General features: G+C 43.2%; 7 protein-coding genes across 8 annotated transcripts in view; 3 read left to right on the top strand and 4 right to left on the bottom strand.

Moving 5' to 3' along the window:
- The window catches only part of ppp2r2ba (protein phosphatase 2, regulatory subunit B, beta a), a 49303-nt gene extending 24491 nt beyond the window's left edge, over positions 1–24812 (top strand). Inside the window, exons 1-10 of one of the 2 annotated variants that reach the window (XM_056288947.1) lie at positions 4027–4169; positions 13537–13634; positions 14979–15144; positions 16041–16153; positions 19784–19961; positions 20357–20521; positions 23098–23267; positions 24234–24325; positions 24434–24557; positions 24657–24812. In XM_056288947.1, the coding sequence (XP_056144922.1) occupies positions 4100–4169; positions 13537–13634; positions 14979–15144; positions 16041–16153; positions 19784–19961; positions 20357–20521; positions 23098–23267; positions 24234–24325; positions 24434–24557; positions 24657–24812 (1332 nt within the window). In that variant the 5' untranslated portion in view covers positions 4027–4099. Of the gene's footprint in view, positions 1–4026; positions 4170–13536; positions 13635–14978; positions 15145–16040; positions 16154–19783; positions 19962–20356; positions 20522–23097; positions 23268–24233; positions 24326–24433; positions 24558–24656 lie in introns of those variants that run through there. The other variant, XM_056288953.1, reaches the window with a different exon arrangement.
- Positions 24813–30232: 5420 nt separating this feature from the next.
- LOC130109571 (uncharacterized) lies at positions 30233–53177 on the bottom strand. The gene is made up of 9 exons (XM_056276527.1): positions 53145–53177; positions 47039–47083; positions 42727–42916; positions 42538–42649; positions 39915–40243; positions 37484–37686; positions 37119–37278; positions 30581–30715; positions 30233–30326 (listed from the first exon to the last, which is right to left on the bottom strand). Exons 3-9 carry the CDS (start codon positions 42911–42913, stop codon positions 30277–30279), a joined length of 1176 nt encoding a protein of 391 aa, XP_056132502.1. The 5' UTR covers positions 42914–42916; positions 47039–47083; positions 53145–53177; the 3' UTR covers positions 30233–30276.
- A 3400-nt stretch (positions 53178–56577) lies between these two features.
- On the top strand, positions 56578–57891 carry gpr151 (G protein-coupled receptor 151). Its single transcript, XM_056295531.1, has one exon. The coding sequence runs from the start codon at positions 56578–56580 to the stop codon at positions 57889–57891; it is 1314 nt and encodes a 437-aa protein (XP_056151506.1).
- A 6787-nt stretch (positions 57892–64678) lies between these two features.
- On the bottom strand, positions 64679–92393 carry adam19b (ADAM metallopeptidase domain 19b). The gene is made up of 23 exons (XM_056276516.1): positions 92378–92393; positions 90568–90680; positions 90340–90410; positions 79467–79545; positions 78236–78312; positions 76589–76790; positions 76352–76417; positions 74951–75022; positions 74638–74804; positions 73525–73609; positions 72969–73108; positions 72649–72826; positions 72298–72387; positions 71031–71226; positions 67837–67945; positions 67485–67698; positions 66915–66992; positions 66338–66446; positions 66054–66186; positions 65736–65826; positions 65039–65422; positions 64796–64896; positions 64679–64685 (listed from the first exon to the last, which is right to left on the bottom strand). The coding sequence occupies exons 1-23, from the start codon at positions 92391–92393 to the stop codon at positions 64679–64681; spliced, it is 2778 nt and encodes a 925-aa protein (XP_056132491.1).
- A 172-nt stretch (positions 92394–92565) lies between these two features.
- Positions 92566–97938, bottom strand: thg1l (tRNA-histidine guanylyltransferase 1-like). Its single transcript, XM_056292735.1, has 7 exons — positions 97728–97938; positions 97210–97410; positions 96929–97105; positions 96562–96731; positions 96359–96447; positions 93384–93491; positions 92566–93298 (listed from the first exon to the last, which is right to left on the bottom strand). Exons 2-7 carry the CDS (start codon positions 97401–97403, stop codon positions 93137–93139), a joined length of 900 nt encoding a protein of 299 aa, XP_056148710.1. The 5' UTR covers positions 97404–97410; positions 97728–97938; the 3' UTR covers positions 92566–93136.
- Positions 97939–101833: 3895 nt separating this feature from the next.
- lsm11 (LSM11, U7 small nuclear RNA associated) lies at positions 101834–109851 on the top strand. The gene is made up of 5 exons (XM_056276504.1): positions 101834–101858; positions 102283–102792; positions 104603–104742; positions 107953–108036; positions 108130–109851. Exons 1-5 carry the CDS (start codon positions 101834–101836, stop codon positions 108502–108504), a joined length of 1134 nt encoding a protein of 377 aa, XP_056132479.1. The 3' UTR covers positions 108505–109851.
- An 814-nt stretch (positions 109852–110665) lies between these two features.
- Positions 110666–138861, bottom strand: clint1a (clathrin interactor 1a). Its single transcript, XM_056274885.1, has 12 exons — positions 138702–138861; positions 126272–126376; positions 126042–126138; positions 125818–125926; positions 125199–125366; positions 124849–125032; positions 124456–124672; positions 123044–123131; positions 122587–122652; positions 117742–118043; positions 113143–113344; positions 110666–113019 (listed from the first exon to the last, which is right to left on the bottom strand). The coding sequence occupies exons 1-12, from the start codon at positions 138740–138742 to the stop codon at positions 112760–112762; spliced, it is 1839 nt and encodes a 612-aa protein (XP_056130860.1). The 5' UTR covers positions 138743–138861; the 3' UTR covers positions 110666–112759.
- Positions 138862–144179: the final 5318 nt, after the last annotated feature.

The raw sequence follows: 144179 nt of genomic DNA, 5'->3' as shown, positions 1-144179 counted from the left end.
GTGCCATCATCCCCACGTGAAATCTTTGAAGGATGTTGACAAACTTTCGAGGACAGCCAAACTTCAGGAGGATGTTCCATAGGATGTCCCTGTTGACTGTGTCGAAAGCCTTTGACAGGTCGATGAAGGCTATGAAGAGGTTCTGATGTTGCTCCCTGCACTTCTCTTGGAGTTGCCGTGCTGTGAACACCATGTCCACAGTACTCCTATTCCTCCTAAACCCACACTGTGACTCAGGCAACAGCTCCTCTGAGATGTGTTTTACCAGCCTGTGTAACATGAGTTTGGCCAGGACTTTTCCAGCAACAGCCAGTAGTGAAATGCCACGGCTGTTGCCACAGAGGGACTTCTCTCCTTTGCCTTTATATATGGAGATGATGTTAGCATCCCTCCACTGCTGAGGGACAGTTTCGTTCTTCCATACGTGTGAGATGAACAGGAAAAGTGCACGGGTGCAGAGGTAGCCTCTCTGTTTAAAAATCTCTGCAGGGATGCTGTCAGGGCCAGGGGTCTTGTTATTTTTCAGCGACCTAACTGCACAATGAACTTCTTCAAAGGTTGGTGGAAGGTCAAGGTCTTGGATGGTGGGGCGGACAGGTAGTTCATCCAAGATCGAGGGATCTGTTGGGGAGGGCTGGTTCAAAAGAGTCTCAAAATGTTCTGCCCATCTTTTTGTGATGAGTTTCTGGTCCTTTATGAGGGTGGTACCATCATCAGACTTCAGGGGGGAGACAGAGCAGTTTCTTGGGCCGTAGATGGTTTTCACTGCATCATAAAAGTTGTGCATATCATTTCTATCGGCATGGGATTGTATTTCATTTGCCTTCGATATCCACCACTCATTCTGCAGGGCACGCAATTTTGACTGCACCTCTCTCCTGGATGCTTGCCATTGTTGCCGGAGTGTAGCTGATGTGGGATTGTTGAGGACAGCACTGTGTGCTTTATGCATGCCTTTGAGTATGGAAGTTATTGTGCCTGTGTTGTCATTGAACCAGTCCTGGTGTTTTCTGCTCTTGTAACCGATGGATTGGGATGCTGCCTTGTAGAGTCTGGAGCTCACGGAAGACCATTTCCTGTCAATGGAATCATCCGTGCTCAAGAGAAGCTCAATGTCTTCCAGGTTTTCAGCCAGAGAGAGGCGAAGATTGTTCTGGACCTCAGCCTTTTCTAGCCGGGTACAGTCAAGCCTCTTCTTTCCTGACCTTTGGAGACGAACAGCAGGGCGTACCTCCACCTGGAGCCTGGTCATGATGAGCCGGTGATCTGTCCAGCACTCAGCACCTCTCATTGCACGAGTGAGTAAGACGTCTTTTGTATCAGCACGTCTCACAATGATGTAGTCCAATAGGTGCCAATGTTTGGAGCGTGGGTGCATCCAGGATGTTTTGTGCTTATTTTTTAATTGGAAGAGGGTGTTTGTGATGGTCAAGCCATGCTCAGCACAGAGGCTTAGGAGGCGCAGTCCATTTGCATTGACTTTCCCAATGCCATGCCCACCAATGACACCACTCCACACCTTGTTGTCTTTCCCCACTCTGGCATTGAAATCGCCCTGCAAAAAGATCTTGTCCTCCTTGGGTACATGACGGAGAGCCTCATCTAGTGACTGATAGAAGCGGTCCTTTACGTCATCCTCTGATGGCAGTGTTGGTGCATAGGCACCTAGGAGGGTGGCATAACGTTTCTTGGCCAGAGGGATCCTGAGCGACATGAGCCTTTCACTTATGCCAATCGGTGTTTCAGTGAGTCTTGGTAGGAGGCTGTTTTTTATTGCAAATCCCACACCATGCTGATGTTGTCCTCCTGCAGGGTATCCCTTCCAGAAGAAGGTGTAGGTGTCCTCCTTCAGGGAGCCTTCATCCAGGAACCTCGTTTCACTGAGTGCAGCAATGTCAATATTGTAGCGATTGAGTTCCGCTGCAATTAGTGCAGTCCTTCGCTGAGGCCTTTCGGCATTAACGTCCAGCAGAGTTCTTATGTTCCATGTTGGCAGTTTAAAGGGAATTATTTTCTTTTTTTTATTTCGACCGCAGAGAGGAATGTCCCGATAGGTGCGGTAGCCTATCCAGGATGTTTTGAGTGGGCAATGTTTAGGCCACCTTTTCTAGGCCCCTCCCCAGTTGGGGTGAGCAGTGTGGCTCCTAAATAGGGCTGCTCAGACACACAGGGGTCTGCCGAGAGCAGCTGCCACTCAAGCCCAGCTGTTGGCGACCATGAATAGCCCTGTGCCGCTGGCGTGCAGGGGTCTGATTAGGAGCTTCCAGTGCATTCATACCTGCTCCCGTCACCAGACACCCCATCGCCGCCAGACTTTGATCCATATTCCGGTTGCTGGTCTCACCGAGGCAGAGGTGGATACCTGCGCAAAGAGATTATTTACAGTGCCGCTGGGGGTGCGCATGTCCCAGCAGCACTTCTTCACTGTGAGAGGGTGGGATCTGGTGGCAAGGGGGGCCCAAGACGACCAGCACTCTTCCACAGCTGCAGGAGGCTGCCGGAGCTCCAGTCTCCAGTATCGTGCGCCGCCATTGCGTGCACACACACACAAACATACACATACAACACATGCATTTTGGATGTTGTAGTATGACATAACAAAGCTAGAGAGTGGTTACGAAACTCAGCCAGGGTACGAGAGCTTTCCAGAAAAAAAATGTGCGAAAGGCGGCTCAACTAATCTAATTAATTAGTGTCTGGGCTGTCTCATTTTCTATATTCCCTCTCTCTTTCTGGCACTCTGTATTCGCTCATCTCTAATACCCTCTCTTCCTTTTCCCTTCCTCTCCTCGGTCCCTCGCTCTGCCCTCGTTTCTTTCAAATAGTGAATCTTCCCAGCGCTCCCCGGGTGCTTGGGCGGCAGACATCAAAATATGCCATGTCATGTGCTTCCCATAACACGCAGTTACAAAGGGCGCTGTCTCCTCCTAGCATGGATAGCCGCTGTTGAGGGACTGAGTCTGTGCAAAGGGAGAAGGCAGCAAACAGATTCCCTCCTGCTTAATTTACTGCGACGGTGCCCCACCACCACCACCAGCAGCAGCAGCAGCAGCAGCAGCAGCAGCAGCAGCATGGAGGAATGAGACGCACAGCCATGTATATGAAGCGACCTGACACTAGCACAGGAAGCAGCCAAGACAACAGTTTTAGTTGAACAGATTGGGTGAAGAACATTAAGGTGGTTCGAGTGAGCGTCACTTGGCTGCTTGTGGCTTTTTTTCTCTTTTAAAGAGCCAGCCTCATGTGTATGGACATGGGAGGGGCCCTTTGCTGAAGCGCGTCTGTGCTGTCAGAGTGGGGCGAAGCTCCGCTCTCTATAACAGTGTCTGTCAGCTGCAGCCAGGTAGGTAGGGGTGTAGAGAAACGGGGGCACTGGCTGCAAAACAAACAAGGGGGGGAAGAAGAAGAAGACTGCAAAGTGATTTTTCTGGAGATGCGTGGAGCCGCGTGGGAGTCGGACGTGGAGATACGGAATTGATCGCAGCAAGGTGGTTGACGCATAATCCCGCCCGCCCCGCTGGCACCGGGAGGGGGAGGGAGAGGGGGGGGGAATCCAGTCTGCCCTAAACTCAAATCCCCCAAAAGAGATTTACCGAGGGTTGCGGAATCACCTCTAGCCCAACGAAGGCTCACCGGTGTGGTTTCTTACTCGGCTGTTTTATATTTGTTTATTTCGCGTGTTTCTCGGTGTTGCAGCCGCCTGCGCCCTCCGGGGAGGAGTATCCTGATGTGCTGGACGGGCGGCACGACTGACGAGTTTCACGGAGCGGAGCTGCGTTCGTGCGCTACAACGTAAGGGGGCTGTTTACCAGTCTTTTAAGTGTTGCTCCAGGAAACGAACCTGTGGCGGAATCGGAGCTGCCGTTGCGCGCCGTGGTAGCCCGCGGGCTGTTTGATGCTTCCTGAGGTGTGGACAGGATCTGCCAGAAAAAAAGAAGAAGAAGAAGAAGAGCGTTTGATCGTATCGCGTGTCGGTTGGTACCGGAGACTTGGAGCTATGACAGCCCCCCCGCTGGTCTTACAGCCCGCCTGCTGACGGTAACGGGCAGGATGGGAGCAGGTCTGCCGGTCTCAGGATCCCCAACTAACCGATTTATCAATGGAGGAGGAGAGTGACACCCGGAAAATCAACAATAGCTTCCTACGCGACCACAACTATGCAACTGAAGGTATTTCATTTGTTGTAAAGAGAAAAAAAAACAAAAATCATATCAGCGTCATCGTGCACAGTTTACCCTCACGCACGGACCTGTATGATAGTGTCGACTGTAAGTGAATGGTGAGGTTGTGTAAATTGTGCCAGGGCCTATGCTGGCCGAGGGGGAATCAGGGCTTTAATCTCTGTAGGCTGTAGCGTAACACGTACGGCTTCGGTCCTGCGCGGCTGCTGCCCCAAGATCCGGAGCCTAATGAGCACGTCATACTGCCAGACGGAGTAAAGTAAAGGCCGATAGCCCAAGTACACAGTGCAGTTGTGTATGTGTGATGTGTGGAGTTGACGAGAAAATGACCAGCAAAGTAAGCGAGAGGATGCCTACTTCCATCACTCACACACACACAGAGACGCACACGCACGCACACGCGATTGCATGCATGCATGCGCACACTCCAGTGTCCCATTTCCCCTCTCATAAATCGTAAGTGAATGAACACCGAATAATGTACAAGCTGCTTTGTGTACTTCCAAAGCTAATGGAGGTGCCGTTGATGCGTTTCCTTCTCATTGACCACGCATCATTCCCTGATTATCGGTCTGTTAACTGTTTGACGGTTAATGGTTCCCTCACGTCCAGCCAACCAGTTCCACCTGTCCGCCCTCCCATCCTCCCTCCCACAGGCTGTTTGGCTCATTGATTAGCACTAAAGCAGTGATTTACTGATATCCTTCAGACCAATTTCATTACCACCACCATCCCTGATCACAATCATTGATTACGGGGATCAATTGCAACAGGAAAACTAGCCAGAACTGTAAAGGGAAAAACAAAAAAATCAAAACTTGTTTTTTTTCTACCTGCGATGGTACGTACTGGTCAACCTCATTTTCTGTAAAATATTATGCAAGAAAATCAGACTGAAATGCTGACATATGCGCTGTATCACCATCATTAAATGGTTGAAATTCACAAGAGAGATCCAATAACATCGGCCTACCGTAGATGAACACACCTCAAAATTCAGCTATAATTGTGTCCTTCTGAGAGATTATTATATGATTTTGGTAGCGTGTATGCATTCGTAAATCTGCTAAGCACTATAGACACTAGTAATGAATAAATGTTAATTTTGCTTAATCATTTATTTGTTGGTATTTATAGCCAGGGTAGCACTCACTTAGCTTTTAATTCTTGCCCACCAGACATGTTTATTACAATGCAGCTGGAAACCTAGAAGGAGAAACTGACAAAACACAAACTAACTGATTTGAAGTGGACCATGGATCAGTCAAAAAAAAACTCAAACCAAATAAAATGGGTATTATATATATATATATATATATATATATATATATACTTCGTTAAAAGAAACACTCAACGGTAGGAAAAGTGCTCAACAAATAAGGAGCAAAATAATCCAGTGAGTCAAGTAAATTCTTAATGAGACGGTACAAGCCTGTTTCATGCCATAAGCAATCATCAGCTAATTGACAGCTGATGATTGCTTATGGCATGAAACAGGCTTGTACTGTCTCATAAAGAAATTACCCGACTCACTGGATTATATATATATTTATAAATGGACATTCATTGTATAATTTGATCTGCTGCAAGATTTGCTGCTGGATTTTCAAAGGAAATGATGGAAAGATTTTGTCATTTTTTGATGTGGTATTGGGTTGTCTACTATGTCCGCAGTGCAGGAGATAACAGAGGGAAACCTTAGATTACAATAGTCCTTATATGTTCTCAGACAGTGTCTGGTGAATTCCATTTAAATGAATTTAAATTATTCCTCATCTTATTGGGTGGCCCTTGCTCCCCATTCAAGGACCACTGGAGAGCTTCAGACCCTGCTTTGAGAACAAAATGCAGATAAAGCAAAATAGAATAGAACAGAACAGAATAGAATAGAATAGAACAGAACAAAATAGAACAGAATAGAATAGAACACAATAGATTAGAATAGAATAACAGAGAATATAATAGAACAGAACAGAACACATCAGAATAGAACAGAATAGAATAGAATAGAAACTGAATAGCATGCACTTATGACCTCTGATGACTAGTAGTTCTCTTGATTTCCTATGTTAAATGCACTTATTGTAAGTTGCTTTGGATAAAAGTGTCGGCTAAATGACTGTAATGTAATGTAATGTAATGTAATGAATATATACTTGAGGCGTATGTGAAGGAAAGTTGGCTGCAAGGTGGGTTAGTGGGACAATATCAGAGGGGCAGTGTTTTCAGTTCCTCAAGGGGAAAAGGAGCTTGGGTTATTCATACTACTGTAGTTTGGAGGAGAGGCACAAAGGCCAAAGTCAAGGCTTAGAGGGCATACAGTTTCTCTCCCAGAGTCCAACTCATCAGGTCAATATCTGAATTTTACATGCTGAGCTTCTTGTCGGTTCATTTATCTTGTCACATACGTGCTGTACAGTACACAAATACACACAAATGCACACCGGCAGAGGCAGATGAACCAGCCTGCAGTACATCAGCTCATTTGCTAAGCGTCAACCCTTATTGATGATTCCCTGGCACCACAAAACACACAAACACTGCTTTTCGGAGCCATAGAAAGAGAAGGGATGGGCGGTTTTGGTGGGTGATTGATATTTTTTATTTGACAGGTGTGTTGAGATGACAAACAGGAGAGGGGTCCTCTTTTGTCCATGTCTCTTCTCTTCTCTCTCTCTCTCCTCTCTCTCTCTCTCTCTCTCTCTCTCTCTCTCTCTCTCTCTCTCTCTCTCTCTCTCTCTCTCTCTCTCTCTCTCTCTCTCTCTCTTGCTCTCCGTGTCTGCCTCTATCTCTCTCTAATTTCATTTATTTGCCAGACTCTGTGTCTGCAGAGCCCAGCCCAAATGCAGATCATCAGGACAGAGTGGATGAGAGTTATACAGGTTGTAAAGTGTCTCCTCCATACACTGTCTGGTCTGCTGCCCATCTGGACCTTTTCAAATACAGAGCCTCCATCTTTGTATTTTTTATTACTTTAATTTATGTCTAGTTGTCACGCCTCATATATCATGAAGGACCGTGTGTGTGCCTGTTCACTCCCCTGATCTGTGCTTCCTAAGTGCTACATGAAGTCAGTCAACAGCAAAGGATCACACAGTCGATGCGAGAACCTATCATCATAAATTCACCAGTGTCCAAAGTGTACATGTACTAGCGGGCCTGATTCCAGTGCTGTTAGACCAGGCGCAACCCAAGCATGCGCAGCAGGATGCAGACCTAACATGCACACACATAACACACACACACAAACACACATACACGGGTCCCTGATGAGTAGAGGTGAGGTGGTAGGGATTTCCCTCAGGCCGTGGTTACCCAGAGCAGCAGGACATTTTAATGATGTCACGTTTTAATGATGTCACACATGCTGACCTTTGCCTCACACCAATCCCACACCTCAATTGGTCTGTGGGTGTTACATTGACTTTATGTGTGTGTGTGTGTGTGTGTACGCGCGCGCGCATGTGCACATGCATGCACAGGTGCCAATAAAATCTTTCTATACCACACAACTGTTGTGAATGCTGTTCAAAACAGTGATCTCTTGTCGCAAAGACCCAGACACTTTGTAGCTCGTAGAGACATAATTGGAGGAAGGAAAATCTTATTTCTGTCTGATTTGCATACAGTTGCCGCCGGCAGATGACACTTTCTTGATGGTGACAGAATAGGTGGCAGCACATCGGTCTTGATTGTGCGTTTTCGTGTATATATATGTATGTTGTTGTGGTTGTATGTAACAGTGCACGTGGCTGGAGGCTGCATTAATGCAATGGCGAGTCAATGGTCTGTTACATGTTATATGGGTATCGCTTGATTTTCATAATCCCCGACTTCACTGTTTTGGTAACGCATGCAGTTGTTAAAAAGCTAAGCACTTGGCCATAAAATGTAAATTGCTTCCTTGCTGTGAGGCAGGACCTAACCTAATGTCTGCCTGGGTATTGATTTCTCGTCCTTAACAATTTAGCCACTGGAACAATGACCCAAAGATCTATTGGTTGGACATGTAATCCCTTTCTCCTTGTTTTCCCTACCCCCTCTCTCTCTCTCATTCTGTCATTTGCTATGTCTGTCTGATGCTGGTACAAGCTCGTGTGTGTGATGTGATCCCTCCAGCTTCCACTGAATGCTGAAGCAGTCTCCTAACAGAGAGCTCACCGCCTTTATTGCCGCTGCTGATGAGAGCAGTGCAGAGCCTGGTTGGTTGTGCCAAGGCAAACGGCCTGGGGCCACACTTTAGGACCCCGGCATAAAAAGACTTAGCCTAGCGTACCCCCAGGCCCCATCCATTATTCACTAGGAAACACTCAAAACGTTGGGTCTTGCCTTAGCACATAGTGGCTGAAAAAGATAATGTATGGATGTGGGGGGGCGGGGGGGGGATTGGATAATGGCAAGCTGTGAAGTTGGGGCGAGTCACACTCCTTATTCAGCAGCTGCTTTCATCCCTTGATTAGCTCCTTATTAAGTCTGCGGCGGCATGAAAATTTAATGAGAATTTATTAAAGAATGCCCTTGATATTTTTACTGTAGGAAAATTACAAATATATCACGTTTCTCAACTGCCGTTGCCAAGGCTGCCTTGATTTGCAGCGCCGCTTGGATGGATTTGCTGTGCGCGAGTCACCCGGTGCACCGCTAGCCCGAAGGCTGAGCAGTGTTTGACCTCTCTGCACTTTGTAATGGGACACATTTGTGAGTTTTGATAGCTAATTCCCGTGCCCTGTCGAGGAAGGGGTGTCGGGCAGAATGTTACAAGGTCTGCCGATAAGCTCGTTTAAAACCCAGACACAGGCGGAGAACCTCAGTCCAGATAGCAGCCCCCTCACGTTCGGTCCACTTCAGCGGTTAAAGGGTGAAAGGAAGAGGTGAAAGGATTTACCAAAGGAAATACCAAAACAATGAGAAAGAGATGCAGGGAGGAAGAGGCAGCTTGTGTTTTGGTGGTGGATTATCTGTCTTCCCCATGCTCCCCCCCCCAGCCCTCTTGCTATTTCTTTCATGCCCTCCTTTCATTTTCTGAGAGAATACCAAATAAAGTGGATGGCGAATGATGGCGTTGTACCTTTCGGCACCATTATCGATCACTGATCCCAGCCCCGCTTTCTCTTTCCTATACCCCTCTTTCTGTTTCGCCCCGTCCTATGTTGTGTCTGCAGTCAGATGTATACCATGGTGAAGTGTTAATGAAGTGTGAGAAGTAGAGCAGTAACACGTCTCGCCCATTTCACCCCCCGCTCCCTGGTGAATGTGAATTCTCATGCACGCGCATCCAGCATGACGTGCACACACACTCACACAGGCATACAAGGTTGCATTTATTCGCCTGTGCACACGCACACACACTCAGGCACAGGCGTCCATGCACACATGCGTGCGCACACACACACACAAACATACACACATAGACACACACGAACGCACATACACATTCTATCTCACTCTCAAGAGACTGGTCCTGTAGAAACCAGGTTAATTAGCTTGTTCACTCCAGATCTTACAAAGAGTCATGCTCTTGAGATGAAGAGGGCTGCATTGTGCTGTGCTGCATTGTGCAAAGCTAATAAAGCCTAGAAAAGCCTTAATGATATGGCTGGATACCATGCCGGTGGGTGGTAGGTTTTATTTAAAATTCAGACTGATCTCTGATGTAGCTCTAAAACGAAGCTGTATCAATTGCACATTGGGCATGGTATGTTTTGATTTGAAGTGCAGAGTCCCTGCATAACTAATATATATTGCACACAGACAAGGTTTTGTTTGAGCGTTAAACATGTTGAAATGTGCTTGAGTGTGTGTGCGTGCGCACATATTTGAAAGAGGCATAGTGTAGATTCATGCATATCGTAGATTAAAAGATGTGCAGTGAGGGGCAGAGACAGGGTGAGATAGAAAGAGAAAAAGAGAGGGGACCTAAATTATCCCCGGTCTGATCCTTTGACGCATGCAGCTCAGCACAAGTGCAGTAATCCCTGCCCCTAATGTTGAACACTAATGAAGCATTTACATGGCACCATGTCGCCAGTTTCCCTCTCTATACTTGGAAGGGCTGCACACTTATGCAACTGACTTTCCATGTGGTCACACCATTTTGGTTCTTTGTGCCTTACACAACCCTCATGCAGCAAGTGGATCAATTCTGACTCTATCCTGATTGCGTTTACCCCTGCGAGGGTTATGTGCTTGTATAATAGTCAGCCTGAGTGCGCCCTTATTTGAGATGTTGCCTCTGTCTTTTCATTGAAAGTCCTGTATAATTAATTGACCTACTTAGAACATTGCATCTCGTTCCCTTCTCTTAGATTTGGCCAGGCTTCCCCTTCCCTCAGAATTATTTCTAGAGAGTAGCAGTTTTACATGTAGTAGACTCTGCACGCTTGGGTGTTTATAAATACATTCACTATTGTCACGCACCTTGTTGTGTTCATCCCAGAATAATTTCTGCATATACAAATTCTCATCTTAATGGTTTGACTATATTTCTATATTACTTGTCGAAAGGACGAATGAGGTTTAGTTTTTTTTTTAATTGTAGCATAGAACTAGATTAGAGCTGTGCTGTATTGCAGACACACTCCTCCACACTCAAATATGCATGCATGCCTGCACACACACACACACACACACACACACACACACACACACACACACACACACACACACACACACACACACACACACACACACACACACACACACACACTTGTGCTTGTTGTGTTATTACTAGTGATGGATGTGTGTTATCTGCACCACCTCTGATGTATCAAGAAGCCCTGGCTGCCTATGTAAGACTTGACTGCCCGTGCGATTTATAGCCTTCATCTGGTCTGGTTATGGTCTGTTCAAGGAAGTGTGTGTGTGTGTGTGTGTGTGTGTGTGTGTGTGTGTGTGTGTGTGTGTGTGTGTGTGTGTGTGTGTGTGTGTGTGTGTGTGTGTGTGTGTGTGTGTGTGTGTGTGTGTGTGTGTGTGTGTGTTTGTATAGGCACACATTTGATTAACCAAGTCTTTCACCTGGTTCATATTTTAAACCAGCTCAAACCTCAGATGCCATGCCTGCCCACTATTCAACCAAAAAAATCATTCAGTGGAGCCCCTTTTACCTCTGACACGGCTTCCAGTCAATGTTATATATTATAATCTGTACACTACATTACGACAGTTGAAAAACAAATGTTTGCTACCATTCATTGACATAATTTTATGTCTCCATTCCATCAGTGTGTGAGGTTAAATAGATGTCTTGTTTAGAATGGATTTGCATGCGGAAAACTCATTTAGGGAAGCGTTCCATCACATTATTTTGAGTTTCAGCTCCAGTGGCTCTTCTTGGCTGTTCATTTAGTGTGATGATTGAAGGAAGTATCCGTGTGTAAACTCGTTAAAAGGTCTCGATCAATTACGTCCCCCCCCCTCAGCAGGTTTAATGTGTTGATGATGAGGAAAGGAGAGAGGAAGAGGGGAGGGTGAGAGTTGCAGAGAGAAGAGGATGTTTTAAAAAAGAGACTAAAGGAGAGGAGTCTAAAGGACAAAGAGAGGAAGAGCTTGATTCGGGAATGCTGACTGCCAAGCCACTTCCATTCGGTCTGCACCCGTTGCCGTGGGCCGATGTCATTGTGTTTGGTGTAGTCGTGGGGGTTAAGGTTGTTGGTGTGTAAGTGGGTGTAATGTGTTTATTTGTGGCGTGCGCAATAACAATAAGGTGTGTCAGTGGGAAACTCCCGGGCTTGTAATTAGGTCAGAGTATGTCTTGTCTTGGAAATGTCATCACTTTCAAGATTTTAATATGATTAGGACGACCCCCCCCCCCTCCACTGCCTGTCATTATCAGCGCATGGCCATGAGACTCCCTGCTCTCAGCTTGGTGTCCTCATCAGTGTGCCGAAGGAAGATAATGGTTTTCTCTTCCGCACCTCTCTGGAATACATTGGAATTAGGAGAACACACACACACACACACACACAAACACACACACACACACACACACACACACACACACACATACATGTGTGCAGGCACGTGCACACACATACCTCACTGTCTGTCTCTCACATACACACACACACACACACACACACACACACACACACACACACACACACACAGGGGTGAATGGCAGTTACTCACTCTCATAAGCATGTCCACCATACGAAACAGCTTTATGTGAGAGATGAGCCACTCCGCAGGGAGTGTGTTGTCTAAAGCTGTGTGCTGCATTGAACTGCACACACTCCCCCAGATGCAGCCCTAGGTTTTCACTCTATTGCAGCACTCTCTCCCTGTCTCCCTCTCTCTCTCTCTCTGTCTCCCTCACTCACTGTCTGCTGAATTACAGCTAGCATCAGCAACTAAGTCTAAGAGCTATTGGCACACACGCACGCACCCCCGATTGCCACTAGAGACGGAAACTGTCTCCATGGCAACATCCCCCTCTCCTGTTCAGCGCTCTGCCAGTAGTGGGTCCACAGAGGGTGTGTGTGTGTGGGGGGGGGGGGGTACAAAACAACAAGCTGCCTATCTCGGTCTACCTCTAATATGTTTCATATTATTGTCATAGTCAGGAGAGGGCTGGGTTCTGCTCTGGTGTGTGGAAGACATTATGCTGGATGTTGCTGGTATGCACATGTAGCCTTGGGCTGTACAGTAATTACAATCACCATTAGCCTCTCCCAATGCAGGCAGATGTATGTCTTTGAGGAGGAGACGAAAAGCTACCTTAAGGGTAGGTGTCTGTTATTTACCTTTTACCGAGCCTATATTCAGGCATGTTACACTGATCGCTTCCAAATAGAGGTTGTGTGTTACATTTGTTTCTTGTTCGTGTGCCGTCGCCTAGAATCACATAAAAGTAACAGTTAATTTCACTTTGAAGTCAAGTTACGCAAGTCAATAAATTGCCTCAGTGTTGACACAATAAACTGGTTAAGGGCCGATTTAGCATGTGTGCACTGCCATACAAATGGTCATTTAAGCAGGTTTGTGGAGCAAGTAGAGGACAGATGAACGGCATTGTTGGCATGGCAGCAGCACGCTTTAGGTCCTCATAGAGAAGAAGAAATGTAATTAACCGACATCATTGGCTTACCTCATTGGGAAAAGGGTGGGGTGAATTAGTCACTCTCTATAGTGGCTCAAACAGCATCCCACCCCCCACCCCCCATAACCCAAATTTCACCAATCTAGGTTATCTGTGCGATAGGGTTTTCTGTGGGATTGTCACCAATTTTATATAACCCCCCCCCTTATGAATTTTCCAGAAGCCTTTGTACCAGATCTCTCTTTTTGACTGATATCTTCATAGCTTTGTGTGCATTCACGCTGACATTTTCCCTGTCCTCCGCTTCCTGTGTTGCAGCTGACATTATCTCAACAGTGGAGTTTAACTCATCGGGGGAGCTGTTGGCCACGGGCGATAAAGGAGGCAGGGTGGTCGTCTTCCAGAGGGAGCAGGAGGTGAGGCACAGCTCTTGTTCAACAGCAATTCAACTGGCCTACTGACTTGAGAAATTTTCTGGACATGTATAATGATGGGGTAAAAGATCAGCTGCAAGTATAGATGAATGGCCACCAGAGAGCAAATGTGCTATCTATTCATTTTGGAATATTGCCTGACATCCATCAGTGAATATTTAAAAACTGTGGGGGACCAAAAACTGTATTTTGTTGTAGAGAAATGTGTTCAGTGACTCATTAACACAAAGCCACAATCTTTAGGATCATCAAGTTCCTTTAGCTTACTGGTGCCTATGGCGATACTGCTAATGTCAATCGGCATTTGACCGCGCAAAATCCCAAAAAATGATGATGTAGTGTCTTGGCTAAGGTCTTCTGTGAACTTGGTGCGGCTTATCTGCGTGTTAGACATAACTTCCCTGCTTCTTCAGACTCACCACCATTCTCCTCTGCATTTGGCCTCCACAGTGAAGACATATACACCATCATATTTTTTTTTGGGGGGGGGTTTCCCCTTTTTCACCCCAACTCTACTTGGCCAGTACCATATTTTTGAAGCCATCTTGGCCGCTGCTCCACCCCCTCTGCCGATCCGGGGGGGGGGGTGGCTGCAGACTACCACATGCCTCCTCCGATACATGTGGAGTCACCAGCCGCTTCTTTTCACCTGACAGTGAGGAATTCTGCCAGGGGGACATAGCGTGTGGGAGGCTCACGCTATTCCCCCCAGTCCCCCCCCCCCCGCGAACAGTTGCCCCGACCAACCAGAGGAGGTGCTAGTGCAGCGACCAGGACACATACCCACATCTGGCTTCCCACCCGCAGCCACGGCCAATTGTGTCTGTAGGGACGCTCAACCAATCCGGAGGTAACACGGGGATTCGAACTGGTGATCCCCATGTTGGTAGGCAACGGAATAGACTGCTACGCTACCTGGATGCCTGCACTGTCATATTTTTACTGGGAAAGTCCTACCTGACAGTAACCAATGAAATGAGCAGCTACGAAAGCGTTCATGATGTGACTGTTTGTGAATATTGAATATTTTTGCCTTAAGCATGCTGGCGAATGAAAGTATCAAAAAGGATATTTGTTTGCATGTAAATCTTCTGGAATGTGGCTGTAATTGTAATCCATAATATGCTTTCCTCTCATGGCAGGGGTGATTTTGTACCAAACAGTCGCGATTTTTTTTTGTGGATATGTTGTTTTTCTGAATAGGCTTCAAAATATAGACACTGATTGTGGGGAAACAATTATAAAAATCTTCAGAGATACGTGTCAGAGCAGCTCAAACTGTTATTTTGGGTGAAACAGCAAAACATTTAATTCTCTTCTCTGCAGAGTAAGAGCCAGCCGCAGCGACGAGGGGAGTACAATGTTTACAGCACCTTCCAAAGCCATGAGCCCGAGTTCGACTACCTGAAGAGTCTGGAGATTGAGGAGAAGATCAACAAGATCAGATGGCTCCCACAGCAGAATGCAGCCTATTTCCTGCTCTCTACCAATGGTAAGCAGCCTGGCCGCCGTCAGCCCTGGTGACCCCTGTGGAAAGAAAACAAGTGGCGGGGTCCCGCGTCGAAAGGGTCACGGCTTAAAGGACATGGGTAGCCATCTATCATAGGGATGTGCATAAGGTTAACACTTGTGGCGGGGTTTAAGTCAACAAAACCACCTTATTATCATCTGCAGTCATTCCTCACTTTCTACAATGGGCATATATTCATACAGATGACATTTTTAAAAGATATACTTTTTTTGTTGCCTCGGAGCAAGGCATCGTTAATATCACATGAACAGTGTCCTTTTTTAGACCGTTTTATCTACATGTGTTCCACTTGACTGAACCTGTGCCACCAGCAGAAGCCTTGTAGATTGAAAACTTCATGCATGGCTGCCAGAGGAGGAAGACACACACACACACACACACACACACACACACACACACACACACACAACACACATCAGCAGAGAGACGTCTTGCAGATTGTGAGCTTCATGCATGGCTGCCGCAGTAGCACTCGCGGTAGCTGGAGCAGATGGTGGAGGGTCCTGTGGCGATGGCCTTGCTGCTCTGACACCATCACCACGGAAATAAGAAACACCACCTTCATCACTCTTGCCATGCTAGCAACTAGACCGAGAAAACGACACGCGCGCGTTTCTGGTGCATGGAAGTGAACAGCCCTGTCTTGTCTCTTTTATTGTTAGGCCAGCGTGGAGTAAGCAAACGTAGTGAGCTTGTAGAAGGATATCAGTGACATCAAAATCTCCACAGTGGCCACCATTCATCATCCTAACTGGCTGTTGCCCAGCTACATGCCAGATTGGCGACCCAACCCCCCCAGCATCTCACTTTCACGCTGTTGTGTTTTTTTGCCGTGTGTGTGTGATGTGTTTTCCCAGACAAGACAGTGAAGCTGTGGAAGATCAGTGAGAGAGACAAGCGACCAGAGGGCTACAACCTGAAAGACGAGGATGGGAGGATCAGAGATCCGTCGACCATCACCTCGCTACGGGTAGGAGGTTACACACAACTTATTAAAATACAGCTGAAGTGTGTCATGTTGAATAATTTACTTTTATGCTAGGGGCTTCTGCCTATGATTGGGAGACAAGGAAAAGAAAGTCCCTTTTTATCTTGAATTGGACCCCCCCCCCACCCCACACACACACACACAACACCCCTTCCCCCCCAAAAAAAAATATTCTTAGGCTCCTTACAGGAAAATGCATGATGAAATAGCATAAGGAATCAGACCCGAAGGTTCCCAGTACCCTGTTATCTGACTGGTAAACTGGTAAAAACTCATATGTTTCTAATAAGGATGTGCTGCTGTCCCGTGAGGGTAAGAAATGGAAACTGGTGATTATAAAATTGCCATAAATTCTTTATGAGAGCGGAAGATTTCGAATCCTCAAAATGCATTCAACATTAATGCATTGCTTGATAGATAATTGCGCCGGTTCTGTGTGTAGTTGTTTCATTTATGCGTTCGCATTATGGTTTTATAGCTTCCAACGCTGCCCATGGGCCACGTTCATTTTATTTTCAGCCCCTGTGTGTGCCGTACCTCTTCTCTCTCGCAACGCTCCAAGGTTTTCACATTTAAGTACAACACAAGCGACTTCGTATGCTAAGATTTAGTACGGAAGAATCGGCAACACACACACACACACACACACACACACACACACACACACACACACACTGTAACTTACTCCGGACTCAGGGCAACAGAAAGCTAGAGAAAGAGGGAATGATTGATCGATATATGCACTGAGATGAATACCATGAAAGGGATCATCGTCGTGTCTCTCTCTCTCTCTCTCTCTCTCTCTCTCTCTCTCTCTCTCTCTCTCTCTCTCTCTCTCTCTCTCTCTCTCTCTCTCTCTCTCTCTCTCTCTCTCTCTCATCCTTATCACTCCACTACCTCCTGGTCTTTAATTTTCTCACAGAGAGGCCAGATAGACAGAGCAGTGTGTATGTGTGTGTGTGTGTGTGTGTGTGTGTGTGTGTGTGTGTGTGTGTGTGTGTGTGTGTGTGTGTGTGCGTGTGTGTGTATGCGTGAGTGTACGTGTGTGCTCCGTCCCTGCCATAATAGATTAGTGCTGTGTTCAGCGTGTCTGTCCCTCTTTGTCTGGCTGGCTAGGGGATCATAGCAACCTGGGGGACAGGCAGGGACTGTGGCAATCCTGTTTAGGGGCCGTGAAATCTGTGGAGGGAGAGGAAGCGGAGGAGGAGAGAGGGTATTAATGCAATTAGGGGAAAAAATGGAAAAAAAAAGTTGTTTACCGAAATGCTTTAAATCTACTTTGAGGGTGGTGAGGGAGGGGCAAGATTTTTTTGATTTTTTTTTTTAGGAAATATATCTTCTTCTTTTTTTTTCCTCCCCTTTTTCTGCCCAATTGTACTTGGCCAATTACCCTATTTTCCAAGCCATGCCGGTCGCTGCTCCACCCCCTCTGCCGATCCGGGGAGGGCTGCAGACTACTACATGCCTCCCCCGATACATGCCGCGTCGCCAGCCGCTTCTTTTCACCTGACAGTGAGGAGTTTCACCAGGGGGACGTAGCGCGTGGGAGGATCACGCTATTCCCCCCTCCCCCCTGAACAGGTTCCCCGACCGACCAGAGGTGGCGCTAGTGCAGCGATCAGGACACATACCCACATCCTGCTTCCCACCTGCAGACACGGCCAATTGTGTCTGTAGGGACACCCGACCAAGCCGGAGGTAACACGGGGATTCGAACCAGCGATCCCCATGTTGGAAGGCAACAGGATAGACCGCCATGCTACCCGGAAACCTTATGAAATATCTTTAAAACAAGAGGATTCAATATTGCCAGTTTGGGCATCCTACAACCTGACCTACAGATACCTACTTTCCTTTGGGGGGAAATAAACTGCTATAATTTGTGTTAAATTTTATGTAGCTTTTCAAGAGGTGGGCATCCCATTGTTGGATGAGATAACCACTTACTGAAGAGAGGAGAGTGAGCTGGGTCAGGGTAAGGGGGCAGGCCGAACAGTGTAATCTGTCAGTGTTAGGGTTATGGGTTAATATGGACCACGTCTCTTTGGACAGCCAGTGAAAGACCTGGAAATGAAGTGACACCCATGGAGATACAGCTGCCTGCTGCGCTGCCATGTCTTTCTCTCTCAGCGTCTGCCATGGAGGAGAGAAAGAGGGAACCAAGCAGTCGATTTGTTCTCCTCTCTCCCTCCCTTCCCCTCTCTCTTTGTCTGGGTTTTATCTGGCCAACGGGGGGCTGCATGCAGGCTGGTGTACGGCCTCTTTGAAGCCCTGGTAGCATGATGCAGTGTGTGTACGTGTGTGTGTGTGTGTGTGTGTGTGTGTGTGTGTGTGTGTGTGTGTGTGTGTGTGTTTGCATGTGAGCTCATCTCAATTCTGCAGAGTTCAGTTATCATTCCTCAGCAGGGCCTTGTGATGCCCTTGGGCCATCCCTCTCATTTCCTCCCTTCCTGCTCTCTCAAACGTGTGCACACCGATACAACAGAGCAGGGTTGAGTTCTTCTACAGTCTTGAGAAATAGCAAAAAAAGGTGAGAAGAAGTGACTGAAGGGAAGAAATAGAGATAAGCTGCCACAGTGCCCAGGGTGCATGTGACAGCGGATATTCGGTTCCACTGAGCTAGCTTTTCAGCCAGCCCTGGAGCCCTTCAATCAAAGCTCCAATCTGAATGGCGTCTGTGTTTGATGATGACCCGTGTGGCAAATGTCATACGCATCGTGTGAGTCATCCAATTCGGGTTCACAAACAGGAACATTTGCTGCACAATGCATGTGGATGTGCACACATGCACATGCGCACTAACGTACACAAATACTTCAGCACCGAAGATCTGATCGCCCCAGTCGGAAAACCAGATTAATGATCATAAGTCTCCCTCTTACTTAACCGTTACGAATGGCTTTAAAGCTGCAATCCTGAAGATTGTTCCATTTTGTTTAACCAACTGACTCCTGTGGTGGTACGTTGGCGTCTGACCACCTTAAATCCCAGAAATCCATTCAAAATGAAACAGTCATGAGTGCTGTTGTGCTACTGCCACCAAACAAAACAACATGGGTAAACCTAAGCCTTAGCTCTTGACGTTGTAGTGTTTCGCAGTAAAGGTCTGCAATATCTGCTTGTTTGCAACAGCAGCCTCACTTCCTGTTCAAACTTGCTGCTATCTCCATTGTTCTTCTGCACTTGACTGCTCTGGTAAAGCCATAAAACAATCTTTACAGTATTAGTCCGACAGTTTATAGATATGTAAACAGTCACTACAGTGTCATAGAGTTTTCCATTTGAATTCATGAATGATATCGTATGCTAAGATTTAGTATGGATGAATGAGTCACTAACACATATAGTCAGTGACTCGGGCAAACACAAAGACAGAATAAAGGGGGAATGAGTGATAAATATGTGCACTGAAAGGGTGACGTGCCATATTATTTTTACTGAGAAAGGTCCTTAGAAATGTGAATAAATGCAAAAGAATTCATGATTTGCATATTTGTTGGATGTAAATCTTTAAGGTTGTATCTCTCTCTCTTTCTCTCTCTCCCTCTCTCTCTCTCTCTCTCCATTCCACACTTTGCTCCTCTTTTCTTACTGATCTGCCTCCACCTATAGGTACCAGTGCTGCAACCCATGGATTTGATGGTGGAGGCCACGGCTCGGCGGGTATTTAGCAATGCCCACACCTACCACATCAACTCCATCTCTGTCAACTCCGACCTCCAGACCTTCATCTCTACAGATGACCTCAGGGTCAACCTGTGGAACTTGGAGATCACTGACCGAAGCTTCAGTATCCTCTGTGGGCTAATGCACACACATAGGCACCTTAGCCAAAAATGTAAAAAAAACAAAACAACCCACTATCATTAGTTATGACTTCTCACTTAGATCTACTTTAGATCACATTAATGGTGAAAAGATCAGAAAATTCATGTGCAAACACACACTCTCTCACTCTCTCCCTTTCTGTCACACGTACACAGATGTAGTCACACACACACACACACACAATCGGAGGGATACCATGTTGAGCAGGTCAGTCCACAGAGGCCAGTTGAAAGACCATTGTGGGAGTCCCCCTTGTGTTCTCACTAATTTATTGCAGCCATGTATTGCACCGCATGCATGAGTGAGCCGTGTTAGTCCATGGCAGTGATGTGCTCGCCCTTAGCAGTTTTCTCCCAGATATCGTCGACATCAAGCCATCCAACATGGAGGAGCTGACGGAGGTGATCACCTCAGCAGAGTTTCATCCCCAGCAGTGTCACACCTTTGCCTACAGCAGCAGCAAGGGCTCCATACGCCTCTGTGACATGAGACAGGCTGCACTCTGTGACAAACACTGCAAATGTAAGCACCCACCAGGTGACAGACAGAGAAGGACAAAGAAGATGGATGAAAGGGGGCGTCCGGGTAGTGTAGCAGTCTATTCCGTTGCCTACCAATACGGGGATCGCCGGTTCGAATCCCCGTGTTACCTCTGGCTTGGTCAGGCATCCCTACAGACACAATTGGCCGTGTCTGCGGGTGGGAAGCCGGATGTGGATATGTGTCCTGGTTGCTGCACTAGCGCCTCCTCTGGTCGGTCAGGGTGCCTGTTCGGGGAGGAGGGGGGAAACCGGGGGAGGAATACCGTGATCCTCCCACGCACTATGTCCTCCTGGTGAAACTCCTCACTCTCAGGTGAAAAAAAGCAGCTGGCGACCCCACATGTATTGGAGGAGGCATGTGGTAGTCTGCAGCCCTCCCCGGATTGGCAGAGGGAATGGAGCAGTGACCGGGATGGCTCGGAAGAGTGGGGTAATTGGCCAAGTACAATTGGTGGGGAGGGCGAGCAAAAAAAAAAAGAAAGATGGATGACATAGATGCTGTGAAGGAGGAGCGGTGGGGCTGAAAAGAGGGCAGTGGAGTGAGAGGAATGCTAGGTGTGCCGCATACAGGTATAGGCAAATACACGACAACACAAAAAAAAACGGGATGCAAATGAAATACAGAGTTGTGGAATAATGAGAGGAACAGCCAGAAATGTCGGGTCTGATCCACTATTTCTGTTTAAGCTCAACCTTTGTGCGGTCTTGACACACAGCTCCTCCCCACACTCAATATGCTAGGAGTGATAACTATTCACCCATCGATAAATCTCCGTGTAAGACAATGAATGGCCTCCTCTTAAGCTTAACATCGCAAGCATACATTTTGATGGAATGAATAATGAGGGCTTTGACATTTTAGCAGGAAAATCGATGGCTCAAGAGGAACCGAGGCATTAGTTCCTCATGGACACACCTTGTTGTTCAATAATGTCAATTATTTCCTCAGTCATATTGATGCACCCACTGGACCGTGCACCCCTACATCCTGTTGAATTTCACATGAGCACTTGGGGATGCATATTTTAAAATCATTTGGGATTGCCCAAACTTGGGGCACATAAGATAGATTTCCAAAGTCATGCTAGCCACAGCCACCGTGACATAAGTCACAGTGCACTTGGTTTATTTAGTATTGTCATGCAATTACCACACTTTGACAGGTGATTACACAAATGTGCAGTATGGGGTTGCATGCCCCACAAACACACATATACACACACACACACACACACACACACACACACACACACACACACACACACACACAGAAATGTAGCAGGACTGTGCACTCGTTAGCTTGTGGACAGGTTTGTGTGAACCAGACCTACTCTCTGTGAATGAGCTCATATGGCTCAGAGCAATGTATGATACCCGCCCTTCCACTCACACATACACAGCTCCCCATCCTCCTCCTCAGACACACGCACACACTTTTACACACACAAACATATATACACCTACAGACAAAGCCCCCCGGTCACCCACCACCTACCCACCATCAAGAAAAATATGGACAAACACACCCACACACATTCACCCGCAGAAACACACAATGATAGTGTATCCCCCTCTCCCGCAATAATAAATCTGAGAGGCGTCTTCGAGACTGCTGGAATCAATCAGTGTTAGAGATGGAAAGAGTAAAGATGGAGGGGTGGGAGGGGGTAGCCGGAGCACTGAGCCCCAGGCCAGAGACAGAGGGACCAAAAAGCCCCCCCTGCTGACTCCCCAGGGGCCTTATTATACACCCCGGGAGTGGGACTGAGCGAGGGCAGGGAAGCACCTTGCCGTCTGAGACACACACACACACACACACACACACACACACACACACACACACACACACACACACACACACACACACACACACACTGCATTGTGAAGGGAAAACACCTGCAAATCCAGCAGGGCTCAGATTGGCCCAGCACTTTGACATTGATTTGTTTTTCTTAGCCCATCCTCATCCCCCTATTTTTTCATCTAACGCGCCGCATCCCTCGTTAGACTCCCCACTGACACATCACAGAGCTATTCTCCAAGGTTCAACAGAGAAATGGGGAGGGGGGTTAGTTGGGGAGCCACGGAGAAGGAGAAAGGAGGTGGGTTGGGAGGTAGGAGGGGGGGACTCTGGGAGTAGGGGAGGGCGGGAGAAAAGGAGAGGCGAGGGGGGTCCAATAACTTGACAGCTAACGATGGAATGCCTGGCTCTTATCCCCAGCGTGCTGGCCTGCACACAGATCAGCAGCTGCCAAAGTCAATATGAATCATAACCAATATTTACCAAGCATGTTGACCCACGGCTGTCTCCCTAAGCACACACAGATATAATCCTCTGATGAGATGCAGCTGCAGCAAGAAAACCCACACCCAGGCATTGTTGTGCTGTTAATAATGATGCATCCCAGCAAAATATGCTGTTTGTTTGTTTCTCACAACAAAAGATTAAAAGATTTTAAAAAATGCATTTTTTGTAACGTGCTGACCTCCTGTGGTGCAAATTCTGCTTTCTCTTGTCTGAAGATAACTGATCCCCCTTCGTTCACTCTCTCTCAGATTTTGAGGAGCCGGAGGACCCCTCCACACGTTCCTTCTTTTCTGAAATAATCTCGTCCATCTCCGATGTGAAGTTCAGCCACAGTGGCCGCTACCTAATGACAAGGGACTACCTCACCGTCAAGGTGTGGGACATACACATGGAGAACAAACCCCTGGAAACATACCAGGTATGCCCACCGTTTTGCAGTGTATTGTTGTTAGTTTTATGCATGCGAAATTGTGTGCTAATTTGCCAGTGGCTGTTTTCGCGCTTCACTGCTTACGTGAAATTACGTTTTGGACAGACGAAAGAAAAAAAAAATCCAAAGGACCATTCTCAGATGGCCAAGTTAATGAGAAAAGGTTAGATACAGATCAGATCAGACTTTATTGATTTCAGGGTAATCACTCAACATAATCCTGTTCCACTGTCACTCTGCCAATCTGTAACTCTGTCATCTTCAGCCATTACCCCGGGGGGCTTATTGAACTAAGTGTCCATCGAAAGACTGATAGCGGCCGTGCTGCTGCAACCTGAAGGATAAAAACCTCCCACCGTGGTGTCATCGGGGTCAGATCCACACTGTCTGATCACGGGGCACCCATCTATTCGAAGATTGATAAGGTCATCAGCAGGGCTCAAGGGGTTCACCGCCCACTTTCAGTCCTGCCTCCACCTGCTATCTAGCATCTTAGGACGTGCCACTTGGTCTGAAGGGATTACTGAAAGTAGAGCATATGGCTGTAGAACCTGAGGTTATACTGCGTAGAGACTGAAAGGCTGGGCTATGAACCTTTAATGCTGTAAAACAGGTCTAAATTCTTGGTCAGGATGGCAGGCTTGGTAGGTGGATGTGAAAGCAGGCAGGTGTTACTCAGTCAGGCGCACAGTGATTGTGTCATCAGTCAAGCGCATGACTCTCTAGTCGAGTAAATGGCGCTGGAACAGTGAAATAATAAGAAGACAATCATAAATTGGATTTTTCTCTGCACTTACACATGCATGTGCACACATGCATGCACACACATGCACACACAAATGTACATGTTTGCAAATGTACGTGCTTTCTCCCAAAAAAGGCACACATCCGTCTAATCATTAATCTACAAACTCATTAAGGTATCACATAAAATGTTTCTGCTTTGTTTTGCAGGTCCATGATTATTTACGGGGGAAACTTTGTTCCCTGTATGAAAATGACTGCATCTTTGACAAATTTGAGTGTGTCTGGAATGGATCAGACAGGTGAGGTGTTTTTATCCATCTGGTTGCACATCCATCCGTCCCATCTGTCCATCCATCCATCCATCCATAAATCCTAATTAACATCCTATTTCCTCTGCCCCTCTACAGTGTCATCATGACCGGTTCCTATAATAACTTCTTCCGGATGTTTGACCGGAACACTAAGCGTGATGTCACTCTGGAGGCCTCCAGGGAGAACAGCAAGCCCAGGGCCATCCTCAAACCACGCAAGGTACAGTAGTTCTCCTCATAGCAATTTTGCGTTGTCTTGAATCTCTTTAAGTACACTGTTTAATTCTTTTTCCTATACTGCTATAATTTTTTTTCCAAGGTGTGTGTGGGTGGGAAACGTCGTAAAGACGAGATCAGCGTAGACAGCCTGGACTTCAGTAAGAAGATCTTGCATACCACCTGGCACCCGCAGGAGAACATCATTGCTGTAGCGGCCACCAACAACCTCTACATCTTCCAGGACAAGGTCAACTAGAAGGGAAACTGCCTCTGCTGACCCCTGACCCCACACATCAAGGGTCACAGGGAAAGGGCGATATATATATAAATAGAGAGAGAGGGAAAGATAGAGAGAGAGAGAGATGGAGAGATAGATGGACCCACTATTTTATCCCCATCCTCCTCTCCTTGTTTCTAGTTGCTGTTGGTTTCAAGTTTCACTGCTCTGCTACAGAGAGCTTCTCCAGAAAGGGAGCATCCAGAGACTGAATATGGATCGCGTGTTTAAGACTGGGACAATGTGAATGGTGAGACGTTTTGAAATGCTCAGCCTGGAGACAGGTAGCAGGAAACACCTCTTCGCATCCTGGGACGGATAGAAAAATAAAATGAAACTCGACTCCACCACACGAGCTGCGCATATTCCTCCTGATTTAATTTATTTAGCCATGTCGATGCCCAAGAACTGAGTCCTGTGTATTTATGCACCAAGAGGATTACCGGATGAATAGTCTAATGTAGCAGCTGTCTTGAACCATATACTTGGAAACTTGGAAGGAAGAGGCGGATAGGAAAACATAGAGCACACAGACAAAATCTGGGCCCACACAACGGTGGGTCGATGTCATGCAGCAACAGTGCCCCCTTTCTTTCAGTCTGTCCATGCCACAGTGCATGTGGTCGACACCCGAGGTCTCAAACCGTGGAGTAAGCTGGTTATTACACAGCGTGACCTGCTGCAGAACTCTTACTGGACAGAGGGAGACTCTCAAACCCTGACTGCAGACCTGAGAGTCGGGGTCTCGCGCCCCCCCCCAAAAAAATGTCAATCTTTCCAGTCCCTGTTTTGTGTCTCTCCAGTGAGACCACGGTAGTCAATGTGAATGAGGCCATTCCAGGCTGTGTCAATGATTTTATTTAATGTTGTTGTTTTCTTGGTCAATAATTCTGTTTAGAAGCTGTGGTGCCTTTTTTTTGGTATGTGGGGTTCGATGTCGTGGGCGTGGGTGGGGAGGGAGGGGAGGGACGGAGGACAAGGCAGGAGTGTGAATGTTTTTAAATGAAATGTTAGCTTAGGAATTTCCTTTTTTTTTTGTCTCTCTCCCCCCTCTATTTAAAGAAAGCAGACAAACAGAAATCCACTTAAGTCCCAAGTGGAGAAAGCGTAGTGAACATCACTCGATAACACTGGCTACATGATTATGAGTCTATGGGTGAACCCATCTACTTCAACTGCTATTGTCCTTATCACACTGTGGTTAATCTGATTATACCTGTTTGAAAGAAAAAATAAAAAACAAAACAAACCTGAACAGCATTTAAACAAAAAGTGCTGATCGACAAATTGTCCCAAATTCCTAAAAATAAGAAAAAGAACAAGAAAAAAAAAAGCCAAACTTTATTTGGATAGTCCTTCAAAATGATCTGTAGATGATAAAACCTTATATCGTTTATTATCGGATGTCAACTTTAGATCCGTTGGCGTAAAATAATGCTAGCATACTTCTTGAAGTTGGTGTTGCATGTGTTGCACTTGATTACTGAAACTGACAGCCTGCGTATAGTTATCCCAACACCTACAGATCATCAGAGGCACTATGCAAGTAAAAGCACGACACTCTAGACGCTCATAGAAATAGCCTATTTCACCATATTTGGTTTCAGACTGTTGCAGTGCCTGTCCTTGTTTCTCCTCTTACTGAAGATGGGTAACCCAGAACAGTAGCAAGCTGTGTTTTGGCACTTATCACTGATCGGTTTGGAGACACGCCACTTAATTAACTCTGCTTATCTGAGGGTGGTAAGGACTTGTCTGAGATTTTTTTGCTAAGAGCAACTCCCATAGTGGAAAGCAGACAAGGGACTAAATGGACTCTGAAATCAGGGAATTATTAAGTGTGACTCCTTTAAACAGTAATGTCTTCTAAGAAAAAAAACCCCTCCTTTGTGAAACTTGGAATTGAAACAAAAAAACTTTTTATAGCTCAGAATGTATTGAAATGCAATTAATTACCATGCAGTCTTTATGCTTACTGGATTTTCTTTGAATAAAAAAAAGAATAAAGATGTGCAAGTTCAAATCTCGGCTTGATCAATCAACCCCTTTCTGTCACACTGCTAATTCAGATAATAGATGCATTTTTTACAATTTTTAGAATGAGGTTTGAAAAGCCTTGTGTTGTTTCACAGGGGCTACTTGTGATACAATGTCGCCTCCATGTGGACAAAAAGTGAAACTGTCAAATGTACACTGCCTGTCTCATGGGCGTCACGACTTAAAAACCGCTAAAACGCTCAGGTTTTCGTTCACTGGCCATATTAATCAACTGTTATGCAGACATTAGGTACCAAACACTTCCACTATTTTGCCATGCACCTATTTGATGTTGTTTAGTTTGTTTGTATGGAAAAAATAACTTTCAAATCGTAAATCTAAGAAGAAAAAAAAAGTCAAAAATACTGGCAACCTGTCCGAATAAACAAAATGAACTAACCCCACCAGCCAGAGGCAAAATATACCTGTGTTAGTGACAGTGGCAGTTCTAGCAAGTTTTACCTAGGGTGGCATTAAGATTCCAGCTTGGGGGGGGGGGGGGGGGGTTATCCCCCTCCAGAAAAATTTAAATGTCAGATATTTCATGTCCTGTATTTTGGTGGCTTTTTTTAAAGCATGTGAATTACATAACACAACGTAAAATCAACTTTTATGATGAACACTTAAACTTCTTTTAGAAAGAAATAAGGACAAGGTTAAGTTACTATCAGAGATAACATTTATATATTTTGACATGCATGCAATAAAGACTCACAATTAGTTATTTCACCAAAAATTTTTTAATGGGTCTTTTTATAGATAGCTTTTTATTGCCCCTAGGGGAAACTGCAGTCTGCAGCTGCGTCACAGGAATATACAAAATATACATCACAATAAAAAATACACTATACAAGTCACAGATATACAGATTCAATATACAGTCTAATATAAACAAGAAAAAAGGAATACACTGCAAGTATATATAACTATAATACAGCAATAATAATCCATCCTCCCATCCCCTCACCCCCTCTACAACCCCCCCCCCCCCCAAACACACACACAGGCACACACACACTGGACACACTAATTTGCGCGATGACGTAACGCCATTGTCCGCGCGTCATAAAATCGTGCCATCTCAGCTACAAATTCCGTCCGTCTTCGTTCAAGCGGCGCTCGAACATCGTTCAGTCTGCGTAAAAGTACAAGTTATAAAAAAAGTAACGTTAACCACCGTCTCTCTCTCTGGCTGGCTTTCATGCTGCTTTCTACCGTTTACTTCCGTTTTCCGGCGCGTTCTGACGTAAAAGATGACGCAACAGAAGAAGAAAGAAAGACAGGCAAACTTGTCTGCCGGCAGTCAGACCCGGGTCTGCTGGCACTTTGAAAGGAGTCAATTGCCTATTTTTAACGGGTTTACCCGAGTTTAAAAAAAACCCCAAACCTTTTATACACACTAATTTGGTGTAAAATAGGTTGAATCGGCTCTGTGCATAACTGTAGTCCACTGACTTCCGGTTTCTATTTCAGCGGTCATACCAGTTTCCTGTTTGTTGGCGCGTGCTATTGACAATGGCATATTTTTCGCGTTGCCTGCAAGATTTACCATGGATAAATGTCACCGACATGCCCAGAATTGTCGACAAACTTTCACCTGCACCTACCAGCAAACGGGTGAAAATTTCGAGTTGTACATATCAAGTTACGTCCACAATTATGATTATACGTCCACAATTGTGGCTGTATAATCATATAATATAATCATATACATATAATAATAATGCTACGTATAATCATATAATTGTGGACATATATATCAAGTTACGTCCATGATTATGAGGATGAGTATCCTCAGCCTCATAATTGCGGACTTGTGGATGTAACTTGATATGTACAACTTGAAACTTTTCACCCGCTTGCTGGTAGGTGCAGGTGAAAGTTTGTCTACAATTTTGTGCATGTCGTTGACATTTATCCATGGTAAATCTTGCAGGCATCGTGAAAAATATGCCACTGTCAATAACACACGACAACAAACAGGACACTGGTATGACTGCTGCGGTAGAAACCCGAAGTCAGTGGACTACAGTTATGCACAGTGTCAATTGCATATATTTCTATCATATACTTTTCTGACTTTGCTTTTTTTGCTTGGAAAAAACTGGCTATGCCACAACTTTTCTCCTTCCTTTTCACTTTTTTCAAATATCTGCTACTCTGACCTACAGTATTAATGAGGACAAACAAGCATGAGACCGGGCCGCTCACAGCGCACCTGTGCTGCGCATGTGTAACTGCGGGCGCGTCCTACTAAACCTCCCTCTCAGGTCATCCATGAGTGAGTGAGTGACCACAATTTGCGATGCATAGCCCCCAAGATAGCAAAATTGCTGTGGCCCGGAGCTGTCCCACATCCGACAGTTTCATCCGGCCCACATACTGCGTGGAATGACGGCACTTGGGCAGTCCGCTCCTGTTTGCCAGATCTGGGCCAGAACCAGGCCATAGCAATGCTGAATGTCAACCAAGAACGAACCAGATAAACCAGAACTGGCCCAAATCTGGGCCACAGTTCATTTTTATTCTGGCCCATTCCATATTCTCATCAAACCCACATACTGTGTGGAATGATGGCACTTGGGTGGTCCAATCCTGTTTGCCAGATCTGGGCCACTACCAAGCCATAGCAATGCCGTGTGTCAACCAAGAACAAACCAGATAAACCAGAATTGGCCCAAATTTGAGCTACAGTTAATTTCCATTCTGGCCCATATCCAGCCCACATTCCATATTCTCATCCAGCCCACATACTGTGTGGAATGATGGCACTTAGACAGTCCAATCGTGTTTGCCAGAACTGGTTCACAAGCAGGCCATTGCACAATCGTATGAAGCAATAAAAATGTTTCATAGCATGTTGCCTGTATACAAGGGAAATTTTGGGCCAGAACAGAATAGCATATAAATATGTGTGTATACACATCAGTCACAACAATTTCACAATCTGTGGCCTATTTTGAAAGAGTTCATTCTGAACCATCACTTATGTGATTCAAAACTTGTTTTGTTGTTTCCATTATTTCCCATAGCTTTGTGGCTTGACTATGTCAAAAAATACAGCAATCAGCCACAACATTTAAAACCAGTTACCTGTTGATCAGTGTTGATTGGCTGATCTGATGTACCTGATCAACAGCCACAAGGTTAATTTCAGAATTATTTTACTCTCTCTGTAACTCTTCTGCCGATGCAGTGCATAAACATTGAAATACTGTACAGCAGCCAAAATTTGTCAGTCAGTACAAACCCTCAATACTGTAAAGAACTAGGACTACATACTGTAACAAGCAGAAAACAGGAACAGGAAAATACAGGAAAATTAACTCTTCTGCCGATGCAGTGACATCAGTGAATGCTACAGTGAATGTTGACCTTGGCAACAGGAACCAACTGGACACGGGATTTATTGACCTCCTTGACTGGGCCCATCAGAGTCATGGCAATATTGCAGGCCTTTAAGGAATGCACAAAGGAATAAACTGTTGACTCAGTAAAATAACATTGATTACTCAATATGATGGCAGTGAAGTGCAAAACACAAAAAACTATTTGGGAACCAAATTAACAAAACAAAACAGAGCACTAACCAGTTGATCCAAAATTCAAAACAAATTTACCTCTAACTGACAGTTTCTGTTTGACTTGTGATATTATATATTATGAATTATTACACATATATTGCAAAATAGATATTGCAACTGACTTACGTGTTTCTTGGAGAGTCCGTCTTCGTTCCTCTCTTCCTCCGTCTCGGTCGCTCGCAAGGTGAAGCCATCTTTTGATGTAAGATTCTACCTCTTGATCTGTTGCTGTCGCTGTGAGCCTGTTGGTTCTGACAGTCCCTAAAAATAAAGGAAATTGTAAAGCCTTGGATGGATTACACAACTTGTAAAAACTTAGGACCCAAGCATCGGCAAAGTGCACGGCGTGCTGTGTCCTGCCCATGGTCCACCGGCTCCAGTGGTGAAAGCAGTTTGAGAACAATCCAGCTGAGGATGCCCTTTGCCTCCAGCTACCCAACAGCAACACACCTGCTAGGAAGACTGGACTGCAGCTGCCGCCCAGGCCTCTCAACATGCAACACGCCGCAGTGTTGATTTTATAGTCCAGCTACAAATTCTCTCTGGATCTGACATGTGTGGAAAAGCAGTAACACTCGTCTTGGCTTAAAACCCAACAAAAGTTAATTCTTTGCCAATGTGTTGCAGTGTTTGACCAAAGCCTTCTATGAAACTGCATAAATTAAACACAAGTTAAATGCAAGAGAGCTTTCATGGATGCAGAAATTCAACTTGTTTTCTGGCCTCGGTTAAACAATTGAAACAAATAAAAGGATTACAGCTCTCAGACACAACGATCACAAAGGGTTGAGATGACAGCTGAAGATGCCATGCAACAGCTAATGGAGGATATATGCATTGCATTGTAAATCAGTCTCTCACTGGATGAGAGCTGCTGGGCCTCAGTCCACCTAAAATGTTGGATGAGACCACATGTTCTTCTGTTTCACAGACAAAAGAGGGTCATTCCAACTCAATTCCCCACAATCCCTTCCCTTTTGACACCTGGGTGTGAAGCCTAGCTATGGACCTCACAACCGGCTGCTATTGGTCACTTGTGACATGTGACACAGGGTGTCACCAGGTCTACAAAAACCAGCTGTGCCCATTTGTCTCTCTGTCTCTCTCTCCAGCCCAGGAGCTCCCAGCACCAGGGTAGCACTGCTGCTACCTGGAAGCACTCTCCTAAAATAAAAGTGGCCCCACCTGGGCCCTTATGGGGACCTGTTCTAATCCCAAAGTCTCTCCAATATCCATACTGAGTTCTCCACTACCCGGGGGAAGTATTAAACGTGTCAATAATCCTGTGATAAAAAGCTCTCTTAGAATGTGACATCTATTCAGAAAACACTTTATTTTCAATAGTGCATGTGGCCACATGTCCTTGACACAAAACCACCTTTTCCCTCCTTCCCAGACTGATGCAGCATTTCAAATGTGGCATAACAACAGTTTGATCTTTTTTAGCGACCTAGTATTTGTAGAGGGCATTTTTGCTTCATTTGAACCCAGCCACTGAGGATGCACAAGCCAGTGCATCCTTAGTGCCGGTCCCAAGCCCGGACAAATGGGGAGGGTTGCGTCAGGTAGGGCATCCGGCATAAAATCTTTGCCAAATCAAATATGCGGATCATAAATAAGACTTACATACTGGATCGGTCGAGGCCCGGGTTACCAACAACCGCCACCGGTACTGTTAACCAGCAGGGTGTCGGTGGAAACTATGCTACTGTTGGGCGAAGGAGAAGGAGAGGGGGAAAGCATGTCCAGAGGTAGCTAGAGAGGCGGAAGGGTAGGCATATGGAGGTGAGAGTTGGAACTTTGAATGTTGGCACTATGACTGGTAAAGGGAGAGAGCTGGCTGACATGATGGAAAGAAGAAAGGTAGGCATACTGTGTGTGCAAGAGACCAGGTGGAAGGGGAGTAAGGCCAGGAGTATCGGAGGTGGGTTCAAACTCTTCTACCACGGTGTGAATGGGAGGAGTAATGGGGTAGGGGTAATTCTGAAGGAAGAGTATGTCAAGAGCGTGCTGGAGGTGAAGAGAGTGTCAGACAGAGTGATGAGTATGAAGCTGGAAATTGAAGGTTTATTGCTGAATGTTATCAGTGCATATGCCCCGCAAGTTGGGTGTGAGTTGGATGAAAAAGAAGAATTCTGGAGTGAGTTGGACGACATGGTGGAGAGGGTACCCAAGGAGGAGAGAGTGGTGATTGGAGCCGACTTAAATGGACATGTTGGTGAAGGGAACAGAGGTGATGAGGAGGTGATGGGAAGGTATGGAGTCAAGAAGAGAAATGTGGAAGGACAGATGGTGGTCGATTTTGCGAAAAGGATGGAAATGGCTGTGGTGAATACATATTTCAAGAAGAGGGAGGAACACAGGGTGACGTACAAGAGTGGAGGAAAGTGCACACAGGTGGACTATATCTTATGTAGAAGGCGCCATCTAAAAGGGATTGGAGACTGCAAGGTGGTGACAGGGGAGAGCGTAGCTAGGCAGCATAGGATGGTGGTCTGTAGGATGACTTTGGAGACCAAGAAGAGGAAGCGAGTGAAGACACAGCCGAAGATCAAATGGTGGAAGTTGAAGAAGGAAGACTGTTGTGTGGAGTTCAGGCAGGAGTTAAGACAGGCACTGGGTGGTAGTGAAGAGTTGCCAGATGGCTGGACAACCACTGCAAAAATAGTGAGGGAGACAGCTAGGAAGGTACTTGGTGTGTCATCAGGACAGAGGAAGGAAGACAAGGAGACTTGGTGGTGGAATGAGGAAGTACAGCAAATTATACAGAGGAAAAGGTTGGCAAAGAAGAAGTGGGATAGTAAGAGAGATGAAGAAAGTAGACAGGAGAACAAGGAGATGCAGCGTAAAGCAAAGAGAGAGGTGGCAAAGGCAAAGGAAAAGGCGTATGGTGAGTTGTATGACAGATTAGACACTAAGGAAGGAGAAAAGGACTTGTACCGATTGGCTAGACAGAGGGACCAAGCTGCAAAGGATGTGCAGCAAGTTAGGGCGACCAAGGATAGAGATGGAAATGTGCTGACAAGCGAGGAGAGTGTGCTAAGAAGGTGGAAGGAATACTTTGAGGGGCTGATGAATGAAGAAAATGAGAGAGAGAGAAGGTTGGATGATGTAGGGATAGTGAATCAGGAAGTTCAGCGGATTAGCAAGGAGGAAGTGAGGGCAGCTATGAAGAGGATGAAGAGTGGAAAGGCAGTTGGTCCTGATGACATACCTGTGGAGGCATGGAGATGTTTAGGAGAGATGGCAGTGGAGTTTTTAACTAGATTGTTTAACACAATCCTGGAAAGTGAGAGGATGCCTGAGGAGTGGAGAAGAAGCATACTGGTACCGATTTTCAAGAACAAGGGCGATGTGCAGAACTGTAACAACTACAGAGGTATAAAGTTGATCAGCCACAGCATGAAGATTTGGGAAAGAGTAATAGAAGCTAGGTTAAGAGGAGAGGTGACGATCAGCGAGCAGCAGTATGGTTTCATGCCACGAAAGAGCACCACAGATGCGATGTTTGCTTTGAGAATGTTGATTGAGAAGTATAGAGAAGGCCAGAAAGAGTTGCATTGTCTTTGTAGATTTAGAGAAAGCTTATGACAGAATGCCGAGAGAGGAGGTGTGGTATTGTATGAGGAAGTCAGGAGTTGCAGAGAAGTATGTAGGAGTGGTGCAGGATATGTATGAGGGAAGTGTGACAATGGTGAGGTGTGCGGTTGGAATGACAGATGGGTTCAAGGTGGAGGTGGGATTACATCAAGGATCGGCTCTTAGCCCTTTCTTGTTTGCAATGGTGATGGACAGGTTGACGGACAAGATCAGGCAGGAGCCTCCATGGACGATGATGTTCGCGGATGACATTGTGATCTGTAGCGAGAGTAGGGTGCAGGTTGAGGAGAGCCTGGAGAGGTGGAGGTATGCACTGGAGAGAAGAGGAATGAAAGTCAGTAGGAGCAAGACGGAATACCTATGCGTGAATGAGAGAGAGGACAGTGGAATGGTCAGGATGCAAGGAGTGGAGGTGACAAAGGCATTTGATTTTAAATACTTGGGGTCAACTGTCCAAAGTAACGGGGAGTGCAGTAGAGAGGTGAAAAAGAGAGTGCAGGCAGGTTGGAGTGGGTGGAGAAGTGTGTCAGGAGTGATTTGCGACAGAAGGGTATCAGCAAGAGTTAAAGGGAAAGTTTACAAGATGGTTGTGAGACCAGCTATGTTATATGGTTTGGAGACAGTGGCACTGACGAAAAGACAGGAGGCGGAGCTGGAGGTGGCAGAGTTGAAGATGCTAAGATTTTCACTGGGAGTAACGAAGAAGGACAGGATTAAGAACGATTATATTAGAGGGACCGCTCAGGTTGGACGGTTTGGAGACAAAGCAAGAGAGGCAAGATTGAGATGGCTTGGACATGTGTGGAGGAGAGATGCTGAGTATATTGGGAGAAGGATGCTGAATATGGAGCTGCCAGGGAAGAGGAGAAGAGGAAGGCCAAAGAGGAGGTTTATGGATGTGGTGAGGGAAGACATGCAGGTGGCTGGTGTGACAGAGGAAGACGCAGAAGACAGGAAGAAATGGAAACGGATGATCCGCTGTGGCGACCCCTAACGGGAGCAGCCGAAAGTAGTAGTAGATTTTTGCTTCATTTGAAATTCTCCAACAGGACCATAATATACCGAAGACACTCTTTTTTAGATACCTCCAGGCCCACAGCTTTGCCAAAGAACACTACTCGTTTCCTGTCCTGCAGGAAAAGAGCATATTAGACATCATATTGGGCTGGGACCTGGATACCAAGGGAAATGTTTCTAAAATATATAAGATTATCCAAGCTATTGGCTCGCCTCGAGATATGGGAACATTCCTTACAGCGCATTCACACCACCTCTCTCTGCCTTAGGCATCACCTTATTCAATTCAAAGTGTTACATCATTTACATCACACAAGAGAGAAACTGTCCAAATTCCATCCCAATATCGATCCTACTTGTATTAGGTGCCACCTGAACCCAGCCACAGCTGGGCACATGTTTTGGGAATGCCCATCTTTGACCACATTTTGGGGTCGTATCTTCGAAGCTTTCTCATTTATTTGTTGTAAAACAATTGAAACCCAGCCCAATTACTGCCATTTTTGGCATTCCCAGTGAGGGCGTAGACATTACTACACCCCAAGCAAACTCTATAGCATTTGCCTCACTTGAAGTCCGGAGACTTATTCTTTGCAATTGGAAGTCTGATAAGCCCCCATCATTCACAAGTTGGATCAAAGAAGTGCTATATTTAATTCCATTAGAAAAACTCAGATATAACACATGTAAGTCCCGTCAGAAATATATGGATGTCTGGTCTCCTTTTATAGAATTCACTCTTGCTCCATCTTTTCTAGAAATACCAGAATAGATCTTTTTCCCCCCAATTACAGCAACTACCCTTTTATTCTAAGTATTAGGACTAGGAATGGGTGATGCTTTAATAATTCGGGATAATTTAGCTGGAACAAGTGCCTTATTCATGTGTTATTGTCGATGAGTCTGTCTGCCTATGTCTGCCTGTACTTAAAAATGTGCAGTGATATGTGTGGGTATGTATATCTTTATTTGTGTATAAGTATGTGCATATACTGTATATATCTCTGTGTCTGTATATGTTTGTGTTCCAATTGTAACAAACAAAGGCCTTTTGTTTTCATACATGTCTAATGGATGATTTTGTTTGTTATTTTGTTTTGGTTGTTTTTTCCCCCCTCTGATTTACTTGTTTTTGTTTTTGTTTTGGGTGTTGGGGGGGGGGTTGTGCATTTTAATTTTTGTGTGTATATTTTTAAGAGAAAAAAAAAACCTGTAAACAAAGTTAAAAAAAAGAAAAGAAAGGAAGAGCTCTCCTCTTCTCTGCAGGCCTGCTCAGAGCAGACTACGACACTTCACTCTTCCTCAACGGCAGCAACGCGAGGGCCTACCTAAAAGTTACCAAGAGTAAACAAGTTTAATTGAACGCCAGCTGCTACGACACAAAGTCTGCCAGGTGTTTTCTACAAGTAACAGGAGCCATGAGTTAGCATCGAGCAGCTAACTTTGCAAGAAGAACAAAGAAGCAACATCGACGACCTGAGAGACACAGAAGTCACACAGCCAGACAGGCTTGTACTGCACCAGGCAAACAACTGCACAAGCCTTAAGCTCTGGACTTTGCAAAGCAGCACACTGGAAAGGACATCTCTTTTTCCATGGACTGGGTAACGTTGACTGGGCCGAACCTAGCATAACATAGCACAGCATGGCTAAGCACAGGACTGTTAACCTTTGTGCATGTAAATGTGTTAATCAGGTTAGTGTATCTGCTAAGCTTTATTGCTGTTAATTTCTGGTGGCCAATAACAGATAAACTACTAATGCCCAAGAGAGCCCAGATGTGCGGTGATGCAGAGCTGGTTCGTTTCCCCAAGGAAGAAGCTTTTAGTGAGAAACTACTGGCTTTGATACTATTGCAAGGACAGAGTAGTACAAGTGTTTGACTGTTTACTTAGCTTTTTCTTTTTCTTTTTAACCTTTTTTTTTTAAATCAAGAATAATTTGAGCTGGTCATGCATCATGTATTTGCGGTGTGTCAAACATAAGAAAAGGAAAATGGACTCATTAGACTGATGACAAGGCAATGTAACACACTGTAAACACTTACCAGTAATTACATCTTTAAGTTGCAGTCTGTGGAAAGGTGTTTTGCCATTGATGCCACGCCAGTTGAGCCGTTTGGCTAGGGAGTTGGTAAAACAGTGCTTCATAACTCGCCAAACGGTATCCTTAATGTCAATTCCTCCAATGACACTCAGTGTAGTAATCTGAAAAAGATCACACATGGCATATATCAACACTAGTCATTGTAACCCAATTCTAAAAAACTGACAAGATTTTACTTTGGTATTGGTATTTAGGAAAGTAGTGATGGTACCCTGATAGGATAGCATCATTGCTGTCCAACAACATACAAGTTAGGTGGCAAGTAAAATATATACAATAGTTTAAGCAAGGGCAATGTGTTATTACCATTTTGTTTTTAAGGTCTGCCTCTTCCCTGAGACGTTTTTCCAGAGCCAACAAGGAGGTTACATCTTTTAGCGGTAGAATATCTCTGTCAAGGGGATCCTGCCCACCAGCAGGTTCGCCTTGAATTTTCTGCATGGTCATCTGAATAACTTTGAGTTGATCCATCATCATTTCTTGATTTGTAAGAAGCCTATGCAGAAGAGCTAAAAATAATGACATTCAACATATATAAAGGCATTATAAAATGATTCTTTCCAGCTTTTGAAATGAAAAAAAAGTAATAGGGGGATTAAAAGGGATGTCCCTGATGTGTGTGTGTGTGTGTGTGTGTGTGTGTGTGTGTGTGTGTGTGTGTGTGTGTGTGTGTGTGTGTGCGCGTGTGTAGATTGCTTCTAGTGATCAACTCTGTCTGGGTCAAGTTGATCCATTTGAAACATTACACTCCACTCCACACTGAGACATGATGACCCTGATATTTCAGGGCTACTCAAACAGGTGAATATTGTTTCTTTTGCATCCAAGCACACCCAGCTTAGTATATATATATATATATATATATATATATATATATATATATAAACTTTGTTAAAAGAAACACTCAACTGTAGGGAAAGTGCTCAACAAATAAGGAGCAAAATAATCCAGTAAGTCATAAAGAATTTACTTGACTCAGTGGATTTTATATATACTGCTCAAAAAAATAAAGGGAACACATAAGCAATGCAATGTAGCTCCAAGTCAATCACACTTTTGAGATATCAACCTGTCCAGTTAGGAAGCAACACTGATTTGTGAATCAATTTCACCTGTTGGTAAATTGTCTAATTTCCGCCCGGTGGAAATTAGACAATTTGCAAGACAACCCCTATAAAAGGAATGGATTTGCATTTGCCTGTCCTCATCTTTTCTGGCCGATCTTTGGTTAGTTTTTCATTTTGCTAGTGCCCTCACCACTAGAGGTGGCATGAGGCGGTATCTGCAACCTACAGAAGTTAGTCAGGTAGTGCAGCTCATCCAGGATGGCACATCAATGCGTGCTGTGGCAAGAAGATTTGATGTGTCTCCCAGCACAGTGTCCAGAGCATGGAGGAGGTACCAGGAGACAGGCCAGTACACCAGGAGACGTGGAGGGGGCCGCAGGAGGACAACAACCCCGCAGCAGGACCGCTATCTGGTCCTTTGTGCAAGGAGGAACAGGAGGAGCACTGCCGGAGCCCTACAAAACGACCTTCAACAGGCCACTAATGTGCAGGTTTCTGCTCAAACAGTGAGAAACAGAATGCATGAGGATGGTATGAGGGCCCGACATCCACAATTGGGGCCTGTGCTCACAGCCCAACACCGTGCAGCCCGATTGACCTTTGCCAGAGAACATCTTGGTTGGCAGATTCGCCATTGGCGCCCTGTGCTCTTCACAGATGAGAGCAGGTTCACACTGAACACATGTGACAGACGTGAGAGAGTCTGGAGACGCTGTGGAGAACGTTCTGCTGCCTGCAACATCCTCCAGCATGACCGGTTTTGCGGTGGGTCAGTGATGGTCTGGGAGGCATATCCTTGGAGGGCCGCACAGACCTCTACGTGCTAGCCAGAGGTACCATGACTGCCATTAGGTACCGGGATGAGATCCTCAGACCCATTATCAGACCATATGCTGGTGCAGTGGGCCCTGGGTTCCTGCTCATGCATGACAATGCTCGTCCTAATGTGGCCAGAGTGTGTCAGCAGTTCCTGTATGTCGAGGGCATTGATGCTATGGACTGGCCTGCACGTTCCCCAGACCTGAATCCAATCGAGCACCTCTGGGACATCATGTCTCGTACCATCCGCCAACGCGATGTCGCACCACAGACTGTCCAGGAGTTGACCGATGCCCTGATCCAGGTCTGGGAGGAGATCCCTCAGGAGACCATCCGTCGTCTCATCAGGAGCATGCCCAGACGTTGTAGGGAGTGCATACAGGCACGTGGAGGCCACACACACTACTGAGCCTCATTTTGAATCGTCTTGAAGAATTTCCACAGAAGTTGGATCAGCCTATGTTCTCATTTTCCACTTTGATTTTGAGTATGATTCTGAATCCAGACCTTAATGGGCTAATGATTTTGATTTCCATGATCATTCTTAGGTTATTTTGCTCTAAACACATTCCTCTGTCTAATAAATAAAGATTTTCAGCTGAAATATTTCATTCATCGAGGTCTATATTGTGTTTTTAGGTGTTCCCTTTATTTTTTTGAGCAGTGTACATATGTCTCCCTGCCTGCCGCCCAATAACTGCTGGGATAGGCTTCATCATCCCCGCGACCCTGAGAGCTGGATAAGCGGTTTGGATAATGAATGAATGAATATATATATATACACTATATATATGTCCAGAGAGAGAGACAGAGAGCTAGATATGTGTTAGTGTGCACATATAATCACTTACGAGCAAGACTTAAAGCAGTTGTTGCTGACTGTCTTCGACTTTCATCTTGGGTTGGATTTCCAGGACTTGTCAAAGACCGTCTGAGTTCAGGGCTTGTCACAGGCCGCCGGGGTTCAGGACTCGTAGACTGTCGGGGTTCAAAACCGTTCACAGACCATCGGGGTTCAGGCCTTGTAATCTGCTTGTGAAGTTCGGAGCTTAGAGCCTGTCTCTTTATTGCTGACTGTATGTCAAAGCCTGGCCCTTTTATCTTTGAGCCTGGAGGCAATGTCCTTGTTTGTTTGACAGTATCGTCGTCATCACTGTCACTCTCAAATCGAGTATTTGGTCTTGTGTGAGTATGGGGAAGGGGTGGGGGTGGGGTGACAGAAAATGAAAGCAGAATTTTTTTCAGTTTCAAAGATTACAAAGGTTTTCATGATCTCAGTCTGTCTAGCTCTGTCTTATCAAATCTATATCTTCTCTCCCTGTCCCTTGCTCCACCTGTTTCTCCCTTCTGTCCCAGGCCTTCACAGGTCCCGCATTTCCTGACCTGTTGTCTCTTGCTTACCCGCCTGAACTGAAGTTCTCTTAATTGGTCCTGAGAAGTTTGCCACTGCAGTTAATCAGTTTATTGGTCCACTTCATTCAAACATCAAACCTACCGCTAAAAATCTTGGTATCATCTTTGACCAGAACATGTCTTTCGATCACCATGTTACTAAGCTTGTCCAATCCTGTTTTCTTTAGTTAAGAAATATTGCAAAAATCAGAAATATTTTGTCTTTTAAGGATATCGAAAAATTAATTCACACTTTCATTTTCTTCCGTCTGGATTACTGTAACTCCCTCTACTCTGGCCTCAACCAAGCTACTTTAACTCGTCTACAGCTGGTTCAGAATCCAGCTGCTCGACTACTAACCAGAACTAGCCGTAGATCCCATATTACCCCTATTCTTGCATCCCTCCATTGACTTTGTGTAAAATTCAGAATAATCTATAAGATCTTATTGATTACATTTAAAGCACGGCATGATCTTGCCCCCAGTTATATTTCTGATCTTCTCATTCCTCCTTCCACTTCCTGACCACTCCAATCCTCAAACCTCGGTCTTTTATTCATTCCTCACTCCAACTGCAAAACAAAAGGTGACTGCGCCTTTGCGGTTTTAGCCCCAAGCCTCTAGAATAATCTCCCCCAATCCATTAGATTTGCTGAGTCTTTGGACTGTTTTAAGCGGCTTCTAAAAACCCATCTTTTCAGGCAAGCCTTTTTAGAGATTCCTACCCCTGACTTCTGTTTTGTTTCATTTTTAGCTTGGTCTGTTACTCCCGATGCCATGTTTTTATATTCATTCAATTTATTTTATATATTTATTTGTATTTTGTGTATGGAGTGTAAGGCACTTGGTAACTCTATGTTTTTAAAAGTGCTATATAAATAAAATTTTGCTTGCTTGCTTTGCTTGCTATTTCCCATAAGCCTCATCAATCCAGTTTTGTGTTCCTGCCCTCATCTGACCAGCTGTGCCCTGTTCCTTGATTAGTTCCTCTTGTATTTAAGGCCTGTCTCCAAGGTTTCCCTTAGCATATTACAAGCCCCCCACCCAGTCCTAGCGTTTACAGGTATGTCAGTGCACTAAACAAAAGCACAGGAGGGCCCAAGAGATGCCACACATCGGACTAGTCAGCCCTATCAGTTTAGCTGCACTTTCACGGGTGTATCAAAATGAAGCTGTCACTTCTGGTAAGCACGAGCTTAAGTTGAAAAAAAAAGGCCTGAAAAGAAAGGACACCTCAAGATAAAGGTAAGTAATAACTCACATGAGATGGTCATTTATTCAATTAGTAAAATAGTAATGCTTAATTAGTGAAAACGCATATCATTGTGAGACCAGACCAAATAAAAAGCGCCCAGTAAAAAGCATGAATGCGCTAGAGAACAAGCTGCAGCTTACAAAACCTGCAAAGGACGATCTAACGTGTGGGAGTATTTTAGACAAGCTCTGCAAATTGGAAATGGCTTCTCACAGCAGTTAAACAGCTATGCATGGTCACCTGAAGTGAAAGCATCTCGGAGCGCTTTATTTAAGACACAGCTACAGCAAGACAGCACTGTTTTACTTTTATCCCCACCCAAGCCTGACATATTAGGATTATTAACAGACAGAAAAAGTAATTTATGCACCGCTGCTGTCATGGTAGCATAATGTTACACCATCCGTCATCTAACATTGTTATTCGGCTGTTGTATAGTTTGTTATCTTTAATGGCTAAAATAAATAAACACCTCTCTAAAACAGATTCAATAAAAACTGAATAACATAATCCTCATTAGGCCTGCCCCCGACCAAAGCTGTTCCTGGTCGGCTGGTAGTTATTAGTTCCAGCCGTTAGTCATTGCACATTTATTATAATTAGTTAAATATGTATTGTTGCTGGGCCCCAGAAAATGGTTTGAGTCCAGGACTGAAGAAGAATGTTCTAAGTAACATTGTTAAAATTGTGCTACATTACAGAGAAATACAAAACTTTAATAATGAGCCTTTAACCAAGTGAGCTGCCTGTTACCAACACTGGCAAAAGCAGCAATGATTCTGAATGAGTCACAAATATAGTAGCAGAATGGCACTGAATACTTACAGTATTTTTTGCTTTTTCTTAGGCATGTCATCTTCATCTTCTTCCTCTGCAGTTTGAAGATCAGTGTGACTTTCTGCCTGAGGACGTTTTAGACGAGCGGTTTTGTAGTTTGCTTTAAAAACAAGAGAAATATCATTAGATTATGAATTTTCAAATCAGTGAATCCTGGTAAATATATGATGTGCATACCAGCTGTATATAAAATTCGGACACTATATGCATCCCACATGTGTCCAGGCTGCTCCTCATTTCGTACAGCCTTTGCTAGTTCTTCGGGTTTGTAGTGAGCTGGCCATTGACAGATTTCATCTGCAACCCACAGTGCTGGTACTACTTCAACCTCTTGGGTTTCCAGAAACTCAACAACGTGAAACATGGCCTAGAACAGAAAGACGCACAAAGTTACCAGTAATCTTTAATTCTTTTTAAGTAAAATTCACATAATTGGAAGTCATTAACACATGTTCCCAACTAGATAGTGTAAATATGGGATAGGCACCTACACAGATGAGCGAAGGCAGGCTGGACATTGTCACCATTGTCTAAATTTGATAATGCTCCGCACATAAATGATCAATTATTTTCCTCAAAATAAAAAGCTAACTGTTACCTCACCAGATATGTTTAGAATGGGTCTGCATGAAGAAGTGGAAGAACAACAAAACCCACCTCCAAAGGTAACCGAACACACTTCTGCACATTAGTGTCTAACTTCAAGCACATCAAATTTGGTGACAGGTCTAACACAAAACAAATTCCCAGGCCTGTCAAGTCAATGGGATAGTCAAAAAAATGTGCGATGTGTCTATATTCTTTGCAGACAATGTATTCCTCACCCTCAAAGACAATTATATTCTGAACCAAGAGTATCTTATTGTTCATCTTGATACATCTGTCCATCTCTGATGAGTTGATGACAAACTCATCTATTGCCAGCTCTTTAAACTGGGTGACAGTTCCTGTAAAGCCTTGTGGAACAGGTCCATCTGAGTGCAACATTTTTCAAAATTTTTTTTTTTGTGGGTTTTCAAAGTTTCCTTATTATTTAAACTTGTTGAATCAAGTTCTGAAATTCTGTGTATAACTTGCTGCAGTGGTGAGCTAGGTTTTCTAACCATTCCTTTATTTTCTTAAGTAGTTTTCGAAAGGAAACCCTGATATTCAGTCTAAGTGGCCATGCACCATCGCATCATGAGTCAAACCATGTATGTTGTAAACTAGAAACTCCTGACCATAAGAGTTCCCCAAAATGTTTGACAAATGATCTAAGTAGTGTGTTTGCAAAGTCATTTAACAGCAAACAATATGGTGGACTTGCAAAAATGTATATACTCACAGACAACAGCATAACATTTTGATAAACCTCATTAGTCAGCACATCCCTAAAAACTACTGGACCAGTGTAAAGTAAAAACTGCTTAAGTTCGGTTGCTCTCCATCTTAATCTCTCATCAAGGGTCCTTGGCCTTCTAGCAAATTCTGAGGGTATGTAACTTCTGAGAGCTGATATGATCACTGGCCAGAGGAGCAGCAGCCAACAGCTGACATTTCCCTATCGGCCTCCAATCAGCCAGTATGAGTGGCACCTGCGTACTGGTTGGCCTGTGATTAGGTGCACCTGTGCTGGGGACTATTTGACTGGGTGCTTTGCAGACATATGTCTTTGAGTCTTGGAAAAGCTTCACGTTGGTCTGCGGAAGCCCGTGTCTCCTGAATCCTCATCTGCCTCCTCTGTGAGACAGTGTTTTGCTGAATTTTTGTGTTTTATGTTATTTGAGTTAGCTTTATTGCCTGCCCTGTTTGGCAGTGGTTGTTTTGTCATTGTGTGTTTCTGCTGAAGCCCAGTAAAGTGACTTCGTACTTTACGAATTGTCTCTGCCTCTTCTCTGCAATTGGGTCCAAACACACTACTGGGTTCATGTCTGGTCGAGTCTTGCTGTAACGCAGAGTTGGAACAGTTGCGCACCGCCATTACAATCCAAGGCGCAGCTCTGGGCAAACGGCACACCGAACTGCAGTTGCTGGAGGCGAGCGTCCACTCCATCTCCAGTTTTTTTTTTGGAGACATCCGCCCCATGCTTCAGCAGCAGACAGCGGATCACTCCCAGCTGCAGCAGGTCTAGGCTCAACAACAGCAAATGATGGCCGCCATCACCAGCCTCACCACCGCTCTCCAGCAGCTACAGCCTACCCAGACAGCGCCACCTGTGTCGGCAACATCCACCCCGATCAGTATGGATCCAGCAGAGGGGTCGGCGTACCGTAGACAACGTGGGCCGAGCCTGGTGTCTGGGGTGAATGGCCTCCAGCGAGGGGTTGTTCGGTTGCATGACCAGCAGCCTGCCTCCCGGTCTGCTGGCCCTGAACCCACTAGCTGCCATCCTGCCTACCGCCCGGTAAACCCCCAATTGAGGGATGGTGCCGAGCCGGCTCCAGCCCAGGACCCATTCTGGGGAACCCGCCTGGCCTGGGGAAGTCCCCGGAGTCTCCGCTAGTCCCATGTTCCTTGGCAGCCAGCCAACGTCCTGTCCAACTACCAGTTGCTGGCCGACTCTGTCTATAAGTTCCTGTTCGGCCGGCCACTCACGCCAACCAGTTGGGCTTGGCTGCCCAGCGTCCCTGGGCGGCTGCCATGCTGCCTCGGAGTTCAGCTTGCCCCACGAGTGGCTGCCACGCTGCCTCTGAGACCCGTCTCCCCTGCGGCTGCCCCACCGCCTCCGAGGTCCAGCTGCCATGCCGCATGCGAGTTCAGTTTGCTCCACAGCCGTCCCGTCGCCTCCGAAGTGTGGTTGCCCTCCAGCCACGCGGTAGTATCGGCATCGTCCATCTGCCTGTCCGCCAGAGATTCTCTGCCGCCCACTGGAGATGCTCTACCTCCTGCGTTCTGGCCGCCTGCCTGAGATCCCTGGGCCCCTCTGTCCGTTCTGCTGGGTCCTTTGGTTTTGGGACGTCTGGAATCTGTCCCTGGGAGGGGGGTACTGACACGGTCACTGAGGATCAGCAGCCAACAGCTGACATTTCCCCATTGGCCTCCAATCAGCCAGTATGAGTGGCACCTGTGTACTGGTTGGCCTGTGATTAAGTGCACCTGTGCTGGGGACTATTTGACTGAGTGCTTTGCAGACTTACATCGTCGAGTCTTGGAAAAGCTTCATGTTGGTCTGCGGAAGCCCGTGTCTCCTGAACCCTCATCTGCCTCCTCTGTGTGACAGTGTTTTGCTGAGTTTTTTATTTTGTTTATTCGAGTTAGCTTTATTGCCTGCCCTGTTTGGCAGTGTTGTTTTTTTCTTCTTTTTTTTTTTGCCATTGTGTTTTTGCTGAAGCCCAGTAAAGTGACTTCGTACTTTACGAAGATGATGCACCACCTAAGCACACTAAATGCATATAGTTGTATGGAAATCCACTGACCATAGGTACAGATGTTTCACAAAATGGGGACTGTTTTATGTGGTGGTCTCATCCTCTGCATTTGAAAAAGACACATCTGTTCTTGCTCTAGCATTAACCTCTCGGAATTTCATATGATTATTAATGTAAAGCCTGACTGTACACGTTCTCAGCCACTGTATCCATTGTGTGACTTAATACCCTTAATAAAGGCCCTAGCAGGAGCATCACTGAGCATACAGTCAAGAAGGAGGTCTTACTATTAACAAATCCACTGCTCACTGATTTTAACTCACAAACCAGATCCTTCAGATATTCTGACGATGAATGAGGCTTTGAGTTCCCACAGAAAAGAGCGTTCAGCACAGGTTTTCCACTATACCCCTGAAGCTTTCCAAAAATTGGCCAGAACTGTACAGTTGAACTCTTAAAAATTGGAAGACCATCAATGTTGTAATTTGAAACTGTGATGAATCGGGACAACTGATGTAAGCTTCTGAAATATTCGGCTGAACATATTCTGTATACCAAAATGATGGAATGATTCACCCGCCAAGGGAGCAACACTACAGCATATCTACAAAGTAATGTTCTTGCATCTCTTGGCAAAGACGGATGATGGGCTTTCAGTACAGACAAAAGGGCAGACAAAGCGATCAATAAAATGCCAAAATGTGTTGCCCAGTCTCTCAAACAACCTGTTAAATTATCTTTAGGAACCCCCCCCCCCTTTCATCAACATGGCTAGCCCCTCATCACTAGTTAATTCACCTTCTCCATTACTCTGTTACACAGTTTGGTGGCAAATCACAGCTTGAAGCAACTGCTCCATGTTCAACACTACACCTCTTCAGTGTTACCCTCAAGACTATTATCCTCGTCATTCAAACAACTGGTTGACTCTTAACAGCCCTTTTCCTTAAATTGCTGCAAGTGGTATTCCACTGTTCTCTCTCCATGACACACCAATTACACTATTTTTTTGTTGTTTTTTTGATAATTAGCCAACAGGTATAGGTTGCCAACAGCCAATTACTCTGAAAAAGAGGAACCAACGTTTTACATGATATTTCATATAGTATAGCAGCAAATGTACCACATGGAAGGAGCTTACCTTAATTTTGATAGTGCTCTGTGTTTTATGTTCACCAGCAAATTTCTGTAACAACAGTATGTACACTGTTAACATCAAAAACATGACACAAAACATTACATGACAAAAACAATGTAGGGCAAACAATTTTATAATTCATAGGGGATAATAAAAATCCAACTTAAAATACACAGAGGAATGAATCCTGAAGCAGTAACAAAGGTATTTTTCCGATATTGTAGCAACTTCCTACAAATAAACAAATGATACATTATTCCCACCCAAAAATAGGTATGAATTTGACTTTTGGCAAAGGACAATCTATTACTGTTATGTTGTGCAATGCACAATGTCTTATTATGCAAATTGGGGCTGTTGTAACATGCACAAAAACCACCAGGGAGACACTCAGAGATAACGAACAGGACTAGCTATGTAACAGCAAAAATCTTTGTCTCAACCTAACCTTGCAACTCTGCATAGAGCTGTCAGACATTTATGTCTGACTCACCGAATGCAGGCTGTGGGTATAAGCCAACAACTGGGCACTTCACTTATTTCAGGTGGCTTTCTCTTCCCTTTTCTCTTCCTCTCCCTGTTACCATTTTCATGCAACAACAAGCTAGCAACCTACATGCTGAAAATGACAAATTTGATGAAGCTTTGAATCATGCAATCACACAGATGACATGCGTCTTAGTTGTTTTTTTGTGGCATTTTCTTAGTGGGGAATTAGCCATTTTATTGACAGTGCTTGCTTCCCCACTTGCAAGTGTTCCACTAAAACAATTTTGCAGGGGCACTGTCGCTACATCATGGGCTCAGTGCCATGCAAGACGATTGTGATTGGCTTAAGGAAATGCAAAGAAGTCACAGTGTTTTTTTCTCCCCATAGCAGAATGGTAATGGGTGTAGCCAGACCATTCTCCAGGAGTCCTCACTAACACCAAGAAAGTGGAGCATATCACACCAGTCCTTAAATCACTGCACTGGCTTCCTTTGTGTCAAAAGACATTTTAAAGATTTTAAAATCCTACTACTTGTCTATAAAGCACGGTCTCGGGCCTAAATACATCTCTGATCTAACTGGGCGCTAAGAAGTACCCAGACCCCTCAGGTCATCTGGGTCAGGTTTACTCTGTGTTCTCAGAATCAAAACCAAGCAATCTGAAGCAGCTTTAAGTTTCTATGCTCCCCACCTGTGGAACAAGCTTCCTGAATACCTGAGGTCTTCTAAAACTGTCAACTCATTTAAACTGGGGCTTATAACGTTACGGTTTGCTGCGACTTACCAATAAATTACATACGCAACATCTTTTTAATCCTTAAGTACCTATTTTCCTGTTTTTGCTTGCATTAATGCCTTTTATACGCAAATTTGTCTTGTGCAATTTATATGCTTGTTTAAAGTCTTTATTACTGCAGCATTTCTTTTAAAATGCTGTTATGAGTATTGGTATTAGTCAATAATCTGTCCATGCAGAAATATTCAAATACACAATTTTTAGAATAGACAATAACACATTTACTGCATGCAAAAACATTAATGGTTTTTACCAAAAAGCTGCAAGGGATTAAGTGGGCATGTCTGTAAAGGGGAGACTCGTGAGTACCCATAGCACTTAATTCGGACATCTTGGGGTCAGAGGTCAAGGTACCCCTTAGAAAATGGCTGTCTTCCCCGCCAACATTTAGCTTAACTTTGGAATGTTATTTAGGCCCCTTCCCGACAAGCTAACATAACATTGTTGGTACTAATAGATGCCTTAGGTCGTCGACTTTACTACCTACCAGTATCTTCACTCTAGCCTTAACTAAGCCTGCTACAGTCTCTGAAAGACAGTACGGTCGGCTAAGCACGCAGATGCCCCCACGGGTCTCACGAGATGTTTTTTTCCTTTATTGACTAATTGACAACAAATTGTACACACGTCACATGTTTACAACATGAATGGCTGCAGTGTAAAAAAAACATGCCAGCGGGGTAGGCCCAAATTAAAAATAAATAATAATAAAAAGGAAAAGAAAACAATTTTCTTTTTATATTTATATCAGCCTTAAATTTCTTGAGAAAATGCTTTGCAGGGTAAAATTTATGCAAAATTTTAAAGGAAACCTCTCTTATCTTATTAGTAATAAAGTATTTGTGAGTCAATGACCACACTTTTGACCAAGGAATATTCTTAGCAAAGTAGTGACATAAAGCTTTGTGACAACCTTACTCTGAAACAAAGAGCGAATAGCTTTGTAATTATTCTTGCAGGATGGTGAGAAACATTTTCCCACAGGAAGAATCAGCAGGATTGACCAAAGAAACATCTTCTTGAACTAAACAATCCTTGCACAAAATTACAGAACCATTAGGAATAGCCCCCATTACCAGAGCAAATTCCTTAATTGTGACAGGAAAATTGAAATGAAAGATGAATTCACTGTAGTTCATAAGATTTCCTTCCGGGGTAATCAATTGACTCACCAAAAAGATGTTTCTGTCAAACCAATTCTTCAGAAATATACTCTTATTTTTATATAAAATATTCCCATTATTCCAGATATAATATTGTTGTGGTGAGAAATTGTGCTTGTAAATTAAATTCCACACCAATAAAGTCTGTTTGTCAAAATTTGACAGTTTAACTGGTATTTTATTTAATCTATAACTGCACATGAATAGGAGGGGAGCCCTCCAATTTGGTTAAAAAACAATTTTGGGAATGACGTTCCACATGGTTGAGTCATTTTTCAAAAAATGCTTTAACCAGTTAATCTTGAAAACGTTGTTCAAGGTAGAGAAGTCCAAAAAGTCAAGACCATCATTTTTGCAAGAATTGATAACTACAGATTTTCTGATGTAATGTTTACTACTACTACTACTACTACTTTCGGCTGCTCCCGTTAGGGGTCGCCACAGCGGATCATCCGTTTCCATTTCTTCCTGTCTTCTGCGTCTTCCTCTGTCACACCAGCCACCTGCATGTCTTCCCTCACCACATCCATAAACCTCCTCTTTGGCCTTCCTCTTCTCCTCTTCCCTGGCAGCTCCATATTCAGCATCCTTCTCCCAATATACTCAGCATCTCTCCTCCACACATGTCCAAGCCATCTCAATCTTGCCTCTCTTGCTTTGTCTCCAAACCGTCCAACCTGAGCGGTCCCTCTAATATAATCGTTCCTAATCCTGTCCTTCTTCGTTACTCCCAGTGAAAATCTTAGCATCTTCAACTCTGCCACCTCCAGCTCCGCCTCCTGTCTTTTCGTCAGTGCCACTGTCTCCAAACCATATAACATAGCTGGTCTCACAACCATCTTGTAAACTTTCCCTTTAACTCTTGCTGATGCCCTTCTGTCGCAAATCACTCCTGACACACTTCTCCACCCACTCCAACCTGCCTGCACTCTCTTTTTCACCTCTCTACTGCACTCCCCGTTACTTTGGACAGTTGACCCCAAGTATTTAAACTCAAATGCCTTTGTCACCTCCACTCCTTGCATCCTGACCATTCCACTGTCCTCTCTCTCATTCACGCATAGGTATTCCGTCTTGCTCCACTGACTTTCATTCCTCTTCTCTCCAGTGCATACCTCCACCTCTCCAGGCTCTCCTCAACCTGCACCCTACTCTCGCTACAGATCACAATGTCATCCGCGAACATCATCGTCCATGGAGACTCCTGCCTGATCTTGTCCGTCAACCTGTCCATCACCATTGCAAACAAGAAAGGGCTAAGAGCCGATCCTTGATGTAATCCCACCTCCACCTTGAACCCATCTGTCATTCCAACCGCACACCTCACCATTGTCACACTTCCCTCATACGTATCCTGCACCACTCCTACATACTTCTCTGCAACTCCTGACTTCCTCATACAATACCAAACCTCCTCTCTCGGCACTCTGTCATAAGATTTCTCTAAATCTACAAAGACACAATGCAACTCTTTCTGGCCTTCTCTATACTTCTCAATCAACATTCTCAAAGCAAACATCGCATCTGTGGTGCTCTTTCGTGGCATGAAACCATACTGCTGCTCGCTGATCGTCACCTCTCCTCTTAACCTAGCTTCTATTACTCTTTCCCAAAGCTTCATGCTGTGGCTGATCAACTTTATACCTCTGTAGTTGTTACAGTTCTGCACATCGCCCTTGTTCTTGAAAATCGGTACCAGTATGCTTCTTCTCCACTCCTCAGGCATCCTCTCACTTTCCAGGATTGTGTTAAACAATCTAGTTAAAAACTCCACTGCCATCTCTCCTAAACATCTCCATGCCTCCACAGGTATGTCATCAGGACCAACTGCCTTTCCATTCTTCATCCTCTTCATAGCTGCCCTCACTTCCTCCTTGCTAATCCGCTGAACTTCCTGATTCACTATCCCTACATCATCCAACCTTCTCTCTCTCTCATTTTCTTCATTCATCAGCCCCTCAAAGTATTCCTTCCACCTTCTTAGCACACTCTCCTCGCTTGTCAGCACATTTCCATCTCTATCCTTGATCGCCCTAACTTGCTGCACATCCTTTGCAGCTTGGTCCCTCTGTCTAGCCAATCGGTACAAGTCCTTTTCTCCTTCCTTAGTGTCTAATCTGTCATACAACTCACCATACGCCTTTTCCTTTGCCTTTGCCACCTCTCTCTTTGCTTTACGCTGCATCTCCTTGTACTCCTGTCTACTTTCTTCATCTCTCTGACTATCCCACTTCTTCTTTGCCAACCTTTTCCTCTGTATAATTTGCTGTACTTCCTCATTCCACCACCAAGTCTCCTTGTCTTCCTTCCTCTGTCCTGATGACACACCAAGTACCTTCCTAGCTGTCTCCCTCACTATTTCTGCAGTGGTTTTCCAGCCATCTGGCAACTCTTCACTACCACCCAGTGCCTGTCTTAACTCCTGCCTGAACTCCACACAACAGTCTTCCTTCTTCAACTTCCACCATTTGATCTTCGGCTGTGTCTTCACTCGCTTCCTCTTCTTGGTCTCCAAAGTCATCCAACAGACCACCATCCGATGCTGCCTAGCTACGCTCTCCCCTGTCACCACCTTGCAGTCTCCAATCCCTTTTAGATGGTGCCTTCTACATAAGATATAGTCCACCTGTGTGCACTTTCCTCCACTCTTGTACGTCACCCTGTGTTCCTCCCTCTTCTTGAAATATGTATTCACCACAGCCATGTCCATCCTTTTCGCAAAATCGACCACCACTGGTGTAATGTTTACGATTTTTCCAAAAAAAATTAAATAGCAACTGGTCATTTTTTTATTTTTTTTTGGCAACTTTGTTATCAACGAAAAAGAGAGGATGCAGCATAAACAAGCCTAGAAATACCTCTTTGTAACCAGCAATTAAAATTATTTCCCACTTTTTTAATCATTGGACTAAAATTAAGAGTGCATCTGTCTTGTTGATCCTTGGTTACAAGAATGCCTAAATAATTAACCTTTTCCTTGACAGGTATATCATCATAGAGGTAACGTCACAGCTTTTTAAAGCAAATAACTCACATTTTTTAAAATTCAGACAGAGCCCTGAAGCTTTTGAAAATACATCAATAAGCTTTACCTGCAGAACATTTTTCAAGAACAAAGCTGTATCATCTGCCAGTTGGCTTAATAAAATATTTCTACCTGCAATAGAGACACCTTCTAAGTTACTTGATTTTATATAGTGAAAATAAGGCTTGTGCAACAATAAAGAAGAGGTAAACAGAGACCGAACAGCCTTGGTGTATGCCTCTTTCTAGACCGTCTTTGAGTAATACCATCACTTAATTTCACAGAGCTGTTCCCATTTGCATAGAGAGTTTTCACTGCACTGCACAAGTATGTTCCAAATCCAAATTTGGGTCTCCGAGAGATTGTGTTACGGATAAGTTAGCTAGTTTCATTCAGCTTATTTCTCTGCAGAAACATTTAAACATTTCCCTGAAATGCCTGAGGTGTTGGGACTGCTAAAAATTCTCCTCAAATAACATTAGCAAACTAACGTGTTAGCTAGCTAATAATTTGCTGACTCATATTCACCAACTCTAACATCACAACATAACATGCAAAGTAGACTCCAACTATAAATAGCTAAATATAGAAATTGCCAACAGAAAGACATATTTATCATTTCATTGAGAACTCACCGTGACTTTACTCCTGAAGTTTTGCACCGACAATCCTTTTGAGTGCCCTTTCCTCTCACTTGTGACAAAAGGCTCGTGCAACAATAAGGAAGAGGTAAACAGAGACCGGACAGCCTTGGCGTATGCCCCTTTCTAGAAAGAATCTTTGAGTAATACCATCACTTAATATCACAGAGCTGTTCCCATTTGCATAGAGGGTTTCCATTGCATTGCAAAAGTGTGTTCCAAATACAAATTTGGGTCTCTGAGAGATTGTGTTACAGATAAGTTAGCTAGTTTTATTCAGCCAATTTCTCTGCAGAAACATTTAAACATTTCCCTAAAATGCCTGAAGCGTTGGACTGCTAAAAAATTATCTTCAAATAATGTTAGCAAATTAATGTGTTAGCTAGCTAACAATTTGCTGACTAATATTCGCTAACTTTAACATCATGGCATAACATGCAAAATAGACTCCAGCTATGAACAGCTAAATATACAAACTGCCAACAGAAAGACATATTTATCATTTCATTGAGAACTCCCCATGACTTTATTCCTGCAGTTTTGCACCGGCAATCCTTTTCAGCACCCTTTCTTCTAACTTGCATCGACCCAACTATGCTGTGTTCAAAATAGAAATGGGAAAACTCTAACTTTAACAGATAGATAATATATAGGATGTAGGCCGGGGCTGTAGGGATGATGTAGCAAGAATTTTCAAATTCATTTGGCACACACACCCACTAACATACTATGGAGGGACTTTTTTTCCCCCTTAAAGCTGCAAGACCACTTTTCCCTTAAAGCTGTAAACCAGCTGTAGTATCCTAATTATCCTCCCAAGACGAGTGACAACATATGATGTGGTCACTCTTATAAAGACAACTTATTTACAGCTAATGTAACATTTTCACATTTTTCTTAGTTTTGGGAGTTGATTAGTGATGAACATGGCATTGACCCAACTGGCACATACCATGGTGACAGTGATCTGCAGCTGGAGTGGTCCAACTTTGTTGTAAAGAATTTGGACTAAATTTATCATGTCGTATAAGGGCCACTTTAGGTTCACATTCAGATTAGCCGGTGTTTACTGTGCCATATCTTTGCCAAAACTGGCCCAAATATGTTTTAAGATAACTGAGCCACATTTGCTTCATCATGTGTGGGCCACTTCAGACTCGAATCCAGATTAGCCAGTAACAATTGTGCCACATCTTTACCAAAAGTGGCCCAATACTGATCCAACAATATTCGGGCCATATTTACCATGTCATATGAGGGCCACTTTAGGTTCACATCAAGATTAGCTGGTGCTTACTGTGCCATATTTTTGCCAAAACTGGCCCAGTTATGTTTTAAGATAACTGAGCCACATTTGCTGCATCATATGTCTTTGAGTATGATGAAAAGCGCTATATAAATAAAACGCATTATTATTATTATTATTATTATTGTATGTGGGCCACTTCAGGCTCAAATCCAGATTAGCCAGTAACAATTATGCCGCATCTTTACTTAAAGTGGCCCAATACTGTTCAACAATATTTGGGATATATATGATATGTCAAATGTGGGCCACATTAGGCTCAAACTCTGATTAGTCGGTGCTGACTGTGCTGTACCTTTGCCAAAAGTGGTCCAGCTTTGTTTTAAAGGAATCGGGACATTTTTGCCATGTCATATATGGGCCACTTTAAGATCACATCCAGATTTGCCAGTGTTTACAGTGCCATATCTTTGCCAAAAGTGGCCCAGATATGTTTTAAGATAACTGGGCCACATTTGCTGCTTCATATGTGGGCCAATTTTGGTTTACTCCCAGATTAATCTTTGTCTACTGTGCCACATACTTGCCAAAGGTGGCCCATATTTGTTTTGTGATATTCGGACCACATTCACCATTTACCACACTGGCCACTTCAGGGTCACATCCAGATTACATGTTGCCGAGAGCACAGCATCTTTGCCAAAAAAGGCCCACATTTGATTTGGCATATTTGGGCCATATTTGCTATTATACATGTAGGCCACTTCAGGCTCACTTCCATTTTGTCAGGGCCAGAAGAAGGCCATCAGTGCCGCATCATTGCCTGAAGTGGCCCACATACGGATGCTATCTAGGCCACGGCGGCAGTTGCGCACGCGCAGTAGGAATAAGTTTTAGGTTAAAAACCATGCCATACAATACATTGTATTGCGCACGCGCAGTGGGAATAATTTTTAGGTTAACAACCATGCCGTACAATACATTGTACTGGGTACATGATTCATGAGATAAACTAGCAGGCTATGCGCTGTAGCTAGGCTATGAGCTGGCTATGAACTGTCAAACATTGCTGGTGTAGATTTGTGGTTCCATTTAACACAAAAGGCTGCAAACTCTCACGCATTGAGTGTGAGACACATGCAGTTGAGCACTGTCACACATATTTCACACCGCCAAAGTCTTGTAAAAACATTTTAAACAGAGCAATGATTAACAAATAAAAACACCTTACCAGTCACTAAGCGCCAGCGGCAGACTACGGAGAGTCAATGGGCACGCAAGGACTAGGACGAGACAGAGTAGCCGTGACGTCGATTGGTGGATTTTCCCGGGTCGGTGGCGGGTGCAACCATCTTTTTCTTCATTCAGGGGGGTAAAGTGATTCTAACCTGGCGAGTAAAGACGTTTATACAAACAACTGAGAAATGTTATGAACTTTCAACACAATTGTATACGTTATTAATCCCATCCAAATACGGTGGCAACTGGTATGGGAAGATTTTTTTTTTCAGGGAGTGGCGGCTGCCATCCTTTACCACCCCTTGAAACTGCCACAGTTTAGTAGTGGCTGATTTTTTTCGCCCTGTTTACAAATATCCCTTACAAGTTTGAAAGCCGGGCTCATTTGCATTTTGTTTTGAATAAATATGTACCAAACTGTTTATATTATTGATGTTTCAGCATACTATAAAAAAAACTTAAGGACATCTGCCTGTACAGAGTATTTTGGCTGTCTCAGTGAGAGAAATAACGCACATTACCTATGTAATATCCTATTAATGCACAGAATAAACATTTACTTAAAATCGGAAGCTTTACATCATGCGGTGCACATTATTGCAGAGGTTTTCTAATTGGCCCCGCGAGGCTGTAGGGTTTGCGCGATCTGTTCAGCTGGGGGCAGCAGCTGTCAATCAAAGTACATCTTTATAACCAAGCGCACAAACTCCCATGTCCTTGTCTCTCAGGATAATCCTAGAGATACGCAGGAGCGCTACTGTGATCGTTGATGTCGATCAATTTGTTCTGATACGACTATTACAAGCAAACGTTTTAGATTCATATAGATGATTTTTCCAGTTCCTTTTTTAGGAAAGATAATAATTTGCTCTGTTGCATCCGTTTATATTGTCTACAGTCTTTTAACCTTCATATTTTTAGCCCATCATCTTGTTGGATAACATGGACAAGCTTTCCAGTGGGGACAATTCGACTGTGGTGAACAGCTCCTTAGACAGGTGGTTCTTCAATGAACGAGGGTCGTACCAACACCTGGACCCTGAGGAGCTGAAGTTTCTGGTGCCGGCCATTCTGGGAGTCATTTGTATCCTGGGACTGGCATGTAACCTTACGGCAATGGGCATCTTGGTCTCAAATGCTCACAAGGGCAAACTCTCTCTCATCAACTCCCTCATCTTCAATCTGATGTTTGCTGATGGGCTGGTGCTTGCATTCACAGTACCGTTTCGGGCTGCTGCCTACTCAAAGGGCAGCTGGACGCTCGGCCGGGTGCTATGCAAGACGGCTGACTGGTTCCTCCAGTCCTGCATGGCAGCTAAGAGCTTCACGGTGGCAGTCATGGCCAAAGCCTGCTATCACTATGTGTCCAACCCCACCAAGCAGGTGAGCATCCATCTAGGGTCAATCTTGGTGGTGCTGCTCTTCACCTGGCTGTCTGCCTGCTCTGTGACCATCCCTCACTGCCTGTTTGCTACGCTGCAAAGGAAAAGTCGTGGACTGGTGTGTATGCTGATGGTGCCATCAGAGGCCAGGAACTTCATGTTTGTGTACATTAAAGCGTACCCCTTGGGGGTCTTCTGCGCCCCTCTGAGTTTTGCGCTGCTGTATTTCTGGAAGGCTTATGGCCAGTGCCAGCAGCGTTCCAGCAAGACCCAGAACCTGCGCATGCAGATCAGGTCCAGGAAACTCACCTTAATGCTCTTCAGCTTGACTGTGGCCATGGCCATCCTCTGGCTTCCACAATGGGTAGTGTGGGTGTGGGAGCGTCAACTGGCTGAGAAAGCGAACGAAGGAACTCAGCCCCTTTCCTTCTCTTCTCCTCCCTTTTTTCTCTCCCTCTCTGCTCAGCTGCTCACATTCTGTCTCTCGCTGGTGAACCCGCTCATTGTTCTCTCCCTCTCCGAGGAGTTCAGAGAGGGCTACCAAGGGCTATGGAGGAGGCTCACCCTGCGCAAGCAACCCCCACCGAAGCCAAAGCCCGGACCCCACAACCCCACCAGCATGCAGTCACCCCGCCCCAGACCAGAGACCTCAGCTCAGCTGAGAGAGGACCAGGACTTCTCCTCCAACTCCAGCCAGGTCCATCGGAGAGAATCTCAGCCCCAGCCAGAGCAAAGTGAAGTCAAGGAGGCAGAGAGGACGAGCCTCAAAGATGGGATCGTCTTGCCTGATGTGGAGCAGTTTTGGCACGAGAGAGAGACAGGATCGCTCACGGAGGAAAATGATCCTATACCTTGGGAGCACCAGAGCAAGTAGGGGAAAAAGTGAGAAACATTGGCTAGTCTTCATCAATTGGTCAATCTTTACCACAATCTAGGACAGCAGCAGCTTTATGGACTGACCTCATCTCATTACACTGTTCAACCTTAGAAACCATATAAGAAAATATTTATTCGTTTTCTGTCAACTGTGGTAATGATAGGATTCAAAGGTAAGGAGTGAAATTAGTGTATAGTGTGCAAATAAAGCTGTATTTTGACATGGAATGTAATAGCAGTGTTCTTGATTTATGAGTTTGGAAATGACATTATATTCAGTATCAGATGTGCTTTGATGGCTTTAGATAAAAGCTTACAACGTGCAGTGGCAATTTATATTCAGTATATATATGTACATTCATTATTTACATGTGTGCATATATCACACATACATACATACATACATACATACATACATACATACATACATACATACATACATACATACATACATACATACATACATACATACATATATTCTCATTATGCCATATCCTCACTGTGCCATAGAGTGGGTGATCACTGTAACATTTCTTATAGAATTTTTGAAGGAATTAAGCATAGCATCACAAACCAATATGATTTTATGAAAATGGTATGCTGCAAGAAAACCTACAAAAAAATGTGATGTAATATTTTCACCTTGGGCTAATTGTGTAGGGCTACATAATGTGTTTTTTTATTCATCTGCAAAGAAAAAGTCATCCATTTGTGAAGGACATTACAAAGTGATGTGGGAGTGGAAATCATTTATGGGCAGCTTATAATGTGACAGTGCATGAGCCCATGTTACCTCTGCACTTTCTGTATTGGAGATTGTACTGTATTCACCATGTGCAACAAACAATGTTTACAATAAAGACACCTATAATCATGGAATTTGTCTGAGGTTAAAATTCTCCTTTGCTGTGTCCCAAAAAAGACGTGTGTACAGTATGTGTGTGTGTGTGTGTGGGGGGGGGGGACTAATGTGCAGAGTTTAAGTTTACATCTGTGTTTGATCAGTCCAACTGTTCCTTTGAGAACATACCTTTAATTGGTTAAATTAATGACAGAATCTCATGTGAACGCAAACTGAACACACAAACAGAAAAACACAGGTGCGCGCGCGCACACACACACACACACACACACACACACACACACTCCTCATGACATGGATCAAACATCACTTGTTGGACTCCTGTTGGCCCTTGGCCATTTAATACATTTCCATAAGGGCACACATTAGAATTGCCATGGGCACTAATTAGCGGTAAAGGGCTTTTCTTTGAACTCAGATTGCATGATATGAGTGGACTCAACACCATGGGAGGCTCATCAGAGATTCTCCCCTCATTGATCTGAATAAACATGATAGGTCAGAACCTCGCTGGCATCTTGGAGTAAACAAGATAAGAGGAAATTAAGCCCCAGCTGACAGCTGATCGATTTCACTGTCTGCAGAAACAACAAACCAGCTGCACTCAACATTTGAGCCATGTAAATTACCAAAATTGTTTTCAGGTCAAATCATAAATTTGCATTCTTAATGTCTTACATGCAACATCTTCACAGGTCAAAATGGGTTTTCAGTATAAAGTGCAAAAGATATGAGACATGGGACAGACTGGGTAAGGTTAAAACAAAATGAGAAAATAGAGCAATAAAAATTTAGGATTGAAGAGCGTTGTCCTACACACTCACACCCATCTCCTTTCAGCTCTCCCTCCCCGATGACATTTTCCTCTCATTAATCATTTATGGTGACCTTTCACTGCCAGAGGCAAGCACCTCAGTCAGAGTAACACTTAACTATATCACCTATATGATAACAACATGGCCATTAGCCCATCGGCTAGCCAAAGGCCATAGTTTAGATGTGCATCATTTTGTGTGACTAATGTTGGTTATTTTCTCTACAACCTTCATGTGGTAGTCATGAGGAGGACTAAACATACACATAATACTACAAAGTGTTTTGTGCATATTAATAAAGGACCATTCACAGTAATGACCGGTGAAGGCCACAGATCCCAACACAGGTCGCATGTTGTTTCAGAATGCTGAAACTATGCCAATCCATTGTTTGAATTGCTATTTTAGTCTGATTTATTGAGACTAATTTTCTCACTGTGGACTAACTCGGCCTCGGCAGTGTTGTTAAAAACAAAGATTTAGGTTGCGCTCTGTGCTTGAATTTCACTTGCTGAGTGCAAACTCAGCCAGAATGGTCATGGCAAATAGTGCCAGTAAATCAGAGTTTTCTTTTATGCTTCACATGAAGATGAAAGTTTTGATGATGGAGTTCAAATAGGCTGTCAGAAATGTCAGTTTCCACTCAAAACAATAATTTTCTGTCGTGGTATGGGAGGAGAAAGAGAGGTGGCAGGAATGCCCCTCTAAGCAGATGCAGCAGGAATTCCTCTGAAGGAGAGGCAAAGACAAATAGGTTTCATGGATCAAGATCAGCTGGCAGAGGAACATCTGAGCACAGCACAGAGAGAGAGAGGGAAGGCGAATGAGAAAAGGGCGAGATTGTCAACACAAAACTAGGAAAAACAACTTGAGGCTTAATTAGGTCATTGTGCTTGGCAGGGGCTCATTCAGCAGGCGGGATCCTCTCTCCACTCCTTTCCCTTGCTGTGCCCCCTCCTGTTGTGAGAGGAGGCAGGGGTGTCCCCCTTATGTGTTTTAACCCTCAGCCAATCATCTCTAATAAATGACACACCACAGGAAGTGACACGCTGGCCAGCACTAATTATTCTCGGCAGGAGAGGCTGGCTGCAATTAAGCCAAATGCAAAAAAACCTTCTGCCATCAATGGCCCCTCTCCCTCTGAGCTGCCGTCACCCCTTCCTCAATTTGATGCTGTGAAGGATCACCTCTCTATTTGGTCCAAAAAGAACCAAGTAGGGTATATGTGGTATGTGTGTGTGTGCACGCGCGTTTGTGTGTGTGCATGTGTGTGTACGTACACATATGCATTCTTGTTGAAGGAGGGTAGGTTCAGCAGGTCTGGCCTTGATATTTGGCAGCCTTTTTGATTAGTGTAACTCGGAGGCTTTTATCTCAGCAAAAGATATGGAGCTCGAAAGGGCAGGCACCTTCCAGTATCTCCACCAGATCTAGGAGCGGTCTTTATAAACGCTCCTATACGCTTTCCTATTGACTCACAATCAATTGTTTAAAGCAAAAGGTTGCAGGGCATTGCAGAGGTTGCTAGCTCTTTGGAGGAGCGCCGGTAAGCTCCATTCTACCCGAGGAGCTTCCAAAATAGGCACATGCTGAGCAGTGGTGCTGCTCTCCAGACACAGTAACATTAAAGACATTCTGCATCGACCCAGTCCCACACTTCTTTTCTTTTTTACTTCTCTCAAAATAATCCATCCTGGAAAGCAGTGTATTATTAAATTCCACAGTCGATATACAGTGAGGAAATGAGAGGGGAGATATGCCTGTGCCTTTCACATCTTTCCGAAACCAGTAGGTACTTTTACTCAAGGGTCTGAGTCAATGTTTGCATGCAATGCTTGGTTAAAAAAAAACTTTACTGTGATTGTGAGGCCAAAAATATTTAAGCTTTAGCATTTCTACTAAGAATTGCCTATAGCCTGAGGGGGGAGCGTGTCTATGTTCCCTAAACCCTGTTTCTTGAACTTACCTAAACTTAACCTAACCTAACTTAACCTGACTTAAACCTCAACCTCTACCTAGAAGAAGACAAGAAGAAAGCCGAAAGCCACTTTATTGTGTCATTGTATGACTACAATGAATGTGTTCTCTGCATTTAATTGTATAGGAGCAGAGGGCAGCTGCAGCGCCCGGGGACCAACTCCAGTTCTTCTTTCCATTGCCTTGCTCAGGGGCACAGGCAGGAGTATTAACCCTACCATGCATGTCTTTTTGATGGTGGGAGGAAACCGGAGCACCCGGAGGAAACCCACACAGACACGGGGAGAACATACAAACTCCACACAGAAAGGACCCGGGATGGCCTGGGGTTCGAACCCAGGACCTTCTTACTGTGAGGCAAGATTGCTAACCACTGAGCCATCACACCGCCGTACCTACCCCTAACCGATAGCTCACCTATTTAATAGCTAACCCACAGGGCTAAGGGAACACAGGGATGACCCCGTTGACATTGAGGAGGGAGGATGATCTGAGGGGCAGTTGGCTGTTTGAGAACTGGGAACAAATATCTGGAGGAGGGAACTAAAAGTAACAAGTTTCACAAGTAACAGCTGCTGCTACACAAACTGCACATTAGTCTTCCTGACATCCACTCCTTCTGTGTATCTGCCCTCTGCTATCTACTACACGGGTAAGTGAGCTATAGTTGAAGGCATTTTTGAAACCCATATTCCGGGTTCAGCTGGTAAATGGTGAGGATTACCTGAGAGAAACTACCATTCTTACTAAAACCAAACATGTGTTTGCATTATATCTGCCCTCACAGATTACCATAGAGTAATTTGCGGTGTACAAAGTGTAGAAAGAAAATTCCTAATGTGACAGTATTGACATTGCTACATCACTATGTTCATAGCAAAATGAAGTATCCTTCTCCGTGTCTGCGTGGGTTTCCCCCGGGGGCTCCGGTTTCCTCCCACGGTCCAAAGACACGTAGGTGAGGTGAATCGGCCATACCAAATTGCCCCCTAGGTATGAATGTGTGTGTGTACGTGTGTGTGTGTGTGTGTGTGTGTGTGTGTGTGTGTGTGTGTGTGTGTAAGTCGGCCCTGTGTGATGGCCTGGCGGCCTGTCCAGGGTGTCTCCCCGCCTGCCGCCCAATGACTGCTGGGATAGGCTCCAGCATCCCTGTGACCCTGAGAGCAGTTCGGATAATGGATGGATGGATGATAAGTTATACAGGTCAAGGCCACAAAACATGGAGGTGAAAATGAGCGTCAAGGTGTATCACTACAGTGTAGGGACAAGTTAGAACCAGCAGGAGGCAGAGTACACTTCCAGGCTCTCATTTTTGAGCTGGTAGGAATATTAACGTCATCTGTTTGAAATTCTTGGCTAAAGTCAATTTGATTAATTTGATGGGGGAGATAAATCTAATGCCTCCTGTTATACCTCCCACATTACTCATATTGTAATTTAGGTGTGGGCAAAGAAGTTGTGTTATTCATGAAGTAGTGTGTGCTGCTCCTTCAATCACTAAAGTGTCATCTCTCGTGTTATGAATGCATATTTTTCCAGAGACGCTGCAGAAAATCTGGGTTTTAAACCAGAGTTAAAAAAAAAACAAACATAAAATCATGCACACTGACACGCACAAACCAACTGAAACGAGGTTTTTTTTTTATTGGTTTATTTGAAATCAACTTGAAGGCACAGTTCGACACTGCCACAGAGTTTGCATAGGTCTTATCAGAGGGCAAAATAGGGTGTTTCCATATTGAAAGATGCTTCGTGTAATTCTGCTTGAATCCTGGCCTCTATTGTCCCGCTATGAAAACAACACACCGAAGCAGGCAAGACAAACACACTTGCAGTGGAAACGGCATAAATACACGGCACATTTGCCTACACCTGTCGTTTTTAAATGCCCTCAGTAGATCGACAGCATTCACCGCAGTCTCCGCAGAGTTTGCAAAGGGCTGCAAGCGCAAGACAAGTCCTTCAGGAAGCTATGGGTGTCCAGCCACAGCAAACACACAGCTGACCCAGCGCCTGCTGTGGCTGAGTGTGGAGATATGGGAAGAGCGTGCGTCCGTGAGTGGGGGGGGGGGGGGGGGGGGCGTGTCATATAATGTTCTAGGAAAACCCAGATGCAACACGCTACACCTTTAAACAAAGCCAAATGGTTTTCCAGGCGCTCCATGTATACCAATTTTCCATGACTGACAGGCAGATTTAACATTTGACAGAAAATATCATTAAAGTTGCCATTACATTTAATAGTTGGGTGGAAAAAAAACAACTCACAAACAAACGAACAAAACATAGCTCATTTATATTTACCAAACATAAATGTGGAATGCTGCCAAGGACAACTGACTTCCTGATTGTCAGTTTCACAGCTAAGTGATACAGCCTAAATATGGATGGTCACCTTCAGCCCAGCTGGTAAAAAGGAAATAATCACAATACAAAAATATGTAATTACAAAAAAAACAAAGCAAAAAAAAACAGTTATTGCTACACTTCAGATGTGTGTCCCTCATTGCTAGCATAACCTGAAGCACATTTACCTACAGCATGCACATAGACGTAGCTCCATCAAGATTTCCTATAGGTCGTTTTCCAGCTGCATCTTTAATTCACAACTAACAACCCAGAAGCACCATACTGCACGTGTGTTTTCTTAATATAAGATATTCCCTTAGAGCTCAAGCTCTTGTAAAAGATCATTTTCGATAAAAAGCCTAAGCTGTAAACACTCATTTCTCATAGCTCTGCGAATAAATACACCTGGAACAGAGTTTCGACACTGCCAACACGTGACACATTTTCATCAAAACATGTCGCCGTAAAGCTTTTAAAATCACAAGTACAGAGGACGTCTGCTTCAAGTGGGACACATAAGAGGTATTGCACAAAACACCGATTAAGTGTTTACATTAAATCTTAGACTAAAATCCGATTCATTGGATTGGCTTCACTGAAGGTGTAAAATAGTGCATGACTTGCCTTACCTCTACCGTATTCTCTAAACAGACATTACTTGTCTTTCAGTACCTCGAGTGTAATTCTACTGACAAAGGATAGCAACTGTCCATCCCAGCAGAAAGAGCTGGAGACAGTGTGATGTCAGAGGTGGCCCACAACCTCTCCCTGAGCTCTTTTGTTTAGGATCTAAAAAAAAAAACAACACAAGAATCAATATGAAGTTTGTGGTAGATTTGTGTGGACTGAAAAGAGATTAACTGGTCAAATAAAAACACTCAAGGAATAAAAGGATTTACCTGTTTGGCTTTTTCTGTCCAGCAGAATGAGCCAGAGCAGCCTTTCCTCTCTGGAGAGCATCTGAGGTCACCACCTGTAGCTGGTTTCTCTGTTGCTTCTCCTCCGTTCAAAACAACAGTAACACATCTTATTCTTGCTGAAATGCCTTATGTGCATTGTAGTTGATCTACAGACTTGTGACTATAGGTTATAAGTACAGCTTTAATTGTTGCCACCTGTATTAACACCAAAGTTCAACTTACCACTGATGGTCTGCTGACGGGACAAGGTGGTGGAGGTCTGTTAGGGGGGTCGGGTCGGGAGTTTTCCGATGTTGGGGGTGAGGGATGGGGCTTGGGGGCCGTAGACGGTAAAGTTGGTAGTGCAGAGGAGGGTGCAGGAGGTGTGGCTTGGGGTTCTTTCTCCTGGGTCAAGCGAGATAGTACAGGAGGAGGTCGAACCTGGGCTGGAGTACGGTCCTGAGGAGAGGACTTTGTCTGAGGAGGAACCTGAGGCTGGGTCTGGGCCAGATCGGGTTTCTTTCTCTGCTCTGCCGCATAAGCAGGTATAGGGGGAGGCTTTACTGTAGGACGCACAATAGCATGTCTGGACCGAGGAGGGCAGGATGGGCTTGGACGAGGATTGGACTGACAAAATAGAGTTGAGAGATGCATTTATATATATGTGTATATATATATATATATATATATATATATATATATATATATATGTATGTATATATATATATATATATATGTGTGTGTGTGTGTGTGTGTGTGTATATATATGTGTGTGTATATATATGTATGTGTGTATATATGTATGTGTGTATATATATGTGTGTGTATATATATATGTGTGTGTGTATATATATATATATATATATATATATATATATATATAAAACATCACAAGATATGTTACCATGTTTGCATTCTAGGAAATATACCACTTTCTTACCAGCTGGTTTGAATCCTGCTTTCTTAGCAGGAATGTAGGATTGGTATGACCAGAGACATGGAGATGTTCAGTTTCGGTTGGCACTGAACAACTAAAGGGTAAAACACAAATATGGATCTGTCAGTTTCACAGTGAAACACTTTGGAAACATGGAATGAAGCAAAATGTCTGCTGGATACTGTACTTTATCAACCCATATCTATATATATATATACACAGATGCAGGAAAAAAGTTTTAATACTATATATATATATATATATATATATATATATATATATATATATATATATATATATAGCCATTAAGGAGCCACACACTTTGGATTTGGAGGTGGTGGAACAGAAGCTTTCAGTGGGCGGATCTTGTGTCTGTAGAAGCACCACAGTCCAACCGCAGCCAACACAACAAAAATAGCCAGAGGAAGGAGCAACAGGACCGGAAGGAGACTACCTGCTGAAGAACATTTGAAAATAAGACAGCTGAGATCATTGAACAGCTTAAAGATATAGCATGATAACTCTATAGAGCTAATTAGCTGACAGACTAATTCAGGTGTGAATTCTGATAGTCTGATGAACAAACTGATGGCGAGGTGTCTCACTATGGCTGATGACAGGTCCGCTGTCCACACTTCCTCCTGCCCCAGTCTGGTCACACCTAGGAGGGGCCCATCCTGAGTCGCAGTGGCAGTTGTGGTTATTGTTGCACAGCTGAAAAGAGAAGAGGTGAACATAATATCTTGCCATTCCCCACATATGTTTTGATGATTTGTTTCATTTCAAGTGCGCAAGTGCATTAAATGAAATGAAATGACAAAGTGTTTCTGATTCTGATATATTGAAATTACAGAATTTGTTTTGAGATTAATCTAAAACTAATGACTTGACAATTCTTCACCAACCCTGACCGGCACTCAAGGCTACCACTATAATGCTACAATCTTTTTTCCCAATGCTTTCTAAAACCTGTATTCACCACGCCTTATTGACAGTCATTATTAGATCCTCTGACGTTTTAAGACTAACAGGATTTTTATCTCTGCAGACACCTCAAGGTCACTCTAACAAGACGGAGTCCAAGTTTTCTATATGCTTGGTGGGCTGACAGCCAAACTGTCACTGTTAAACACTCCCTCTTCCCATCACACCCATCCCTTCCTTTGCCTGTCAGAAACCTACCCCGTGGCCATGGCACTTGGCATTGCACTCATCTGCTCTCAGAAAAGATGCGTTGCGGCACTCTCCCCCAAAGCAGATCTATCAAAGGAGAGTGGCGTGGGCATGAAGGAGGGAGACAAAAGAGAATAAAAGAAATGGACAGAAAGACGTGGTTTAGGAAAAAGCAAGTCATCATCGTGGGCGTGCAGCGGTCTGTGGCATGTGGGCGCTCTATAGACACACTAAAAATATTTAAAGGTACAATCTCCAATGGATGCACACAGCAGCCATCCGCCCCACTTCTTTTTTTGGCCAGACTTTGTAAATGTTGTTTGCTTTATTACTTGCAAATGAGAAAACCAGCCAATACCACATCGCTTTCAATTCCACCGTAAGCTCTCAGTTGCTTCCATTTCTCAAATTCACAATGTTGGCCTGATAGTGGGATATGAGCTTGTGTTGTGGCAGTACTCCACATAGCTATGGTGGCATGCCATTACAGACAGTACCTTTAATGTGGAATTGTCAAAAAGCAGCTCCGACAAATGAAATCTGATTTGGCACATCACCAAGTGTCAGTCCGAGTCTCACCGAGTCCTCACCACACTTGGTGCCGGTCATGACCAGGCCTGGGTCCAGAGTGTCCCCTTGTCTCTCGTCTCCCTGGCCGGGTGAGTAGACATGTGTTCCCCTGCACAGAATCCTCCTGTTGCCCAGGCGGACTGTGGTGTCAATGGGAACAGCATTGGTGTCAATGGGCTTGGAGGCAGAGCTGGAACATTGGATCTTCCCACATGTAGCATCTCTGCCAGAAACAGCAGAACAGGTTTCAGCATCAGACATTAGATTTAAACATAATTCCTGGTCGACATGACCAGTCAGTCTCTGTGAAAGGGGAGAGGAGGGGAGTGGTGTTGGCATTGCTGAATATATTGCTCTTCACCTCTCCTTGCAGCCCCTGTACTTCCCAAGCAGGTCTTTGCCACAATTCCCAAAGGCGTCCCCGGCCTCATTGACTCGCTTAAAACACAGGTCAGGGGCAGGGTGGCCATCTGTGATCGGAGGAAAGAAAATGCACAGGTAAATATAAACATGGCTGCTCACATGCGCGCCTGTTCACATCCATCCACACACACACACAAACACAGAATTGCGTGCACACACACACTTACAGACACGCACAAAAAATGCCAAGTGTTGCGGGGCCACCTGATGGAGGACAGATGGCATCCCATACTGTTCTGTATGGTTCCTGTGGTACAAGAGTCTCTCCTGGGAAGCTCTGCCACAATGTGAACACACACACACTTAACATGGGACATGGACCGCATCAAATAACAATCCTTGATCTCCTGACCCATGCTGTGTAAGTGAAATAATAAACCAGCGAGTTCATCGCTCTTTGGAAGGCAGTGAGGATAGATTTTCTATTTCTATCCAGCCCCTTTAGTTACACATAAACTGGATGATTAGTTATTTTAATATAGATGGAATAGATGGAAATGTATTTTATCACCTAAATATTCCAACGTCCACAACTGATGTGGAGGAATTTAGTAACGTTTAAATTTCTTGATTAAATATAATTTTTCAATCACACTAGAACACATGAAGTGACCGGTCTGCATGACATTGTTTAAATTACTACTGGATCTTCAGAAAGAGATATGGGTGTGGTCAGGCTCACACTGATTCTACAGGGTCTGAATGTAATCCAACTCCAACCAGTTAGAAAAATCAATGCAACGAGCTGATGAAAACAACAAAAGGCTATGCGCAACAACCATATTTAGGCAATGTGGGGACATATGTGATTTCCTAAAGCCTAACCTTTCAAATAAATAAATGCAAACATGGCTTTCATATTATTTCAATGCACGATTAGACATTTCCAACTGATGTCAGTGTCAACAAATATTAACAAATCTCATAGCTCATCTCATGAAATTTCATGTTCAGCTGTCAGATACTTGCAATTGCATCGATAGGAGAAACTGTGTACATCGAAAGCCCAGACAAGCCTAGTGTAATGCACAGTCTCACTTACCATATCTAAAACATTACAATATTTAATATTTTTCTTGACTATATATATATATATATATATAGAGAGAGAGAGAGAGAGAGAGAGAGAAAGAGAGATAGAGAGAGAGAGAGAGCAAGAGAGAGAGAGAGAGAGAGAGATGAGTGTGCGACACACGAAACAAGCTTGTACTGCTATGTATTAAGTTTTTTTTTCATATATATATATATATATATATATATATAAAATCCAGTGAGTCAAGTAAATTCTTTATGAGACAGTACAAGTCTGTTTCATGCCAAGCAATCATCAGCGGTCAATAAAGCTACTCGGGAAAGAACATACCATTTACTGCCTCGTCATGCACATCATGTGCACAACGTCCAATGGGGAAGGTAGAGGGGCGACATTCAAAAATTCAAAAAACACATGATCGCTAATGGTCCAATGGGGGGGGGGGGGCTGGTATTTGTCTATTGGCATGATTTATTTATAATTACAAAATAGGTGCTTATATCTATGTCTGCAACTGCTGGCCAATTCATTCCTGTTATTCAATGTGGACATTTCTGGTTTGGCAATGATAAAATAATTTCAGTTAGATATAGATTGCACATTTTACTACTGGTTGAATATGCTTTGTTTTTTGAGAGGATTTACTATCCAAAGCCATTGATTTTGCTGCTAAACACGCAGTGATATCCGAGCAAAACTTTGGAATGACAATGGAAACCCACGGCAGAGAAAAGGTAATAGCAAATTTGATGTAACCATGGGCAGCTTCAACGGGGCAGAAACGTGTGAACTAATTGGCATATATTTGTTATCTCAATTACAGGACCTAGACATCAATGTCAGACTCTATAGGAATGATGGGCTAGCAATTTGTAGCAAAACACCAAGAGAGGTCGAGCAAATTAAGAAAAATCACAATTGAAGCAAACAAAAAACAAATTGACTTTCTGGACATCTCAATGGACCTTAGGAACGGCACATACAAGCCGTACATTAAGCCCAACAACACGCTGCAGTATGTCCATAGAGAAAGCAACCACCCACCATCCATCTTGAAGAACATCCCAGAAAGCATTAATAGAAGACTCTCAAAATTATCATCTAGTGAGTCCATCTTCGATGAAGCTACACTCCCATATGAAGATGCATTACAAAATAGTGGCTACAATTTTAAGCTCAAGTACAACCCACCATTAAATACTGACTGCCAGCAAATCAACAAACGTAGCAGAAAACTAAACATCACCTGGTACAACCCTCCCTACAGTGACACCGTGGCCACACACATCGGTAAGCAGTTTTTTGAACTTTTGGATAAGTGCTTTACACTGGACCATCAACTGATGAAGACATTCAATAGGAACACAATCAAAATTAGTTACAGCTGCAGGCCTAACATTCAACAAATAATATTGTCCCACAACACAAGAATCATCAGCAAATCAATGACAACTTCATCACAATCGGACACTCCTAACTGCAACTGCTGTGTGAACGACTCATGCCCCCTGGAGAGAAAATGCCAGGTGAAAGGAGCTATCTACCAAGCTACGGTGACAAGAGATGACAACGGGAAAATAGAGACATATGTCGGTCTAACAGAGGGAACATTCAAAAAGAGATTTAATGTACACACGTGCAGCTTTAGAAACAAGAATTTACTTGACTCACTGGATTATATATATATATATATATATTCAAAGAATATATATATAATCCAGTGAGTCAAGTAAATTCTTTATGAGACAGTACAAGCCTGTTATGGCATGAAACAGGCTTGTACTGTCTCATAAGGAATTTACTTGACTCACTGGATTATTTTGCTCCTTATTTGTTGAGCACTTTCCCTACCATTGAGTGTTTCTTTTAACAAAGTTATATAAATATATAAATATATATATATGATATGGATATGGATATGGATATTGATAGTGTGTTGAGTCAACTCCTCTGATTTGTTTGAGAGAACCAAATCATCGCACCAGTACCTTTTTTTTTTTTTTTTTAAATGGTGGCGCTCTAAATTTGGAGCAAAGCTGAATATGTGGAAATAGGTGACACCTTGACAGCCACACAGAATTTCAAGTCAGCTGACCAACCTCCTCCCCAGAGCGACTGACACTGCTGCTCCAGGGTCAGACACATGCCAGTGTAGCAGTAGGCCTTCCCTCCTGCACAGGAAGTACCGTCCACCAAGTAAAAGTTGGCAGGACAAGACTCCACCTTCCCGTCGCAGTACTCTGGTAAATCACACGGCCCTGAGGGGCCACGGCACAGCACACCCGGAGGCTTTAGCTGGAAAGAGGGAAGGGGAGAGACAAACACCAGCAGAAATAAACCACCAGAAACAAAACAGTAGTAAGAGGACTTCTTTTTTTTTTTTTTTTTGGATCCCCCCAGTTGGATCCGGCCAATTAACCCACTCTTCCGAGCTGTCCTGGTCACTGCTCCACCCCCTCTGTTGATCTGGGTAGGGCTGCAGACTACCACATGCCTCTCTGATACATGTGGAGTCGCAAGCCACTTCTTTTCACCTGACAGTGAGAGGAGTTTCGCCAGGGGGACATAGCATGTGGGAAGATCATTCTATTCCCCCCCCCCCACAGGCACCCTGACCGACCAGAGGAGGCGCTAGTGCAGTGACCAAGACACATACCGACATCCAGCTTCGCACCCGCAGACACAGCCAATTGTGTCTCTAGGGATGCCCGACCAAGCCGAGGGTAACATGGGGATTCGAACTGGCGATCCCAATGTTGGTAGGCAACGGAATAGACCACTACGCTACTCGGGCGCCCCAAGGGTGAGAAAAACTTAAACATCTAAAGCTTAAAAGAGATGGAAGTAGATAAACACTAAAGTAAAAGAGGGCGATAGTATTCATGAACTAAGCATCCAAAACAAACTGGGTAAATTCAGATTCATTCATCCAATTCAGATTCATCTACTGCTAGCAAAATAATAAAAACAATTAATTTTTGTGTCTATCTAATTCCAATTACATTTTAGTGAAAGTACTCTAAAAGAATGATCTGAGTTTGCTGATTTTTTTCTTTTAATATGTTAATCATCCTAAAGAGAAGATAAATTTGTCATGTATTAATGCAAAGCCATAGGCTTCATACCCGGTAGCTGCATGGATCTTTGACCAGGCTATAAAAGTGTGCCAAGCCTCTTGCCTTTTCACAATGAATTGTTAATTTCACTTCAAGATTCAAGATCCTTTATTGTTACGTCTCATTACACAAGTACAAGAGAGTAAAATTCTTGTGTTTCTTGTACGTTTATCTATGAATTACAATGCACAGGTTTTCTTTTGACAGGGGAAAAGGTGTTTGAAGAGTTTATTGATGCATAAATTAGTACCTTGCAGTTATGACAGCAGACCCCATGAGCACACTCAGCCCCAGCTTTCAGAGTACAGTTATTGGCATTGCAGCAGGGACTAGTACACTCCTGTATAACCACAATAAGAGTAATTTGTGTTAGATTAATGCACACTAAACTTATACTTTAACACACTAGGGATGTTGATGAAGAGAATAGCATCCTTAACACATACTCATGCTCTTTCTCTTCTCTCTCTCTCTCTCTCTCTCTCTCTCTCTCTCTCTCTCTCTCTCTCTCTCTCTCTCTCTCTCTCTCTCTCTCTCTCTCTCTCTCTCTCTCTCACACACACACACACACACACACACACACACACACACACACACTTACCTCTTCATCTCCACAATCACACTCCTCTCCATCCTCCAGGTACCCGTTGCCACAGCGTTGGCCACCATAGATGGCTCTGGTGTTCGGCAGGTTAAAGAGGCACTTTCCTCCTCCAGAGCTCAGGTAGCGTATCAACTCTTTTTGGTTGCAGGTGTTAAACACACGAGGGAATGGGTGTCTGTGTAAATACAGCATGAAATGTCATATTTGACCAAATACAATTCTGCAAAGTCCATTACTCTACTACTTGATAGTTTACTGTATTTTACAGCCCTCACTGTTTTTATGGCATATCTGTATTGCTTATTTGTGCATCTCACCCAGTGGCAGCAGCCATGATGCATCCCCCATCGTCAGCTTTTGCATGGCAGCAGCCTGCACTGTCATGGCTCATCCCAAAGTTATGGCCCATCTCATGGGCCATGGTGGCTGCCACACCCACTGCAGACTTTGAGTGATCCTGTTTAGGACAGGGAAATGGGGTTGAGGTTCAAAGATGACTTAAAGATCTGCTGGCAAAGACAACTTTGGAAGAGACGGTGGATCAGAATGGAGAAGCGTTAGCATGTCACCTACATAATAAAATTCATATGTGTGGCATGCAGTTATAAACCGAGACATGGCACTCTTGTGCAAAACTAAGAAATATTAAATTCTCACAACCCATATTTAGTTATTCTCACAATAAGTAAGAACAGAAATACAAAGCTGCTAACACACTGCTGCCGACAGCCACAGATGTGAAGTACATCTCCAACTCTTTTTTTGTTTTTCACCAAAAATAATAGTCTTAAAATTTCTCCAAAGTGAGGCATGGCTTGTCAGTGCCAATCTAGTGGATATACAGAACCAGTATTAGTATAGATGCCTTCTCACCGCGTTCACTCCCCCAGACTGGTACTCGGAGCACATGGCTTTGAGAGGTGCCAACCCGATGGTGGTGCCCTGGAATGACATCCCCCTGGAGACACAAATGCCACTGCAGATTAGTTCCAGGTTGGGAAACATTCATTCATTCATACATTATCCAAACCGCTTATCCTTATTCAGGGTCACCGGGATGCTGGAGCCTATCCCAGCAGTCACTGGGCAGCAGGTGGGGAGACAGCCTGGACAGGCCGCCAGACCATCACAGGGCCAACACACACACACACTTTCACACCTAGGGACAATTCAGTACCACTGGTTCACCTGACCTACAAGTCTTTGGACTGTGGGAGGAAACGGGAGCACCCAGAGGAAACCCACGCAGACATGGGGAGAACATGCAAACTCCACACAGAGGATGACCTGGGATGACCCCCAAGGTTGGACTATCCCGAGGTTTGAACCCAGGACCTTCTTGCTGTGAGGCAACCGCGCTAACCACTGTGCCACCATGCCACAGTGGGAAACATCCATCCATCCATTATCCGAACCGCTTATCCTGCTCTCAGGGTCGCGGGGATGCTGGAGCCTATCCCAGCAGTCATTGGGCAGCAGGCGGGGAGACACCCTGGACAGGCCGCCAGGCCATCACACACACACACACACACACACACACACACACACACACACACACACACACACACACACACATTCAAGCCTAGGGGCAATTTAGTACAGCCGATTCACCTGACCTACGTGTCTTTGGACTGTGGGAGGAAACCAGAGCCCCTGGATGAAACCCACGCAGACACGGGGAGAACATGCAAACTCCACACAGAGGACCCGGGATGACCCCAAAGTTGGACTACCCTGGGGCTCGAACTCAGGACCTTCTTGCTGTGAGGTGACCATGCTAACCACTACGCCACTGTGCCAGGTTGGGAAACAATCCATTCAAAATGTTACCGATATCGGCACTGATTACTTCCAGAGGTTGGGATGATTTGAGCTATCTACTAAAGGCTCATAAAGAGATAGGGGACAATAGAAGGAGGGAGAGGGGGTATCATCAACTGAAAAACATTAAAAGAAATAGAAGCAGGAAGTGCTTCAGCCACTGACGTGATGAGTTGAGCATTGTCATTGGGCAGCATGTGGAGATGCTTGCGCCTCCAAGCCAGAAAGGCCCCCAAGGTGCTGTATGGGTTGTCAGATACGTTGATCCTATCTTGGTCCGACCACACTTCCAAACCAATCACTGCCACGCGGATGCTCAGCGCCTTGTAGTACTGGGACAGGAACATGGAAAGGATCGACATAAACATAGCAGAAAACAGATAGACATAGAGTCACAGGAAAAGCATCTAATACACCAATAAAAACAGGCAAGATGGAATAATGTTTGTGGTTTTCACACCTTTTTCTGCACAGTTACCTTATCAACATAATTAGCAGCCTCCAATAACTTCATTTTGGTACTCTCAAGATTTCGCTCATGGTTCTGAAACTGAAAAAGAGATAAAACCATACAAAGCACACACACACACACACACACACACACACACACACACACACACACACACACACACACACACACACAGGATGTGTTTTATCTGGTAAAACCTCAAGGAGGTGTCTCAAACTTGAAATGAAAAAAAGGATGTGATTTAAGTCTATGCTGGAACATCAACTGATGCCTCTAATTGCCCTCACATTACCCCCAGTATTACTCTTGCGCATAAACATTTTTTTTCTTCTATCAAATACAGTTATATTAAGGATATAAAGTAGATCAAAAATACTTTCATAAGTTTTCATTGTCTTCCAATTCCTAGTTTATTTTTTGATTTCTACTACAGAACTCAAACACAATTAAAATGCCAATGAGGAAAAAGAGGGGAGAAAAAACTCTCCAAGCTAAGGCACACCTTAAGTTAAAATGCCCACGCATAGCGGCTCATGCTTCTTCAGGGCATGATATAAATAAGCCGAGGAAGGACATGTCACTATAATAAAGGCTTTTTTTTAAGCATTTCTGCTTTGTTTGACAACGACAGTAGAGAGAGAGAGAGAGAGAGAGAGAGAGAGAGAGAAAAGGCAGGGGAGAGAGAGGGGCTGACAGGCAGCAAAGGGTCTGGGCTGGATTTGAACCCAGCCTTGATACATGGTACACACTGTACCCCTCTGTACAGATCACCTACACCAACCACGCCGTCGCTTTCACTAGGCCACAGCCCGAACAAAATGTCTTCTAAGGCAGTTTTTCCAGATGAGTGATGGGTGAGTAAAGGTGCGTGTGTGTGTGTGTGTGTGTGTGTGTGTGTGTGTGTGTGTGTGTGTGTGTGTGTGTGTGTGTGTGTGTGTGTGTGTGTGTGTCAGGGTCGCAGGGATGCTGGAGCCTATCCCAGCAGTCATTGGGCGGCAGGTAGGGAGACACCCTGGACAGGCCGCCAGGCCATCACAGGGCTGACTCACTTCTAGTCAAAACTATTACTTAGGGGCTTTATTCTTTTTCAGCTGTACTTGTGGTTTGGCTCTTTACAAGTTGTAGAGGAACTCAGCAGCTTCTGTTTGGCCTCGTTCATCAATTGTTCATACGTACAAATTTGCTCTTACACACCCATGGGATCTTTTAGCCCTGAGGTTTGTCTGACAGATCAGTGTAGAAACTGGCTAACCCCTGAATTTAGACACCCGTTTTCTAACACTGATGTCTTTGCATATGTGTGTGTGTGTGTGTGTGTGTGTGTGTGTGTGTGTGTGTGTGTGTGTGTGTGTGTGTGTGTGTGTGTGTGTGTGTGTGTGTGTGTGTGTGTGTGTGTGCATCTATCCTTACCTCAGCATGGTCTGCTACCAGCAACAGCTCCACATACTTCATACTCTGGCTCAAGTCCCGTTTTTCCTGTAAGCAGAGAGACGGTCATAGTTACAGGTTCGATAAAATGCTACTAAAGCTGAATAGGTGGGGGGGGGGGGAACCCGCTGTCATACTTTGTGGAGAATGAGGGGAGACTCTCACCCAGGTTAAGAACATAAACACAAAAGCGCTGTTCATACCCCTGTTTGGACTCACTCTGTCTCTCTGTGGCATTATCATTCCATGGATGAGGTTGCTAAGCCCATGCTCAGGCTCCTTGTGACCAGGTTGATGTAGGCAGCTTCCGTTGGGCAGATGGAGGCTCTCAGCTCTGAACACAGCATACTGTTGCAGGTCCGTGGAGACCGGGAGCGGTTCTATCAGGTAGCTGACGCTGCTGTTCAGAGAAATCAGTCCCCTGGGGAAACAAAGGCACTCCTAATCTTTCCACTCGAGCATACCGCGGCTTAAAACAGGGGCAACATGAACTTGCGTCATATGTCTTCTCAACGCACGTCGTAGAAAAATGCAAAAGAAAAAAAACAATAAAACATTAATGAATGAAAGAATGAAAGCCATTATATTTGACATTGTATTCTTACAACGAATTATATTCTTATAATGAATTTGTTCTCTGCATTTAACCCATCCTATTGTATAGCAGCAGTGGGCAGCTGCAGCACCTGGGGACAAACTCCAGTTCTCCTTTCCATTGCCTTGCTCAGGGGCACAGACAGGAGTATTAACCCTAACATGCATGTCTTTTTGATGGTGGGAGGAAACCGGAGCATCAATAGGAAACCCACGCAGACACGAAGAGATCATGCAAATTCCACACAGAAAGGACCTGGGACAGTCTGGGGTTCAAACCCAGGACCTTCTTGCTGTGAGGCAACAGTGCTAACCACTGGACCACCATGCCGCCCACTGCCCACCCTGCCATCCTACTCCACTGTCCTTTCAAATTTCAACTTAACCAAAAGGTCATATTGGAATATTGTGTTCTACCACTTAAGAGTTATTATACTGTCAACTGGAAACATATTGAAAACCATATGGTGTCTTGTCATCTGGAAGACTACATCACAGGAAGAGTTAACAGCAGGGGTATAAATCTGCTTGTGCTGGAGGTTGCACATAGGTGGAGCAGAGCGATGCATGTCTCATGTGGATTTGCATCAATCGAGAGAGCCAAAGCAATACACAATTCTCTGGCCTCCTCAAATGTGCATTCATAAGCATGGATACTTATGTTACAGACACACACACACACACACATGCTCACGCACACACACAAACAGCTGTAGAAAACATCTGGAGAGGTCGACACCCACATGTGTCCAAAATTATAGCTCACCCTGATGAGGTCCCCTGAGTCTAAGTGATTACATGTGAATGTGTATGTGTGTGTGTGTGTGTTTGTGTGTGTGTGTATGCACTCAATGCCTCTCTGCAGACTAGAGAATGTATATTAGTCGGGGGCTGTATTCCTTCATTCATTCATCCTGCAGATGTGGCGCACTGAGCATGAACGGACAGACACATGGTTTTAACCTCTTTTAATGTGTGTCTGTTCCTCCTCTGAGTGTTGTGCTTTTCTGAATACCTCTGCCAGCAAATATCAGCTGCACTGGAGCCTGACTACGGAGGGAAAAACTGGATTTCTCAACTGTACTGCCCTCAGTGAACCACTGCTGGAGCCACTGACCTACTAACATACTGACTGCCCTACATACTGCATACTTCTAAGATCACTTATCACTTGTCTATTCAACCACAGTTTGATCACAGACACCGTGTGCTGTGCAGGCTTTGTGTGAGAACTCCTGCCCTCTTCTGCAACATCAGGTGGCGCTTTCTTACCTGAGTCCTGAGCATGTGCTGACCGCCAGGCTGGAGCCCTCCACACCCACAACCTCCCCGTGATAGAAACAGTGGCCCTGAAACACAAAAACGGTCTTCTCTATACATCTCAAATACATCTCAAATACATCTCCCCATGTAGACGAAGCAGGGCGGCTTTGTACACAAGAAGACATGCCATCAGAGGAAAAACCCAGACTAGAGCCTCTACACTGGAAATAATGCTCTCCACCCACATGAAAACGGACTATAGTGGAACCATAAAGAATTACTTCCTTTGTTTTCTTTCAACACATTACAATACAAATACTGTAGTATTTCTGTCGTGTAGAAAGTGTTCCCAAAGTTATACTGTAGCACATATTATAGTATTTGTATTTGTTTGTTTTTGTTTTGGATTTTTCCCCGTTTTTCTCCCCGATTGTACTTGGTCAATTACTCCACTCTTCCGAGCCATCCCAGTCGCTGCTTCTCCACCCCCTCTGCCGATCTGGGGTGGGCTGCAGCCTACCACATGCCTCCTCTGATACATGCGGAGTCGCAAGCCGCTTCTTTTCACCTGACAGTGAGGAGTTTCGCCAGGGGGAAGTAGCGCGTGGGAGGCTCACGCTATTCCCCCCAGTTCCCCCTCCCCCCTGAACAGGCGCCTCAACCAACCAGAGGAGGCGCTAGTGCAGTGACCAGGACACATACCCACATCCGGCTTCCCATCCGCAGACACGGCCAATTGTGTCTGTAGGGACGCCTGACCAAGCCGGAGGTAACACGGGGATTCGAACCAGAGAGCCCCGTGTTGGTAGGCAATGGAATAGACCGCTACGCTACCCAGACACCCTGTTATAGTGTTTGTATAGTAATACCATGGATAAGAAACAGGAGATACTACAATCATTTCTTATTTTCTATGGTTTTAAGTGTTCTAAGTGGGTTTTTTTTTGTTTTTTGTTTTTTTTTAAGAAATTGAATCTCTTCTATCTGCGGGGGTGCTATTCCCTGACCTGGATGTTGAGTATTGCATACGAAATTAGAGTTTACCCCACAGGGATCAATAAGGCATCACTCTATTATTGTGTTGGCAGGTTCTAATTGCATGGAATGTTGTTGTTATTTTTTATTTATTGTCTGCTGTCTTCATGTGGTCCTATTTCATCGACCAAATCAATGGTTCGCCATTCCACGATGATTTAAGTCCTCTCCATTTTGGGAACATCAAGCTGTTCCATAGACTTACAGTGTAGGTGGGAGAGGAGGTCTGGCGGGCCCCGCCGGGAGTATACCATATCTCCTGATATCCAGGGGCCAATAACTGCCTAGAATAAAGAAAGTACAAACACAGTGACACTTACAAAGAGAATATACTATGCAGTGCTGGGCATGCAATCTGCTGGAGCAGGGAAAAAGATGGTGGAATAATGGGGGTAGGAGAAGATATATAGAGGTTGTAGGAAAAGGAACAGGCTGAGTTTTTCTCCAGTGGTAAGCAGCTCATAAAACATTCATTTTGACAGAGCTACTCTTCAGAGTAAGCGCTTGAAAGCTTTACACTGAGATCTTTGCTGGGATAAGAATGAAAACTGGGTTTAATGCAAGAACTGTATTGTGAAAGCCTCCATATGCACCTTTGCTAACTTCGGCTAAACGACCCCCTTTTAACCTCATGGGCAGAGCGGCCGAGGAGACATCCTTATCGTGAGAGTTTGTGTTCATTGGCGTGTCCAGAATTCTGCATGTTTGACAGGACTATTATTCACCTAACTCCTCCTATGGCCATGGGCCATGGAGGAGTTTTTTTTTCTTCTTCCCTTTATCTGTTGATATTCTCCACAAGTACACTAACATATGAACAGTCCATGGGAGAATGACAGCTCTGGCAAATATAAACAAAGACAGAACAATTAACAATCATTCTCATCATGAAAAGACATAATATCCCACTCTCCCTGTGCGTGTGTGTGTGTATATATATGCATGTGTGTGTATATATATATATATATGCATATGTGTGTGTGTTGGTGTGTGGGTGTATCGCTGGACTCAGACTGTCTCTGTCAGACTGTAATATATCAACCTACTGGCCTAATATTTACATTTTCTGCAGATGCTTGTTTTCCTGTCCTTCTCTTGCCAAGCCTGTCTCAATCCATTCTTCCTGTTTTCATTCATAAACTCGGTTTTGCCTCACAGCTGGTATTTCTCTATCTCTCTCTCAAAATTTGCTTTCATCCTTATCCTCCACATTGTTTCAGATCCCTCAAACGGGAGGTCTAGAGCTGGAGCACCCAGGAACACAGGGAAGCAGACTCTGGAGAGAAGCCCGTCTTAATTGAGGCGGGGAATCTTAGGTGGTCGTCACTTGGTTAGGTAAGACTTTGACTAAGATCTTTTTATCCGTCAGTGTCTCTGTTCACTGTTCATCATGTCTGGTCATCAATTACCAATACCTCTCTGTGAGGTTGTGGCTGATGTTTTATTGAATTGCTCTCATTCCCTTTACAACGACCTAGGATGAAGTCAGTGAGTGACAAAGAGAAATCAAACGGGCTGGCTGCTGAAGATGAATGAAGGGAATGAGGTGACATAATCTTCCTTCCTGTCGTCAAATGCCCCATGGCGGCCATGCCTGCTGAAACAATAGCAGCTTGTTGATACAATCAGCCACAAGAAAAAAAAAACAAATGCAGACAGAGAAAGGCCCGTCTCATCTCTCAACAGACCAACAGACTATCACTCTGGTATTGGGGATGGGGGTAAAAGGACAATTGGGGGAAGGGGGTGTTTTATTTAGACATGGCTCTCTGAGCCAGACACGCATGTATGTATGAATGAAAGTATGAGCATGAGCACATAAACACATACATTCATTCACCACACAGACACGCACACACACACACACACACACACACACACACACACACACACACACACACACACACACACACACACACACACACACTCAAAGCCTCATGAAGTCCAGCAGACGCCTCAAATGGTCATGTCGTGGCAGCACATCTGAATGACGTCTCAATTAACTGGGTAATCCCCTACTGTACCGTGATGAGCTCTATCAAGACCCCCCCCGCCCCTCCCCACTCTTTTTCCATTTCCATTGTTGGCATATCTCTGGCTTTGCTGCTCTTCTCACTCTACACATCTTCCCAACAGAGCCGCTCCTACATCTTCAAACACATTCTTTCTTTCTGTCTCTCTTGTACTGCCCCCGACAGGCACAATTAAGTGGCATAATGGCTGATGATTAACTGAGGTCCCATTGCTACTGTCCCCCAGTTGCTATATATAAAGGGCAACCGCTTCAGACATAAAGAAAGACATAAAAATCAATCTCTCTCCATCTCTCTCTCCCTCTCTCCCCTGCTTGTTCTATATAACCGACGACTACATGACACGTAGACACAACATGGCTTTAACTACAAAAAATACAACCATTACCTCAGAAAACTTAATGATTTGACTGAATATGGGACCATTCTGAAAAATATATGTACAGGGAAAAACAGTTCAGGAAAAAATGGAAGAAAGAAGAAGAGAAGGGCATATTTGAGAAAGGCGAGGAGAGAAGAGCCATGGATAAATACTGACAAATCCGCTGAATGTTTCTCTTTTTCTTTTTTGTGTGCGTAATTTTCCAATCTATCACTACATTGTTTATAAACTAAATGACAAGCAATATGTTAATAGAAGTGGAGTGAAATGTGATTTCAAATCGTAAACGAAACACCCGGATCTGCATTGCATTAAGTTTTTTGCTCACTCTTAATCTCTGCATGGTTGGCTTCATTAGCGAGTCAAATTCTTACACCACCACTCACAGAACAACCCCCCCACCCACACCCCAAACCCCTTAACCTAACTGAAATATGGCAGATGCAGCAAGGGGGGGGGGCTTGCAAATCAAGATAGAGCAGATCTCTTTGTGGTGGAGGGAGTTTGAGGGTTTTCAGGAGTTTGGATGTGCTCCAGGCTCCAGACAGATGCAGTGATTGAGGAGGGCACTACAGGCTGAATCAGGACTCTCTGGCAGCGAGACTGAGACAAAGCCTTGGTTCAGTCTATGGTCTATGGGGTGGGGTGGGAGGGGATGGACGTTGCACTGATGCTAATGCAGTGGGGGGGAGTGGGTGAGGAGGGGGTGGGGGTTGGACTAATGCATCAGGGTCAGTGGGTCACATTCTCTCATGGTATCGGATGACATCAGCAGGCATGGGAGGAGGAAGGAGAGGGGATGACGTAATTCAAAACACCAATTTAGCACTGAATGGTGAAGAGGCTTTTATTGCACCAGGGTGACAGTGGTTCATATAGTTTTTGTATGGGCATGTGTGTGTGTTTATGTGTGTGTGTCTGCCAGTGTCCAACATGGAGGCCTGGATAAAAGACATCTTAGCAGACGGCGTCTCAGCTCCGTGAGACTAAACATAGACTAAAAGGAAAACAGGGACAAGCAAATATATCTTTTTCTCTCCCTGCTCCTTGGACCTGCTATCCGTCATGGCCAGCTTTAACATTAATGTGCATTCTGTTAGATCTGTTTGTGTTTCTTTGGGTTACTGTGTGTGTGTGTGTGTGTGTGTGTGTGTGTGTGTGTGTGTGCCTGTGTGTGCCTGTGTGTGTCATTTGTCTGCGGGTGGCCATGATCTCCCACCCTGAGTTTAGAGGACATGTGGGAGATGTATATTGGCTCCAGATCCCTGGGGAATTACAGATGAGGTGAGGGGGAGAGAGAAATGAGGAGTGATGAGGTATTTAATTTCATATAAGATAGTAGGACAGGAGAGGAGAGGAGAGGAGAGGAGAGGAGAGGAGGGGAGAAGAGAGGAGAGGAGAGGACAGGAGAGGAGAACAACAGAAAAATGTAGAGCAGTTGGAAGAGACGAGATGAGATGAGAACAAAGGAGATGAGGCAAGAGGAGATGAGAGGAGACAAGGAGAAGAGAAGAGAAGAGAAGAGAAGAGAAGAGAAGAGAAGAGAAGAGAAGAGAAGAGAAGAGAAGAGAAGAGAAGAGCACGAAAAAGAAGTAGAAAAGAGAAAAGCAGAATAGAGGCCCTGGAAAAGAAGAAATAAGAAAATATAAGTAGAGAAAAGAAGAAAGTGGAGTAGGATACAGAACAGAGGAGAGGAGCAAAAAGGAGTGCAGAGGCTTGGGTGGGAGGAAAGGAGTGTAAGGACATGATAAAGTGATAAGAGGAGAGGAGAGAAGAGAATAGGAGGGAAGAGTAGAGGTGTAATGTTATGAGCAGTTCCCTGGGGAGTGCTGCAATCAGGGTTCGTACACTTTGGGGTGAGCAGGCAGGGCAAAGGACACTGAAAGACATGGAGGATGACATCAGCACTATCTCGCCCAGGCACAGAAAAATACACACCCAAACTGAGCCCGACAGTCACCTTTCTGCTTCCATGACTTTTCTGACCTCAACCCATCTCCTCTCATTCACTCCCATCAGTCACTTCCTTCCACTCTCTCTCTGTTTCTCCAGCCTTCTCTCTGTCGCTTCCTCTGCTCTCTGCTCCCTGAGTCAGCGCACAGATCTGCCCGGCTCTTAACCAAATCACCCTTCTCTTCTAGGCTTGCCACAGCCTTTCATTAAGATAAAAGCTTGAGCTGATGTAAAGTGAGAGGAGAAGACTCACACACGTACAGACACACACACACACACACACACACGATCCTGCAAGCCTTCCCATATTTTCACACAAACATACATATACAAACATGTGTATACACACACACACACACACACACACACACACACACACACACACACACACACACACACACACACACACACACACACACACACGCACGGTCATCGGAAGGAAGGACACAAGGGCCCCAGATTCCATAGTTGGACTAAGTGATTCATACTGAAAAACTGATAGGGTGCTGGACTGAAACAGAACTATGCAATCTAAGACAGAGAAGACTGGAGGGGGGAAAAGAGAAAAGACTAGGTACGATTAAGGCCAATTCAAGCCCCATGTAGTTTTCCGTTTCTGGTGTGGGAAGATGGCGGCGCAAATTCATGTTTGCAGCAGCCTCACCCAGTACCGGTGGGACAATTTAGACAATTTAAGACCCATAAACCTGCTTAATAAAGACTGTAAAATTCCAACTCATATTTAAGCAAACGGATTGAAAGCCAGTATCACACAAATGATCTCGGACACACAATCAGGATGCTTAATTCATAACAACATATGACTTGTACTTGACTTATTGAATTACAACTATTTGATTAAAGAGGAAGGTTTTATCTTGTTTTTGGATTTTTTTTAAAAGCCTTTGACATGGTTGAACACAAGTTTATGTTTCGTACTTTAGAATTGTTTGGATTAGGAGAAAACTTTATAAATTTAGTTAAACTAATTTATAAGGATACTAATAGCATAGTCTTATTACCACAAGGTCCATCTCAAAGATTCTTAATTGATAGAGGAATTAAACAAGGTTGTCCCATCTCTCCTCTGCTTTTTATCGCTGCAGCAGAAATGCTCTCCATTCTTGTGAAAAATTCAGATTTTGAAAAATTGACAGCATTAGGTAACAGTTGTCAATCAGCCAACTGACAGATAATACAACCATTTTCATGAAAAATGGTAATCAAATTCCAAAAAAATTCTCAATACAATTGATTTCTTCTCTAAGGCATCTGGTTTAAGATTAATCCTAATAAAATATGAATTACTTCAAATTCATAACTCTCCTCTGACAACAATTCACAATATCCCGGTTAAATCAACTGTTAAATACTTAGGTAAACACATTACAAAGGAGAACACACTGGATAATCTCAACATTTGGAATAATCTAGATAAACATAAATCTTATCTGAATTCGTGGTCCCAAAGGGACATCTCTATTACTGGCCAAAATTTTCTCACAAAAAACGGAGTGCATTTCAAGATTCATTTACCCAGTTTAATCGATGTCACTCCCAAAAAATGCAATGAAAGCACTAAACCAGGTCAACTTTAATTATATCTGGAAAAGAAAAACACACTATATTAGAAAAGGAATTATAAGGAAGGAGGGCTAAAAGCCACTGACACTGAATGTATTAATGGTACTATCAAAATAAATTGGTTAAGATCCTTTGTGAAAAATGAAAATAGCTTATGGTTCTATATCCCAAGCCAAATTTTTATGAAGCTTGGCGGCATCAACCTTCTTCTTAGATGTAATTATGTCCTTAAAAAAACTCCCTATCAAATTATCCACGTTTCATCAACAGATATTACTATATTGAAAATGATCTACAAGCATTTTAGCCCCCATACCACTCCACTGTGGAATTGCAGGTATGTGGTATTTAGAAATAAATCCTTGTTTTATAAAAATTGGCTTGAGAAAGGAATATGGTCTGTAATGCGCTTAATGGAAAATACAGGAAACGTGGTATCTCATGAGAATTTTTGTCCAAAATGTAATTTAAATGACCAAAAACAATATGATACTGTAACGTGCATGGATAAGAAGACACGCTGGCCGCTGGCTCGCAGATCTGACACTTTAGTCGAGCGGTTAGCGATGCCTCCTACGGTGCGGGCGATACGGGTTCGCTTCCCGGCCGCGGCAGTTACTGTGGTTGCGTTGTCCCCCGAATTCGCTATAATACTTTATCAAAGCAATCCCACACTCTGTAACCGCGATGTCTTATAACTTGTATCAATGTAGATCCGTACCTTCCTAAACTTTTGGTGAATGGACATGATCTCATCGGTCTAAAATTACCCAACACCACAATCTGGAGTCTTTTTCAAAGAATTATATCCATTTTAATCAAACAGAAACTCAATTTTACAATATTTCTCCAAAGATGAAGCTGAAAAATTGAGAACAAAATTCTTTAAGTTTCCAATTGCACCAAAATTAAAGGAAGTGCACTTTAAAATTCTCAATGGAATAGATCCTTCTGGGGAATTTTTAAGATATCGATTTGGTTTAGACTGTAACAACTGCTTATTTTGCAATGAACACATTGAAACAACAGAACATGTGTTTTATGAATGTCAGTTTGCTGGTGCGTTTTGAGAAGATCTGCATTACTGGTTGTTTCCTAAATTTGACAATTTCTCTGAACTAAAAAAGCAGATGGGATTTGTGGTATGTTTTTGAAAGATGGAATACAGGATTTGGCAATTAACACAGACATTATTCTTGAGAAGTTATTTTTACGCAAGAACAAATACCGGAAAACGCAGCCAACTTCTGCATATTTCACAGGGAACTATGTCATTATTTCTCAGCACTGATTTCTTTCTTCTTTCAGCTTTTTCCCTGTTTTTCAGGGGTCGCCACAGCAGATTTTACAGTTTCCATCAGGACCCTGTGAGGGCACAGCACCAATGCTGACCGTTGTTCGATCCGGTATGGTCTTGTCAATCTGCATATTGATTTGGCAAAATTTTACGTCGGATGCCCTTCCTGACACAACCACTAACCCTATGGACGGGGGCACAGGTAAAGCGCTGGATGCCATCCCAGTATTCATGGATTTCTCAGCACTGATGGAGAAGAATAATTCTATGAAACTCTCTGACTTGACGGAAGAACTTGAATTTGCAGAAACCTCCTAGGACTCCTCTCCTTTTCATTTATGTCCATCCATCCATCCATTAGCCAAACTACTTATCCTGCTCTCAGGGCCGCGGGGATGCTGGAGCCTATCCCAGCAGTCATTGGGCGGCGGAAACACCCTGGACAGACCGCCAGTCCATCACAGGGCCCCTTTCATTTTTTGTATTTAATTTTATTTATTTAATTTTCTTAATTTTCTTTACTTTATTTACCCCCCTTTCCTTTGTTTTATGTGTTTGTTGTATATAGAATTTAAACGTTTAACTTAAAAAAAAGGACCGGTGTGGGAAGACCCAGTACCGTCCATGCATTGTCTTTGTCCACGTCTGCGTTTAAAATTTGTCTTGATGGCTGGGACAGCTGGCGCTGGATCGGCTGGGGGAGCTTGGTTTGCTGCGTGTTGTGGGCCCAGGGACCACGGCACTGCCTGGAGCTGCGACCGAGGAGGTAAACCCGAGGGCGGTCTGACAGGACGTGGAAGCGGGGCAGACTAAGCTAACTGCTAGCCCATGTAGATCGGCAGTTCCGATAACACCGAGGGCGGTCTGGCAGCGGCCTCGCCTGGCGCTGACTGTGGTGTTTTTGGTGTCGTCGTGTGGAGTGCGGGGAGGTGTGTCGAGAGAGCTGGCGTTGGATCGGCTGGGGGAGCCTGGTCTGCAGCATCCGGTGGGCCCGACGACCACGGCCCGGAGGTGCATACGACGAGGAAGCGGAAGCGGGGCAGGCTAAGCTAACTGCTAGCCCATGCAGACCAGCAGTTCCGACAGTCATCCTGGCTGGCGTTCGTTCCCTTTTACAGTGATTTTTTTTATAGTTTGGATAAATGCGTTAGTTTAGATATATGTGTTAGTTAGTATGTGTGTTCTTGAAGTTCTTTTCGTGTTGCGTAGCTACGTGAGTAACGTGTTTTGATGTTTTACGACAGTTGACTGCTTTACGTGTGAGTGCGTTGTGACGTAAAGAGATTTTATGTTGCGTTGAACTGCTGTGTGGACCTCCAAATTTGTTGTCTGCTCACTGAATATAACATTGGCGACGAGAGATGGTTAATACCACCGGTACCATTCCTGGCTGTGCCCGGCGGCCCTCCAGTCGTGGACCGCCTGGTTGATGGTTTTGAGACTTATCTTGACGCTATGAACTTTTCCGACATTACCGACAAGCGGAAGACAGCGATACTCCGCCACTGCCCAGGCCAGGAGGGACGTTTTACTACAGTTGGCGGCTTTACGTGTGAGTGCGTTGTGAAGCTGAATCAAACTGCTGGGTTTTGTGTTTACTGTGTGTTCGAGTTCTGTTGTCGGGTCACTGAATATAACGTGTTGCACTGCTGTGGGCTGGAGGAAACGGTATTTCGTATCATTTCATGTACGGAAGTTCATGACAAATAAAGTGTTCCTGATTCCTTATTATCCCTTCCAGGCAATGGAGCTGTCCACTCACAGATGAATAGGGCAAATGGACTGTGGCAGGGGGCAATGAGGACACGGGGGTCAGGACACAGGGATGGAGTTACCAGGGCTGCTGAAAGCATGCTCAATGGCTTCTTTCCACACAAAAAAACTGATCTCAAAAGCCAGAAAAAAAAGCTGATTTACATAAATTGCTTTTCTCACACCCTGTCATTGGAGTAAGGGAGGGGACAAACCACAACAGCCAAACCCGGCATGCAGTTAGCTGTGCAGGCTACAGGAGAAGGGGACGCCGGTAGGTGGAGGGGTTAGGAAGTGGATGTGAGTAATACTAAAACTTCATGGTAATTTCGATAACGTAGAGAGTGCTGACTCTCTACCACCATGTAACATAACTAGTATATCTGGTGAGCACATCATTCCCACTGCTACACAGGAAACTTTCAGTATGGATGCTCTTATCGTATCATTCTTCCTTTGGCGCTTCTCTACAGTGGAAATCTAAAGCCACACTGAGCAGCATACAGTATTTGTATAATATTGCCAGATTTATCTATATCTTTGTCCTCAGACATGTTAATGTTGCACGAATGAGTCAGCCCAGAGACAATATAATAGATGTGCCTTTCATTCAGCCCTAACAAAAAGACCAACAGGAAATGATAAGAATTAGAAATGATACAGCGCTTAACAGGTTTTACTGTAAAAATATATCCTAAACGGATTTTGCAGATTGCAAAATCTATTCAAATGTGCTGTTATTCTGACACAAAGAATGAATTCACGAGTGCTAACTACACCACACGTTTGGAAATGGTAAGATTTTCTTAGATATGGTTGGAAACATGCAATCTAGTGGTTTCAAAAGCAGCTGTTTTTTTTGCAAGTGACAAAAAAGGGGTTATCAGGTCGATTGCATTTCCTCTTCCTTTGAAGAGTTTTAAGTGAAAATTTGAGCAATCAGTTAAAAACCCTGTCTGTTTGTTCTTTTCCATCTGTCTGTCTTACAGCCCCCATGCCCACACACACCCAAACTATCACACACATGCACACACACACACATACACACACACACACACACACACACACACACACACACACACACACCATTGAGGATAATCACTCCACCAGAAGGTATTTTACCAGTGTGACCAACTGCTGTGAGTGCCACAGACAAGTCCCTCAGGGAATGGTCAGTAAGACACTGCACAGTCGTGTTCTGTATGAGTGTGTATGCATGTGTTTGAATGAGAGAGAGAGAGAGAGAGAGAGAGAGAGAGAGAGAGAGAGAGAGAGAGAGAGAGAGAGAGAGAGAGAGAGAGAGAGAGAGAGAGAGAGAGAGAGAGAGAGAGAGAGAGAGGGGTACAGGGACAGAAATGAAAACAAAGATAAGCACAGGCATACATACACTTGATAGTTGGTGCATTTTCCAAAAAACGAGCTTCATCTCTAAGAGCCCTAGAAGGCTTTGGCTCCATCATCTAAGACTCGCAGAGCCAAAGCCCACATTCACACCACTGACATCCCCAAAGCTTCCCCTGACTCTCCATCCACCTTGCCAGCGCATCGTCCATTTACACGGACTGGACACTCTCATTTCATTTCCTGTCCCCATCCCATTGTCACTAAGCAACCTTCCCTCAACAGATAACAGGAAGTTGAGTGCAAAGGTGCAATCTCACTTCCTGATTGCCCAAGGCACTCGGATCGGGTGTCATCCCGTGTGTCCTCCACACCCTTCTCGTTCCTTTCCTCCCACTCTTCATCCCCCTCTCTGCCTCTACGGGGGGACTGACCTTTATCTGCGTGACTGTGTGACAGCCAACATCTGGTCAAACAAATGGGTTCTCCGAAAAGTCCCATGGAGTTCTGAAGCCGCGAATTTGACCTTGATGGGCTGCAGCAGCAGTGTTGCTTTAATCACAATGGCACCTTTTTCTTTTAAACAAGGCAATATGTGAATTGCTTTCTGGCTCTGTGTTTCATTCTGCAGCCTATTACAAAGAAGCTCTGCCACTCTTCATGCCATAATCTGTCATCTGCATCATTATCCCAACACTTTGAATGAATCAAAATTATTATGCTTTCAGACACTCACTCGTTCCTTTCCAGGTGTAGTCTGAGCTCCTGCCCCTCAGCTGTGATCAGGACCTCTGTCTCTCCAGGGTGCTGCCATTATTGGGGAGATAACAAGATATATATGGGTCATTTATCTGATAGCAACCACTGATCAATCAAACCCGGGTCAATTCAAGATTGACAGGCTTTTCCACAACCTCAAAAATAATCTTATGTGAGTCAGTAGAGTGCGACAAAGCGAGCTCACCTCTTTGCCAGAGGACCTCCAGTGTCGGTCAGGGTGCAGCCATCTGACATAGGTAATCTCATAACTATCTATGAGCTGCAGGCTGCTCTTCAGGAAACTCTGCTCAGTTTGCCCTGAAACGATTGTTTCACACCAACACCTTAGCAGCAGGCAACAGCCCCTACACACTAACGTCTAAGTCATTTTATGATTGAATGGATCCGAGCAAAACTGCACAAATATGGGAACAAAAGGGTGAACGGGACACTTGTCTGTAGAGTTGTGCAGTTAAAAAAAAGAAAAGCGATTGATAATTTCACATTTGCTTATTTGCGGTGGGCAACGTATTGAAAACGGAGCGCGCATTCCAGCGTACTCTTCCGCAATCAACTCGTTACCAGTACCATATGCACTATGTATATATATATATATAGTATATACATATAGTATATATACATATAGTATATATATATATGTATGTATGACACATGTCCCACCCGTTCATTCAGGAGTAATGGAAACTCACCACTGTAAGCATCGCCTTCAGACACAGCAGACAAGACACACCGGAGGAGAACTATCAGACAGAGACACAGAGGAGACCGCACAGCATCCAAATACACATCAGAGCGGCACGGGCGCACTTCTGGACACATGGTAAAAAGACGGGTCGTTCAACTAAAATGCGGTGATCTGACACACTCATATGCTACGCCTTTGGGTGTGACATCGCACGTGGGGAAACAAAATTAAAAATAAGAAATGTTCAACATAAACGCTGCCGTTTTTTTTTGTTTTTTTTTTACATCGCGCCGAACCGCCGTTTCTCCTCAATAGGATGCTTGCAGAAGACGAGGGTGCGCTCTCCCTTTCATTGAGCCGGCCCCTCCCCTTTATCTCCACCACAGGGGCATGTTAACATGATGAGGTTGTGCACGACGAAGAAGACAGTGGCACAGAAATGCGGAAAAAAGGGGGTAACACGTACGTTATCATCGGGATTGGACGACATCCTCTCATTTGTAAGGGCAATGTCGAGTCGGCGGCCCATTGAGGATGGGCTTGAATGGAAACGTGCTGTCTTTAAATAACGGCCCTATTTTGCACTCTGTCTCCACCTGGGTAGAGATCGTGCAGCTCAAGAGTTGAGCTATGCAGCCTAAACAAATGACACTGGAAAACAGTGCCGATTTGATGGAATAGACATTCACAGCGACAAACAGCTTTGCATCAAAATTAATTGACCCCCCTCCCCCCATATTACGTACTGTTTATATATAACTACAGTAGGTTGTTTCCATCTAGAGGTGGCTGCCGGCAGCCATTCAAACTGAGCACGCTGTAAGTGTGTTAAATATGTCACAGGCCACATGCCACATGGATAGTGTATCAAGGGTGTGTGTGTGGTATTCTTAGAGCTGGTGATAGCGCAGGCAGATGAATCAGTTTAGGTATCCTCTAAATGGTGCCCTGGCTGCGAGACAACACTGGTCTTCATTGGCCTGGTATTGATTGCTGTTACTGTATTTAATACTACTGCACGCATACTTTCCCTGATGGTTGCAAGCGATGATATTGGTCCCCGAGCAGACAAGGAACTGTGCCGTATACCAAAATAACCAAGGACAACTCCTCAGTACTAGCGTTGGTCCACGAAGGGACCACGACACGCAGTCTGAGAGATCAACTAAAGGTAGTAGCATTTGGTCTAAATGCCATTCATGATATCAAATGATGATGTATTTTCAGAAGAGCAAAGTAAGGAGTGTCACATATGCGCACAACGTGGGCTAAGGGCAGATGTCTGCATCACTGTGAGACAACGACTCACAACAGATGACCGGCATTCCGTTTGGTATGAATGCCAACTCAAAACGGTGTGCACGCTGCACATGGTCAAGGCCACCAAAGAAAATCATTTGCAAACCTTTCAACACGAAGAACAGCAGTACACAATTAAATTGATGCAACAGACATTTAAGGGAATGGTACGATCAATCACTTTTTTATAAACGAGTACATTAGCGTATGAAAGCTACTTTATTTGACATTGTATCCTTACAACGAATTGTATTCTTACAATGAATTTGTTCTCTACATTTAAGCCATCCCATTGTATAGGAGCAGTGGGAAGCTGCAGCACCCGGGGACCAACTCCAGATCTTCTTTTCCATTGCCTTGGTCAGGGGCGCAGACAGGAGTATTATGCCTAGCATGCATGTCTTTTTGATGGTGGAAGGAAACTGGAGCACCCGGAAGAAACCCACGCAGACATGGGAAGTACATGCAAACTCCACACAGAAAGGACCTGAGATGGCCTGGGGTTCGAACCTAGGACCTTCTTGCTGTGAGGCAACCGTGCTAACCACTGGGCCAGCATGCTGCCACCGGCCTTTAATTCAGCCTTTAATTTCTTCTTAAAGTAAACAAAGTCAATTCAACTCAAGGGAAAGTTTCACAGGAATAGTAAGTCAAATAAAAGAGTTTATATCAGTCTGCCAATAAGAGGCATTGGCTGTTTGGGTCCACTCCAACCAATCTGGCCGGTCACAGATTTTAAAGTCTTCTTCTACATCAAGGAGAGACGTTTTTAGCAGTTACCATGCTCTAGGATGTCTGGATGTTCCACCCAGAACTGGTCACCGATAATGTCACAGTGGTGAGTGTGCACCCTTCTCCTGGTGCGTGTCACAAGTACCTCCTTCTCCTCTTCGTTTGGAAGCTTCACTCTTTTAGTAACAGTTTCATCTCGCTGAGAACAAGGGATGGAGTATGAGATGAGTACTGCAAATGTTCATCAATAATTCAGAGGAGTCAAACCATATTTGAGAGTTCACCTTTTCCCAGATGAGCACAGTGCCTTTCCTGTGGAGGAGCGGCTCGGTGTTGTAGTTGATGTCAAACTCGGAGAAAAGGATCTCATTTTTGTCTGAAGCTTGCGTTCCCTGGAAGGATAAATTTAATAAGAAAAAAAAATATATATATATATAAATAATGTACTCAGATCTTTGCTGTCTATAATGGTCTCGATATGCAGTGTGCATATAGAGCACAAGTGGATTGAAATTACCCACATCAACACCTCATGGGTGGTCAAAGTGGTCCCGATGGCAACTTTTAAATGGTTTCATATAATAATGAAAAGTTAAGATAACCTAAATGAAAAATCCATTCCACATAACCACAGAATACACTTAAATTTATCCACTTCTTTAAATAATTTTGTCAATACAGAAAAAGAAAGCCGTGGTTGACGTGGAACTTCAAGATACATAGACAAGGAGAGCTTCCCCTTGCCAACTTTGGTAAGAAATAAATGGTAGGGCAACAAGGAAGTACAAAAGCTTGATGAACCGCTGATGACACATATTGCCCTAAAGTTTTGCCAGAGAAAATACTATCTCCATGGCTATGGACTTGTCAGCTGTCGTTGCATTGACCGAGCTTCCTTTGAATGCTCACTAGAAAATGAAAGCACTTCAGGCATTTAGTTGCTTGAGTCATTGGTTGTCTCTGGGCAAGGTAACAGATGATGTTTTAAAAGAGAATGTCATCGAATTTCAGAGGTTTATTTAAGCATCTTGTTTCTATGTTCCACTACAGTTAATGCTGTACTCACGACAACTGAATTCACTTTCCCGTGCCTAGAAATGATAGAGTTGCAGGATTTCTTTTTGTAATCAGTGATGTCATGCATCATACATGTGCATATTGGCAAAATGAGACACTTGGAATAGTTGATCAAGATTACTGTAACAAAAGCCACTTATTTATATAAAATTTGGCTAAGAATTGCATTTTCAGGTTTATCAAATTGTAGAGATGGGTATTGTTAAGATTTTAACAGTACTACTACTCTTACCTATACTGCTTATCGATTTGGTACTTTAACAATACTAATTTCGGTTCTTTTTCTTCTTTTTTAAGAGAAAAAAAAATGAAAAAAATTCAGAATAGAATTAACATTGCTTTATTTTCTCATGTCTGGACAGAGAATTACTTTTAATCATTAACCCCATGTTTGTATAATATATTTAACACCTTGTGGGCTCAAGGCTGCTAGCATACATAACATACCTGAGTTGGATGGGGCAATGAGAGATGAACTACGAGCCAGGCAGTTGAAAACTGCATTTCTCTGCCTGTATTCGATGGACTTTCGTTGGATGATTGCTTGTGTTTCTACCCTTACATGCAAAACACTTGTACTTGTTGCTATGAGTATTGTCAGCATCGTGAAATATAACCAGATTTTTGACCATTGAAGTATAACCAGACTTTTGACCATTTAGTTCTCTCTCTGCCATTGTCACTAAGAGGAGGCTGTGTGTGTGTGTGTGTGTGTGTGTGTGTGTGTGTGTGTGTGTGTATGTATGTATGCGCACGTCTGAGAGAGAAGCAGAGGGCACCTACACCCACCCCCGAAGTACTCCACCCGTTCAGCTACGAACATCCTGGTAAGTATTCCCAGTACCAAATCCTCACTAGGCTGCTCCTCGTTTCAGTATGCAGCAGCCGACAGCTGGAACAGGCTACAAAAAACCCTGAATATGGAAAAATTCATGTCCGTCCGTTCCTTTAGGGAAACCATAACAAATACACTAATGCACTCTTGCAGCTGTTTTACCTGAGCCAACTCCTTGCCACCATTACTGTTTGTCTGTCCTCCTGCTCCCATGATTGTTTTATACTCTGCCTGTATGTCATAGCCTAACCTGCTGCCCCCCCCCCGTCTATTTTTAAACCCTGCTAAATGTGCGGTATGTCATAACCTGTTGCTACACCCCTGCTGTCTGCTTTATCGCCGCTAAATGTACTGTATATCCTAACTGCCTGAGTTGTATGTCTGCTTGCCTCCTAACTGCCTGCTATACTGTCCCATTAATTGTGCTGTCTGCTGTAATTAACTGTCCACTGTCTAACCCTGCTGATATTGTATGTTGCCAATACCATTAATGCTTTATGTGTGTGTTGTATGTTGCCATTGGATGTGTCGTATGTTTCCACCAGTGCTTACGTGTATTAACCTACTCCTGGGTTATTCCATAATTGCTGCTACTGCTCTACTGTGCGTGAACGTGTGTGCTATGTCTTACCTGTTGTAATATGTCAGCCTTGTTCCTCTGCACAGGTAAGTATGACCACTATGAATGTTTTGTTGTACTGATTGTGATGTCCATATCTGTGTACTTGGCCTGTCATGTCACTGCTGTTCCTTGTTTTTACCTCTCTTTTTTATTTTACTCCCCATCCCCTCCCCTAGGGGGCACTTACCCCCAACATAGGTCGTTATTGTAAATAAGAGTTTGCTCTTAATTAACTTGCCTATTAAAATAAAGGTTGAAAAGAGAGAGCTGCCCCCCCCCTCGGCTTGCACATACAACAGGCTCTGAGAGAGATATCTCTCTTCTGGATTGGGAATAGCGAAAATGCATTATAGACAAATGTCTTAATCTTACTGCAAAGTAGAAATGGAGTTGATGAGATAAAAAGCCCGAGATAACGTTTAATTTAGCCTAAATAAATAGGAAATTACTTTCTAAATTTCTCAAATACTGATAGCCGAACCATTAATGTCAGAGCTTGTCAATACTACGGTCTTTAATAATTTAGCACCAGTACCCGTTTAATACCGGCTTTCGGTACCCATCCATATCAAATTTTTAAATAAAAGATTTATTTAAGTTAAAGTATTATTCCTCTTATCCGAGAGACTGAACATAGGGTACATTTAGTAATGCATATACAGAGCGTCTATAGCTACTGTGCATGCACAGGCACTCATCTTTTGTTCAAATAATTCAGTTCCCACCTTTAAGCGCTCTTCTGCCTGGCCTGTGGTGAGTCCTCCTCTCTGAACTAATGTCCAAAATACTGTGTTGTACAAGTTATTGATATGACCTGAAAGTGACCAAAACATGCTCAGAAATTCAAAAGAAAAAACTAGACAGTAAATGAACAGAATAATCTTCAAATGCAATGTTTGCAATGTACATAGTGAAAAAATATACTTACAGTCTGCTTGCCTCCAACTCAGGTAGTCTCTAAGGTTCTGGTTGCTGGGATACAAGACTACTCGTCCGTCAAAGCTGGGGGGGTAGAGGAGGGGCTGTTCCCCAAAAAATTCCTTCCAGTAAAATACATAGGAGGAGGAAAACTGGGAGGCCACGTGGGTCATGAACTTACTGCCAGAAAGGAGAGGTCAAAGGTGAACAAGGATTAAGAAATGGGGGTAAGAGGAGTTGAGAATTGAAATCATGAAAACATTCTGTCAAACAAAGTGTTTCTTTTAATAAATGGTCAGAGGGTTTTACACATTACCGTTTGCTAGGAACATGAAGACAACAGCACAAACAACACACATTTCACACAGCCCATGTACCTAGCTCTCCTCTTGAACCAGCTGGAGGTTCTCTTGAAAACAAAACTGTACTCATCACTTTGTCCATAAGCAATAACGATATCCTCCAGTTCTTCCATGACAGACTGAGCACTCCGAGTCATCAGACCCAAAGCCCTGTTGTCATTTGGCTTTGCAAGACTATGCTGCTCTGCAAACCTGAAATCAAATGTAAAGGCAATTTAACAAACAGCACAATTTTCAACTAATCTGCAAACGTGTCATTCATAGAAACAAATATGTCGTCTGGACATGACACTCACTTGTGAAAGTTGCGCCCATCCAGTCGCACAACAATGTAGCAGTTTTGTAAACAGGTGTCATCCGTTTCAAAGTTTCGGACATACTCAAACTTGCTTTTCGCCATATTTCTGGAACTATTGAATAAAGAGGCCACTGGTTCGAGAATGCAGGTCCTGATGCCTCCACGCAATCCGCACGCCCTCTGGATCAGCATTAGTATTCTTGGGAACAGGTAAGGTAAGCATGATTATTATAATTTTGATTATACTATTAAAATAAAAAAATATATAATTAACACGATAACCAATTTTTGGTTTCCTGGGTACAAATTAGTATATAACTGACAAACACAACGATACATGATTAGTTAAAACACGCCTGCCGCCCAATGACTGTTGGGATAGGCTCCAGCATCCCCGCGACCCTGAGAACAGGATAAGCGGTTTGGATACTGGATGGATGGACGAAGTGATCTGTACCAGAATTTATAACCTTGACAATTTACCACGAACACACTTATTCTAAAATATCAGTTTACCGGCTTCAGCTGCCAACAAGTTCACATTCACAAGGAAACTCTTGATTTCTTTCCCTTTTTCGCTTCATGAGACGTCACTGACGCATAGTTGCCGATTTCGTTCGGGATTATCGTTAAATGCAGATAATCACAAGATCCACAAACACGTATGTGGTGTTATGCACACATAATATATATTTCCCATAACGATAAATTGTGAGTTGTACGAGATTTTTCACCCAAGCGCTCACACACGTTGAACGTACAGTCCATCGGTGAATTGTGTCGTTATAGCACAACAAACGAGGGAACGGCCGTTCCGTAAGAGAAGCATAAAAGAAACCCGCCGGTGTTTTGTTCCTACAAATGTTTCTAACTGTCTGTTTCGATTTCTCACGAGATAAAATCAATAATGAAAAAAATAAACCTAAATTTATCAACGTACCGTATGGAGTAAAACTGTAAATATCACCAAGGACCGTAGACCGCTTGAAGGACTCGTGTAACATGCATCGGTTGTCCTCTTGCGCCCCGTCGTGGTGTTATGTGAAAACTGCAATCCACGCGACAAAGGTTTGACGCTAGATCCAGCGCGGTGAAGGCACGGAAGTAGCCGCGATTGGCTGTTGCGTCGGCCAATAGACAGCGCGGAACCTCGAAGCGCACTGACTTGAAACAAACGATGCGCACTGAAACGTTTAGCTAGCTAGCTTACAACTGAACTTAACATTGCCAGATCGTACCGTAACGATAGGTAACGTTAACGCTTGCTGACAATGGAAATTCAAAAACCCTACCCAACAACCAATCACGTTTACTTCCGACTTTCCCAGAATCCTCTGCGTGCAAATGTGGAGGTGAGCACAGTTGAAATTGCAAAGACAATGTGCAGAAGTGTCGTAACTGTGGTGTACAACACAGTGTGACATATGGTGGTTGTGAAGTCAGGAAGAGGTCTGTGGTGGAGATTGGGCAAGTGAAAGTTATTAACAACATAAGCTTTGCAGAAGCAGTGAAGAGGGTACAAGGACAAAGGAGAAGGGGTGGAGGTCAGAAGGCGGTCAAACAGAGAAAACTAACACAGCGCTGACAGTGGATAAACCGATTCTGTTCATTGCCTATGTTATCAACTGTTCCCGACCTAGTCAAGCACAAAACAGGAAATTAAAATAATTGTGATAGGAGGTGAGAATTTTGGGGGGGGGGGCTATAAAAGATGTATCCTGGGAGCATTTTAAGAAAAGACTTGAAGCAGATGGAAAGCTGGGAGGACCAGGTGACAGACAGTCTGATTATTTTGCAATGGAATGCAAGAAGTTTGATATCAAATGGCCAAGAGTTGTTGATTCATTAAAGATATTAAAAATAAACCAGAAATCAAGCGTTCAGGAAACCTGGCTTAAACCAGAATTAGAATTTGTTATCAAGGGATATGATAGATGGGGGGGGGGCAATGGAGGAGGGTGTAGTATTATATTTTTGAAGCAAGGGATGCAATACAGAGTTTTGGGGGAAGGAACAGAGTTGGAATATTTGGTAATTGAAGTTTGGACAAGAGAGGGAAATGTTAAAGTTGTCAGCTTTTACAATCCATGTAAGAAGCTTTTGATAGAATTAATGGATGATCTCACTGTACATTTAGCAGGGAAAGTTAAATGTTGCGGTGATTTTATTGCCCATAGCACGTTATGGAGTAATGGTAATGATGACAATGGAATGGTGATTGTAGAGTTAACGGAGAATAAAAACCCAGTGTGCCTAAATGACGGAAGTGGTACAAGAATTAATATCAGAACAGGCACAGAATCGGCATTAGATCTTACACTAGTGTCAGCTTCATTGGCAGGTGTTTGCTCGTGGGGAGTAATTAGAGGAACGACTGTAGGAAGTGACCACTATCCTATGGTGATTGAAGTAGGGTTGGGTTTGGAAGAACATGATACTGATGGGTTACAGAAATGGTCTTTCATTAGTGCTGACTGGGAGAAATTTACGTATATCAGTGAACAAGAAATAAAAAAAAACAACAACAAAGAAACAAAAAAGAAAAAAGAGATATTAATGAAGATATTGATAGTTTAAATGTTTCTGTTTGTAAAGCTATTCTAGAGACTGCTAAGAAGTCTATTCAGATGAAGGGGGGTAAGCACAAAAGGAAGATTGTACCATGGTGGACAAAGGAATGTGATAAAGCAAATAAATCTAGAGATAAATCTTTCAAAATGTTGAAAAGGAATCACAATCTTCAGAATCTTATTGAATATAAGAAGATGCAAGCAAATGCAAGAAGTACCATAGAAAATGCAAAGAATGAATTTTGGAGGTCATTTTATAACTCAGTGGGGAGGGAAACAGAAATTGCTAAAATTTGGAGAATGATAAAAAAGAATGAATGGGATCAAAGGAGAATATGGGTATCCAGTATTAAATGATGGTGAAGTAACAGCAGTGAGCGATGAAGAGAAGGCAGAGATGCTGGCAAAAACTTTTGTTAAAATTCCCAGTTCCAACAATATTGGTGAAGAAGGGAAAAGAGGGAGGGAAAATACAATAGCAGAGAATGAAGAGCTATTACAGCTAGAAGAAGACTAATAACCTATTAAACAAGCCATTTACAAAGACAGAACTGGACCACTCTCTCAAGAAAACCAAGATGTCAGCACCAGGAAAAGATCAGATATGTTACTGAATGATAAACCATCTTAGTGAACCATCAAAGGATATTTTATTGGCATTATTAATAAAGTTTGGGATAGGAAATTGCTACAAAGCTGGAAGGAGACTGCTGTAATTCCAATACGTAAACCAGGAAAGATTGTACAAACCCAGAGAATTATAGACCAATTGCTTTAACATCCAACAAATAATGGAGAAAATTATAAATTAAAAGTTAACATATTATATAGAAAATAAAGGTTTTATATATATATATATATAAATACCAGAGTGGTTTCAGGAGAGGAAGCAATACCATTGATCCAGCTGTATGTTTAGAACATGAAATTAGAAAAGTGCATATAAACAGAGAAAGTGTAGTGGCTGTCTTTTTTTTAATATAGAGAAGGCACACAATGTGATGTGGGGCGAAAGATTATTAATCAGACTTTGTAAATTAGGTATCAAAGGTAGAATATATAGATGGATTAAGGACTTTTTGCAAGGAAGATCTATACAAGTTAGAATAGGTAAGAACTATTCAGGAAATTTTGTTGTTGAAAATGGAACACCTCAAGGAAGCATAGTAAGCCCTTTACTATTTTCCATAATGGTAAATGATGCATTTATGGGAATGGAAAAGAGATGGGCCTTTCACTTTTTGTAGATGATGGAGCAATTTGGAAGAGGGGAAGAAATGTGAAATTCATTATAAAGAAACTACAGGGGGCTATTATTAAAGTAGAAGAATGGTCATAAAAATTGGGTTTTAAATTTTCAGTTGATAAGACAAAGACAATGTTCTTTACAAGGAAAATAATTGATAACAAAATAAAACTAAAATTATATAATCAATAATTGGAAAGAGTGAAACACTTAAGTTTTTAGGGATATGGTTCGATGAAAGACTAACATGAGTTTGATTATGATTCACATACCATACAGGCTTATATTGATAATTACCACAGTTACGTCCAGATTTATATGGATGCATCAAAGAGTTCAGTAAATAAAGTAGGAGTAGCATTTATTGTTCCAGAATTTCATATTAATTTAGGGAAAAAGATAAATGAGGAAACATCAGTATACACAGCAGAAATGCTTGCAATATTGTTAGCAGTGCAGTGGATAGAGGAAACAAGACCACAGAGAGCAATTATTTGTTCAGACTCAAGTTCATCGCTAGCCAGTTTACAATACAATCATTCAGTTAGCACACCAGACACTTTAATAGAGGTACAACAAACATTATATAGAATTCAAATGATGGGTCTTACAGTATAATTTTTATGGGTACCGGCACACATTGGCATTGAAGGAAATGAACTAGCAGATAAGGTTGCAAAGAAGGCTACAAAACACAATCACATTGATTTGGTAGTTACTTTAAGCAAGACACAAATGAAGAGCATTATTAAGCACAGATTGAAGGAAAGGTGGCAAAAGCAATGGGAGGAAGAGAGAAAAGGACGATGGGTTTACAGATTTCAAAGGAAAGTGGGAGAAACGAGGTGTGCATGAAGGAACAGCGGTGATGAGACAACAATTTCAAGACTCAGATTTGGACACTCTGGACTAAACAGTACACTTTTCAAAATAGGCAAACACAATTCAGGAAGATGTGACTACTGTGGGCAAAAACAAACAATAGAGCATGTTATGATATATTGTCAGAAATATGAGGCAGAAAGAAGGCATAAGACTCAAAATCTCAAGAAAATAAAAGTACAGTTTGGTTTAGTAGATATTCTACAGACGAGTTCAACTGAGAGTTATAAAATCTTGTTTCAGTTTGTTAGAGTGACTAATTTAATTAAAAAGATGGGGAGAATAGTGTTAGACATTCTGATTCACACTCCATACCAGCTGGTGGCACCAATTCGGTGTTTGCCAACCGCCAATAAACACCAAGAAGAAGAAGCAGAAGACGAAGAAGAAGAATCCTGTGCGTGCGCCTATGCGGTTGTTTCAAACATGGAGGAGAAGGAGAGACGGGCGGACAAACCTAGCTGCAAGGGAGCTGAAAGCAGGGAAGCGGCACCGGTCACAAGTGCCGGTACAACGTCTGCATCGGAGCATGAGTCCGACCCAAACTGGGAAGCGAAACTAGACGTATGCTCTGAAAGCTTTGACCCGCTGCTGGCGTTGTATTCCCCGACGGTGCATCTCCCTCACCCGAATATCAAGTGCTTCAATAATGTTGCCCAGTACGAGAGTTTTCTGAAAGGTGGACGAGGCAGAGCCAAACCGGAGAATGTGGAAAAAAGGCAGCGGGAAGCGTTGAAAGGGGTGGTTGACCCGAAGCGCATCGAAAGGCTGAAGAAACTTATGGTGCGGAATGTGTCCCAAGAGGCAGAGGAAGGGGAGCCCAGTGGCGTGTCGCGACGCAGGAAGCAGAAGACTCACAAAAATGTCCTAACCAGGATGCCTTGTATGCCATTATACGTATTTACAGCTTTTTAAAATAAGTTTATATATATAGTAAATACAAATACAAACAGTTTAGTGCCAGGGGGGGGGGGTCAGAGCATTAACAGAAATCACAAATCAGCTCACAAAAATGTTATAAAAGGTTACATGCATTTATGGTTTTAATAGCCTCTCTATTTTTAGACTATGGAATTGTTGTAATGTATTGTTTGATTTCATTTTCAAAAATGAGAAAAGATGGTTTATGATCGGAAAACGTAGATTTATGAATATGGGATTTTGAAAGTAATACAATCGAACTGACCTTTCGCAAAGTCCCACCCCCCTTAGTTACTGTTGCTATGCCCATCAAGCATTTCAGAACTATCCAGGAAGTAGCCGGAAAACACCAAAACATGAAGGAAGAAATCAGCGCATTGTGTGGGTAAAAGTAACAGTAATAATACGTTAGCTGTATTAGCTATCAATAATAGCTAGTAGCAAGCTTAGCTTGGAGCAGAGAGGTATTTATGTTGATTTTGGATGGATTAAGCTGGCCATGGGGTCTGCTATACTGCGAAATCTATTGCCGACATTGCGCTTCTTGCGTTCTGGGTTTCGGGAAGGGAAAGAAAATTACACCCCCTCCAAACTTTTCAGATATCTAGTATCCGATTTGCAGATCCCATAGGCACACCGTTTCAGCATTTTGTTGTGTGTTTGAAAGCTTGACGGACCGTTGCTAAGGTAGGATTGGACAAGCACCGTTCTGGGGCGGTACTTTGCGAAAGGTCAATTGATGATAAAATGTTCATTTGCTTTGACAGAAATTATAAGTCAAGAAGCCAAACAATACATTTTCATTAGAAAGGGAAAGTTCGGGATCAATATATTGGGAAATAAATGTACCGACATCTTGCCAAAAAGTACAAACGTGGAGACAAGACCAAAATAAATGACACAAATCTTCTGGAACCAGTTGACAAAATGAGCAGTCCACATCAATGTCATTTTTTATGTCTTTGTAGAAATAACTTGGAGGGATAAAAATTATGAATTATTTTAAAAGTCAGTTCCTTAACCTTATTAATAACCAGATATTTAGGAGGTAAGCGCCAGATTTTCTTCCAGTTGAGGTCTGAAGTGAAATTATTTGGAATTTTACATTTTGGAATTTTACATTTGAAATTTTACATTTTACAGAGCTCTGTCTTTGCCAGTGATTCTGGTGTAACTCAAGCACAGCCTCAACCCGATCTTTAATGTGCAAAGCAGCGGCTTCTAACTTGTCTCACGTTTAGCTGTACCGTTCTGCGTAGATTTGGGGGTGCAACCCTTCCTAAAATATTTGCGAGTGTGTGCATTTTAGGGTATTTTTTTGTTGTAAAACATTAAAGATTTTGTGTATTTTTAAATTAACACCGTAATCCTAAATGATAAGGATACCGACAAAATATATCTGCACCCCCACCACTGTTGTCTCCTAGCATCTCCCTTGTATTCACTTGGTGTTACCTATACGAATACACAAACATCAATTTTTTGATAACTGATGCGTCCGATTGCAATACTGAGTTGTTCGTGACAAACATGATTTAGATGAGCTAACCTTAATTCTGTTGAACCGGTGTAAAGCCATCTATTTTTACAATGTCAACATTAAGCTCTCATACAGTATATTATGTGAATAGCAATTAAAAATGAGCAGCTAGTATAGTCCTACTTCAATAACGAGCTTACAACGATGATCCAGGGTTGTTTTGCGCACTTAACAAAGTCACACAGCAGTTGGGCATCTGTGACACCGTGTCCTTGTTTTGTTTTATATTTAGTGTGCAAAGGAAGTCCTTTGGGTGAGCTGCATCGCTGCGTAGAGGAGAGGATACGTGTTAAAGTTCACATCAGAACCTTTAAGGGACTCCGGGGAGTCTGTTCTGGCTTTGTTGTGGCCTTTGACAAGTTCTGGAACATGGTGAGTTCCCAATTTATCGCATCCCCATTCAAGATTCAAAGGTTTATTTGTCACACACTTCATGTTGCAAGTACAATAAGGAGTTGAAATTATTTTTTTTGCCAACTCCAAAAGTGTGCAACAAGAGAAATGAACAATAATAAAAATTGAGAATAAAAATAAATATGATTTAAAAAAAAAGTTAAGAAAATATCTGTTAAGTATACAGAAGGTATATCCTGATAAATACATACATTGATGAGGCAAAACATTATGACCACCTACCTAATATGCTGTTGGTCCTCTATGTGCTGCCAAAACAACGCTGAGCTGCCGAGACATGGACTCTACAAGACTACTGAAGGTGTCCTGTGGTATCTGTCACTGAAACATTAGCAGCAGATCCTTCAAGTCCTGTAAGTTGCGAGGTGGAGCTGCCCTTGATCAGACTTGTTGGTCCAGCACATCCCACAGATGCTCAATCAGATAAAGATCTGGAGAATTTGGAGGCCAGGGCAACACCTTGAACACTTCATCATGTTCCTCAAACCATTCCCGAACAATGGCTGCAGTTTGGCAGGGTGCATTATCCTGCTGAAAGAAGCCACTGCCATCAGGGAATACCATTGCTATGAAGAGGTTGTACCTGGGCTGCAACAATGTTTAGATAGGTGGCACGTGTCAAATTGACATCCACATGAATGGCCGGACCCAGAGTTTCCCAGCAGAGCATTGCCCAGATTGTCACACTCCCTCCACCAGCTTGTCATCTTCTCACAGTGCATCCTGGTCCCATCACTTCCCCAGGTAAACAGCGCACACATACACGGCATCCACGTGATCTAAAAGTAAACAGGACTCATTGAACCAGGCGACCTTCTTCCACTGCTCCAAGGTCCAGTTTTGACACTTGTGTACCCATTGTAGGTGCTTTTGATGATGGACAGGGGTAATCTTTGGCACTCTGATCAGTCTGCGACTATGCAGCAGGGTGCAATGCACCTTGTGTTATGGCATCTTCCTCTCGTAACCATCATTTAAATTTTCTGTGACTTGTGCCACAGTAGTCCTTCTGTTGGTTTTGACCAGACAGGATACCCTTCATTGCCCTTGCACATCGATGAGCCTTGGATGCCCAGTACCTTGTTGCTGGTTTGTGGTTTGTCCCTCCTCGGACCACTGTCTGTAGGTACTCACCACTGCTGACCGGGAGCACCCCACAAGCCTTGCTGTTTAAGAGAAGCTCTGACCCAGTCAATTGGCCAGAACAATTTGGCCCTTTGTCAAAGTCGCTCAGGTCTTTACTCCTGCCCATTTCTCCTGCATGTAATATGTTCACTGCGAGAAGTGATTGTTCGCTTACCATCTAATCGACACAGACCTTGATATGTGCCTTTGTTTAGAGATGATCAACATTATTCGGTTCACCTGTGAGTGGTCATAATGTTTTGGCTCATCAGTGTATATGCATTGTGCAGTTGCTCTATACAATATAAGTACAAATAAGTACACGTGTGCAAATAGACTGGATAAGTAAAGTGTCTGTGGCAGAATGGCTAAAGTGGTAAAAGTGGCAGTAGTGTTGGAAATGTAACTATTATGTTGTTTAGTGTCTTTATGGCCTGGGGTAAGAAACTTCTGAGTCTCTGTGTGCTGGCCTTGTGGCTGCGGAGGTGTCTGCCTGACCGCAGCAGCTGAATCAGTCTGTTATTGGGGTGATGGGGATCCATAATAATCCTTTCAGCCCTTGTCCTGCACTGCCTGGTGTATAAGTCCTGTAGGGGGATGAATGTGGACCCGGTGCTACGCTCAGCCGATTGTACTGCTCTCTGTAAGACTTTTTGGTCTTGAGAGGTACAGTTCCCATACCAGGTGTTGAGGCACCCTGCCAGGATGCTCTGAATGGCACCAGGATAAAAGGTTTTCTGGATCTGTGGGGGGACACTGAACTTCTTCAGTTGCCTGAGGTACAAGACACTGCCTTGCCTTCTTCACCAAAAGTGTCTGTGTGAAGTGTCCATATTAGGTCCTCAGTGCTGTGAACACCGAGGGGCCTGAAGCTGCTCACCCTCTCTACTGGGACCCCACTGATAGAGGGAGGGGTGTAGGTCTTTCACTGTGTCTTTCTAAAGTCCACAACAAGCTCTTTGGTTTTACTGGTGTTCAGGGAGTGGGTGTTGGCCTGGCACCACTGTGACAGATCCTCCACCTCTTCCAGGTAGGCTATCTCATCGTTGCTGGCGATCAGGCCCACAGCTACTGTCATTGGCAGACTTAATGGTGTCAGATGGTGTTGCCCCCACCCCACTGACATTTACATTATGATCAAGATTGAAGTGGTTATCCTTAATTTCTTCAGTTTTGGTGGATTGAGTTCTATCTGGTGGTTGCAGTAGTTGTTTTTTTCATAGTGCAAAACCCAGCGATACATTTGAAACCGACGTGATGTCAAAAAAGACATGTATGTTAGGGTTAATGCACCTGTCTGTGCCCCTGACCAAGGCAATAGGAAGAAATAACTGGAGTTGGTCCCTGGGTGCTGCACGGCGGCTGCCCACTGCTCCTAGCCACACAGCTAGGATGGGTTAAATGCAGAGAGTAAATTTCATTTGTATGTATGTACAAAATGACTAATAAAGAGTATTCTATTCTGTGAACACCCAAAGCGTTCACATGCAGGTCACGATTTTTGACGATTTCACATTTTGCTGTTCCACGGGCGCAATAATCCAGCAGTAGCATGCGTATTATGGAGAAAGTCAAGTCAAGCACATTTCATACACAGGGCAGCACAATGTGCTTTACATAAAATGACAATACAGTTGTAACTCAATCATGAAAGTGCAAGTACAGAAAATAAATATGCCTATCAACAGGTGTTAGAGCAGAATATACAAATATCAAAAGAAAGAAGACTGTCAACAATGTCATCTGGCAGGATAATAGAGAGCCACCAAGCCATATTAGAATTAATCATTAGATAATGTCTAGCTTTGCATTTAGGAGTCTATTACTTTCTCTCCTGCCAACACGCAAGTTCCTCCATTTTATGGCAGACTTTGATGCCATTAACTAGCATATTGAGGAGTACTTACAGAACGCTGATACATTGAATTACTGTTGTTTCAAAAATACCAGTGGGAAAAGGTATCAAAGGTGGCATTTTTTTAACATGATTAAAGTACAGTTTAACATAGTTTATTAACTCTTGTCCTCATTTCTCCCCGTTAGGCAATGGTGGATGTAGATGAGACATACAGAGAGCCTCTCCTTGGAGAGGCATATTACCATGAGAAAGCCCTCACAGTTTCACAGGTGGGTAATCCATAACGGTACTCATCCAGCATGGAGCGTACTGTACATAATTATTGCTATCATTTGTGATAACCATAACTTGTCTCCTTACAGCTGTTTGAGAAGCTGAAACTCCAGGACAGCCCAGAGAGTGGTGAGCAAGCAAGAACGCACAAACCAAAGGGAAAAACCAGTGTCCCTCAGCTAACAACCACGACAAGCTTGTCTCCTCATCCTCCCCCAGTTAGCAAGAAGAGAGACAATAAGGACAAGAATAGGGATAGCAGAACAGATCCCAGTCTATCAAGAAATGCTGCTGGAGTCCAAGAGGTTGAACACAGAGACTTTCTGAAATCATATGGGTCAAAGTCAGGTCAGGAGGCACAGAAGAAAAGCTCCCATCCCTATGGCAAGGTCCATATACGCCATATCAACCAGCTGTTTATACGGGGCGAGAATGTTCTCCTTGTTAATATACAATCTCTTTGAATTTTCTTCAGCGTGATGCCTAATTTACTACTCTCTTGAAATAATATCAATTTCAACAATCCTGATGCTGCATTCAATTGATCCATGATAAATAAACATTATTATGGTATTCCGCAATGGGACCATAGATTGGCTGTCAGAAACTACAACCCCAGCAGTTTCCAAAGAATGAATTGTGAAACTACAGTTATATCATATTGATATGAAGACTATTATCTGGTCACCAGAGAAATTACAGCAAAATTAAGAAGTGCAAACTTCTCAGTACCTCTTAAGAGTCAAGTTTATTTTTATAGCCCAAATTCACAAGGTAGTCCCAAAGGGCTTTACAGTCAGTACAGTATACATATAGCAGTTTTTTCTTGTTCTTGTTTCTTCACATTTCGTGGCTTCCATCTTAAGTCTGCATCTTATTTTTAAAGAGTAACTAAACCGAGACCACTTAAGTGAGCTGGTTGACATCTACAGGTCAAAAACCACGTCAGGCTGGTCTTGGTACTCTGTGGTGTAAGCATAGCAGGAAAAAAAAGCTGCAGCTAATACAATTGATAATTGGCCTGTTTGATTTAGGTGTACCAGTACATCTGTCAACACAGACAGACAGAGCCAGCACTAGACAGTACTGTCAGTGCTGGTTCTTTAGCACACCTACATCCAATTGCTGCACCCCATTACTAATTTCACTAGTTGCAGCTGTTTATCCTGGTATGCTTACGTCATAGAGTACCAAGACCAGTCTGGCATGTTTATAACCTTTAGATGGTTTTTAACCTGTTTATGTCAGTATATTGACTAAAATGGCCTAGGGTTTAGCGCTCAACTGCCGCAACTTGGACTTTGATTGTGATACAGATATTACCCAGCGGGTGGCAGTATAAATACAGTAGATGCCATCTGTGAGGCCATTGTCATGTTGAAGAGCTTGTCCCTTTATGTTTCTTTTCCGTCTTAGTTTGAATGGGAATGACAGCGCAGTCTCAGCGGACTTCATAAATGCATCATGAATAATTGAGTTTGTGAAGCTAGAGATTGCAGATGGCACTCAGCAGCTGTCATTTGTCATGACGTCTCAGATTGCTTTTACTCTTTAATGGGGACATTACACATAAAAGCACAATTTACTGCATCTCATGGAAGTTGTTAAGATGCTGCATTTTGAGATGATGACACAGTTCTGTAATCTCCCCATGACCGCACCAGTCTTTTTTCTTTCTTTCAGAGTTTGTTTGCCCTTTCCATGTACCTAATGCTCAAAAAAAAAAAGTGAAAATTCTTTTAGTAGCTGAAAAAAATCCCCAAGATTTTCTTTCCCAATGTTATTTTCATTAAATATGTTGGTGCTTATCGATTTAACCGAAGTTTAGTTCTTCCTCTTTGGGGAGTGAAAATGGGGTCAAGTTATCACCACACACTTGTCTGCTGCTTTTGTCACACTTAGTTCAGGGGAACAAACCTTCTTTCAAAACGAGGCTATTGCACGGGTGTTGTGAGCAGGAGTGCTGACATGGATAATGATAATGCACTTTTCAGTTGGGCAAAACGGTGAATTTGCTTAACAGCCAAAATATTGACATGTGGATGATGCAGATAAACACATGCACACCCTACTCCAATTCTGCAACCGCTCTTGTTGCTTTTCTCTGAAAAGAAGCGGTACTACAGAGCAAAGTCTAGGGGTGATTTCTGAGTGCAACCACTGTCAGGACTTTGATTACTTTAAGTCATCTGAACAGGACTCGGCCGTCAATTCTGATGCTCTGCAAGACAGGCACCAGCAGATCAGGTGACGGGGCAGAACATTTTGATAAAATCTCTGGTTTTCAAAACATCTCAGCTACAATCTCATTTACTAACGGCGGTCTTATTTCTTATCAAGTGAACGTTAAACGGGGTAGATGGCGTGCCATCGATTTCACGTGGTAATGAATTATGTCGGCTAATTGACATGCACCAAGAGGTAATGCCGTCTACTTTTCTAATGTATGCACTTTGACAAATTACAAAGAAACATTCACACACAGTTCTAATTCTTTTTATGGCAAAAATGATGTTAACAACCCCGCTCCTGCCAAATGTAATTTCAGCGTCGAGTGCCATGTCTTCACATTTGCTGCTTCCAGAGGTTAATGACATAGGACACAAAATAACACACACCATTAGAAGATTTCAATCAACTGTTTAATGACGTAGATAAAGGATCATGATGTGTAAAGCAAATCAGGGCAGGGGGAAGAAAAAAAAAGGAACTTTTTCAAAACATTTGCATGAACTAGTGTTTTCAGTAACAATCCTATCACACAGAAGATCAAATCAATTTGAAGTAAAAAATAAAACGCTTAATCTCTTAATAATGTTCTAGAAAACAGTAAATAGGTTTTGGTCATTTTAACAAGTCACCCTCAGACTGATAAGAGACTGGTCAGCCTCGTGGCGGAGAAAGGAAGCACAACTTCAACCCTCTTGGGGCTGCAAAATCCATTGCTCTCCCCGCTAGTCAGGGACTTATTGATTTCATCGTTGACATACTGGAAATGTCACTCAGCTCAGATTAACTTTTACCAATCACTCAGCCTCAAATCATTTTATTACTCATTGAAGAGAAAGGGTCCAAAGGCAAACAGATAGGCACTTAAACCCATGAAGCGTCATTTTGTTGTTGCACATTTCAGACTGACTGGGCAAGTATGCAGACAACCCAGTCAGTGTGGTGTGCAGAAGAACCGCTCAGTCCGTGGTTGCACAATCCTTCCTCGAAACACGCTTATCTGATTACAGTGGTGGTAATTTTTGAGCAAACTGCATCTCAATTGTTAAAACTGCCTGCTTGTAATCTTGTGTAACTGCAAGAATGTGAAAGAGATATTCTCTAAAGGATGCCCAGACGACAGAGCAATGATTTCCAGATTGCCTGGTTTTTAATGTATAACATTAGAGAAGATGAATGCAAGCAAAGCTAAACAGCACCAATTTGCATTTCTTCAAACAGACAAGAGGTGGGTACATACTTATGATCATGCAGTCTACATAAGTGATTCAGGTGTAGGATTAGGATGAGCTCATTTTGGGTCAAATCAGGGTTGTTGTTTTTGAGTGTACTCTGTGCTCACTGGCCTGAATAAAATGCTTGTAATTGACATGCACATGGGGAAAAAAAACCCAAGTCAGGGAATGAACAGAATAAGCAACTATCTTATCCAGTACCTGCACAGGAAAGCTGCAATTTGCTGAAAGTATAAACCCAGGAGTCCATACATAGCATGGTAGCTCCCTATCATTAGCAGTCTGCTCTCTCATATTGTTCAACTCCTCTGAAGAGGTTATTTGATGAGGCAAAGGACTTACAGGCACTCTGTGCTGCAAACAAGAACCCACAACCCCCTTTTATAAGGCTGTTTCTCCCTACTGATTATTTCAATAGGAGACAATGATTATACTTCATCTATAAAAAAATAATATATCTATAAGAAAGGCCACAAAGGATAGTCTGTTGATGGAGTAACTTCTCAAATCAAGTTTCAATCAAATGCTCATTCATTACTTCCTTAAATGTTGTACTGACAGGCCACAATCAGAGTGCTTGGCCACTTATAGGCCCATGGAAAACACCAGGTAAATTATCAGACTCTGACAATGTGCCTTCCAACAGTAAAGGTTTTGATTGACATCCGATCAAATCCTTAAGATAAAACTTCTCATTCATAATTGTCTCTCACCCAAGCATCATAACTTATTTGCATGAGCACAGGAAGTCTATTTACAGGACATAAAGGGTAGAGTAGGGTCAAATTAGAGGTAACTGACATTCTTAAAGATACATTAGAAAGTTTAGATGGCGGATCATCTTATATCCAATAAAGTTACCAATAACGATTTATTTATTTATTTTTTGCTAATCTGGTGATTTGATTGTGGTTATAAAGTACATTCCCCTGACATTCTCATGGTGGCAGACGCGTCCCTTACATTCTTCTATCCCTTGCCAACCAAAGTCAACCAACACAGCATATTATATAAACTGTGTGTCTGTCTGACCACCAATCCTGTCCAGACAGATCATTGGTTCCAACTGATAAAACATTCATTTAGATCTATATATCTCTATACAGCATAAAAAGGAGAATGCAGGGTGTTGGTATTATATTTAACATTATTCAAGTACTCCTTGTTTGTTGCTCATAACAGTCCTTCACCAACGGACGGAGAAGAGAGGAAGATTGACACCACTTCTCTACTGACTCCTGGCTCTCCCACTTCATCACTTCCCAAAGTTACCAAAGTCAGCAAAGGCATCCTGTTTGGGCTGTTGGACCATGCCCATCCCCACACCCATACCTGCTTGTGGCATCCCCATGTTCATGCCCATTCCCATTCCCATCATGCCTTGGTTGGGGACCATGCCCATTCCCATCCCAGCACCAGGATACATCATAGGATTTACAGGTGGTCTGATTGTTGTGGGCCCAAGGCTCATGCTGGCAAATCCCTGTGAAAGCGTGTTGGCGGCCGGCTGAATGCCTGAAATTAAGAGGACAAACTTTGTTAAAAAAACAAAAAGCCTTAGATTCACATTGCCTAAAATGAGAGGGCAAAACTGACACAATTTTAACCTTTTATTTCAGGACTTGGCTTTTCTCTCACCTTGCTGGAGTGTGTTAAGGCTGGGTTGGCTGGGCTTGGGAGGTTGCATGCCTGGGCCTAAGAAATCCAAACTTATGTTGACTGAATGATCTGACCAGGTAGAGGGGAGGGTGGTTTTGACTCCAGCACCCTGAGAAGCTACTCCTTGCAGCACAGGCTGCATGGGCTGTGGCTGTAGGGAACTCCCCATGTTCTGGAGGGGCTGATGGAGAGGGAAACATACAGAAACAGTGAAAGTAAGAACGCAAATATATATGAAAAGTCTGAAAATATTCAGTCAATGTTCCAATGTAACACATTCACCCAGCCGTTTGATTTCCAGGTCACAGCAATATACATGACAGAAAGATGCATACAAGGTCTTGTGACAATACAGGATCGCCAATCTTTATTCTGTTAGTGCTGCAGGACTGTGCTACAGTCTCTTTCTGAACTCCTTATGGACTCAAACATGCCATCTAGAAAGACTAGACTCAAAGAGGGAGTGGTGAGTGTCTTCTCAGCAAAACAGAAGAATGCATTTTTTAAGTAGGTCAGCAACTTTAACAAGCAATGCTGTCTACATACAATCCGTTGTATTGGGGTTTTAATGTTTTTGTGACTCCATCCACAACTCTGTCATTCTGTAAGTCAGCAGCAGGAGGAGTGGGTGGATAGTGGGTGGTCTCGGGGGGCGAGGAAGCAAGAAAAATATCTACCATAACTGTCACCACATCTTCCAAATCCCACCAGGTATGTATCTCTGTTGCACATACATACAGACTAGAGGCCAAAAAGCAGAACCGATGTCCATTTAGAGAGAGTTATTATGCTCGGAGCAGTATGTATGTTGTGAGGTCAGTAGCGCATTATCATGCAATAGGAAGTCTATCTGGTGTGCATGTATGTAACTGGTTATTTTTAATGGCCAAGTCCACAGATATGCGGTGAAGAGACTACATAACAGCAGGACTATCCAAACAAATGAATTGTAGAGAGTTAAATACACACCACAGCTGGCATCCTCTATAATCTAAGAAGGCAATCCCATCTGTGGACAGCGTTGTCACATACAGTAGATCCATTTTCAAATTCTTATTTTTGTAGCTTCTAAGTCTGTATTGGAGACCCACTAAATTAGGCTTTTCATTCATGTGGATATACATACACAGCAAAGGTGGCTAATTTCTGAAAATGCATTTAAATTGTAATCTTAGATGCCTTGGTTGATAAGTGTGCCTGCATCTCACGTTATTTGTGCAGTTATCAAAGCAATAGGTGATTTTGTTAAAAGGAATAGTTTGAATTTTTTTTTAAAAGTCTATCTCTACACAAGTACGTTCCGTTTTCACAACCATTCATTTTCTCACACCGGACACACAGCTCCGGCATGCAATCTAGAGTTCTGTGCAGTTACCGAGTACCCACAAATCCACAATGCTCATTCAGTGCAGAAAAAAAAACAAAAAACAAAAACCATACACAAAACAAGACTAGGTCAAACCCTAGTAATATGGCTCGATCGTGTACGGTCAGTGTTTGAAACTGTGGCCAGTTTGTTACAGGCATACTCAGTGATAGTGTCTGTAATGTGAATTCCTGGATATTAAATGTTCATCTGCAATTTTCTGTACTGGTGCCAGTAATATTTGTTGTTAAAGTGTACTGAAGTAGCATATCACATGACATGGTCCCATTCGACTAAAGAACAATACTTTCCACTCATATCTTGGGATGTTTGATTTGAAAGAGAACTTGATTTAATTTTAAGTATACCTATTAATCTGTTAACTCCCCCTCTTTCATCTGTTTTTCTCTCTGCGAATGCCTCTCGTTTTTCTAAGACTCACTCTGTATTGACAAGTGAATTCACAAAGAATGGACTTCAGCTGCTTACAGCCCCATGAATTGCACATCACTTGCAACCGCTATCTGCCCCGTCTCAAGGTCTGATTCACAAAAGATATTGCACTAATGATATTACAGTGGAAACACACCCATGTATGCATTTTACCTTATTTAAATACGTGCAAATAGCAATGGCACACCGAGACACTACTTACTTGGCAGCACAGTTAGGGGTGCATTTCACCCTTTGCGTGTGCTTTGAGAATTACACGGTTTCTTTTTGTCTTCTTTGTGCAGGTTTAGCAGCCGCAAAAGCCTTGCAATCCTTTTGTGAATTCGCCAGTGAGTTTTGTCAGGGTGATTGTTATTTGGGGTGCTTTAACTATGCATTCTCCCTCATGCCTCTCGGAGCTCAGCCGATCAATCCTGCAACTTCAGTGACGTTGTTGGTCACCTGATCCAGCGGCCCAATCATGTCAAACATGATCACTCAGTCACGCTAACATGGTCGCTCAGTCAGGGACATTCGCATTTGTAGGGCTGGCCCGCTGGCCGGTGTTCTGTCGATATGTGCTACCTATCGAGATGTGCTACTTAGTGGTTCTGCACATGGTTAGGTGAGGTTAAGGTTAGACTACTATCGAGTCACGCTACGGTAGCATTTTTTGGCAAGGCAGCATAAATTGTCAGAACACTGGTCCAGCCAAAAACTCCACACAGTTAAACCGAAGCCAATATGACGCTACAGCAGTCTACCACAGCAAATTCGAGTGGTCATTTTAAAAATGTACTGTAGTTGTCACGGTTGGTTACAGTCTTTTTCCTCTCATGCTACTTCCTTCAACAAAGCCTACAAGTGATTACCAGCAGGAGAATTTTTTTTTCCACTCGAATTCACTGTGAAAGACTGCTGTAGTTAGCTTTGGCTGAACTGTGGAGTGTTCTTTTGCACTGAAACAGGATTGTGGTTTTGTCCCCAATTAACTGCATTAAACTCTAGATTTCAAGCGGCAGCTGTAGGTCCAATATAAATAAATAGATGGATGACTGTGAAAATGGAACTACTTATGTACTACATGAGCGGTGAGTCGAAAATTGGGACAGACTTCAAAAATCTCCACTATTACTTTAAAGTATCGACCTTGAAAAGAGTTTTTTGGTTAATTTACTGACACCAACAGTGCAGTTGACAACTGCAATGGTGTTTGGCCTCTTGGTCCATTTGAGGTGAAACAGAGGCAACGGTGAACACAGGGCTGTTGTGTCAGCAACTTCCCCATCTACAAACAAAAGCTATGATATAATATTTGTTAACGTTGCCGCGTCTTTCAAAGGAGCGACTGAGCTTCTTCTTATGGATTTGGCTGCTATGATGAAGACATAAAATGCTATGCATGGCTGGTATAATTTTTCCCCAGAAGTTCCATAGCAACCATTAAAATGAGCAATCATTAAAATGAGCAACTACAAAAGCATTCATGATATCCCAGAAAGTTGAATCAGCTCCTCTGGATACAGCATTTAGTAGGAGAAACATTTCATAACTCATCTAAATGAGTTCGTCAGTCTCAGCTGACGGCAGGTATCCCTAACCTTATAAACAGCACAGTTGCATAGCAACCGAAACCGGCACAGTTGTGTCACAACCGAAACCAGCGATCAGTTTCATATGCAAAGTGACACAACCATTAATTAGAGCTAAAATGGCCATGTTTACTATTCACAGAGGATTGGGGGAATAGCTTCAACCACAGCATTGTAAGATGGCAACAAATGTACTCTCCTTGGTTCAAGGATGGTTGTTCCTTCTTCACATAGATGGCCTCTTTTGACTCCCTGTTCAAACCAGCGTTCCTTCCTATCTCAAATAGCCATTCATGATATGGCTATTCAAGAAATAGCTATTGTGTAAAATACACAAGTGATAAAAAGTACCCTAAAAAATTGTTTGTTTTTTTTACATGCAAACCACCAGAATTTTAGTTTGAAGGTGCTGAAAAAGAGCATCCTTGCTCAGCAAAACTGCCCTGGATGAATAAATGTTAAAAAAAAAAAGAAGTATGTTTTGTTAAGTCTAGACTCAGCACATCTGAATTTATTATTTTCTACTCTTCTCTACAGGAATTAAAAGTCCTTATAGTGCAGGTTAAAGCGGCAGTAGACAACTTTTTTGCTTTAATTCATCATTAGGAAGTAAATGTTGATTGCATAGTGTAATGGCTATAGAATAATGATACCATTGGCATTTAGATTGGTTCCCTATAAGCCTCGCTTTCAGGCTTATAGGGAATTCAGATTTTTTTTTTGCCTTTTTGCCCATTTTTAAGAGATAGTATAATCAACTACCACAATTAAAATCAAAAGTAAAATGGCTGTATTCCTTGGTTTTTTTGATGTTGCCTTTTGTGATGCTGGTTGCATCGACATTTTTTTCCTCTCCCATATAATAAAACCCACGTGTTTACTGATGTGTGCATCCTACAATGTGTGCACTCATGCACAAAGACAGAAGCACAACTGGGTTTCTGAAAGCTATAGTGATGGATGGGTCTAAGCACAAACTACTTAAAAATGTTATATTAATCTCCAAATTCGGCACAATTACGTTTATATCCGAAATCTGTTGTTTCCAATCTGCAATTTCAGCTGTGTTTTCCACATCGTAGAAATCACAGGGCCCTAAATGTGGCACATCTGAGCATAAAAGGCACATTAAATAAGACAAGTGTAATTAATTTGCTAAAGATTCAGTGGGGGTGCAAGCACACATACTTGCGACCTGGACTGGGGCAAGACGGTGCTGCTCATGCTCTGTGTGCTGCTCATGCTGAAGTTGAGGCTCTGGGAGGTGATAAGGGACTGAGTTGGCCCCATCAGATCAAAAAGGTCTGCTGAGGGAGGACCAGCAGCTGGGACTGAAGCCTGGACAGGGACTGGGGCAGCTGTAGGGACAGGGCTGACGGTCATGGCTCCGAAAAGGTCCTTTCCGCCGATTTCCACAGGCTGAGCAGAAGTTGGCATCTGACCTCCAGGAAAGGCGTTCCAATCCCCAAAGTCTCCATTGCCACTGGGGGCTGAGAAGAGAGCGGGAGATTCTTAGGTGAATGGGCATGTATTTCCGCTCCATTGAGATGACCAGCAGTTCCTGTGCAACTGTATAATCTGTCGATAGCATTCAATCATCTAGAATGGTAATTTTCAAACCAGTCTTCAGTACGGTTAGAAAAAAAGTATTGCTGTTTTTTTATTCTGCAAGGTAGTCAATTACATTCACCTGTTGTGTTGAGTCAAAATATTCCGGACGTTTCACCAATACGTAGGGATGCACCAATACCACCTTTTTTCCAGACCAAGTACAAGTACTTACATTTGGGTACTTGCCTAAACCGAGTACTGATATGAGTACTTACAGTTCTAACAATGACTTTGAAGATATGTTTTATTTTCCATCAGATGTTCCTCACTCTCTGACCGTAACGACTTAAATATGCAACGTCAAATCAAATCAAATGTCTTTATTTTGAACATGCAAAAGAAAAGAAAAAATGACCAAGCATAAAAAAACCCAAATGATAAAAATAAAACCAATAAGAATTCTCAATAGAGAATCCAACAAATATTACATGTTCGAAAAGAAGCAGGAGGAAGTTACTACTCATAATTTCCTGCCCCCTCTCTAATACTCAATTAATAAACCTAAATAATAAACTTTGTTTTTCATACATCAGAGTATGTCATTCTCCATATCTATATCAGAATGACTAAATAAAAAAAAAGCAATAAAAAATAAAAACAATAAAACAACAACAACAAAAAAAAGAAAACAATAATAATGAGTTCCAAAAAACAACAATAGCACCCACTATGGATGTCACGGTCATGAGAGGAGCATAACCTCCTCCTCATCCTTGTACCCCTTTAAAATAATTTTTTTGTACCTCTTTTTGAACTGATTGAAATGTGTTCTTTCCTTGAGTTGTTCATCTAAACCATTCCACAAACTTACCCCACAATTTGAAATACACATACTTTTGCGAGTGGTACGAACAGTGTTTCTTAAAATTAAATTTTCCTCTGAAATTGAACCACATGAACACCCACTGAACATGCTGTGGCTGACATTTTTTTTTGTGGATTTCCCCCCCTTTTTCTCCCCAAATTGTACCTGGTCAATTACTCCACTCTTCCGAGCTGTCTCGGTCGCTGCCCCACCCCCTCTGCCAATCCGGGGAGGGCTGCAGACTACCACATGTCTCCTCCCATACATGTTGGGTCACCAGCCACTTCTTTTCACCTGACAGTGAGGAGTTTCGCCAGGGGGACGTAGCATGTGGGAGGATCACGCTATTCCCCCCTGAACAGGCGCCCTGACCGACCAGAGGAGGCGCTAGTGCAGCGTCCAGGACACATACCCACATCCGGCTTCCCCCCCGCCGACACGGACAATTGTCTGTAGGGACACCCAACCAAGCTGAAGGTAACATGGGGATTCGAACCGGAGATCCCCGTGTTGGTAGGCAACGGAATAGACCGCTATGCTACCTGGACGCCCTCACGCTGTTACTGAGAGTTTAACATTAAACTTCGTGTTTTCTTGAACAAACATGGCACTGCCACACATTTCACTTTAATGTAACCTATAACACATTCAGTGGATTTCAATATAACAAACAACTGTAGCAGAACTGAAATTATGTTATCATTAGTGCCAGGCACGGATGCGGCATGTCATGTCAGTGGGGTGATTTTTTTACCTGCTACACCAACTGCATCTGGGTTGCATGTGGTTGCGTGCCAGCTGTGTTTTCTGGGGAGATTTCTGCGTGCATACTGAGTTTTGCCAAGTGATAATGCAGTTGGTTATGCAAGGTTTGGAAGTGAACGCTATATTAACTGGCACAGGATCATGGCTACACGTTGATTTGATTGATTTATTTTAATATGCAGTGGGAACCCCCCCACCCCCACAAGGTTGTATTATTGCATCACACTGCATCTGGTACAATGAGGTATGTAATTCTAATCAATTTAAAACAGATTTTACTCCTTTTTTTTTTACATAGTTCTACGTAGTCCCCCGCCCCCTTCTACTTGGCCAATTACCTTATTTTTGGAGCTGTTCTGGTCGCTGCCCCACCCCCTCTGCCGATCCGGGGGCTGCAGACTACCACATGCCTCCTCCAATACACATGGAGTCGCCAGCCGCTTCTTTTCACCTGACAGTGAGGAGTTTCGCCAGGGGGACGTAGCATGTGGGAGGATCACGCTATTCCCCCCAGTTCCCCCTCCCCCCTGAACAGGCGCCCTGACCGACCAGAGGAGGCGCTAGTGCAGCGTCCAGGACACATACCCACATCCGGCTTCCCACCCGCAGACACGACCAATTGTGTCTGTAGGTACACCCAACCAAGCCGGAGGTAACACGGGGATTCGACCAGCGATCTCCATGTTGGTAGGCAACGGAATAGACCGAAATGCCACCCGGACGCCTCAGTTCTTCGTAGTTTTTACCTGTTGAAGCAGAAATGAAGCAGAAAATATAGCTGGCACGCTAACACACCCAACACGGACGCAGCTGATGTAGTAAGTAAAAAACCCACTCTACCCCACCTACATGTTGTGCCGCGTCTGTGCTTGGGCTGTCTGCACTCATCCAAGTTACACACACTTTTGTAACTTTTTAATTTCTCGCTCCATTTGGACACATGACACAGACGCGTCTGCTTCTTGGTGGTTGCGCCACGTCGTCTATCTGGCTCCATCTCCTCCTCTTCCCATACGAATGGTGAAAAAAGGTACCACTCACTTTCCACAATTTCCGCAGGAATTGTCTAGTTGGGTATTGGGTCTGGCTGTATTGAAGTAGTTTTAGGACTACAAAGTACTAGTACATGGGTACAGTCTTGAGCAGATACCCCGATACTTGTATCAATATCTGTGTATCCCTACCAATAAGTGTACTTGTCTGTATTTGTGTTCTCCTGAACTTGTGAAACGTCATCTGTGGCGACCCAAGTACTCTCTCAAAACAAAAATTTGCATTTAGCCAAGAATGCTTAAAATGCCCAGATGTGTTCTTGAACCACCTACTAAAGCAATGATGTACTGGTTGTTGACCTGGCAGACTTGACATACGCAAACATCCCAGTACACATTTTGATGTTGAGGGACATACTGGTATTTCCCATGTGTTTGCCCATGTACTACAAATAGCGCATACTTTAAAATCTTCACAACCATTTTGAAAGATTCCCATATAGTGTTTTAGTTTCTTGTCAGGCAGCCGTTGGTTTCTATTCATTTCATCACAATATGAAAGTCAATTTGCAGAGACATGAAACTTGCTTGAGATAGGTAACCCATCAGAGCAAACATTTAGTCAACTTTACTTTTCAGTGAAAGTTATGTCACTGTTGCGGGATAATATAGTTGAAAGTGCAGATTTGAGATGTTTATCAGGGTTTTCCCCTGTATTTTCCCAAAACAAGGCCTTCTTTATTTAGGGTGACCTTGAAGAAGGTCAATATGCATTGGTCAAATATATGAACATTGTAGAATGAATGTTTTACCTTAATTTTGTAAAACAAGGTGCCTTGATTTTTACTGGAGACTACATTTTCTGAGTTTTTGGGTTGACCATGCAACACTGAAAAATGGTCAGTAGTAATGTAAAGTTTATGTGATTTATAGTGAACAGGTTCAAACATGCAAAACACCAGTATGCATCAAGGCAGAGGAAAGCAAAAGCCACAACTATCACAGTTTTCATACTACAGCTGTTATTTTGTCATTATATTCACTTCTGAGAAAATTTGAGGCAAGAAATAAGCAGTGTAGATTTTGAATATATGCCATTTTTTTTGAAAAGTAGTACCAACTTGAACATTTTCTTTGACTTTTATTTTTTTTGGAGCTAGCTAGCAAGACCCACCAGCTCATGGGAACTACACAATATCAGTAAGTCCCTCTTCTCAAACTTTAAATTGACTGTCCTGGATGCATGTGATCTTACTAGTTTATACCCGTTTAACTTGCCAAGTGCATTCTTCTCAAGAACGAGATTTGGTACTTGGATGGCCTGAATGCCTGACCCAACAGGTGAATGTAATTGACTATCAGGTGGAACAGAAAACCAGCAGAACCGGGCATCTCCAAGGACCAGATTGCAAACCACTGAACTAGAACATAAAGTCAGGCACCAAAGATTTGACTGTCAAAATTCCACAAAGTAGAAAATTTTAAAATGATGTATTTTTGATAGCACTTTTGAAATGTCATTAATGACTGTAACCCGACTTCATCCAGGTTAGTCTTTGTTACTTCAATGACTTAATTTTTCAGTGACCATTGGTGCCATATTTTAAATTTTCATTGCATCTGTCATTCTTGTGCTCTCTCTCTCAGCTTCTTCCACCCCCACCAACTTCTTCCTCTGTCCCTGTCTCCTTGTCATCCATAACAGGAGCTGATATGTGTCTGTTCTTGTTATGCAGAGCAGATAGCAGGCTCCATATGGCCAGGGCCGCCTCCCAGCATCCCTCTGAATATTCTAGCAGTATGGCTGCAACAGCAAACGCATGCACACACAAACACACACATATGAGACTTAGAACTCACCAGATCCTGAGGAGAGACCAACAGAAGCAGCAGGCGAAGAAAAGTCGGCAAATCCAGCCATCAGATCTGCATTGTAAAAAGGACCAGAGAAGGGAGTGAGAAAGGAAACAGGAAAATGACAGAAAGAGAGAAAGACACGTCATTTAAACAAGCGAGTTCCAGGTGTCATTCTGGCATAGTTAGCATTCCTTTAGTGTCAGGAATGAAAGGGGGCTGGGGTCAGGAGGTGGTAGTGGATGGGTGGAGGAGACCAAACATCTGCTCTGTACTCCCTGCCTCTCCATTCACTAGGGACTGCTCAAAAAACATCTGGTGCACTTAGCTCCTATACATCAACTCCCTCCCCCTTGCTGTGACCAAAATCTGCAGCTAGCATCAGCCCGATGGTCACTGTCTGCCAACTTCAAAACAAGGAATTGGGGTAACCAGACACAAATAGAAGCAGGGTACATTGTACCTGTGGTAGCAGGCTGACTAGGGCCTGTGTCTACCATTAGTAGGTCTGCCAGGCCACCACTGGAGGGCTGAGGTGTTGCTGACTGGGGCTGCAAGAAAGGGGAACGATCAGACATACATAGATTACTGCCACACCACTAATTTGTTATTCACAATAATCGTGATGAAACAGTAATATGCTAAAATATAGCTCAGCTATTATTGCATAAAACTAGAAAAAGACCAAGCAGATAAGAACAAAAGTCATCAGCAAAATATTGAGGTATAATAAATGACAATAAAATTTTGATTTTATTGTCATCATGACATTTTTGCGATAACAATTTATATCATGGTAGTGCTAACACGCACTAGGGATGTCATAAATAATTTAAGAGTATCGATTCTGAATTTTTTTTTGTCATCATAAATCTCCACCGCACCACACGTTTGATACCAGCCTGGCTGAAATCACACTGGAAGTGGTGAAACTGCTTGCTGCCGCCACCACGTCCTTTCATTTTTAATGAGAGGTCACTAATTGCTCCCACAGAACAATACGGAGAACTTGCAGTGCAAGGCAAGCTTGTGGCACAGTGACAGAAAGCTGAAATCAAAAAAGTTTAAACTTTGATCCTACTGCACAAAAAATGCACGTAGCTGCAACCAATTGAATTTCAGAGAAATGTCTGCACCAAAATTCTCCCCCTTGCAAATAAGTATTAATTTGGCTTTTTCCAAGAACATGGAATAGAAGCTGATTAACCAGGTTGTTTACCTAACTGTATGTCTCAGTTCTGTCAATGTACAGAGACACAGACATAAGAAACACCGCATTGGGGAAAATTTTTTTTTTCTTTTAAAAAAGGGGCCAGAAATTGTTAGCATTTCTGGTGAGTAAAATAACATACAGAACAATCTTATCCAAGACCATCTGTCTTATCATGGTTAGTTGTTCATCTTATGTAGTATATTCTTATTTTGACCAGGCATAACAATATACAACAGATACATCTATTGGCAAGATGACTCGTCCAGAGGGCAGATAGTGAGCAGGCGATTTTCTCAGCACAGGCTGAGAGAGACATTTCTCTCTCACAAAGACATTGTACTCTACTTTAGCCCTAGTAAAAATCTATTTTTTCCAACATCTTATTTTCAGTTGGATAGAAATGCTTTCTTAAACAGAAAAGCAATTGTTTGATTAAAAAAAAAAAATCCAAAAACCTGTCAGAACAATATTAGCTATATATAGTATATAGTAGTATATAGTAGCTATAGCTTTTGTGGAATTTTGTGGTTCTTTTTTGCTGTGATACTGAAAATGGTATCAAATATCAATTTTTTTTACTAGTATTTTATTGAAGTTCAATATTTTTCCACCCTAAAACACGCTTATACACATCAATGTGTACACAAAAACACATGTGCAACCTGCTTGGTATTGGTGTCTGGGCTCTGGTCTCCTGTGTAGTTGGCTGCAGCTCCCAAGTCCACTTTTTTGGATGGAACGCCTCTCTTTCGCGTTGCCGTGGTTTCTGTTGCCTGAACAATGTGAACACTCTTGGTGGTGACAGTCTCCTCTTCATCTTTGAACTCTCTCCCTGACTGACCATTGCGAGACGCCCGACTCCGCTCTTCCTCATTGTCACTGTTGAGACGGTAAAGAGTCAGGTTGTCAGGCTGGTCACGTGAGTTTTTTTCCCTTGTACACATACATCAGTCTGCACAAAAATTTCTGCTGATTCATTGGCCTTCTTTCTGTCATGTCTGTAATATGTAGTGATATCTAACTACAAACACATTACTCCTCTTTCATCATCTGACCTGAATCTGTCTGGTGAGTCATCTCTGTCTCTGTTTCTGAACTTGTTAATGGTGTCATCAATGGTGTTGCCAATCTTGTCACTAATTTCACCCAGCTTCTCACTAAAGGGGAACGACCCTTTGCTCCTGTCCCAGTCCTCATCCCACTTTCCTCGGTTATCGCCAGAGTCATACCTATCCCCCGCTGTGGGGAGGGGAAAGGGCATAAGAGAGGGAGCAGTAAAGGATGGTTTGGGGTGTCAAAAAGAAAAATTGCAAGATGAAGAAAAGGTAATTTTGTATTACTGAAGGTCTCTATTCATTTATGAAATTAAAGCTAACAGGAAAAATGGCGAGTAATGAGGACTTACAGTATCCCCTGTATCCTCCCATACTGTCAGATGACACGCCAATGTATTTGTCTTTGTTCTTCTTTGCCTTTTTTCTTTCCTCCCTCAACCTGTCATCGTCCTGGACGAACTCCACCATCTCTTTTACTTTCTGGCGCACATTAACTCCTTGGTCCTTGCCATTCTCATCTAAGAGCATAGAGCATGAGAGAAAGAGTGAAGATACAGAAGTTGACAACTAATACAGTGGTTTTCAAAGAGCTGGCCAAAATTTCAAGACGAGACAAATTAAATATTGACTGGTTTCATATGTCAGACACGGACACCGAATAAAACTAAAATATCTGTCTGTAGGGAAAAGGAAGTGTTCCTGCTTGCAAACAACACCTTGAGTACACGTGTGCTTAAGGAGTGAAAGCAGCTTTGGGGCAGTGAGTGTGGTTCCAAGATTTGTGGTCTAAGCAGCGCTTTTGACCTGCATCCATCCAAGAGTTTACACTGAAGCCATTGTTGTAAATAAAGTAAACTGCTGAAAGAAAACACTGCAAAACAGAGCTGTAGAAAGCCAAACAAAACATTGTGAAAATGTTTTAATTGCAAATCAAAATTGAGGGGGGGGTTTAACAGAATAAGTACTTGCCAACAAAGTGGTAGCTCTCTAAGGACCTCAGGTCATACAGATGCTCTCTGGCACTGGTGACAACTCTTTCTGATCCATTCCTGATCAGGTGGGCCAGCAGGAGCAGGGACTGGGGGTGGGAGAGACAACAACGGTAATTGCAAGCACTGCTCAGGCCTACAACCCCTGTGCCATGCTAAGGTTTTGCCATGCTTATGCTGAGTTCCAACGGTGCTCTAACAAACCTTGTAGACTCTCCTCCAGTTTTTCTTGTTGTCCCTCAGCATGCGAGCCCACAGCATATTCATAACCTCTGGGAATTGCTCATACATAAAGGTGGCTCTGCCGGGGGAACACAAAGATGACACAAGAGAGAAGGGCTTTTTTTGTAAGCATTTCTGTATGCAAATGGAATTGAGCTTTTCAATGCGAGTTTTATGAGTTGTGTCAAGGTGAAGAGAGAAGGGATCCTGACCTGGAGATTTCACCCATCAGCTGTCCAGAGGGTCCCCAGGGATCATCGTTAGTGGCCTCTCTCACTTTTGACTCCACTTCTGAGTAGTTCATCACCACATTGGTTCTATCAATGGGAGACAAACATATGTTGATTCACAGACCCTGCCTGGGACCTTAAATATCAAATAGTATTATTAAATATTGAATATCATTATGTTATTAGTTTAATTAACATTTATTTTTTGAATGTTATTTTTCTTTTATTTATTTTAAAATTCCAACTGTGCGGCCTTACACAAAGTAAAAAAAAAAATATCATGGTTTAGAAAACACAATGTGGACCATCCAGAGGGAGGCTCATGAATATGAGGCACTCTTGTTCCAGATACACCCAACCATACACCTGCACAGACAGGGTAAAGGACAATAGGATTGTGTGTGTGTCCTACTGCAGTTTGCAACCAGGGGCGGGGGGCGGGGGAAATGCAATTCTTTATGTCCATCAACCATAAGAACAGATAAACACATGCTCCTAGGTAAATGGAGCCGTTTGTGTGTAAGTTGAGATAAAGGCACAGACATCTTAATTGCATACAGAAACTCACTCTTGACCTACATTTTCAGCCATCCTCTAACAAAATACATACTTGTCTAAAACACAAACAATTGCTTCTTTGGTTATCATTACCCATTAGAATTTAAAGCACATATTCAGGTTAAAATGACCTGAAAATTACCATTTGAAAAGTTAATGCAGGATTAAATTTTTTACAAGACATAAGGGCACAAATTCAGAGGAAATAGTGTCCGTTTTGAGCAAAGCTCATAAATACGCATTTTTTTCGCTAACATTACATCATATTACGGAACAGAGGGTAGTCAGTCTCCTTGGCCGACTACCCTCTTTTTTTACCTAAATTTTACCCAATTTCCCCTCGGGGATGAATAAAGTATTTCTGATTCTGACTGGCACTGCCTCAGCTCAATGTAATAATAATACATTAAACTTATATAGTGCTTTTCTAACACTCAAAGTCACTTTACAATCAACGGGGTGGAACAAGACAACAGATAAACATAACACAGACATATAGGTGTGGATGGGAAGGGGGGCTACGAGATGGAGAAGCGGCAGCCACACACGACACCAGCAGTACTCTCCCACTTAAACACATACAAAAGGGAAAGAAAAACAAACATCATAAATTACATAAATCACAGATGAAGTCTGAAGAGGTGAGTCCTGATTAATGACTTAATCAGGACTCATTGTACAGTAGTAAGGGGTAGTGAGTCTGAGCGGTCATGAGAAAATGAGTTGGTCTTTTTTTCGGTAGTTTTATATTGCATTTCACCATTTATCATCATAGTACATTATTGTGTTTATGCAGGTTGCACAAACTCCAGCCTGTCGGGACATGGAGTCCACAATTTTCCTAACAGGAAAAGGAACGGCGCTAGCTTTCGTGCCCGGGTGCATTTTGTGCAGGTGAAGAGATGGGATATCACTGCTGCACCTGTTACGAAAAACACGGTCGTGTGTGGCACTCATTTTAGACCAGAGGATTATCTTTCTGGCGATATGAGGGAGTTTAGGATGGGATGCCAAAGCCAGGACTTGTTGAGACTGACAGCTGGTGCATTTCCTTCAGTGCACACACAGTGGCTTCATCAGGTCTGCCATCTGCAGCAGCTTCTGGTTCTGCTGCCAGCGGGAGTAATGGTCATGGATCCGTCAGAGAATTACTTCAGAGAATGTTGCAAGAGAGCATTTCTGACATTTTCTTTTTAAAATATTGTGCTTATTATACTCAAAGTTCACATACCTTGTGATTTTCTGTGTATTTTGATGTAGAGCCAGATCCAAATTAAAACATTTTCTATAAATAAAATGTCTAATTGAGAATTGAGATAGCTTTAGTTGAAAGTATGCACTCGTGAATGTGTTCTAGTTTTAAGTGGGTCAACTGGTATATTTTTCTTGTGATCATACTTGCGCATTAGTTTCTGTAAGTATCAATACTCTGACAGGTATGTGCCCTTGGGCACTCCAAGGGTCATAGTGTCAAAAGTAGAGGCCAGATTACTTCGGCCCTGGTACCATTCGATTCAGCAGAAAGTGCTTAACATTTTTTTTTTGATGTATAATATGTAAACTGTGGAATCAAACACAGAAATACGGAACCATTTAAAGCAAGTTCCTGCTGGAAAAACCTGTTTTTTTGACATGGCGGTACCGCCCTTATGAAGCTTGTCTCAGGAAAAGTAGAGGTGTAATTGTTACAAATGTCGCATCATTAGATTCAGCAGAAAATGCTTAACATTTTTTATGTATAACATGTCATATTGAAGACACCCATAAAATGCTTGCAGAGAAAGATATTTCTGTGTAAATCTGCTAGCAAATGGCTCTTTATTTCTGTGCGTGATTCCACAATTTCAAACAAACATACGTACATGTGTTATACAAAATGTTCAGCGTTTTCTGCTGAATCAGATGTTCCCTGGGTTGAAGCAATCTGACCTCTACTTTTGATGCTACGACCCTCGGAGCAGCCAGGGTCACACTCCCTATCAGAGGGTAAGTACCTTGGCACGACACCTGTCTTAGACGACCAATGCTAGGTTTTTATACAGCTCTGATGTGAACAACCGGTTAGATATCCAAAAACTAAAGACAACTTGTGCACAACAGTGCTTCTCTTCTGACCGGCGCATTCACTTCTGCTGCTCTAGGTGAAAAACAATTATGCTGCCCTTCTATTTGCAACGTACCATACCAGCAGCAACAAACAAAGGCTAATATGCCATACACATAAAGCAAATAGTCTAGTGCAGTGCTAGTGTGCTCAAAGAGTCAACAACATTAAAATATGCAGGATGCCATGTGTGGGCATTTTGCAGATCTGTATACAAATAACGCACAACAGGACTGCATAATAACTCCAATAACCTAGGCTTCCGGGTGGCATAGTGGTCTATTCCGTTGCCTACCAACACAGGGTTCTCCGGTTCGAATCCCCGTGTTACGTCCGGCTTGGTCAGGTGTCCCTACAGACACAATTGGCCATGTCTGCGGGTGGGAAGCCAGATGTGGGTATGTGTCCTGGTCACTGCACTAGCGCCTCCTCTGGTCGGTCGGTCGGGGTGCCTGTTTGGGGGGGAGGGGGAACTGGGGGGAATAGCATGATCTTGCCACGCGCTATATCCCCCTGGCAAAACTCCTCACTGTCAGGTGAAAAGAAGCAGAGGAAGCACGTGGTAGTCTGCAGCCCTCCCAGGATCGGCAGGAGGTGGAGCAGTGACCGGGATGCTCAGAAGAGTGGGGTAATTGGCCGGATACAATTGGGGAGAAAAGGGGGGGGGGACTCCAATAACCTAGTTCGGTCGTTTAGACATGCTGCAGTATTTCCTTATCCGATTCTTCGCACTGCATTTTTTTTTCTCGAAGACAGTTGAGATTGGTGTCAGTAGGAATGGTTGGCCCACATATCGCCACCCTTGCCAAAGTGCTGCCCTAAGGAATTGCCTAGCTCGCCTATATGGATGCGCCAGCAACCACAGTAACCAAAAAATAATAGGTATTCTAGCGCAGGATACTAGGATTGATACTATGTTATTAATAGATTACATTAAAACGAAAAAAGCGAACTATGCAGTTTGCATGTTGCTTCATCAGATTCTCTGTTTTATTAATGGAATACATTACGATGAATGGAGCGAATTACACGTTTCACAAGTTGCTTCATGGTTTGCATGTTGTGAAATGCGTAGTTTGCTCTTTTTGTTTCAATGTAGCCTAATGCATTAACAGTGTCAATCCTAGTATCCTGGCGTGCGCTGGAAGATTTTTCAGTTTACTGTGTTAGACATTGTTAGTTAACACCCATTCCATTATCAGAACCACTTATCCTGCTCTCAGGGTTGCGGGGATGCTGGAGCCTATCCCAGCAGTCATTGGGTGGCAGGAGGGGAGACATTCTGGACAGGCCGCCAGGCCATCTCTCTCTTACACTCTCTCTCACTGTCACTCTCACTCACACTCACACACACACACACATACACATACACACACACACACACACACACACCTACGGGCAATTTAGTATGGCCGATTCACCTGACCTACATGTCTTTGGACTGTGGGAGGAAACCGGAGCACCCAGAGGAAACCCACACACACATGGGGAGAACATGCAAACTCCACACAGAGGACTACCCGGGACGACCTCCAAGGTTGGACTACCCCAGGGCTTGAACCCAGAACCTTCTTGCTATGAGGCGACCGCGCTAACCACCGCGCCACCATGCCGCCCCAGCGGCTAACACCCAAAGATATATATCTATACATATATTAATAAGCTAACACCAGTCACTCACCAAGACACCTGCCCAGTTCTCCGTTTTGGGCCCCATTCTCTTCTCATTGTATATGCTGCCCTTGGGGTCCATTTTTAAAAAACATAATATGTCTTTTCATTGTTTTGCTGACGATTTGCAAATCTATCTGCCTATAAAAACAAACAGCAGAGATTCTATACAGGCTTTGCTGAGTTGTTTAAATGATGTCAAAACATGGATGGAGTTAAATTTCCTGAAATTAAATCAAAATAAGACTTAAATTATTGTATTTGGACAGCCTGATCTGCTGGATGGTTATGATAGTGCTCTTGGCCCTTTAGCTTCCTACAGTCACTCTTCTGTTAGGAATCTTGGGATGATTTTTGACAGCTCTTTTAACTTTGACAAACAAATAAACTCAGTAGTCAAAACAAGTTTTTTTCAATTACGACTTCTGGGAGAAATAAAGGCCCATCTCCCTGCAAAAGATCTTGAAAGGGTAATTCATGCGTTTATTACCTCTCGTCTAGATTATTGTAACTCTTTGTATGTTGGCATAGCTCAATCGTCGCTTCGTCGCCTGCAGCTTGTACAAAATGCAGCTGCTCGCCTGCTGACAGGAAAGAAGCGACGTGATCACGTAACGTCTGTACTGGCCTCCCTTCATTGGCTTCCTGTCTGTTTTAGGATCCAGTTTAAGATCTTATTACTTGTTTTCAAGTCGTTAAATGGGCTGGCACCATCTTATTTATCTGAGCTAATATATCATACACCAGTCAGAGCACTCAGGTCAGCAAACCAGATGCTCTTACATGTTCCGAGATCCAGGCTTAAGAATAGGGGTGACAGAGCCTTTGCAGTTGCTGTCCCTGATCTCTGGAACAACTTCCCAATACACATAAGATCTGCTCAGACCCTAGAGACTTTTAAATCTTGGTTAAAGACCTACCTCTTCTCGCTGGCATTCAATTCAAGTTGAGCTAGACACCGTGATTTTATTGTGGAAATATACTTTTACTCTTGTGTTTTATTGTTTACATTTTAATTCCTTTATTTTACTTTAACATGTATTTTTATATTCATATGTGTTACCTATTTTACATTGTATTTTAAGCTTGTGCAGCACTTTGGTTCAACTGTGGTTGTTTTAAATGTGCTATATAAATAAACTTGACTTCTCCACTGGTTCTCCTCACACCACAACTCAATTTCTCACCTCTGATCATTATTCCTTCTGACCCTGGACTATTCTTGGTCTCTTGGACTCCTAGCAGGCTCATAATTATAAGGCTGTGGTCCGTCATATTCGTCTGAATAAAAACATACAACCTCTTCAATGTCAAAACTAGCACTGAGATCCATTAATTTCTTATTATTCAACTTGACCACTCTCCCCTATATTATGTCACTTCTGGTATGGCTTTTTTTCAGATGCTGAAGTAAAATTCTCTCACAAAACCACTTCAGAAGTCACTGCACCAGTCACTATGCAGATGATACTCAGCTGTATGTGCCTGTAACGGCTGATGATCAATACTAAATGCCTAATTTAGAGGCCTGCTTGGCTGCTGTGAAAAACTGGAGATCACTAAATTTCCAGCTTTTAAATTTGGATAAAACTGAGATGCTGGTCCTTTGCCCTGCTAGACACAGACACCAATTTGATCAAGTAACAATAACAACTGACAATTCTTTATTTCACAAAGTGTGGCAGCCAAAAATCTTGGTGTTACATTTGATCCCAGCCTTTCCTTTGATAAGCACATTAAAAAAAAATCACCAAGACTGTTTTTTTTTTTAACTTACATAACATTGCTAAAATCCAGTCTATCCTGTCTTTGGCTAACTCATAGACTAATACATACATTTGTTTCATACATACTTGACTTCAGTAATGTTCCGTTTTCACGTCTGCCACACACTAGTAACTCAAGTCCTCAGATGGTTCAAAGTGCTGCAACAAGAATCCTAACTAAAATTAGAAAATTTGACCATATTACACCAATTCTTGCTTCCCTTCTCTGGCTTCCTATCTATGTTAGATCTGACTTCAAGGTTCTTCTGCTGACTTATAAAATCCTAAATGGGCTTGCTCCATCATACCTGTCTGATCTCCTTAAACCGTACATTCCATCTCTAGCTCTTCGCTCTCAAAATACAGGGCTCCTGAGTGTATCCAAAGTTAAAAAGAAGTCAGCAGGTGACAGAGCTTTTTTCTATCGGGACCCGTTCTAGTGGAATAACCTGCCTGCTACCATCAGACAATCAGTTTGTTGAGTCCTTCAAATCCAAACATAAAACTCATCTTTTTGCCTTAACCTCCAATTAATTGCCTTTAAATTGAGTACTTCACAACCTGTACTGCATGGCAGGCCAGTTTCTGTCTCGGTGAATTTACCAAGCACTGCTCTGCCGATGAGATTATATAGATTACTGACCATTGCAAACTGTTCTCTTCTCTCACATCTTTTCTATGTCTTTGAATGATGTCTTCTTCTTTCTCTTCTGTGTATGTGAATGTGTGATGTGAGTCTGTCCTGGATGCACGTGTAGTCTGTCCTCCTCCCAGGTCTCCATGGTGACTGTGGTCACCACCTGGACACTGCTTGGCATCCCCTCATCACATTTCCTTTTTATATATCTTATAAATCCATATAATTTTATTATCCTGTTTCAATGTTATAGCCTCTCACTCAGATGTGTGACTAATGTCTTTTCTTGTCTCTTCTGCGTATGTGAACGGTGTGATGGGAGTCTCCCGTGTGCATGTGTATTCTGTCCTCCTGGCAAGTCTACATGGTGATGGTGGTCACGTGGCTCAGGTCCTAGGCTGTTCTAGTGGCATCTGGACACTGCTTGGTATCCTCCTCCTCATCCTATTCTTCATACATCTTAAATTCCATTACAACTGTTATCCTCTTTCAATTTTGTGTTCTGTAAGTTGTGTTTTATTCTGTGCACTCAACATCCATTGCACGTCTGTCCGTCTTGGGGGAGAGATCCCTCCTCTGCTGCTCTCCCTGAGGTTTCTTCCTATTTTTTTCTTCCTGTTAAAGGTTTTTTTTTTAGGAGTTGTTCCTTATCCGATGCGAGGGTCTAAGGAGAGGATACTGTATTGCCCTAAAGCCCACTGAGGCAAATTTGCAATTGTGATAATGGGCTATACAAATAAAATTGACTGACTTTACTTGACGTAGTGTATATTTTTATGAAAATCTAGCTCCTACATCCTTTTCCTACACACTGATTCACTGCATTCTCAACCTGCAAATTTAAAGACACAATGAGTAGGATTCATCGGTTGCAGTTTTTAAACACAGCATTCAAAATTGGTCCATCCTCAACAACACCAGAAGCACACACCCCCTGACCGCAGTTGCCAGAACACATCCCAGTGTACAGGCCAACTCCATGTCTCTCTTCATTCCCATCCTCTCTGTCAGTGTTCACTAGTGAGTGAAAACCAACCCCAGATTCACTCTCGTTTTGGAACGAGCTTTGTCCGCTTGGTGTTTTTCCTCACTATATTTGCGTTTTTTTTTTCAGCGCCGTATCCGCAATTGTCGTAACTTCCTTTTGGATGCGGACTTATGATCTGGCACCTGGCTGTACGTTTTTATAGAGTACCACCTTCACACTCTGTGCGCTGTTGCTGCTTGGGGGCTACACACCCACTGCCCAAAGGTTAACGCCCAGAAACGCCCCGTACACAGCAAAATAAGAAAATACAGGCAGAGGACAGGGTCTCTGCAGATACAGACACCGCCACACACATCTAGTGGGTCTTATAAAATGGATAACTGAAATTAAGCAATCTGATTGGTTGTTAGCCATGGTATAATAACCATATACAACGGCAATGACATCTAATTCCTTTACACAATTCAGTATCACTCCGTGTGTTGTAGCAACCGTCTTGTACTATGTGCGGGCAGCCAGCAGGGCCAATTTCTTTGTAAGAACAATGCGTTATGAAAATGTTAACAAACTAGGTATTTTATATTGCCATACTTGGTAACCATTTTATAAAAACAACAGCTCACTCCAGGCCGTGATACATTGTGATTATATCACAGCTTGTCAGCCCTCCGCGAATGACCCTTAGCTGTGATATAATCACATTATACCACAGCTTGTCGTCAGTTATTGCTTAAATAAGTGATGATTGAGAGGGATTATTTTTGTATGAGTCTATAGATATCACTCTCTTCATCACTCATTAAGTGACCACTCAGATGAGTGATGAAACATTTCTCTCAATAAACGTTGTGTCCACATGAACTGATGCAACCTTTTGTGATTTTCTTACCCGGATTATTGAGTATGCATAAAGACGAGTCTATCCATTGTTTTTTAGGAAAATCCTACTCATTCTGCCTTTAAAAAGGCCCTGTACAATCTATTGCATGGATAAGAAAAATCAAAGTTCATTGACAACCGTAAGGATTGTTAAATCCATTAGACTGTATGACACACTTGCAGTTCTAAGTGTGAAAAGCACTCAAAAGGCTGATAAGTTTGGTGACCTGAGAAATTATTTTGAACTGTGATTATACAAAAAAAAAAAAAAATCAAAGCAAACTAAGCATTCTCCAATAGAGATCCTCATTAGACTACTATTGCCAAACAGACAGGTCTAGTTGAGTTGAGATGATTAACTGAACCCTGATCAGCAGTTAGTCAACGTGGGGAAGAAGGGAGGTTTCAGTTCTGGCACATCCTAACTACTGCCACATCAGCAGCAGAATAGTGTCTAAAAAAGTTGCATGAATAGGCTGCAAAGTGAAGACACACCCTCTCTGTGGTTCTGGAGGCAGTCTCTAATGTTGCTAGGGGAAAATAGTTCTCATGCTGCATGTTATATTTCAGGATTTGCCCTAGGTCTAAAAGATGGGCCTGAAAACTAATGTTAGATGTTATAAATTGTTGAATGATGTTTGAAACTTCTATGTTTTATGTTTTTCTGTGCTACTGTTTACTTGCCAGGTCTCTCTTGAAAAAAGTTTCAACAGCAATGGAACTAACTAGTTAAATGAAAAGGTAAATTAAAAAAAGGGTACATCACAACTGATGTGATTTAGTTAAGTCTTCAGTTAGATTAGGTCTTGAGAGGTTACCAATATTTTTGTCATATGTTAATGCCCTTGGTCAAGCCTACATTCCATATGGTCTGCAACTGACGTGAATCTTAATTTTCTTTGCCCACGACTAGAGACACTGTAAGAAACTGTATGTACGACGACAAAAGACAAGAGGATATGGTGAGGTGACAACAGCCTGCTCTTATCGCTAGACAAAAACAGTCCGCATACTAGATATCTCACAGATGAAACGGAAGCCATGATAATCTCTCACAGTGACTGTGTTGCGACAGTGACACAAAATAATACCATGTTTCCTTATGGCGCTTCAGTACCCCATATATTTAATATAGCAGCCAGTAGCTTATGTAAAATTCTTAATGTAGTGCATGTTCAATGCATAGCAGTGTCTCAACAGTGTACATTATGTTACCTCCTCTGGCTTGTGCAGATTTTCTTTGGCTAAATGACAAGAGAAATAGATGGATCACAGCCTGAATGCACAGCTTGTGGTGACTACAAAAAGTGACCGTTCTCAAATGCTTAAAGGTCCACTAAGCGATTTCCTTGTGGATTTTTCCTGAAGGCTCTTCCTCGCCTTCTACAACAGCCGATATGATACTGCTCTTACTGTACTGACACCTGTTGTTGTAGGCAGTGAACATGGCAGTCTCTACAATGGGACCCGCACCATGCTGAATAAAATAGCTTATTCTAGCTTATTCCAAGCCTACAAAACATTGAGTCTTGATTCACTGTGAGTGTACATCATTTAAAATATCTAATAAATTCATATTCATTGTGTAAATACATCTATTCTTTTTCTTGTCTGATAAATCTTATGGGACTTTTAAACCTCAGACTCTCACAAGACCACAGAGTTCAAAGAGCCAGGAGGAAACTGACAGTGGAAACTCCCTTTCCCTCCAACCTTAACCATACACAGCTTTTCCCTGTTCCTTTCTTTTCTGTCTGTCCTTGTCCCAATCTAATGTAACAAGGGCTACAACTATAGCTATTTTAATTGTCGATTTATTATTTTATCAATTAATGACTTTATCATATAGCCTACTAAATGTCAAAAATAATGACAAATGCCCATCACAAATTCTCAGGGCCCAAGGCGATGCCTTAAATGTATTTACTTAGTCTGATCAGCAGTCAAAAAAATACTACAAAAAATTCTACAAAAACTACTTAAGTATCCATTTTAGACATGAATGAGAGAACAGCAAATAAACCTTGGCCTTTTTCTGATCAAAACGAAGCATTTGCGAAGCTGTTACCAGTAAATGTTCGGTAATTTTACTTGATAAATTACAACGATTGATCGATTAACAAAAAATATTTCAGATCAATTTTGTCAATCGGCTCATCATTTCGGGTCTAAATGTAACCCATTCTGAAAAAGCTCACATTAAAGGATGGGTAAGTGCATTTTGGAAGAATGGATTCTTGGAGAGCCTCAAGAAAATGCTGATGTCTGAGCCTGCCAAACCAGCAGTTTAACTTTCAAAGTGGAGTCATGTTGCGCAATAGCATTGCCACAGCCCAGCAGCGCAAAAGGCTTCTCTCACCTTTATTCACGTGTGTCCAGTAAATTAGATCCCGCATCAGGACAAAAGACACAATGGTTAAGGTGTGTCCCCTTTTCAGTGGTAGCAACTGAGAAACTTTATCAACAGAGGACAAATCTCTATTCCTGAGCATGTGACAAATAACTGACAGTTTGCCATCACAGTGCAAATGACTTGTGAGACCAACTATACACAATGCCCATTCATTATCTCTTGTATCACTTCTAAATTTTAACCAACTGTTGATGGGATTGCCTTCCTTGGATTTTCTCTTTTCTTAAAGCTCATCGGTACCCAGGTTAAAGGTTAATAATGTCTGTAACAGCCTTAGTCATTCTTTGCACTTAAAATATGAATTATCTAACAAGGTACACATGGAATTAACTAAATCTACATTTTCTCATTTTGCAGACACTTTTAACCAAAGTGAATCACAAGAACCAATGACTGGCAAATTGTGTGTCACCAAGACATCATAGCATGTCAGTGCACCCTAGAACAACAATAGCAAGTTGGTAGGAGATTCAAATTACAAAGTAGTGAGAAAATGCCTCATACTATACCACAACAACAGTTTCAGCTATTATTGTGATTAATATGTGCTCTGGTGTGACTCTATATTCTCTATATTGTACTTTTATCTGTCTCTGCACATATCTATCGCAATTAACAGACAGTAAGGGTTATCTGTTGGTATTGAGATAACATTTGGCTTCTTACTTCAGTACCTACTGTGCAGTGAAATATGGCAAGAATAAAAGGCTTACAGAGCTTTTGAGTTCTTCTGTGCTAAAAAGTACTGAAATATCAGTATTCTGAAGTTCGCCATAGATGAATGAATAAAATAGACAGACTGGCTAGTAAGAAACAGGATGAGTTTTAACTTGAAAATGAGTTGTTTTTGCAAATACAAGAAAGTCTCCACCTTTACTTAAATACACAGTGAGATTCATTAACCAACACGTTTAGCAACATCGTACAATATTTAAGATTAACGCTTGTATTGATTAGTATGCTCCATTCCATGTTCATTATTCAGACTATGGGCTGTCAAACTAGCTTTGCTGGCTTCCTCAGTCAAGTCGCTAGCGCTACTGAGATACTTATCGTTAGCTCGCAAGCTAACTAATTAGCTTATTAGCTATGTGACTTAGCTTCCTATATCGGTGAAAAACACAAAACACCGACGTGAACAAACACACAACGGTCTCAGTGTTGTCTTAACTTAACAAATACGACAGAAAAACAAAAACTAAGTTGGGGCAAAACAGAACAACAATATCCAGGATAATCTGTTTTCCAAAGTCAGCTAGCTAGCTCCTAGCAAACAGGCTAGCTAACTTGATGTGTAACGTGACGTCAAAGTTTGAGTACGTGTATGTTTCAAACAGGTACACTGCGAGACTCAGCGACATGAAAATTGTGTTAAATTTTCAAGAGCGATACTTACGCTTTATCAACCAGTTCTCTCACTTTCCACATATTCAGCATGTTGGCTCTGTGACAAGGGCTCTCCGCCTCGGCGACCCTTATTGCCTACAAACACCGAAACCAAACCTTGAACTCTTGGAAAGTAAACTCTTCACCTCACTCAAGACAGGAGACGCGCAGGGTCGGTTACCCACCGGAAACGTCCCGAAACGTCATCAGTAAACGCATAAGGCAGCATAGGAGATGTAGTTTTCTAATAACAGACGCCGCAGTTGTGCGATTACGCAAACGCGGATCATTATTCAGGGAAGAAGAAGAAGAAGAAGAAGAAGAAGAAGAAGAAGAAGAAGAAGAAGAAGAAGAAGAAGAAGAAGAAGAAGAAGAAGAGAACCGTTGAAAATTAGCGGCAGCATTTATTTATCTTTAAGTCGAGGCAGTCTTACGCCTACTATATTAGGATTGATTTTGGCCAGTATGGATTAAAGATTGATTAAAATATGTTTGTCTGATTTATATTAAATTTCTACAGACGTTTACACGTTTAGAATGTATTTTTGTACATGTATGTGACCCAAAATGCAGTGTTATTCTTCGGATAGTAAAAAGTCCTACGCAGGAAAAAAAAGACTATCCAGTTTTCACCAACTCACTAGCCTCCAATTCAAACTATAATCGAGATTCCCCCAAAACTGCATCCAACACTACTGTCAGCAGTTCCCTGCCCCCAGTGCTTCCAGTCCCTCCTCATTTAACATTCAGCCATGCTACAGTGACCCAACGATGTTGTGTGACAAGCGAGGCAGGACACTTGCTGTTTGTGTCAATCCAAATCAATCACCCCCTCTTCTGGACAGTCAACGTCATCAACACACGGAAAGGTCATGGCGTGTACCTCAAGCCAGTTGTGATGTGATGACTGGAGCTAGATCAGGGAGGTCAGTGTTGCATATACACTCTTGAGTCATTAAACATTGTGCTAAATGCCTACCTGGTGAGCTTCCTATGAACAGGCAATGCAAAGCCTATTGGCAATTCTTTTGTCATTTTTTTGTTGAGGAAAAAGTAGGCCACCTTTGGCCCTCATCTTTCCATTGGATGCACCGAAATCAAAGTGCTTTTGAGATTCACGTGTCCAAGAGTGCATGAAGAATATTGAGTCTCCTTGTCATATTGATTGATATTGCAATGGGCAAGATAAGCCATCAGATGCCCTCCAACTGACAGGATTGCTATTCTCTAATGATACGTGTAAAGATGGCCTATGGCTTGGACTGCTACAAAGGAGCAGGAAGAAACAACACAATAGCTAAAATACAACCCATTTGAGAAAAAAACAACAAGAAACAGCACTTAACAGTCCAGAATGCAGTGCACCCAAGGGGGCAACTTCAATTACTGTTACACATCTGAAGAAGAGAACTCCGAGAGAAGTGATTGCTCAGATGGAAACGCTCGTGTGTTGTTGTGTGCGCGCGTGTGCGTGTGTGCGTGTGCGTGTGCGTGCGTGTGTTTAGGCTGGAAGAGGATGGATAGAAAGGCACTCAGTAAAAAGATCTTTCAGGAACACTTTGCTCTAGTGACGTTGATGCGAGCTGTTGATTGACATGCTCTTCTCAACAGAAACCATAGCTATCAACCTATCTGCCACGCATTAGGAATGGCACGGTCCACAGGGAGGGGCCTAAGTGGGAAATGATGTTGCTCAAGACACTCTCTGTCAACAGTATGTGTGTATTTGTACATGTGCGAGTGCTGAGGATAGCAGAGTATGCAATCAAAGCTTTGATTGAAAAAAAATCCCTGTGTCCTTAAAACTCGGAATTCTGTACCTTGATGTGTTGAATATGTGGGTTTGCATGTGTGTGTGTGTGTGTGTGTGTGTGTGAGAGAGAGAGAGAGAGAGGGAGAGAATAAAATGTGTGTGCAAATGAGTTTTAACAATTTAACTTGATATTTGAACTGTTGAGAAAAACTAAACAAAATTTTGGCTGGCAAGTTTCCGTTTTTTAACTGGTAGAGGAATGTTTTTCTTCAAAACAACATGTAGATACTCTCGTGATATCTAAGTAAACAATTTGTGTTGAAAAAGGGGCATTTGAAACTTAATTTTCAGGGGAAAAAAAGGATTTTCCATAAAAAAAATGCTTTTTTGACATGTGGCCAAAAATCAGTTTTCTTAGAAATTTGACGTTTGAGTACGTTATTCCTTCATTGTGATATTCTTATGTGGCTCATTGAAAAGTCTCCTGAGACAAAATTATCAATAAAAGTTTTTTTTATTTATTTATTTTTGTGAAAGAACTAGAACATAAGCATGAACTAGTGTAAAAGGAAGCGAGAGACGCGTGGGATAAGCATGTGCTGTACCGGCACTAGGGGGCACTCTTGACTTCTCCAGTCGCGATAGGGGAGATGTGCTGAGTGCTGCAAAGTGGTGAGTGTCTGTGCATGTGTGCACATGTGAGTGTGCATTGTTCTGTGTGTGTCGGTCATTGTGACCACAGGGGGTCGAGGTTGTGTGTTTACACGACTGAAGTTCCCATGACAAATGTGGTCGGAACATCATCTCAGCTTGGGAATGCATCCAGGAGGACCAAAAAAAAAGAAAGAAAGACTCAGTCTCTATAACTTTGCTATTATTCTCTCTCTATAAACATGTGCTTCCAATCAGTTGGAACACACCATATTTTTTTCAGTTTTATAATGTCATTAGAAAACAATGTTCTTTGTTTGCACATTAGCTAGTAGTTTAACATCCCGCCCATCTTCGTGCCCGCAGAAGAGGTTTTGAACTGCACAGTCACTCGTTGGGGCCCTGCTCTCCTCTTGTCAGTGCAAAGGTTCTCTTCCTTTGTCAGTATGGGCTCTTTTGCTGTTGTTACGTTTCAGGCTGTTATTGTTGGCCATCTTGCAGTCCTGGTAAGGTCTTTAGTCCTTTTCCCAAGCGATATAACCCCCCCCCCCCCACACACACACACACACATACACACTGATCACCAGTATCTGACCCCTGTCTGCCTGACACATGACAGGTCTTGTGTGTGTGTGTGTGTGTGTGTGTGTGTGTGTGTGTGTGTGTGTGTGTGTGTGTGTGTGTGTGTGTGTGTGTGTGTGTGCGTGTGTGTGTGTGTGCGTGTATGTGTGAATGAGAGCGAGAGAGAGAGGGTGTGTGTACGGACGAATTTGTATGCTTATGCCCTCGTTAAAAATGCACAACAGTATATGTGTTTGTGCAGAACACAGATATGTGGGTATAGAGTATATATATCCGGCATAGCATGTAGGTATTGAATATGCAGAAACAATGAGGCCACTTGTCACATGTTCAAAGTCACAGAGACATCCTGCTGTGATCTCAAACCACAATCACAGATGTTCCTAATGGGACTAAAGTAGCATTCGCATTCCTGCGGATAACCAGTCTGTTTACTTTTCTCTTTAAGCAGGACTGGACCACCACTTTCCCTGGTGAGCGAAGGGTTGGATGTGGACGATATACGGGGAGGGGAAGGAGGGAGGGGGTGTGGGGGGGTATCCCACCACAGTTTGGTGCATCAAGCTAACTTGTCAGTACCACTAAACCAGCAAACGTCAGTTTGAGAGATTTAAAGGTGACAGTTAGTTAGTTACATAATGGAAGGTAAAGTCAAATTGCAGTGCGATGTAAGGAAAAGAAAAAAGTAAAAAAAAGTAAAAGAAAAAAAAGAACCGCAGTTGCCTTATCCCGTGAGGAAATGAGTTTGGGGAGATTTTGATGACTTATGTTTATGACCCAAATTGTTATAGAAAGTCCCTGTTGCTCTGAACATGCAGTAACACACACACACACACACACACACACACACACACACACACACACACACACACACTTGTTTCACTATCCTTATGAGGACCCCCTCTTTGACTACATTCATTTCCTAGCCCTTAACCCTAACCTTAACCACGCAAACTACATGTCTAACCCTAACCATAACCTAACCCCAATTCTAACCTGAACCCTAAACCCAAACCCTAACCCTAAAATAGACCCTTTTACTTGTGAGGACCTCTAAAATGTCCACACAAGGTAGGTGGTTTCTGGTTTTTCTATCCTAATGAGGACATTTGGTCCACATTAGGATAGCTAAACATGTACACACACACACACACACAGACACACACACACTATTGGAGAAAATCACAGGAGCATCCACAGACAAACATGGAAAAGCACATTCACACACAGGCATATACACACAGGTACACTGTAGTCCTGAGAGCATCTGCTCCTTTACAACCAGATTGAATTAACAATTATGGAGAGTAAAACCCAGGCCACAACATCTGGAGCTATAAGCAGCAGAGGTTATAAATCAGAGAGGAGGGGAAATATGAAAATGAGCCAAAGTGAGAGTCTCAAGGACAGTGTCTCTGATTGGCCCATTAACATGCCAGCGGTGTCAAAAAGGACCTGAGGCAATGGGAGAAATGGGACAGAGTGAAGGGCTATAGAGGGCATAGAGAACACCGGTTAGTGTGTGTGTGTGTGTGTGTGTGTGTGTGTGTGTGTGTGTGTGTGTGTGTGTGTGTGTGTGTGTGTGTGTGTGTGTGTGTGTGTGTGTGTGTGTGTGTGTGTGGAAGGGAGCAAGATACCGTGTTGATAAAGACAATATGGCCGAGAAGATACATGGATGTTATTTATGTCTTGACCCTCCTCACAGGAAATCACCCTGATAAGCTTAAAGAAAGTCGTGGAAAAGTTTAAGAGGAAGTTTTTTGGGGGGAAGCAAAAAAACAAAAAACAAAAAAGACTTAAAGGTTGTAGAAAAAGACCCGGAGTTGAGTGAGCGCAGAGATCAGGGTTCACTGAAAGAGGGGGTCAAGGAATACCAGGGGTGGCAAACCCTAATTATCCATGTGCGGACACAGAAAACGTTCCGAGTAAACACCGGGTACGTGATGTTGGGTATTCATAAATGCATTTTAACGATTATGCCCATTTTGGTTTTGATCCATACATTTTTAAATGCGGGGTCGCAGAGCCACAGTACGATTACCACATCTGCTTTTGCTATTATTGGCACAATAAATTAGACAGGCAATTTGTTTGCGCTGTTGTTAGAGTAATAGAATCAAATTATCCCATGCTAGGGAAGTGATTATGTATGAAGCAGAACCCATCAGGGATTCACGAGGCAATCAGTGAAGTAAGACAGCGCTGAAACGCTGGCATTGGACGGACCAGCTCTTCCAGGTCCACTACCTCATCTCGAAGATACCTCGCCACTTTGGATGTGGAGCGGCCGTGCCCAGGCCTCTCGGCCGCATGCTGTGTGACCCGTGTCATCCGCAAGTCTGGCAGAGCCAAGCTTTGCCGAGTCAGTGCAGGGCTGCAGGCCCAGTCGCCGCACGCCTTCGCTCTCAGCTGCAACCCAATAACGACTTGCGGCACATAAAGCGGCACGGAGGGGAGATAGCGCGGATCATCGTAATTGAAAGAGCCTGACATAAGAAAAGA

The sequence above is a fragment of the Lampris incognitus genome, chromosome 1 (assembly GCF_029633865.1).
Source record: "Lampris incognitus isolate fLamInc1 chromosome 1, fLamInc1.hap2, whole genome shotgun sequence".
Classification (NCBI taxonomy): Eukaryota; Metazoa; Chordata; class Actinopteri; order Lampriformes; family Lampridae; genus Lampris; species Lampris incognitus.
The sequence above is the reverse complement of the archived record's forward strand: the minus strand, read 5'-3'. Positions and strand labels throughout refer to the sequence as shown.

Coding starts and splice junctions, on each gene's coding strand:
- LOC130109571 (XM_056276527.1), bottom strand. CDS start 42,913: ATGTTTCACGTTGTTGAGTTTCTGGAAACCCAAGAGGTTGAAGTAGTA. Junction 37,687..39,914: donor AACTGCTTTAAGTCTTGCTC/GTAAGTGATTAT, acceptor CATTATTTTTAG/CTCTTCTGCATAGGCTTCTT. Junction 37,279..37,483: donor CAGACCTTAAAAACAAAATG/GTAATAACACAT, acceptor GATCTTTTTCAG/ATTACTACACTGAGTGTCAT.
- gpr151 (XM_056295531.1), top strand. CDS start 56,578: ATGGACAAGCTTTCCAGTGGGGACAATTCGACTGTGGTGAACAGCTCC.
- adam19b (XM_056276516.1), bottom strand. Junction 78,313..79,466: donor CCTCCTCTCCCACCTACACT/GTAAGTCTATGG, acceptor TTTGTGTTTCAG/GGCCACTGTTTCTATCACGG. Junction 76,791..78,235: donor AGCACATGCTCAGGACTCAG/GTAAGAAAGCGC, acceptor TTGTTTCCCCAG/GGGACTGATTTCTCTGAACA.
- thg1l (XM_056292735.1), bottom strand. CDS start 97,403: ATGCTGATCCAGAGGGCGTGCGGATTGCGTGGAGGCATCAGGACCTGC. Junction 96,732..96,928: donor TGGTTCAAGAGGAGAGCTAG/GTACATGGGCTG, acceptor CCTTTCTGGCAG/TAAGTTCATGACCCACGTGG. Junction 93,299..93,383: donor CTGTGCTCATCTGGGAAAAG/GTGAACTCTCAA, acceptor CCTTGTTCTCAG/CGAGATGAAACTGTTACTAA.
- lsm11 (XM_056276504.1), top strand. CDS start 101,834: ATGGGTTTACAGATTTCAAAGGAAA. Junction 102,793..104,602: donor TGTCCTAACCAGGATGCCTT/GTATGCCATTAT, acceptor TTTTATATTTAG/TGTGCAAAGGAAGTCCTTTG. Junction 104,743..107,952: donor TTGACAAGTTCTGGAACATG/GTGAGTTCCCAA, acceptor TCTCCCCGTTAG/GCAATGGTGGATGTAGATGA.
- clint1a (XM_056274885.1), bottom strand. CDS start 138,742: ATGCTGAATATGTGGAAAGTGAGAGAACTGGTTGATAAAGC. Junction 126,139..126,271: donor CTGATGGGTGAAATCTCCAG/GTCAGGATCCCT, acceptor TTCCCCCGGCAG/AGCCACCTTTATGTATGAGC. Junction 124,673..124,848: donor GACTCACCAGACAGATTCAG/GTCAGATGATGA, acceptor CCGTCTCAACAG/TGACAATGAGGAAGAGCGGA.